Source organism: Amphiura filiformis, chromosome 7 (assembly GCF_039555335.1).
Source record: "Amphiura filiformis chromosome 7, Afil_fr2py, whole genome shotgun sequence".
NCBI classification, from domain to species: Eukaryota; Metazoa; Echinodermata; class Ophiuroidea; order Amphilepidida; family Amphiuridae; genus Amphiura; species Amphiura filiformis.
This window is the reverse complement of record NC_092634.1, coordinates 15,443,568-15,587,746: the sequence shown is the minus strand read 5'-3', so window position 1 is coordinate 15,587,746 and position 144,179 is coordinate 15,443,568. Positions and strand designations below refer to the sequence as shown.

General features: G+C 37.3%; 7 protein-coding genes and 1 pseudogene across 9 annotated transcripts in view; 3 read left to right on the top strand and 5 right to left on the bottom strand.

The window, feature by feature from the left end:
* The window catches only part of LOC140157668 (uncharacterized), a 26,520-nt gene extending 318 nt beyond the window's left edge, over positions 1–26,202 (bottom strand). Inside the window, exons 1-19 of the mRNA XM_072180907.1 lie at positions 25,517–26,202; positions 24,406–24,720; positions 22,439–22,538; positions 21,158–21,336; positions 20,821–20,886; positions 20,147–20,228; positions 19,661–19,725; positions 15,786–16,051; positions 14,395–14,597; positions 13,086–13,611; positions 12,731–12,914; positions 10,581–10,846; positions 9,471–9,713; positions 7,779–7,941; positions 4,910–5,052; positions 3,974–4,076; positions 3,760–3,857; positions 2,432–2,542; positions 1–1,984 (exon numbers count right to left, since the gene is read on the bottom strand). The exon at positions 1–1,984 is cut by the window's left edge and continues 318 nt beyond it. Of these exons, the coding sequence (XP_072037008.1) occupies positions 1,673–1,984; positions 2,432–2,542; positions 3,760–3,857; positions 3,974–4,076; positions 4,910–5,052; positions 7,779–7,941; positions 9,471–9,713; positions 10,581–10,846; positions 12,731–12,914; positions 13,086–13,611; positions 14,395–14,597; positions 15,786–16,051; positions 19,661–19,725; positions 20,147–20,228; positions 20,821–20,886; positions 21,158–21,336; positions 22,439–22,538; positions 24,406–24,720; positions 25,517–25,910 (3,819 nt within the window). The 5' untranslated portion in view covers positions 25,911–26,202 and the 3' untranslated portion in view covers positions 1–1,672. The remainder of the gene's footprint in view (positions 1,985–2,431; positions 2,543–3,759; positions 3,858–3,973; positions 4,077–4,909; positions 5,053–7,778; positions 7,942–9,470; positions 9,714–10,580; positions 10,847–12,730; positions 12,915–13,085; positions 13,612–14,394; positions 14,598–15,785; positions 16,052–19,660; positions 19,726–20,146; positions 20,229–20,820; positions 20,887–21,157; positions 21,337–22,438; positions 22,539–24,405; positions 24,721–25,516) is intronic.
* A 9,968-nt stretch (positions 26,203–36,170) lies between these two features.
* Positions 36,171–40,288, bottom strand: LOC140156796 (uncharacterized). The gene is made up of 3 exons (XM_072179777.1): positions 40,115–40,288; positions 39,320–39,424; positions 36,171–38,647 (listed from the first exon to the last, which is right to left on the bottom strand). Exons 1-3 carry the CDS (start codon positions 40,286–40,288, stop codon positions 38,375–38,377), a joined length of 552 nt encoding a protein of 183 aa, XP_072035878.1. The 3' UTR covers positions 36,171–38,374.
* Positions 40,289–40,314: 26 nt separating this feature from the next.
* Positions 40,315–41,211, bottom strand: LOC140157667 (zinc finger Y-chromosomal protein 1-like). Its single transcript, XM_072180906.1, has one exon. The coding sequence runs from the start codon at positions 41,209–41,211 to the stop codon at positions 40,315–40,317; it is 897 nt and encodes a 298-aa protein (XP_072037007.1).
* A 127-nt stretch (positions 41,212–41,338) lies between these two features.
* LOC140156794 (uncharacterized) lies at positions 41,339–53,483 on the bottom strand. Its single transcript, XM_072179774.1, has 5 exons — positions 53,397–53,483; positions 45,182–45,470; positions 44,084–44,308; positions 43,236–43,383; positions 41,339–42,005 (listed from the first exon to the last, which is right to left on the bottom strand). Exons 2-5 carry the CDS (start codon positions 45,423–45,425, stop codon positions 41,339–41,341), a joined length of 1,284 nt encoding a protein of 427 aa, XP_072035875.1. The 5' UTR covers positions 45,426–45,470; positions 53,397–53,483.
* Positions 53,484–56,152: 2,669 nt separating this feature from the next.
* On the top strand, positions 56,153–68,896 carry LOC140156793 (lanC-like protein 3). The gene is given in 8 exon segments (XM_072179773.1): positions 56,153–56,353; positions 60,421–60,571; positions 61,215–61,470; positions 61,856–61,982; positions 62,608–62,731; positions 64,648–64,863; positions 66,238–66,300; positions 66,303–68,896. Coding segments are annotated over 7 exon segments (1,230 nt in total). The 5' UTR covers positions 56,153–56,353; positions 60,421–60,426; the 3' UTR covers positions 66,602–68,896.
* Positions 68,897–74,008: 5,112 nt separating this feature from the next.
* Positions 74,009–107,247, top strand: LOC140156791 (aminopeptidase N-like). 3 transcript variants are annotated; one of them, XM_072179770.1, is made up of 21 exons: positions 74,009–74,192; positions 77,235–77,626; positions 86,282–86,434; positions 87,596–88,045; positions 89,301–89,574; positions 90,672–90,792; positions 91,266–91,420; positions 92,982–93,098; positions 94,564–94,698; positions 95,329–95,394; positions 96,129–96,194; positions 97,761–97,957; positions 98,298–98,389; positions 98,643–98,776; positions 99,706–99,909; positions 100,862–100,935; positions 102,007–102,117; positions 104,334–104,501; positions 104,734–104,862; positions 105,486–105,567; positions 106,198–107,247. In XM_072179770.1, the coding sequence occupies exons 1-21, from the start codon at positions 74,133–74,135 to the stop codon at positions 106,354–106,356; spliced, it is 3,339 nt and encodes a 1,112-aa protein (XP_072035871.1). In that variant the 5' UTR covers positions 74,009–74,132; the 3' UTR covers positions 106,357–107,247. The 3 variants fall into 3 exon arrangements, with proteins under 3 accessions (XP_072035871.1, XP_072035872.1, XP_072035873.1); XM_072179771.1 differs by lacking the exons at positions 74,009–74,192; positions 77,235–77,626 and adding exons at positions 79,657–80,131; positions 80,634–80,693; XM_072179772.1 differs by lacking the exons at positions 74,009–74,192; positions 77,235–77,626 and adding an exon at positions 79,658–80,131.
* Positions 107,248–116,846: 9,599 nt separating this feature from the next.
* Positions 116,847–122,890, bottom strand: LOC140156792 (ADP/ATP translocase 1-like; annotated as a pseudogene).
* Positions 122,891–141,359: 18,469 nt separating this feature from the next.
* LOC140157665 (integrase/recombinase xerD homolog) lies at positions 141,360–142,046 on the top strand. Its single transcript, XM_072180905.1, has one exon. It carries the CDS (start codon positions 141,360–141,362, stop codon positions 142,044–142,046), a length of 687 nt encoding a protein of 228 aa, XP_072037006.1.
* The last annotated feature ends 2,133 nt before the right edge of the window (positions 142,047–144,179 follow it).

The window sequence follows — 144,179 nt, the reverse complement described above, 5'->3', positions numbered from 1 at the left end:
CATCATGACCCTATTGTGAAACACCGCCATTCATGCCAATGCCCATATCGGTACATAAAGAAGGCCTGTACGTTCGCTATCAATTCATATGTCAATGAAAGTTGCGAATTCACATACATGCCCACCATGCAAAACTGAATACGGCTTACTTGTTGAAAAATATGTACTGAAATAGTCGACGGTCTGCTCATTTGAAAGAAAAATCAGATTCGAAGAAGATTAGAAGGGGATAAAAACTTGGATTTGTCAACTGTCATGTGTGCTTCATTTTAAATGTTTACCGACCTTCTGGTTTCTGAGTAATTTGTGTCCAAATTGATTTATTCGAAGGTAACTTTTGACGTTTTTGCTAAGGTTACCTACGAATACCATGGACAAAAACGACTGTTCTCATTGTCTCATGATCTAGACAACACAGTGATGGACCCTGGTATAAAGCTAATTGTAGTTGCCCTCAAACGAAAAGCCACAAGACGTAAGTGACTCCAAGATGCACTTCACAAGTCTGCAATAACGGTTTTAAGCGATTTGTGTGCAATTAAGCAAATTAAAGTCACTTTAGTGCCTTTGTTTCTTACTTCAATCCTCTTTCAACCGCTGTGAACCGACATTATTAATACATGATAGGGTCTCAAGTATCAATAAACGCACATAAAGAAAATAATACATTCAAAGTGCTTTATAAATGAAGATTTGATTGCGATATCCACCAAAAGTCTAATTCTTACCTACATACTGAAATGTTACTTACGAATACAGCATAATACATGACATGTGTAATGAAGTGTCCCTACCAATGGGAATTATTTGTCAAAAACTTTAAGCGGTACTCCGGACAATATTATTACCCATATACGGATTCATTCAACAATTATTTATTATGTACATTTGCTGTTTAACTACTTGTATATCAAAATGAAGTGTTCAAAATCTTGCTAAAAGCATCAAAAAAATTTTTGACCTAAGGTTATAGCTTTTATTCATTTGGACGTACCATCTGAAACAGATCTAAAAACTACCATTTTATTAATTCATTAGCATAATAGCAAAATTTGAACCTCTAAACTCAATATAGATATTGTTAAATCGCTCATGTTACCTACGAATACCCGGGTTTCTTCACCTATCATTTTATAAAGCTTATGGTGTATGTGTATAATTCCTAATATTCCTGAAAACAGATATCCCACTGGTTCTTATACAATGTGTAAATTGATTCATACTCATTTGATAAATGAAATACAGAAACTGACCTAAACTTCATTTTCAAAAATAAACTAGCATAAATTGACTAAGATCATATTGATCGCGTTATAAAAATAAAAACAAATATTTTCTGGTTGACCTAGCATTTTCCTGACACCCTGTGGTCTAAATTACACGAAAAAAGCGTTAATGGGAATATTCCATTTGTTTTAGGTTGATTAGTATTGCGATAGTGAAAGCATCCTAGTGGTATTCGTAGGTAACATTGGGTTTTGATGTCACATTTACTGTAGGAAACAAAATGGCCGCTAATCCGCCTATTGTCTAGACCTAGGCTACATCTTCCGGTTTGGTTACGTCATTTCAGATGCCCATCCCATTGTCTATTATTCCTGATTGAGCACAGTTAAAAGGTTTACATTATTTAGGAGGGTTTCTAGGTAAATTCTTTTAATATTCCTATTCCTTATGATACGCAATACCAGTTCCTTAACAAATTGAACGTATTCACGACATTGATCATGACAAGGAAGACGGGAGCATCATGCCGAATGGCAAATGATTTACGTGGAGGTGATGTGGAATATGAACATGAAAATACGACTTTTTCAATCGGCGGTTTGCACCTATTCTTGGGCGAAGTAACTTTTATCGGAATCAGAGGGTCTTCGTCAGCTAAACTGTCTTGACATGCAACCAGAATTGGCTTTGGTGATTCGTCGAATTCGGTCGGTGCTTTTAGTTGCACGTGAATAAACCACTGGTTTCCTGTGTCAACCTGAAATAATATAAATGTTGTTTATATTTGATATAAATTTGCAACGTTGCCGACATGTTTTTTACGTCATCAGCTTAAAATTGGTAGCAAGCATGACTGTAATTGAAGACCGAATTAAAAAGACTAGTTTGCGTATGACGTCCTGTCAACCAGACCCTGGGCCTCAAGGAAGAACAGATGATTAATTGTGTTTTCAACTGATTGAGCGTCCCAGGTTAGAGATGAAATAAAACGAACAAACAAAAAGACCAAAAATGCCGTACTGCGCAGGTCAGCAACCAATCACAACGCGCTTTTGCCCTGACGTCAGACGCAAACTAGTCTTTTTAATTCGGTCTTCAATAATAAGCGTACCAGATATTGCATGCTTAGGGGTATCGCGTATAACAACGACGTCTACGAAAATGACACCTGGCAGCTATTGCAAAATAACCCCAGCATATTTACCTTGAATAGGTAATGATGCCAGCCAGAAATGGGGTCCGTTTTCAGTCTACTGTTTGTAACCTGAAACTTCTCAAACTTGCGGTTGAAGCGTTCCTGAAGTGCAGTTTTTGACTGAACAATAGCCATGGGGCGGGGAGAAAGAAAAAAGTTACACAAATTATTATAAGATAACAAGGGAAATAGATACTTTAACCTACCCATTGTGTGTTATAATTAAAATTAAGATAAACGAAATTAACAAGTGCCGATGCCAACTTCATAAAATATAGAATTCGCCGACACTGGAATCGAATTACTCACGACCTGCGTGCTACAGACTGGCGCCCAAATCATTTAGATATACAGTTTTGCTACAATATACAACAAAAATTTTTTTTGTCATAATCATTGTGGAATTTTAATCTACCTACTGATAGCTAAGACGGCCATTTTAAGAAGATTAAATGATAAAGAACCAGATAAGTCAAGTGGAATATAGATTTCACTACGGAGTTCGGTTTGCTTTGCTTCTTTTTTTTTTTTGGAGAGACTCGAAAGAGAGATGGGGTGCTTTGCCTGTAATGCAGATAACCATTGTTCTCAACTTCTCATTGCCACCTTTTATGCTGACTGAGATCACAGGGTGGTTGCGAATGTCTGTTCTGCAGAAGTCCCACGTCGTGAAGTCAAATTATAGTCCGACGTGACGACGTCTAACGTGCGTTTCTCCGCTTACCACAAAACGTCGAGAAGCTTATCTCCAAAAACTGGTGTTACAAGTGTTCTTCGGCTATCCTGCAGGGCATACATTAAAATGTTCTTCGAAGAGGAACTGTTTGGGTTTTTGAACATGTATAAAGAACCCTTGGAGAACTCATTTTCCTGAGGGTGCTCCATGCGGGACAAGTAATTTGAACGGAATATCGCACGGAGAACCAATTATCTCAGCGGAGCCGAAAAGTCAATTTTATGGAGTCTGGCTCAAGTTGCTTTGAAAGAGAGATGGGCACTCCAAACTGTTAATACAGGTATGAGCTATAACGTACGTAGTATATTATTTATTTATTTATTTATTTATAACATTCGGCCGAAGCCAGGCTAATCCCAATAGTGCTCAGAGGCTACTCAAGGGATGCCATCCGGATATGACGGGACAGGGATATGGAAAGAAGTCCGATTTTAGATGCAGGAGGAAAACCGGAGCACCCGGAGAAAAACCTGCGAGGACGAGCATGGATCGGCAACCAAACTCACATGTGGCGCCGCGCGGAATTGAGAAGCGAGTGGGAAGACCACTACACTAACCCGTCCTTAGCAGAAAAATTATTATTTTTTACCATACTACTTACGTCTTCTAATGTGTCCGCCACTGCACGATAAAACACATTATTTTCGTTGCCCGCAACGTTATCTATGTGTCCTTGCAAACTCTCACTCCAAATAAAAACTGTGAAGTCCAAATGAGAACAATTATCAATCTTTATTGAATTATTTCACAAGATGATTTTTGTCGACATGATATTACATAAATTGTTGTTTTTGAAACCAACATATCGCCCATACCTTCACCGTCATCTTCTCGAGGCCAATTGGTGCCACATTTCGGGAATGATGCAGGTCTCTCCGGTAAGTCGCCATCAACGTGTAAAACCAATACCATGCCAAGCTATCAAAAATAAAGAAAATCACATTTGAAATATGAAGCTAAACAATTTCACTTCGGGAAGACAGCCAAAATGGTTCACTGAACTCAGCCAAGCTTCGCTGCCTTCGATAACGCATTCTAGTGAAGGCAACCTTCGCTGCCTTCGATAACGCATTCTAGTGAAGGGTTACCAGGCTTTTAACAAGGCCCAAACCCATAAAAGCCTGTAGAAAACTCTGTCAGGCTTCGCCGAGTTTTACACACACCGCTCCAATACCACTGTCGAAAAAAATCGATCGAGTCTATTTTACGACCATGCTTGAATTGACAACCGGCACAACCCCTTGAAACCTTACACCACTTTACACTTACAAACTTAATATTAACTTTCTATTGACCGCAGACAACGACCGAAGACATGCTTGAGGAGTGAGTCGTTATGTAAACTGAGCTCAAAAAGAAACTAACAGTTGTTCACAAGGTCATATCTTAAAATCCTGTCCATCAAAATGAACAAAAATTACTTCAATACTATACTCTAAACACATGTCAGTAATCAAGCAGCTGTCCAACTGACACAACAGCAAAATGCACTGACATATAACAGCTTCCTTGACCACATTCACAAGAAATCTGCCTACAAATCCTTGCACAAAATTAATGATATCAGCTTTTCACGCCCTGTCTTCGAGAAACAGGTCTTGTTCCATACTATTCCACTTACTCTTTGGGAATTATCACCTGTGCAAAGATCTTGTACGCATTCTCATAGATTTCTTGTCCTGAGTGCCAATTATTGGGCTGTTGTATTAAGCAACATCTTCTATCTTCGAAGAAAGAATTCCTAAACCTACCTCCAGATGCTTTTCAAAATGACAGTGCAAATACCAATATCCCGGATTATCAGCCTTGAACTGCACGACTGTATACCCATTTAGGGGTGCTACCGTTGTATCCTTAAGTACTGCTTTGTGGACATCCTTCCTGTTGATTTTACCTGAAGAAGATGAAGTAAAATCAATTAGTGTAAGAAGCCCCCATATGCAATAGCTGCCAGGGCGCAGGTGTCATAAGAATGCAAAAAAGTGTAAGACGGCAGCTATTTAGCATAAACCCCTTGAAATGGACCGGGTCACTAACTTGGTCAAGAATACTTGGAAAGGTTTTCCCATTCAGCGGACATCATGTATCATACTTAATCCGCGTCAAATGCCACACTAATAATTTGACATGATTCTGGCAGGGCTGTCAACTCTCATGCATTCGGCGTGGGCACTTGCTCGCGTAAAGGTAATACAATCTCACGCAAAGGTAGTAAAATCTCACACATCGTCAAAATATAGTCCGAGAAAATTTTGTTTGACTTTGTCCCTACCCCCACCTCTTAAGATTCTCGAGGTGCCCTGGCGATAAATTCAGGGGTTAACAATAATAGCAACTTTAGTCCGCACACAATATTTCCTTTCAGATACGACCCTGGTCGACAGTATCTCACGACAAGCAGTTCCAAAAAGTTCACAGCCATGATTTCTAGGCAAACTAAGGGAGATCTCATTTTAACAAGGCATTTAGTCAGTCACTTCGACGTAACCTGTTTAGGAGGATGATGGCAGTGTGTAAAAAATAGAGCCCGTCCGCCCGTCCAAGACGGGTTATTTTGTCTTCGGACGTGTTATTTTCCTAACCAACCCGTCCGACGGTTGCTTTGAAATGTTGCCACTGTAACTAGAATTGGCGTACAGACCCCCGATATATACCAAGACAAAATTGAACAAATTTGTGATGTATGTCTTCCATTTGGCCATTTTAGGCCAAAGTATTCTTATTTTTGGCCATTTCAGCATTCAAATCTCACATTTTCGCGTCGCGCACACACGTCCCGGTAAGGTCATTTCGGTAACGGGTCAGCTGGACGATTTTCCAATACTGGCCACATTTGAAATTGGCAACATTTGAAATTGTGTGCGCTGATAACAAGACAATAGAGAGATTGCGTTTTCCAAACGTAGACATCGGACGTACGTTGATCTATTCAAAACCAATCTCCTGTATCGAAGCGAGGTCGCGTATTTAGCCAGTTTCGAAGATTTTCCACGTGCGAAATCAACGTAGATACATCTTTGAAAATGCACAAAATTTGTCCATTTCACAATATGTTAAAGACAGTCGTCAAGGATAATGAACATACGAAGGAAAGTCTAATTATTATTATGATTCTTTTTGTTTGTAACAAATCATTATAATAAAGGTGCAGCGATGTGTTAAAAATTGACTAAATTTATACGCGATGTCCATACGCAGAGATTGCCCATTGAAATGTGTGTGATACTTTGAGTATAAAAAATTACATTACGATTTCACATTTTGGATTCCAACGTGGAATAAAACGCAGGTGCTACGTTGAAATATGCTGATTTTACCTCATGTCGAAGTTCATGCAACGCGCCCTTTTTTCAGGACGAAAAAGTCTCATTTTGAAAGTAAAGTCATGATGTAGTGATCCTTGGGCAACTATAATAACACTCATCCATTTGGCCATTTTAGGCCAAAGTATTCTTATTTTTGGCCATTTCAGCATTCAAATCTCACATTTTCGCGTCGCGCACACACGTCCCGGTAAGGTCATTTCGGTAACGGGTCAGCTGGACGATTTTCCAATACTGGCCACATTTGAAATTGGCAACATTTGAAATTGTGTGCGCTGATAACAAGACAATAGAGAGATTGCGTTTTCCAAACGTAGACATCGGACGTACGTTGATCTATTCAAAACCAATCTCCTGTATCGAAGCGAGGTCGCGTATTTAGCCAGTTTCGAAGATTTTCCACGTGCGAAATCAACGTAGATACATCTTTGAAAATGCACAAAATTTGTCCATTTCACAATATGTTAAAGACAGTCGTCAAGGATAATGAACATACGAAGGAAAGTCTAATTATTATTATGATTCTTTTTGTTTGTAACAAATCATTATAATAAAGGTGCAGCGATGTGTTAAAAATTGACTAAATTTATACGCGATGTCCATACGCAGAGATTGCCCATTGAAATGTGTGTGATACTTTGAGTATAAAAAATTACATTACGATTTCACATTTTGGATTCCAACGTGGAATAAAACGCAGGTGCTACGTTGAAATATGCTGATTTTACCTCATGTCGAAGTTCATGCAACGCGCCCTTTTTTCAGGACGAAAAAGTCTCATTTTGAAAGTAAAGTCATGATGTAGTGATCCTTGGGCAACTATAATATTTGGGGAGCCCTAAAAATACAATTAAGTTTAAGCAGCGTGTTACCCTTGGTTTTTAGTCAAAATCAAAAGCGTGCTGTTTGAATTAGGCAGATACTCGGTAGCCTGCGCTGACCACTTTTTTCAATCACTATGCCCTCTATTGACCTAGATCAGATATTATAGTAGCATAAAGTCTTTGTTCCAGGCGCCTGGTTCTCCTTCGTGACGAATGAGCACAATCCAGTTTGGAACCGAGACTAGCAATATTTAACACCGTATTAACGTATATGTAGAATTGTACGTTAAAACGTACGGTCCACGTGCTGCGTATGGAACATCGCAATCTCATTATTACAACAGCGCCGAACACCGAAATAGAGAGAGGTTACTTTCAAGCCGGACTGGTTACTTTTAGGAGCAGCATGTCCTGCGGACTAGTTGTCTTTTGGCTGAATTTTACACACTCATAATAGATCATTGTTTTCTTACCCTGTTCGTTGAGCCGCTTGACATACTCTGGAGTACATCTTTCACCGGCTGGAAGTCTCTCTCCGGCAACAACGCGAAAGTGTGTTCCATGAAGATGCATAGGATGACATTGATGGACTGGAGCATAGTCCAAATCATGGTTTATAATGAAGAGTTCCACGACCTATCATTATGATGGGAAGGAAAATCCTCATTTAGCATAATAACAAAGAACTTGTTACAGATTAATTCTGCATTCAATACTAGTAATACGTTTTAAAGATAAGATGAAATAAAAGCGTACACCATTTGCTTAGGGGGCTAAGTGGGTATAGGCAGCTACGATGTTAAGCATGTTGGGGATAAATCCTGATCCCGGTTCTAAATTGTCAACTATTGTAGGGTACTCGTTACATATACACGGCTAAAAAGGAATATCACAACACTGCACAAAGTCGCCATTTGAGGAAATATATCTTATATTTTCCTAACCAACCCGTCCGACGGGCGCTTTGAAATGTTGCCACTGTAACTAGAATTGGCGTACAGACCCCCGATATATACCAAGACAAAATTGAACAAATTTGTGATGTATGTCTTCCATTTGGCCATTTTAGGCCAAAGTATTCTTATTTTGGCCATTTCAGCATTCAAATCTCACATTTTCGCGTCGCGCACACACGTCCCGGTAAGGTCATTTCGGTAACGGGTCAGCTGGACGATTTTCCAATACTGGCCACATTTGAAATTGGCAACATTTGAAATTGTGTGCGCTGATAACAAGACAATAGAGAGATTGCGTTTTCCAAACGTAGACATCGGACGTACGTTGATCTATTCAAAACCAATCTCCTGTATCGAAGCGAGGTCGCGTATTTAGCCAGTTTCGAAGATTTTCCACGTGCGAAATCAACGTAGATACATCTTTGAAAATGCACAAAATTTGTCCATTTCACAATATGTTAAAGACAGTCGTCAAGGATAATGAACATACGAAGGAAAGTCTAATTATTATTATGATTCTTTTTGTTTGTAACAAATCATTATAATAAAGGTGCAGCGATGTGTTAAAAATTGACTAAATTTATACGCGATGTCCATACGCAGAGATTGCCCATTGAAATGTGTGTGATACTTTGAGTATAAAAAATTACATTACGATTTCACATTTTGGATTCCAACGTGGAATAAAACGCAGGTGCTACGTTGAAATATGCTGATTTTACCTCATGTCGAAGTTCATGCAACGCGCCCTTTTTCAGGACGAAAAAGTCTCATTTTGAAAGTAAGGTCATGATGTAGTGATCCTTGGGCAACTATAATATTTGGGGAGCCCAAAAATACAATTAAGTTTAAGCAGCGTGTTACCCTTGGTTTTTAGTCAAAATCAAAAGCGTGCTGTTTGAATTAGGCAGATACTCGGTAGCCTGCGCTGACCACTTTTTTCAATCACTATGCCCTCTATTGACCTAGATCAGATATTATAGTAGCATAAAGTCTTTGTTCCAGGCGCCTGGTTCTCCTTCGTGACGAATGAGCACAATCCAGTTTGGAACCGAGACTAGCAATATTTAACACCGTATTAACGTATATGTAGAATTGTACGTTAAAACGTACGGTCCACGTGCTGCGTATGGAACATCGCAATCTCATTATTACAACAGCGCCGAACACCGAAATAGAGAGAGGTTACTTTCAAGCCGGACTGGTTACTTTTAGGAGCAGCATGTCCTGCGGACTAGTTGTCTTTTGGCTGAATTTTACACACTCATAATAGATCATTGTTTTCTTACCCTGTTCGTTGAGCCGCTTGACATACTCTGGAGTACATTTTTCACCGGCTGGAAGTCTCTCTCCGGCAACAACGCGAAAGTGTGTTCCATGAAGATGCATAGGATGACATTGATGGACTGGAGCATAGTCCAAATCATGGTTTATAATGAAGAGTTCCACGACCTATCATTATGATGGGAAGGGAAAATCCCTCATTTAGCATAATAACAAAGAACTTGTTACAGATTAATTCTGCATTCAATACTAGTAATACGTTTTAAAGATAAGATGAAATAAAAGCGTACACCATTTGCTTAGGGGGCCAAGTGGGTATAGGCAGCTACGATGTTAAGCATGTTGGGGATAAATCCTGATCCCGGTTCTAAATTGTCAACTATTGTAGGGTACTCGTTACATATACACGGCTAAAAAGGAATATCACAACACTGCACAAAGTCGCCATTTGAGGAAAAAAGGGTATTGAGCAAAGCAATAAATTCGCTGAATGCAGCATTTATACTGCGAATTATGACATCTCTGTTTACTTTGTAATCTCTGCAATCTCGTTGAGAAAAGTTATAAGCATTTCAATGCTGAATGGTCGGATTTCAAGAGTTGCAGTATATATAGCCCGTGAAAGTAAACCCACTATTATTTCATAACAGAGAAATTGTCTTCACTCAGTGATAACTTTTATCGAACCTGGTTTTTTTTTCAATCTCATGCTACTCTTATTTTGATTGATTCATTCTTTACTCTCAGTCATGTCAAATACAATTCACTTCAGTTTATCGTTCAATACCTAGTATGTCCTCCATCACCAGTTCACAGCTGCTGTAATGGGCTATTCCATTTAAAATCCATACTACCCCTGTGGAAGATTTAGCTTTACCATTGAAATGCTTGTAACTTTTTCAAAAAGATCGCATCAACGGTGATGTCCATTTGCAAATACAACGTGATTTCAACCTGATTTCAACGTCGAAATCGGACATTGGTACAACGTCGATACAACGTCGAACTTCAACCTGTGTGCCCACTGGGATTTACCTTTCCTTGTGGTACATGGATGACATGAGTACACTCACAGAAGCCATCGCCACACTGTTTCATATGACGCTCTCCATTTACTTTATCATTTTCAGGACTGCATATTTCTATTTTTTCCTTCGGATGTCCAGTATGCTGAAGAAATGGTTTCGATGGTAATCGATAAGTGATGTTGTTAATTCTTGGAAGCATGTGCAAATGATTGTCTGCAAAGTTCATCTCTATGTAAAAGGTCTCATCTACCTTGGTCCAAGTCGGCTGCGGAACTGTGATATGTGATAATGCAAAATAGGCCAATAACTAGAAAGCAAATTTATACTTCTACGCTACTCAAATTTGGTACACTCACCGGAGCGCTTTCACCGGGTCAACCGGCGTCTTCAGCGGATGTTATTGCTCTGAAGATTGTTGTTGCTAGTGATGTAGTAATAATAACATCCGCTGAAGACGCCGGTTGACCCGGTGAAAGCGCTCCGGTGAGTGTACCAAATTTGAGTAGCGTAGAAGTATAAATTTGCTTTCTACATGTATTTACGTTTACCGCTACGTATGAATATACATCATTAGACCAATAACTGTTATCAGTTTTCAGTGATCCTTTGTAGATAACTAGCCTTACCAATATGAAGACTCATGTTGTGCTGTTGTTTTGTATAGATGTTTACTATAAATTGAGTATGAAGGGGACGAAGGGACAGCTATAAGGCAGTCACGTTAGCGCAGTTTGTAGGGCACCGGACTTCAGTGCGAGATGTCCCGAGTTCCCGCCCCGGTGTGGTTGTTTCTTGGGCCACAGTGGTCAGCGCAAATCTGTAAAGTGTGCATAGGGTTGCCACCGTACACTATATATAAATCCCCGAATTATTTATCTTTATCAAGGGATTCGCTTGAATTATTTAGATTTTTGTGTGACAAATCCAATAAAATATACTCACTGACTTGAGCTTTCGCCATCCAGGCTGATGGCTTGATCACAAGTGATCTGGTCCACTGCTTTTCCCGCGGTGTTTGGATGCACTCTCACTCCTCGGGATCAAAGTTTGTTTTAGCAGTGGATCATATACGTGACTCAGAGAAAAGAGCCGTCATCGCGGTTGATTGCATTAGCCCCTTCTTGCGGATCTGAATTGATTCTCGGATTCTTCTTGAAACAGCATTTGAGTCTTTGTCTAGTATGCTGGCCCCCTCCCAATTGATAACATGATTTTCTTGGGCGACGTGATCTGTGATCGCTGACTTATGTTGTTCTGATGTTGACGCTTTCCTATTTGCTCTGGTGAACTTTGTGTCTTTGACCGTTTCAGAGTCTTTTTGATGTTCTTTTAGACGGACGCCGAATTGCCTTCCTGTTTCTCCCACATACGACTTATCACAACCTTTGCAGGGGAATTCGTAAACTGCGTCACTGGTTTCTAAGATGTCTTTCTTGTCTTTGGGATGCACAAGAATGCTTTTGAGTGTGTTTGTAGGTCGCATGGCTGTTGAAATTTGGTGTTTTTGAAAATCCTTTGGAGTTGTTCAGAAAGACCTTCGACATAGGGGATCACAACCATACCTTTTGATGGTGTTTCGTCGGATTTCTTAGGCTTTTTGGCTCTTTGGTTTCGCTTCCATCTGGTGTTTGACTCTGTCAAACGCCCACTCGGGGTAACCACATTCCATTAAAGCGTTCTTGATCTTTCTTTCTTCTTCCCTTTTGTCTACTTCTTCCGTCACTATATTATCCTTTCTGTCCATGAGCGTTCTAATTACACCGAGCTTCTGGTGGAGAGGGTGTTGAGACTTGAAGTTAAGATACTGATCCGTATGGGTCTTTTTACGGTACACGAGCATTTTTACCGAACTATCTTCCTTGCTCTTTTTCTCTGAGTCACGTATATGATCCACTGCTAAAACAAACTTTGATCCCGAGGAGTGAGAGTGCATCCAAACACCGCGGGAAAAGCAGTGGACCAGATCACTTGTGATCAAGCCATCAGCCTGGATGGCGAAAGCTCAAGTCAGTGAGTATATTTTATTGGATTTGTCACACAAAAATCTAAATAATTTGATCTACAATCCTACCGATGCATCTGTTTACGGGGTTCGCTTGAATCATTTGAAGTAATACAAAATACTTGTGATTATGGTGCGTCATAATATGCTCTTACATTGTGGATGCGAGTTTAGTTGTCCAATATATTTGTCGTTCTCGGTATAGTCTCCTTCCTCCCCACACGGAGTCACTTGTACCCCAGTCGACGAATCATCAATACTAGTTGGGACTTTGACTGGCGAGGTGTCGTAGTGGATTATGGCCAAGTTGGCTCCTAGATTGCTACAATTATCGAGTCCCTGCATTAAAAGATCAGAATATTTCAAATTAACTTCAAATCTTAGCGTTTATTGACCATGTTGGCCAGCTTATAATTTAAAGGGTTATTTTGTAAGTCGGTGCATGGATGCAGCTGTGGATCATTAACTGCCCCCTTGAAAGCGTTGCTTTCATGTCACGTGATGAATTACCTTTATACGCATCCAAAAGTCTCCGGAGTCGTAGGCGGCATCTATCACAACATCATATCTCTCCCCACTGAACAATGTAAACGATTTACACTCATACGGTTCAGTTGGCGCACCATCTGTAGCAATTATGACCAGGTTATGTTGATCTACAGACACTTGCATTCCACAATAATGTATGGATGCACTTATCATCCGGAATCGATAGCGTTTCTTTGGCGATACATCGAATTGAGCATATCTCGGGACAGGGCAATCCTTCTGATCACACCAATTTGGTCTGTTTGAAGCATGTTGACCTCCTTTGCCATTGATGAGAATAGTACCGGTAGTTCTTTCTTCATCTGTGTAGAAATCTAGAACAAGATTGTTTACTGCGATATAGTCTGACCAGTCCTGAATGATGACTGTATGTTCAGGTTTGTCATAATCATAGAGGTTACCGTTGATATCTTTATCCTTCGATTGACGAACTATTAATCCGCCATACAACCCATCTGAACGCTGGCCACCTGCATGCGAGTGCCACCTGTAAAAATCGTAGAAGTATTTTTTAAAATTTTGGTTGTGGAATAAATAAGCTATCACATACTTTTTGAATTTTAATAATTGACCGCCCGAAGAATTTTACTATCAATGAAAATAGACGCTTCATGGGCAGTATTGGCAATCCTAGTTCAGATCATTGATTGATATTTGAATCCGTGGAAAGGTTTGAAAATCAGGTAGTGATGTAAAATCCTTATATTTTAAGAACGGTGTGGTCAATTGTCAAAATTCAACAAGTATGTGATACCTAATTTATTCCCCATGCAACCATATCAGTTGTTTAATTATGTTTGGTTTGCGTTCTTTTAGTTAAGATAAACTGTCCCGGTCGATTATTCTAAAATCTTATGCATTTCTTTATAATGTTGCAATGAATTGTGGGAAAATCATGACGTCAGTACGTACAAGTACTACGCCTTTGTCTGCACTTAACTGTTTAATACAGCGGTTGAAGTGACATATTACAACTGACGTCACATGTTCACGAATGAAACTCACGAATCATGTCTATATTATGTCAGCATTCTTGTGCATTGTGCTACCGAACATTAGGCCTATGCCCAAATTAAAACAAAATGGACTTTCGTTGATTTCGTTGATTTCATATATAAAACAACATAGGGCCCAACGAAACACCGAATTGACTCAAGTATTGGAATGTTGAATTACTGAACATTTTATTTGAATTGCTGAATAGGCTTTTATATTTGAAAAAATTATATAAACAAATAAACGTAGATTAGTCTTTGTAGTATGCACATACCAGTGTGTTCCATAAGGATACGCAGTAAAATTATAGGTGAACGCTTCACCAATAAGTACTGGACATTGCGTCACCATATAAGCACCATCCATGTATTGTGTACCTTCCATAAACATGCCATGCCAATGTATGGTTGTCCCAGAAGCAGAATCCTTTGTCATCTGATTCACAACCTTCACAATGATCCGATCACCTTCACAAACCTTAGATACAGAAGAGTTATAATAAAATCGACAAGGGGCAGTCTTCAGTGAACGGCTCTTTTTAGAGCCACCAAAACCTTTAAAATTAGCAAATAGGCGAGATCTGCTTATTCTCTATTGACAAGGGGCAGTCTTCAGTGAACGGCTCTTTTCAGAGCCATCAGTAGGCAAGGGGCGGTCTACATTGTCTCATTCTTAGGTACTTTGTCCTGAAGAAGTCAAAGCTACTCCTGACGAAAGCTTGAGACTTCTAAACTTGTCCGACGGTTATGAATTCCCGTCGCCTATCCCACAATTAGTTATAATAAATGTACATTGCAACTCGTGGTGTTACAAGTTACAAAATCCTAACCAAAACTATTGATATGCAAAACGAAATCTTTGGGCCGGACAACGTATTTTAAGGTTCCAGATGTGCTAGACCATGTGAAGAGATCCCAATGAAGTACCGTATTTTTAAAGGTTCCAGATGTACCAGACCAAGTAGAGAGGTCCCAATGAAGTACCGTATTTTAGGGAAACTTTCTGTATATGCATGATATGGTTGTATCATATCATCTAACCAATCAAATGATTTGTGTCGACTCCAACAAACAAAGGCGAACCAGTCTATACTGATCTGTTTATAATCTCCATAAGGGAGGGTTACACACTCTCTAGGTCTAATCAGTTACAAACATTGGAAGCTATATAAGAACCAAGAAAACAGAAACTGAAAGTATTGGTATGCAATATCGTTTCGGCCGAAATTGGAATTCACCATTTACAATAATATTTTGTATCGTCCAAATAAAATATGACCAATAGCAATAAAACAATTCAACATGCCCGGTACAGATCATTCTAGGAAACCCTGAACATGTTCTGCAATGTGTAGGCAATATTTGGGAGGTTGTGATTTCTCGGTGTATCTTTGGTGTAAGATATTTAGGAGTTAGACTAGTGTAAAGACTCCATTGTGGAATTAAGCAGCTTACGGAATAAAGCTGTATAATCCTTCAATAGAAGATTTGTGCTAGGCTAATTCCATGCAGTCTTACACGAAGGATAATCGCAGTTTAAAACGTCAACGCTAACTTCTACGCGTACGCCAGTCAACTAAATTCTAAATTCAGTTTCGATTGATTTACCTGGCGTACGCGTTGACGTTAGCATTGTATTGGAGTATACCAATTATCAATCACTTACGTGAACGGCCGGTCCGGGAAGCACCCTGTTTACTACGTTAACAGCTCGTGGAATACCATCAACTGGAATACAGTCAGGGCAAGATTTCACTTCTTCACCCCCATCATACGTATCATTCAAACTGCTTTTATTAAATAAGCAATTTTCACAGAAAGGTGACTTGCCTCCGACAAACCATTCTACATTCCATACTCCTAGATCGCATTCTCTGGTATCGTCACAGTTTTCTCGATAACACACGGATTCAAAAGGAGGCGGTCCTTCCCCTGTTTAAGAAAGTAATAACACTCAACCCACGGCTGTTTGATGCATATAGAATTAGCTTCATTATTAACTAAATGCAAATTATAGATGGCGCTTTTTATCCTAAATCATATTTCGTGATTAATACTGCCATTAAAACAGCTGGAATAGGTGAAACAAGCAACAAGGAATTTTTATATGCATATTATATCAAAAAATAAAAGGAATTATTTGTATTAAAAGCATGAAAGAGTAATTTCCAGTAACTAAATAGCGCCACCAATTTTGTGATTAATAAACACATTTTATATCCGACAAAAGCTTTCAAGGTGAACCTCATTGAAAATAAAGTTATATATCAATGGAAAGCTTATGATGTCAGGAAGCAGAAAATAATATTTTTTATTTGCCTAACGTACCAGGCTAGACATAATCTCCCCTAAATTACAAAACGAAATCGTTCAAATTGGGCGCTTTCGTTGATGACGTCAGCTCGGGGACACACAGTTACTTCCGGGTTTGATTGTAAACACAATGTCCATGCGTTACTGTGGCATGCATCGGGGCAATGCACGAATTCAGTCATTGTCAACTTACTTTACATGAAAAATATCTTCAATAAAATAAGAATAACATGAAGGAAACATCATGATCAAATCAAGAATGAAGTTCCTGAATAAAGTGTGGATTTAAAAATGAGTAAAGTGCTGGCCGGGATGATTTGGGATAGGCCAAGCCATCCACGATATGCATAGGGAATATTACAGTAAAGCACGAAGAGCGAAGATTCGCCGAAGAACCGGAATGAAAACAGATTGCAAAAAATAACTGCTAGTGCTACCAGTTCAGATCGTCACACCAAGTTGAGATGAACTTATCACAATGAGAAAATGAAGGAATAGAATAAGGTACATTTTAAGGATTTTTTAATTATTTCTTAGCTTTATAACCGGTCATGTATGATAGGCGAACTCGTAGATACATACGGGATGAACTCAGTGACTGACTGAGTCTCTGTCGCCGAGTGTTCGGTATCCGTGACTGTACTGTACTTGCAGACAAAAAATGACCGATTTGATATTCACATTCTGATATTTCCAACTTATTGCTACTTCATCAGCAAAATTTATTCCTGTAAATGTTCCAAATATAAGGGAACGATTGATCAAATCTGCTAGCTTCTGCTTAAACACACAGCGCAAGTGCTACCGGAGGACGAAGCGAGTCGCTGTGTTTGTGCATTTACACCTTGATCGGCTCCCTGCAATTTCTTCAGCAGCAATTAGCTGCAATTTACGCATCGTGTTCGGTAATCCATAAAACATGAATGTTTCACATTTTCAGTACCGTACACTGATTGTACTATCATTAAATAATCGTGACACAAGTGACAATATTTTAATTTTATTCAGATTTCAGAATTCCATCAAATAACGGTCTACTAAGCCTAAATTGTATTTATTTTATAATAAAGTATCTGTTTCTTTCAATCGTGATTGTGTGGAAAGAAATCAATGTATTACAGCAATGCGCTAAATATGAAAACCTTTATATGGGCTGGATTTTATGAAATCGGCGGTTTTTTATTAATTTTTTGATTACTGCAAGACGATATTTAAAATGAATCAAGAATAGGGAATGTCACAAACAAGTATTTAATTTGTTATTCGATCATGTTTATTCAGTTCATGACATGAACGGTAGCAGCAAGCATTTGCGCATGGAATTGATCCCAGCGCGAAATTCAAACTCAATTACCCAATTATACCCAGCCAGTTATGACTGATTGTCAAATATTTACGGAAAATGTATGTGTTGACAATAATTCTATTATTTTTAATATATATAGAAGGAACCAGCAACTTGAAGATTCCTCTAATTTCAAACTTTATCATGTTTATTGTGAAAATCAGACTTGCCGGGCAGCTTGCAAAGTACAGGAAGCAAGTCTTGTTTACGTGTTTCCGAGTAGGATCACGTGACTGCGAACCCTGAGCTTACGTCACGAGCATTCCCAAGGTCATAGACGATTGATTTGGGTGCTTTTTGGGCGCCTTAAAAAAGACCAAAATTTCATTAATTTTTTAATTTTTCAGCTTTATTGGCCATCAAAAAAATCGGGAAAATAATTTTTAGTATCCTGACATCATAAGCTTTCCATTGATATATTACTTTATTTTCAATGAGGTTCACCTTTAAAAATACTATAAAAGTGAATAATTTTGTTAAAGAGGGGAAATTAAAGTTGAGGACGACTCAAAAGCATCTGTATACATTAGCATGATATCACTTTTAGCTATTTAAAACTAAAATTTGGTTGTACATGATGTTTTGTTTAAAAAACTAATAAAATTCCATCAAACAACCGTGATATACCATGACCTCTGCATTCAACAAAATGTGTCACCTGACAACTTGAGTTCCATTTGAGTATTTCTACAAGCTGTATCAAAATGTACCCAATACACATCAGCTTTCATTCATAATGGAGAGTCTGGCACATCAAAATTCAACATAAGATCCAACTAACTTGTAGATTTATTGTATAACAAGTCATAAACTATACATTCGAGACATTTTGAGAGTATCCAATGTCATGAATGTTACATTTGGAAGAGGCAAACTTTGGTTATTCCTTCATGTAATTTTACACGAAATTAGGGTTAGGGTTAGGGTTAAGGTTAGGGTTAGTTTAGGGTTAGGATTAGGGTTAGGATTAGGGTTAGGGTTAGGATTAGGGTTATGATTAGGATTAGGCTTAGGGTTAGGGTTAGGATTAGGGTTAGAGTTAGGATTAGATTACACGAAATAATTACATGAAGGATCGACCCAAACTTTGCAATAAACATCAAAATTGATGGGTACCAATTATTTTGTTTTGCTACAGCCTGTATCTGTCACTGAGTTGATCACCCAGACATGTTGACATTATGTAACAAGCAGTACACGACCCAGATGGTTCAATTATTTGCAAAGGATAAATTTGTGCAGTCGCCTATTCTGGTCATGCAGTTCCCATGAAGTGCATTCGCCTGATGCATTTTGGTTGTCAAATGTTGTTGTTCAATATTATACATGGGATACGTTGCAGGTACTGTTTTATTAAATCGATTTGGCTGAAAGGGCGGTGCAATGTTACATATTGTTTAAAACACATGTAACGTAATGTTGCAATCATTATATGATCCAATTACACAAATCCTGGAACTTCATCGAACTTTCACTTTATGACTTCGTTTCAGCTGTTAAGATTTGATAATCAGACTTTAATGACACTGAATTATTTGTTTCATGCATACTTTTGCCCGGGACTTTTGCGGATATGGTTCAATGATATCGAGGGTTCTATAGAAACTGCATGGTGTTAATACAATTCTGAGATATATATTAATCGAGATTTCACCTAAACATGCTAAATAAGCAATAAATGTTTCTCATTGCACAATTAAATGGTGATTAACACAATTCAACAGGTTTGCATTGTTTTAATAATCCTTTTGTTTTCGCTCACTTTGCTTTTTGTGATGCATGCTATCACGTTGAGTGCACTTACTTGGGCTTGATACAGATCTAAAATGTTGTCTTGTCGTATTTGCGATCAAAGATAGTTTAGAAAAAAGTAGTTTGCTTACTTGGACAAAAGTTCTCGTCATCGTCACAAAGCCAGTAGTTTGCACCACCTCGTGACAAACAGGTACTGTCAAATGCAAGATTGAAACAGGAAAAACAATAAGCCTTTTTGAAGTATGGCGGGCACAAAAGGAGAGGGCGTACTTTGGTTTGAGTAATCTTTTGTATGCTTCTAAGCTGACAAAAGTTTACCCAAATCAAAGTACGCCCTCTCCTTTTGTGCCCGCCATATTTTAAAAAGGCTAAGGAACATATGCTTGAAATGTGTTATTTTAAACACTTACGAAATGGATTTCTGACTGTTATATACATGACGTTGGCTGGATCCTGACGAACGCGTTCCTAAACCCAATCGGATGCGAGACCAACAGCTGGACTCATCGCTTTGAAGTTTGAAGTCAATCTCGATGCTTTCAAAAAATGTCTTACTAGAAACGACATTGTTTTATTTTCTTTCGTAATCTTTACACTTTTCAAGCATTACTTACCATGAACTGCAACTTTTATCATCGCCTCTCTTTTCTCCAACAGAATATTCGCGATTGTCATAAATACATGTCCTGAGTGGATCTGTAAGGTAATAGTTATGTTCAAAGTTCTTGAAAATCGTGGAAATTCTTTAAATTGTCGAGCGAATTTTCAAGGAGGCTTATTCAAAAATAAATTCTTGTAAAAGTTTGCAACTCATAGCTGACACGATGGAAAACGCCTATTAAAGGCCCATTCAGTGATTTGCTCATCCGGACGATCGTAAAAATCATCAAAATTCAGATTTTGGTACCTTTGTCATTGTCAGAGCTTGCGAGTGGTTTAGCCGAAAGCCGTGTATTTAAGACAAAACAAGACATTTTACACGAATCTATAATTTAGATACTGACAGTATCTAAATTAGCAACATGTATTTGAATGGGGCTTCAACTTCGTCAGTAATGCTGTTTTCTTCGTTTTTTTGCCAAATTTGTCATTTCAAAAATACCAAATGACAATTTGAATGACTTATCCTTCACTTTTAAGCAATTTATAAACAATTTCAATTTTTCACACTTGCGCTGGGATCACTGAATGGGTCTTTAACAGGTGTCAGAAGCAATCGTTAAGTGCCTGAAACATTGAATCGTACCCAATATCGCCCCGGCTATCAACTTCTGCTTAAAATTCTTACCTGGATAAAGTTCTTTATACTTAGGTACGGCAGCAGTCATTTCATGTGCAAGATAAGAAACCCAGGCTATGATGCAACCAATAAGAAACGAAAATATTTATGTCTAGTTAGAGCTTACAGGAATTTGAGACGTCATGACGCGTCATGGCTCTGAAGGATTATGGCGATATGATGTGTTGGTGAGTTAATATTGAGAAAAATGTTGATTTAAGGAAGAACGTTCTTCGTCGTAGAACTAGCATACTATCTCACTTTTTGAATAGCCAGCCAAATGTTATAGTCTTACTATTTTGCAACTCTGGAAGATTTAAAAAGCCGTATTCAAAATAATACAAACCTTGTTTCTTATCGCATGGACATGTGATCTCCACATCAAAACCCTTGCAGAAGTTTACATCACCATTGCACGTGAATCCCAATCGGCGATCGCACACCGTGCCTTCAAAGTTGCTGGAATCCTTGTCATCTTTGGTGCATTTGATTTTGGCGGGAACCATACCGATGCAGGCAAAAGTGCTGATTCGATGGAGTGGACACAAATAAAGTAATTATTATTATTTTATGTACAAAATATACCATACGTTCGAATTTTATATAAAAGTGTTAGGCTACCACTAAAACACAAATTTGGTGTCATTTTCAAGCCTATTTTCCTATCTTTAGGTTATATATCAAAAATAAATGTCTCAACGGTTTAAGGGATCTGGAATGAGCGTTTCGACAGTATTTTTGTGGGACATGAGAGCACATCAGACATATCGAATTGCATTCTGAATACAAAGAATGTCTTTCTGATATCAAATAATTTTCATTTTTTGAAATTCACGAAATAATACCAATTTTATGACAAATTATTAAAATTGGATATTTTTCACATTTTTGATATAACAGTCCTCGAAGTAAATTTTAAAAATCTAATGACATATTCTTCAAGTGTATGTAGCTGGAGGAAAAGCCGACGATCAATTGAAAATTTTGACCTTTCATATTGAAGATATGGATTTTTTCCCCAAAAGACCTCATTTTTTGGGTGTTTGGGGAAAAAAATCCATATCTTCAATACGAAAGGTCAAAATTTTTAATTGATCGTCGGCTTTTCATCCCACCTACATACACTTTAAGAATAAATCATCAGATTTATAATGTTTACTTCGAGTACTGTTAAATATCAAAAATATCAATTTTCATTCATTTGCCATAAAATGTGTATTACATTGCGAATTTCACAAAAATCAAAATTATTTGATATCAGAAGGACATTCTTCGTATTCAGAATGCAATTCGATATGTCTGATGTGCTCTAAAAATTATGTCCCACAATAAATACTGTCCAAACGTTCATACCCCACCCCTTAAGAGTATAGAAATAGCCCGATGGACAACCTCAAGGGGTTTTACGAACTCCCTTAGAGGATGGTTGACATGTTGAAGAGCAATTATAACTTAATACCTACAATCTCTATGGTCTATGTTTACATAATTCCAGGATCTACGAAAAGGCTACTATTAATATGATTTAGCCAATGATCCTTAACATGGCTGCCACTTCAATTGTTCATACTGCTCCTGTTAGTTCATTGCATAAAATCTATTTCATGATAGAAATACAGTACTTCACCTGTTTCGAAAGAAATCCAGAGTCAGTTGGTTGTAACCATCTGAAGTTCTGCCACTCTGGCAATATTTATGCGGGTTGTATAATGCATCGGTAGATGAATCTGATGATAGAGTATAGAAGCTTTACCTAATGACTATCGAGAGATCCAGAGCCACATTTAGCTTGATTTCGGATAATTAGTGTATAGCCTAATGCAGATGTGATGGAATTAAAATTGTAGTTAAAACTATCCAAAGGATTAGGATTTAGCTATATTTCATTTGACAATATTTGTTTGAATAAATTCGAATAATGAGTGCTATATTGCTGTGTTTTCTAGTATCAAACGTAATTTACGAAGTAGGGCTACGTGTAGGGGAAAGTGGGGTAATCCCGGGCACCTTTCGTTAAGGCTACACAGGTACAAGATTAAATAAAGTTCATCAGTAAAAATCATATCAATGCAAAGTAGGAGTAATGTTCTAACTAGTAAGTAGTTTTTAATAACTCAACATCTATGGTTAATAAGTTATAATTAAAAAACAAAATGGTAAAAAATGACGGGGTAATGCCGGACACGGGGTAATCCCGGACACATGATTGTTGCTAAGAGGGAAAGTGGAGTAGGATGATAATCCCCTAGAATGTATTAGGTACTTCTGTTACCTCAAGCATACAACTATGGGGGCTGTTGTTGTTGTCTATATTTTCGAAATAACAAGTGTCCGGCATTACCCCATCTGTATAGAGACACATGTGTGTCCGGGATTACCCCTCACGGCCCCGATTTAATTTTTCAGTGCTTGTTCTAATAATCCATTTTTAAGATACCAAAATTCACACATCCAGCTAACAATCAAGTATCAAACATAATTTTCATCCATACTTCATCTGTAACCCTTGTCGCATTAACTGTCACCCAGCTAATAAATCAATTTTCAGATAAAAAGTCAAAAATGACAATTTCTGTTTTTTCGTAATTTTCACAAAGAAAGATGAGACCCAAAGCGCTGGTAGTAGTACGCGTGAGTTACACCTTGAGGTAGCTAATACCCTAAGGTAGTATAATAGTGCCACCCTTCTCCGTTTAGCTGCAATCGATGTGTCCGGGATTCCCCACAGTCCGGCATTACCTCACTTTCCCCTACATCATTTAAATTGATCTCACATGATTAAACATATAGAACAAAGTATTTCAACATAGTATTCTGTATTAAAATGATTTAGTAACCAACATTAGGCTATTCCATTTAAAATCCATACTACCCCTGTGGAAGATTTTGGAAATATCTGCCACAGGGGAAGTATGAATTTCAAATGGAATTAATATATTAGCAGCTACATTTTGTAACTCGCCCTCCCTCAGTGAAAGATTCAGGTTGAATCTTTCTCAGAGGGTGTATGAAATTCAAATGGAGCTGCCTAATGCGCTCATTCCATTTGAAATTCATACACCCCCTGTGGAAGACATTTCCAAAATCTTCCACAGGGGTAGTGTGGATTTTAAATGCAATAGCCCATTCTGTTCTAGTAATTCCGTCTTCTGTATTTACAACATCCCATGACAAACCACGTAAATATCTTGCAGTGATCTTGCAAAATATTGCACATAGTTTGGTAAATCCAAAACGGACAAATTAAATAAAAGAGGTCCTAAGACCGAACCTTGGGGAACCCCTGATTGGACAGGGATCCATCCGGATGAAGGCCCCCCCCCGAATTGGACACGCTGAGAACGATTCTTAAGAAAGGATGAAATCCAATGCCAGAAAGGGCAACAAAGGCCATAATGGTGCAGCCTTAAAAAGAATTTGATGACTCACTTTATCAAAAGCTTTGCTCCAATCAAGAAAATTACTACATCAGGAGGTGATCGTTCATCAAGAATCTGAGCCCAATGATAGCAAACGGAACAGCAAGATATTTACGTGGCAAGATCTTTGAAAATGATCTGATGATAATTAATTTCGATACGATAATATCATCACCTGGCATCTCTATTGCACATACGACAAAAACAGCGTTTTTGCAGTTGCTGTGCCATTCCGAATGTCGACAATCATCCAGCCGATCTTCAGTTCCTCTACAAGACACCTGGTGGGTCGTAGTCTTGTCTGACGGCACGTGCATAAATGTTGCTGCAATCAACCCTAACTGACGACAAACAATGTGTGATTCTGTGATTCCCCAATCTGGATCACACACCTTTCTCCACTCGTTGTTGTTCCATATATGGACGTAGCCTGAAGTGACTCTTTGTGAGTGTTCATGATCACTTTTTAAAAATATGTCACCATTTAAAACTATAAAATAAATGAATAAGACAAAGGAAAAAACAACACACAATTAAACAAACTGAAAACAAATAAACACAAAGAAAACAATTTTAGGAAACATTGTCTACACCGGGACGCTCTTGACTTTATATTGGAAGTGACGGGGATGTGCGGCGGACAAAATACGGGTCTTTTGGTGAGATATTTGGCACCAAAAAAGGGTCATTGGGTGAGAAGGCCCAAACAAAATCTTTCAGTTTGCACACGGAGCATCGTGTTTGCATACTGAACACTATGTGCGCGATTCGCTTTAATGCAAAAGCTACCGAGTATAAATTCGCCTTTAATCAACACATCACAAAAGTATAGGCCTTTACCCCCTAATAACTCAAAATCTAGGCGTAGGGGGGGGGGGGGGCCTATGCATCAAATGTTACAACTGGAGCAGCAAAAACTTTAAAACATTATCATTCTTAATATGAACATGTAAGCCCTATGTTATGAACATTTCCCCAGTCAGAACTCCCCCCCCCCCTGTTGCCCCAGTAAAAAATACAAAAATTTCCTCTTTCTGCGGCAACTCTGCGCAAATTTGCATACCCCCTGAAATTCATTCTGTCTCCCTATGGACCTTGTACGTCAAGAGTGGACCTTCTCACGCTTCTAACAGAAAGTGCACAATGGTTCCCAATTTGGGAGCTTAGCATTTGTAGGCCTAATGTGGAAAATCTATTTTGGAATAAATGGGGGGGTGAGGCATAGACTTCTGCTTACGGAAAAGGCCGGATCACGAAGAGCCCCCAGTAAAATTACCCTTACTTACTTTCTACTTGACATTGAACAAAAGCATCTGCCGAGTGATCTGAATCGCAGTTGTGAATTCCCCATCCATTGTGAACACAGTCTATCAACTTGCTCTCAATGCCATCACATCGTAGATTGTCCAGCCATATTGGCATGCTTAGATTACCTGCCTTCTTTTGTCTATATCCAGTAGCTGATGGATAACCAAGTTGACGACATACGACGGTAGCGTCATCGATATCCCAATAATCATTACACACTGTTCCCCATTGATTATTATGGTAGATTTCCACACGACCATTGCCTCGTTTTGTTTCAAGTCCAAGACGAATGCCACCTTCCATTGCATTGGTAGCACAAACACATGGTTGCTTCGACAAGTGAATGATTAGGTGCAGAAGGAAGAGCCACATTTCAACTTGTTCAAAATAAAATCACGGAAGTTGCGCAATTTATTACCCGGACTAGACAAATTACAACACACCCCACACAACAAATGTAATGCGATCAAGCAAAATCAGTCGGAACTCGGAAATATTAAATTTTCAGTATATAGGATAGTAAAAAGCATTTACAAAGCTACATTTTGCAGAAAACCCCATTGTAGTTGCAGAGCAATGTAGAGCAATGATAGAGTTTCCAAAACAAAAGGAAATATCTAGCCCCTTTGTTTGGCTATAAGGCTCAAAATCAATATTTCAGAGTTCCGACTGATTTTGCTTGATCACATCACAAATGCAGTTGACATAAGGTAACATAGCTTACATAAAATATTTACATAATGTTCCAATTCTGGTTCAAATGGCATGTTTGTAACATGAAATTTGAACTTGATTTAACCTCACAGATAGATAACTTTATCCTCCGTCCAACTAAATTTGAGCTGATGCATGCGCATGATGTTGTGGATTAGGCCTACATCATGTTTTGTACTTAACACATAATAAATGTCATTTTTGAAACCCGGGTCTAGAAAATTAAACCACTGACATAGGAAAGAGCAAAGAACAAACTTTAAAAAAGTCAAAATGCATGATGTTGATTGCAATAGGCGAGGCAGTGACAACAAGGCGCAAACAGATTCCAACAAGCGCAACAAAGAGACAACAGTTTCGTCAATGAAGCTTTATTTAAGGGTAGATGCGGTATTGTTGGTCGAAGCAGCCAAAAAAAATCGATTTTTATTGTCTAAATCAATATATTATTGAAGAATAACACTTTGATGTTTTGCAAAAGTTCATTCTACAAATTATATACTTTGAAAACTTGCTTAATTTATTGTTGTTAATGAGTTATGCACATTTTACAAAGGTGTTGTTATTTCAGCCCTCTTTACAACATAACTCAAAAACCACAGGACCTACAAAAATATTTCTGTGATATTTGAATTCTTCTACACGCTCGCAAGGAAATGAGCAATGCAATTTTTGCCAAAGCTCACTACCATTCGCAAGATTTTGTGAACTACCAAATCGCAACACTTTAAAATAGTGTATTACCTTAAAGCAGTTTTTATTTCAGTTTTTACTTCTCTGTACTTTTCGTAACTTTCATTTTATTTGTCAGTTCTTTTGTTTCAGTTTGTTTCGTTCCTTTTGTTTTAAATTAAAGACATTCATAAATTAGCCATTCACCGCTCAAACCAGATGTCTAGTCCGTGGAGTTTTGAATAGGCCAGTTTGTCACTTTTAAAACTGAACCTTCGTCTAATCAAATGCTTGTAACTTTGCTTCTTGATGTCACATTGTATTCAATAGGGTGTCATATAATAATGTGCCGGATAAAAAACAAATTTATTCCAATATGGTTCAGTTTTGAAATTTGTGACTATTTTTTCAAGTGTAAGGATACTTTTTGGCGCAGTTACATGGTTCCTTTGAACAGTCAAGATATATCTATACAATAAGCAGGCAGACTTTGTCTGTCACAAAGTTACCAAGCAAACCAAGATCAGTAGTTCAAGTAACACATATACCTCTAGAGAATAGTTCAAGGAACACATACATGCACTGTAATGTCTACCCAGAATTCATTGCTGCAAATTATTACCAAGATCAGTAGTTCAAGTAACACATACCTCTACATGCCCGGGATACACGCGCTGTAATGTAATGTCTACCCAGAATTCATTGCTGCAGATTATTTTTGAATTTCAATCTTTGTCCGAATGGTCTGCCAATGGTAGATATTTGTCATTTCTGTCTGTAGGGTATGGAAGTGGTTTTGTAAGCCTACCCATAATGCAATGTGAAGTGGTTGTTTACCCATAATGCAATTTGTAAAATTGCTCCAATCAGGTTGTAACTCGGGGATAATAATCCCCGACACTCCGGGAGGCGATATTTTTTTTCCTAGTCAACATTTGCATCACATAATACATTTACATGATATATGCCAATATGAGGCTGGATTGAGCTGTGTTCAGTTTTATACGGCGGATTTATTGCCATAATTATTACCTCTTACTTAACAAAAGAAAAACAAATTTATTCCAATTAAAATTCTACCAGGGTTCGAACCCACAACCTTTTGATTAACAGTCGAGATCGAATACCACTACGCTGTGAGTGCTTCTGCCAGAAATGCGTTTGTTCATCATACTTATTGATTACGGAATAAATCGCAAACACACGATATATATTACTTGTCTATTACTAATAAATACGTATATAATCTCCAATCAATAATGAACCTTGCCTCCGACTATGCGGTTCCTATGCAAATGTTGACTAGTAAATTAATATAGGCCTCCGGGAGTATGAAACCGCAAAGGTCATCTGAGATCAAAGGTCAGTTCAAATTTCAAGTTGCTCCAATCGGGCTGTAACTCGGGGAAAATAATCCCTACCAAACTGCAAAGGTCATCCGAGGTCAAAGGTCAGGTCAAATTTGAAGCTACTCCAATCTGGCTGAAACTCGGGGAAAATTATCATCCCAACACTCGGGGAATCTAAAACCACAAAGATATCCGAGGTCAAAGGTCAATCGGGTTGTAACTCGGGGATTATCCCCGACACTCTGGGAGTATGAAACCGCAAAGGTCATCTGAGGTCAGGTCAAGGTCAGGTCAAATTTCAAGTTGCTCCGATCGGGCTGTAACTCGGGGAAAATAATCCCTACCAAACTGCAAAGGTCATCCGAGGTCAAAGGTCAGGTCAAATTTGAAGCTACTCCAATCTGGCTGAAACTCGGGGAAAATTATCATCCCAACACTCGGGGAATCTAAAACCACAAAGATATCCGAGGTCAAAGGTCAATCGGGTTGTAACTCGGGGATTATCCCCGACACTCTGGGAGTATGAAACCGCAAAGGTCATCTGAGGTCAGGTCAAGGTCAGGTCAAATTTAAAACTGCTCCGATCGGGCTGTAACTCGGGGAAAATAATCCCTACCAAACTGCAAAGGTCATCCGAGGTCAAAGGTCAGGACAAATTTGAAGATACTCCAATTAGGCTGTAACTCGGGGAAAATAATCATCCCCAACACTCAGGGAGTCTAAAACCGCAAAGGTCATCTGAGGTCAAAGGTCAGGTCAAAGTTGCTCCGATCGGCCTTTAACTCGGGCTCAGAGACTCGGGCTTTAACCCCCCCCGACTTAATTTGTGGTCTATCAGTAGACTATCATTACGATGTGGCTCTAGTAATAAATAACCTGCATGCTTGGATCATAACATCCTTGGCGTACATGAGCGTACATGCTGATGGCAGTCACAATAGCCTCTCTGGGACTCCATATGCTTTCGAGCATTTTCAACGGTGTCAAATACCTTTTTGAAATCGGTGAATATTAAGGTTAGACCACAGATATGAACATAATTGTGTTCCAATATCTGTGGTTAGACACTACTACCGATTTCGTAATTCACAGCATCTAGTGAGCTTTAATTGGCAAATATTGCATTGCTCATTTCATAGCGAATGTGTAGAAGAATTCAAATATCACAGATATACTTTCGTAGGTCCTGAAGTTCTTGTATTGTGAAGAGGGCTGAAACAGCACTTTTGTGAAACTCATTAACAATAAATCAAACAAGTTTTCAAAGTATATGATTTGTAGAATGACTTTTGCAAAACATCAAAGTGACATTTTTCAATAATACGAGGGTCATTCAAAAAGTTCTACCTCCATCATCACATCTCCGTTATCTTACGTGCCAGGACATTGAAATTACCCATGGTTATACTCTTAAACATTGGCTACAAAATAAAAGTTATTTGATTAAAATGTTATTTATGGTTGTTAAGATGTGTTGGTTTAAGTGAATACAGATTTTTTACGTCAGAAACGGTCTGAAAAGAAAGGCTAATTCTGATTACAAAGGTCGCCAACATCTACGTGGAAATCATTAGATTTATTTCTGAAAATGATTAAAATGCTTTATTTTTGTTAAAATAATTTAATCAATATCTAATGCTTGCAGATGGTACAGTTTTACTGGGCATCGTGAATTTTGCACAACAAAACCGATACATGTTCATAATATCCCACGAATTGATCCTTTTCCATGGGTTGTTAACTTCGATCGGGTCAGCACTTGTTGGTTCAAGTCATATTACTTAAAATCAAATAACTCTTATGCACAGTTTTTGTATTTTGTAATCATATACAAGGTTATTAACATGTTCAGATGCATCCATTGCTTAAAATAGGACGGAATTACGAATTACCCTTAAACGTGATCTAGTCAAAATCTGGCAAATTTCACTAACATTTGTGTGTGTGCTGAACCCTTTGATGTTTTCTACTCATATAAACATATTTCATTTTGTTTTGAAGTCCCAAAGTATGTCATGGAGCTGAAACACGACCAAAATATTTATCCTGAGTAAGCAGTTGGACAACCACATCTTAAAAACATTTTTATGGACATCCAAAGCTACAATATGATGCTTACTAAGCTTTTTGCTTCAGTTTTTAACCGTTTCCGATGTACCAAATCTGTATTCGCTTTAACCGACATATCTTAACAACCAAAAATCACATTTTCATCAAATAACTTTTATTTTGTGGCCTAGATTTAAGAGTGGAAGTATGAGTAATTTCAATTGGCTGGCACGTAAGATAACAGAGATATGATCATGGAGGTAGAACTTTCTGAATGACCTTCGTATATTGATTTAGTTGCCTGCTTCGACCAACAATACCTAGCTAGTCTACCCTTAATGCAGCATTTAGCTTGTTATTCTTTTGACTTCCTTGGAGCAATTATTTGGGACACCATTTCTCATGTCGAAAACCATTTTGAATTAAATCTGCTGACAGGGTCGAGATAAAACCGACTCATATTATAATTTGCTTGCTACAACGGATTATTTATCTTCCCTTCTTTCCACTTCAGGTGATTGGTATCAAGTTTATAAATTACCACTGGTCAGGTTTCTTTCCATTCACTTTAAGCTATATGTATATTGAGGGTCTGTTTTGTCATCCGATTCAAAATGTAATATTGTCCCATTGGGAAATGGTTACGAGATTTCATTATATTAAATGTTTACATCTACATCCTTTAGTGTAGGAAATTTACTACTATCATTTAGGGTCTGTTTTGAGGGTTGATTAACGAGCATGGGGTAACACTTTTTTTTTAAATCTTAGCCTCCCCCTCCCCTCCCCGCTCCGCAGTCAAGAACCGTCTTGTTATAAAACACTCAATCGCCAATACATATAGAAATGATTCTGATGCCTTTTTCTGCTTAATTATTAGCATTAAATATATTTTATTGAACCCTTTTATGGTACACTGGTACTTGTCTGTTGGTACATTTTGGATTTCATTTTACTGTAACGGTATAAATAATCGCATTACTCAGTTGAAGAACAGGTGTATTTACTGTTCTAAAATTGAAATATGGTACAATCAGTATTTAAATTAGTAATAACTTTCAATAACAGATGTGTCACAATCTTGCACCCTGAGGCTGCTATTGGAGTGCTAATTACACTGATATCAACACTGCTTCATTACAGCATCTAACTGGTACAACATCCCTTATCCGGACATATCTAATACAGATGCAGCCAAATGATCTTCAATGGAAATAATTATTATGCTTTTCCAATGCCATGCATTGCCACGCACCTGTCTCTTTCTTGTGTAAAGCACTGTGTTATACTGCAATATTATTTTTTTCGTATGAAGTAACATCTTGTTGTCCCAATTTTATCAATTGGACATTCAATTACATATACCGTAAAACCAAGCATATGGAGTGTTTTTGATGAAAGCAAATTAACACGACACAGCCTAAAATATGCCAACACAATAGATTGGTCTTACAATAATACTTGGTATAAACTTGTTTCGGTTATTAATTTGCTCAAACTCCATACTGTTAATTTTTTTAATCTTTTATGTTATAATTCTGTCGATGGATGGCGCCTGGATTAATTTAGCTTTCACCAAAATCACTATACATGTATGTAGACAAGGTTTTCCGGTAATATACTTCATCTGAATTTTTCACTTATCCGGACAATGTTTGGTCCCACATAGCCAGATAAAAGACGGACTGTATATTGCAGTTGCAATTCAGCAATGTGTCTCTGATCCCAATATTTTATATTTCCTTGTTTTCAGTTTTCCCATGTTTAAATAATACGGAATGTCTGAAAAGGCTGTTTTGACACCAACTCATATCGGTGTGTCTCACAAATGCATATCATATTAATGTTTTACTGTTTGTTAGCAAATTGTTGATAATAAATAATGAAACAAATGAGTGAATCTTCTTATTTATTATTAGTCATCCAGTAGTTTCAAACAGAGTTTTGGAATTAAATCTAATACTGGAACTTACTTGCTTTGTGGGAAACTTGTGAATGTAAGGGACAAGCAGCCGAAGGAGAAAGTGTACAGGGTTGTGTGTAGTGACACTGATTGCTCAGCGGCTTATGTTGGAGAAACCAAACAGGCGTTAAAAACCCATATTGGTCAACATAGGAAACCCAAGTACCAATGAAGCGCAAAACTCCGCTGTTTACCTCCATTTAAAGGACACTGGACACTCAAATTAAGGACGAAGAAGTCATTATTCTTGATCAGGAGGAACAATGGCATAGGAGAGGCATAAAAGAAACCATTTGTGAACGCATTAAGTAACCATCACTGAACAAGAAAGGGGGACTCCGCGTTAACTTATCTCATACATGGGACCGGGGCATTGGGACGATACCTAGCCGTCTATCACATGACCAGCCCAGCGGGTCAGTTGCCTGATGAAGTCTGGTGGTTCCAGACGCAACGTCGCAATAGTTCCAAAAAGTAAGTTCCAGTATTAGATTTAATAAATAATGAAAGAGTTGTAATACTTTACAAGATGTTATAGCAACTGAAAGTAAAGACTGCACTTTACACAATTCTGTAAATTACCATCAGCAACAGATGCAGACACATGCAGCAAGTAACCAATATGCATGCGAAAGTCTGACAATTGAATGCAGATAATTATGAGAATATCACTGGCTGAACTACCTCTGAATGGGCTTTGTGGGGTATAGTGGAATTGTCAATTGGGCTATCCCATAGATTCACTTATGAAAGTTATTTCACTATCGCCTTATATTGACATGGAAGGGTAATCATCAGTTAAATGCAAGGTACGGTTATAGTGCATAATAATAGTACTAATAGAGCACATAAGGTATCACATTTAGTTTGGTCTTATAGCTCTATCGGTACCCCCGATATATACCAATGGCTCTTTCATACACTCTTAGATAGCAAGAACCAATTTGAACAAACATTGGAAAATGCCAGGAGTGTATTTTAAATGTAGCGGGAGTCCGGAGTGCATTAGAATCATCAACATCTCAGTACAAGTGCATTATTTTGTACAATTTCTCAAGCAACAAGTGATAGGCATTCATTAACCTATAAATTATATCATATTCTGGAGATTATAATAAAGTATATAGATCATAATAATGAATAACTATGCAAATGTTCAGGGTATGATACAGGGAAGCTAGTGGCCTGAAGTGACTTTGCAGGAAAAGCCTGAAATAGGGGCCATAAAGCCTCCAAACGGGCTGAAAATACTTGAAAGTGCAGAAATTTGGAGAAACAAAAAGTAGGAAAATCCTACAATTGAAGGAAGTCTGGCATCCCTGATGATAGAAAGAGCCATCAGTATTTATCGTAGCATCGATAGCGCTATAGGAACAAACCATATGTGGTTCCTAAAACAGTCATCTTGCATTCAATCTGCATAATTTAGTTTGATGAAGCACTGGTCTGAGATATATTTAAAATTAAATACAGATTTAGGATTTTAACACAGCAAATAATTCTTCAAACTTAACTCATACATACATACTATCATGTTCAACCTCAAAAGGTCCTTAAGTCATTGTTTCAATTGAGAAAAAAGAAAGTGTTCAACATGAAACTCAAGAAAGCATTTCAAAAAATTTAAAACAAAACCACAGGGTTTGAAAACAAATCTTCAAAATCAAATATTAATATCAAAAAAACTTCAAAAAAGATGACCAATTTTTTTCTTTAAAAATTTGTAAAATACATATGAGATTAAAATGTACAAAATCATACATAAGCTTAATGCCACAGAAAGAAATGTTTTTTAAGGGTACCATTTCCAGAACCGATTAATTTTATACCTAAAGCAGGACAGGATTTGTTCCTGATTTAGAGCAAATTTGATGCCATATCTCCCCACTTTTACCCTGGGTGCGATACCAGAAATGGTCTGCCCAGAAATCCAGTAGAAGTAGAACACAACAATTGGTTTTAGGTGTATTTTTTTCTTTGGAGCATGCACCACCAACTAAAATAAAACTAGTTGCAGGTTGCCAGAGAATGCTTACTGTTCAAGCACAATATAATCACTTCAGTACTAGCATAATATAAAGCATCACATGAGGGATAGAATACATCTTGCTTTCTACGTACAATGCAAGAATTGGTTTACAAAACATGCCAAAATTCTAGCTGTTAACCTTTTCAAAAAGAAAACTTACAAACATTTTAATCATTCTTACTACAAAATATAATATACAAATATGATACAGTATTTTACATTCTGAAAATAACATTTCATATACATTCATTCATAAAAGGCAGGACATTCAAGGTCCCATTTCACAGTCTCAGAAATAATTCAACATTTTTAACACTTGCAGACCTTCACAAGTGGTGAAAACACAAATATTTTTCAACCCCACACCCAGATTGTACCTTTATTAGATCCAAAAAATAACTGGGCTATTCCATTTGAAATCCATGCCTCCCAATGGAAGACATATAGGTCAAGTCTTCAATAGGGGATGTATGGATTTCAACTGAAATAACCCAAAAAAATGAATAATTCAATTAATCAGGACCCAAAATTCATTTGCATAATCATTGGCATTGTAAAAATCAACACAATTTAAAAAATACCAGTATTGTATTAATCAAATCTGAGGGAAAAGAACAGAACCAAAACTTTGTCTGAACGGCTTACAATTCACGAGCTTTCTCTCCTGAAAGCTCGGGCCACTAAATGTTGAAATTCACCATGCAGCTTTAAAGCCATAATGTACGATCTTAGAATATGAAATTGGTTAATTTTTTTCAAACCTGATTTTTTTTTGCATATTATGTCCCAACCTGCACCTAAATGGAATTGGCCAAATTTGTTGTCTTTGTAGGTCAACAGAGCAAAGTTCAACATATTATCATAATTTAAAAATTATGATAATATGTCCTCCCATAGAACTGCATGTTAAATGGCCAAAATAACCAGTGGGATTTCTTTCACTTTACCTTGTTATTTCAACTTAAAATGGACATCAACCCTTCCCGTCAGTTATTACTGATATTATTTCAACATTTTGAATAAAGAATAACAAAATTAAAATTTAATGGAAATCGTACATTAAGGCTTTAACTACAGAAACCAGTTCCATGGCGTTCATGAAACAAGAAAATAAGACAACCAAAACCTGGTTGAAATTGTGGTTTTTTTCTGTCAGTTGTATTTAAAAAATATCAAATTTCACAATTTAGGGTTATATACTGGGGGTTTGTGAGCCTCCTTGTAAAACATCTTACTAGGAAATGTACATGTATGTAGACTCCACAATGGGTGGGATTTCTTAATATAAATATTGGCTAAATTCTTCTGTACATTATCTATTTACAATTCTCAATAAACTTAACTAGTATGATGAGCAGCAGCAAACCAGTCATTCATCAGGATTGAGCAAAGTGGACTCTATTTCTTCTACAAGAAATACCCCTATCAGTATTTTCAATTTACAATGAAATACCATTGACAAACAATAATTTAAAGGGATGCCTACATTTACAAAGCATGTAAACCCCATCACCCCAACCTACATGTATACAAGTAGTTGATTGACACATTTTCCTGTCTTTATGGCTGTTACCTCTATAGAGCTTTCTACATATTTATTTAAACTTAAAAGTTTTGAAAATAAGTTAACATTTTCTGGTATTTCCCTCTTAATATATATAGTAAATTGCTCTGGTGGTATTCATCTGTTATACCCACAGAATTAGAGAAGGAGAACCGGGACTCCCTATACCATCACATACAATCGTGCCATCAGCTATGGGGAGAAAATTGGGGGTATTCAGGTCCTTGCCGACGGTGCTGGAGACGAACGAAAACAATTCAAGCGCCTCATCATTAGCGCCTCTAAAGCGTCTCTCAATGGCGCCCATCATCCATGTCGCGCTTGCATTGCCTCGAGCGCGCATTCCAAGAGAAACCGAATACCCCCAATTTTTGCTCCATGCCTGTATCAAAATGGCGGGCGAGTCCCGGTTCTCTGTCTCCAATTCTGTGGTTATACCAGTATTCACACCCTGGTACTTACTGGCCAACCCTGAAAAATATCAACATAAGCTCATCACTACAATTCAATATATACAGACCATAAGACCAACCCATATATGCATTTTCCAAAATGTCATTGATCAATTGATAATGGGTCCAGTATTCACATCATCCCTGCCCACATGCAAAATACTGCCGATTGGCCGAAATGAATATTGTGTCGAATTTTGAACCAATCAAGGAGGATATTAATAAGATCATCGTCAAATGCTAGTTTGACCATAAATAGTTTAAAGCCTAGTCATAATTGGCAATTGAAATGGGCATTTCAAGTTATCAACGAATCAGAAATGCTATTAGATGACCAGTAGTGTCCAGGGGGTTAAGTTTGTCACACCATAAAAGTAAAGAAGCATGATAAAAACAAAACAGCTTGATTTTCAAATGGCATCACAATTTTTCCTTCCTTTGTGCTTTCACAGATCTAAACAGAACCAATATCATTTAGGTTTAGCCAACTGTTTTGTGGTAACATTAAGTGGAAGTAGACAAAACCAAGGAGAAACTAAACAGAAAAGTGTGTTTTTAACTCATTTGCCTAAGATATACACAGTATACACATGCTGTTTGTCTACATCTGGACCCAATATCATTCAGTGACATCATGGGATAAATGTCTACCATACCCCTCGTACTGTCATTGCTTCATTGGAGGCATACAACTTTTACAAGGAAGACCATTTTCAATGACTGTTTTAATTGAGGTATACACCATAACAATATGTTATAAATTACTTTTGAATTATACATATAACAATTATACTAGTCTCAAATTTTCAGAAATGATGAAAATGAAACGGTTGTTTTTGAGAACAGGAGTTGCGATTATATTTTTAGAATTTCAGAGCACGATCCTGTCATAACGGCACAGTAAGACACGGTTGCTGATAGACAGTCATGCTGTGGCGCATAACCAAAGTCGCGCGAGAATATTCTCACAAGTACGAAACAATGCGAACGGTAAGTTTTTCAGTCGTTACTGCAAGCATATAACACAAATACATGGGCAGAGTAGACGACAAAAGGCTTTAGTCTATCCCTATATGTAGTCCATGACAGTTTGAAGTGAGCTGAAATGACTGCCCAAACAGATATCATCACATGTTAGCACACAAAGCAAATATGGTCAAAACATTTAATCTACTAATCAGTTACTTAGCATCGTCAATAAAAATATAGTTTCAAAAGAAGTTGTATAAACAAATCCAATTTTAATTTCAACGCAATGGCTTTAATTCAAATTACAATCTGACAATATGGCATATTATAGAACAAATGGGCTATTCCAGTTGAAATCCTTTTGATCCATACACCTCCTATAGAAGACATGACCTTATCTCCCACACAGGTAGATTTCAAATGGAAATACCCATTCAGGTAACCCTATTTGAAATTCACACTCCTTGTGTGGAAGATTATGGTCATGCCTTCCATTTGGGGGGTGTATGGATTTCAACTTGAATATCCCAATCTGACATACAATGACATAGGCCCTATAAAAATTGGATTTGTTCAGCAGATGTCTTTAATCTGTATGGTTTCTAATTAACTTATATACTGCTATGAGTACACTATATAGTTCTTTCCAGCAGGACATTTTATGAAAAATACCTATTATGCAATATGCACACCCGTCAAAATATATTCAACCAATTTATTTCTTGCGATTTGAGCACATATTCAACCACACAGTGGACACCATATTTAATACACTGCATCAACACAGTACATAAACAATCAAATCACACCACTTGGTCCTCGAGTGCGCTGTCCCCAGTGTGTGATTGGTTGTGGTATTTTTGTTTACCGCATGCAATATTTTTCTGAATCAATTTTCGAAAAATTCTGATCAGTTGCTGAAAAGGTCTATTACTCTTGCAAGTAATATGCTGCTGTATCTGGTAATGGGATTAGGGTGGACACAGTGCCTATTGAATAGGACCTTGTTTATAGCAGTGAAGACCACTTGAATAGCTTGATACCTGTGTGTTTTGAAGCTTTCCATTACCAGTCTCTAGCTATAGTGAAACTGCTGTTGTGGCTGCTGTTGTAGTGGTTGCTGTACTTGTTGTACTTGCTGTACTTGCAGCGGTTGCTGTTGAAGTGGTTGTTGTTGCTGCTGTGGCTGTTGCTGATATGGGATGTTGATATACACCTGTTCCTGGGGTACATTAGTGAGGGTTATGTGGGAATTGGTAACTTGTTGTGTTACTTGGTTATAGCTTGGTGGTTGGTAGTTGCTTGGCATTGTAAACGACACCTGTTGGCCATCATGTGAAACATGCACCTACAAAATGATCAATAAAACATAATAACGGTGAATGGTAAGAAGAGATTAAGGAACAAGGTCATATTGGCAGACATGTGCTCATCACCTGCACAAGTATGGTGTCATTTACTGCATGATATCATTTGGTAATAGACCCAAGTTTATCAGGGTGTTGCTGATGGTCTAGTGCACTCACACACTCAGACGACTTCTTTCAGACTCCTATGATAGCTCTCCAGACGTCTGTCCTGCATGCAGTTCCTGATTTCGTCTAGTGCAGGGATTCTCAATAGGTCGCAATTTCATACTAAAGTAAAAAAAGGTAAAGGAGACGACCCTGTATAAACAGTGATCGGAGTGCCCATCTCTCTTTCATTGGCGATTGGGCCAGACTCCTCCATGTAATGTTGCTATAGGGGGATCGCTACACCTCCTCTACAGCGAGTCTGTTACCTTCCCAGCATTTAAGAATGCCGGTACCCATTTAAACACCTGGGTGGAGAGGAGTAATCGAGATAAAGTGCCTTACTCAAGGGCACAACACGATGGCGTCGCCGGGGCTCGAACCCGCAACCTTCCGATTATGAGTCCGGGCCCGTTCCGCTCGGCCACCGTGCTCTCTAAACTACAACAACCACGAAATATTCACCTACTGAACTTGAGGTGAACCAATAAAATGTATAGACTTACCTGCTGAGCTGCAGCCAGATGCACCGGTATATTAATCTGTTGCTGTGCGATTTGGTGGGAACCAACTACCTCCTGATGGACAACTTCTTGTGGGATACCTTGCACCTGTATGGATTGTGATGTAACAAACAGGTTAGTTTTCTATACATTGAACCTTTACACACAGATCAATTGGATTACAAATAATTATCCATGTAAGTAGTCGTGAAAGCCCAGACTGAATTTCCTATTCCTTTACTAATGAAAATGAAATCAACCAAGAATTTCACCAAATTTATTATCCATTAAATGTGAAATGTGCATATGCAACCTGTTGACCCTTTGCACACACATCAGGTTTTGAAATTGCATCATGTATGGTTATGTATACAGTGCTCTGGCAAGAAGTGATCATCAGCATGTATCGGAACTCCAAACAAGTTAATCTGTTATGTATGTGTGTAACATGTGCATCCATGTTGCCTACATATCACAACATTGATCAAGTAAACAGCACTCTCATGTAAAATGGAGGATTCCATTTAGGTGTACGTAGTCCTTGCGTAGAACGCTCACAACATCAAGCAGGCCATCTGACCTCCCTCAAAATAATACACACTGGATACTTTGTAGCATGCAAATATTTGAAAAAGAATTTTGCATTGTAAACTAAAAACACAAGATTCTTTTAGGCGTTGTCTGTTCGCACCATCAAGCAATTGCCATCTGGGCTCGCTCAAAAGTAGCAAGTGCTGGAGGCCAATTTTTGAAAAAGAATCTTGCATAATTTTTACTTTATACCCAAGTCCCACTCACCTGCTGTATAATTTGTTGTTGTACTTGTCCCTGACTCACGTGTAGCTGTACCTCATGCTGTTGTGCCATCTCCTGCTGCTGTGACACCTGCAGCTGTATACCCTCAGAATGGACCTCCATATCTTGTATCTGTACTCCTTCATGCAGGATTATCTCTCCATCCTTTCCCTTCATCTCTTTGTCTTCTGCATCCGGGTTGATCACAACTGTCGCTTGGTAGTCAGTCCGTGCTGCTTGCGCCGAAAGTGTCTCCGCCTCATATGTACACGCAGGGCATTTGGGGTTGTGTATCGCCGATCTGGGCAATGTTTGCACAAGTATGGGTGATCACCGGAATGGGTGCGCAAGTGCTTTTTCATGTAGTGGCTGACAAATTCCTTGCTGCAGAACTTGCATTTGATTTTTTCTGTGTGAATCTTCTCATGTTCTCGCAAGCTGCTTTTGGTGGCAAGAATTTTCATGCAATGCATGCATTGGTAGCGATCGGTATTCTTCATGTGTACCTTCATGTGCTCGTTAAGTTCTGCTTTTGTTTCATGCTTTCTTTTGCACATCTTGCATTTGAAGAGATGTTCTTCTTCATGCAATTGTAACTTGGTGTACGTTGGGAGATAAACTCCGCAGTTTGAACACTGGAATCCACCCGTGTGTTTACCAATGTGCCGGGTCAGACCCTCGGGTCGCTTGAACATCTTGCCACATGTTCCACACTGGTAATGCTTAGTCTGAATGTGAATGTTCTCATGGTTTGTCAGATGTGTGATGTTATTGAAAAGCTTCTCACAGTATTTACATTTGTACACTTGCATCTCTATCACTTCTGTGTCTTGCAGAATGCGCTGCTTCAGTGTTTCCACCACAGCATTTCCTTCATTATTTTCCGCTTCTACGTCATGCTTTACCAACGTAGGATCCTGATTCTGGGGTATCGTTCTGATAATGTTGCTTTTCTTGCGAGGAGTTGGCGCAGGTATCTCGTATCCTGGATGAGCACGTCGTATGTGTTTATTCATAATCTTCTTCTGGGTGTACGAATTCTGACAGTACGGGCAGCGGTAAGGTTTCTCGCCAGTGTGAATCGTCACATGGTGGCGCATTTCTCTGCGATCAAATGTCTTGTTACAAACTGTGCACGTTGCTTTGTTTTCCTTCAAATGTACACTACGTTCATGCTCGTTTCTCGCACCCGACCTAGAGAACGATTTCTCGCATCCCAATCGGCAATTAAATGGACGTTCTCCTGTGTGAATTCTCTCGTGCTCTCGTTTGTATGTTTTGGTTTTCATTACTGCCACAAAAATCACATGACCAGAATACTTTAGGCGGTTTGGGTGGCGCTTGCTCGGGATGCTTCGCCCTGATGTGTTTGAAAAGATTTTTTCTCAGTGTGTACTGTCCAGGACAATGATTACATTTAAATGCTCTAATCAAGTGTGCTGTCTTTTGAGGTCTTCTCAGTTTAATCTCATCTGTATTTACCAGTCTTTTCTTCTTTTTCATCTTCTTTTTCTTCTTCTTTTTCTCTTTAAGCTTAATCACCTGTATATCACCATTCTCTCCCTCCATCACTTTATCAGTCCCTTCTTGTACAACACCGCCCATGACCTCTTCTTCCTCTTTTTTCAACTTCAGAAGTTTCTTCAATTCTTTTTTCTTCTCTTTGGCTTTCTTTTTTTCTGCTTTTGAGACAATCTTTTGACCGTGTGCTATAACCAGATGTTTTCTAAGACACTGCCTGGTTTGGAATATCTTGGCACAGTGCAAGCATAGGAATTCTTCGGTGGAGTGTTTGAGTTCCATGTGATAACGGTGTGCTGTTCTGTTGTTGAATTTCCTATCACATTCATCACATTTGTAAGGTGTTTCACCTGTGTGAATTCTCCGATGAGATCTGCAATGGGAAACAACATCAAAGCACTTCAGATTAACTTTTCCTATCAAATACGTCCAAAATTTGACACCACGATACCCAGCTACACATGTAAACAGGAAAGTTGAGGAAACAAACCAAAAGATCAATGACATCCAAATTCCTATACACGTAACTAGTCTCATTTTTCAGCCGACCCCCTCTCCCCCTGCCAGAAACCTGTCCTGAAATGTTGAAAATGTTGGGTCATATATGAGGTATGCGCATATATGGGATATACTGGCAGAGTCCTGGTTGATTGAATTCAGAACAGCTGCAGAGGTGGTAGCAGTTGTGTACATAAGACGCATTCAAAATCCATGGCATTGCACTTGGGTTTTTTTAAAGTATAAGGCCAATGTCCACGCAACTTGGACCTGTCCCAGGGGTTTATGAGTAAAGAGGTAGTAGGTAAGCTATGTATGTGTTAGGTCAAATGTGGGTAATTTGAAGTAATTTTCAAAAAAAGTAATTAAATGTATATAGTATGTCCTACCCCTATACAAGTATACGTTTCAGGGGGGTACTACACCCCTGTGGTACATTTGTGAATATTTTTGCATTTTTCTCAAAAAATAATAACACACTGGTAACAAAAGTTATGTATATTATTGGGGCAAGGAAACCAATTACTACACTGAAATTTCAGTGACTCAACACAAACGGTTCAGTATATATAATAGGAAATGAGGTACATACTAGCGGTACCTTATTTCTTATCATAAATAATGAACCGCTTGTCTTGGGTCACTGAAATTCCAGTGTAGTAATTGGATTCCTTGCCCCTATCATGTACATAACTTTTGTTACCACTGTGTTATTAGTTGTTGAGAAAAATGCAAAAATAGACACAGATTTATAGAGGGGTGTAGTACCCCCTTAAAGGGAAATTTTATGGGGCGTTCAAATGTGATAAGAATCTCATCCACAGGTAGGGTAGAAGTTTTTAAAAAAATGGCTTGAAGGAAAACAAATGAAAAAGTACATTTTTAGCTGACATTTTTAGTTAAAAGCAACTTCACACTATCCCTATTGCATATTTGGACTTCTCATGCATTTTCCTCGGTCAGAAAATGTATACTTTAAGAATAATTAATTAGTTATAGTTATGCTAATTTGAAGCTCGCAAGGCATAAAATGTGAAGGGTGGCGAGTTCAATACACATGATTCAGTTGACTTTTGATGAAAATATGTTTTTTGTTTAAATGTACCTGAAGCCTTCTTTAGACTTGAAACGCTTGCCGCAGTCATCACAGTGAAACTTCTTCATCTGTTTTTCTTCAATCATGTGTTTCTGCAATGCATCCTCTGACTCGTACATCATAGAGCACATGTTGCACTTGAAACGGAAGATCTTTCCTGTAAATGTGGAATAATAGACAATTCAATCAGACCTGCACTAATTAACTCACATAATTATCTTGTACTTGATTAATAATCTGAAAGAACAACTACCGTAATTAATAAGAGACTTACAAGTGAAGACAACTTCCATATTTAATCCAAATCTGGAATTTTTACCATTTGTCTTGTATTTATTTTTTCAATGGGTATTTCTTCTCCTTCAACAAATTAGATATACACAATTTAAAGTTCTTGGCAGTTGTGTAACAGCATAAGGCATTATATAGTAATATCCACTTCATAAACTCCAAAGATTTAAGCCTCATCAAACCTTATGGAAACTTAGTTATGAATGTTTTGAGTCATCCAGTAGCATAAAATAGACAATATGAATCAAATTTTGGACTCTCCAACGATTTTTAGTAAAGTTGCGACCCATTCACCGGGTCTTCATCAGACTGCGCAGAGACTTGACCGATGGTTTTGTCATGCATGTGATGGTAATCGGCAAGGATTCAGGAAGTAGTTTCACGGTGGGGTCCCAGGTCTGCAATAACTGAAAATGGAGCAGCCAGCACTCAATAAGAAGGGGGGGGGTCTCCGTTTCCTATTATCAAACGCCTGGGATTTTTCCATCTCATGCAATATATTCTTGTATCACACTGTCGCACACAAAGACATTCAATAAATTAATATTATATTTATTGTTCATTACCAGTAACAAGTTCTGTCACTTGTTCCTCTGGTTCATCAGTAGCTTCCTCACCACCCTTCTCTACAACTTTTCTTGGTATGTTTGGTTGTGCAACACCGACCACCTCCCCAGCTTCCAATTGTTGACTGACAGGCACCAGAATGTTTTGCTGCTCTGTTTCTTCTGACTGTGTGAAATGCACAACTACATTCTCCATATCATCGCCTGTCAACTCTGCCACTGTGCCTGCAAGAATGATGGACAAAGATTTGTTGGCACTTAATGGGAATGTTTGCTTTAAAAATCCATCATGTACAATCTTAATATATGAAATTTGTTACAGTAATTTATTTCAAACATGATTTTTTGGCATATTTGTAATGATTACACATACACATGTCCCAAATTACACCTAAATGGAATCAGCCTAATTTGTTGTGTTTGTACATGTAGGTCAACTGAGCAATTTTACATGAATGTCTGCCATAGAGCTCCATGTTAAACATTAACAATCAAAATAGCCAATCAGGTTTCTTTCTGTAATTTCTGTAAAGGTTAGGAAATTTTAGATATTTCAGCCAGTATTACTTTAGCACCTTTGTTGAATTGAGCATGGGAACTCAAACAAGAACCCTTTCTTTCCTAAAGACACAATGTCAACAATGCCCAGGAACGTAATTTTTTGCCATTTTCTGCTATTCCTTTTCTCCGATCAGCACCAGATGAATCGACCTTCCTTTTACGCGCTATTTTTTAAAAACCAATCAAGGGTTGTGAGGAATTTGATTGACAGTGACATCAGATACAAACGATAGTCTTTTTAATTTTGTCTTAGCAGTCAAGTTAGCTCAATCGATAAGGCGTTCGACTATGGTGTGAGAGGTTGCGGGTTTGAACCCTGGGAACTGACCCTGGTTGTTAATTTTGTGGAATGTCTAGTCCCTGATTTGTTGTTCAATGGTTTATGGAATGATGTGGGGCTGTAGTGTAGTGGTCAGCGACAACCTGTAAAGTGTGCTGAGGCTTGTGGATCAACGTCTAGGCATTGTGCCTGTGCGTAGACACACTAGTATAAATCAGTGTGCTTGCTTTTTTGTGTCTTTAATTCTAGTTGATTACCTTCTTGTCCTTCCATAGATGTGCCCTCTACAACCATGATGGCATGATTGTTACGAGTTCCATCAGCAGACACAATGGAAGCAACAGCTTGCATCTGCTCCTCTTGCTCTCCGCCCTGCTGGGTGATAATCTGGTGTTTGCCGCCTTGAGGATTGGCAAGTTTGATGAGCACTTGGAGTAGCTCCATGCTATCCTCCGTTGCCTGGACTGTTGTCACTGGCACTGGGTTTTCTCTGGATTCCATGATGGTGTCTACAACCTTTGGTTGTTGGTATTTGAAATCATGGATCTACAAATATAAGTAAAATACAATCAATTGAAGTTTCAAATGTTAGCACAATACATTTGCAACTACCATGTAATATACTTAATCGCCCCCATAATTTTCCATGAAAAGTGATCAAAATGCAGAAATTATGATGTGAGGGACAGTGAGTAAGCTTAACCAGGGCTCAAATTTCGGGGAGACCACCAAGGCCATTGCCTGCCCTTTTTCAGTTTTGGCCTTGTCCCCAGATCTTTGTCAACTTCAAGGCATTCTTCATCACTTGTTGTTGTTGGCCTTAGTGTCCTTCTTTGTCTTTGCCCAGTGGCCTTGAAAATGGGTGTCCAAAAAATCAAAATTCGAGGCCTGAGCTTAAGGGGGTACTGCACCCCTGCCCAATTGTGTGCCTACTTTTGCATTTTTCTCAAAAATTATAGTGTATTGGGGACAAGTAAGATATGTATATTATAGTAACTAGGAGCCCAGACAATTTATTCAGCTCATCAGACACAAAAGGTTTGATGGCCTGGTTATGTTAGTATAGGGCCAAGATTCAAAATTCCATATTGCTGCCGGGTCACAGCCTGTACGTTTAGCCTGGGGGTCACAAAATAGGGGGCCAAAAAATGCATTTATTCAGCTCAAGAGACACATGGACAAAACTTGTTGGATATCACTCCCAGGAGGATACTTTTCATGCCTATAGCAATGACAGCAATTTTGGCCTGTACGGGGCCCAGACAGTAGCCCCAAAGGGCCCGCCCATATGGTGTTATTCAGCTGAAGAGACACATGGATAAAACTTTTGCATTGGAACTATCACCCATTGGGGTGCTCAAAATACCAATGACAGCAACTTTGTCCTGTATGGGGCCCAGACAGTAACCTTAAAGGGCCTGATGTCCAACAACTGATTTATTCAGCTGAAGAGACACATGGATGAATCTTTTTGCATTGGAACTATCACCCATTGGGGTGCTCAAAAATACCAATGACAGCAACTTTGTCCTGTCGGGGCCCAGACAGTAGCCTTAAAGGGCCTGATGTCCAACAACTGATTTATTCAGCTGAAGAGACACATGGATAAAACTTTTTGCATCGGAACTATCACCCATTGGGGTGCTCAAAAATACCAATAACAGCAACTTTGTCCTGTACGGGGGCCCAGACAGTAGCCTTAAAGGGCCTGATGTCCAACAACTGATTTATTCAGCTGAAGAGACACATGGATGAATCTTTTTGCATTGGAACTATTACCCATTGGGGTTTATAAAAATACCAATGACCGCAACTTTTTCCTGTACGGGGCCCAGACAGTAGCCTTAAAGGGCCTGATGTCCCATAGCTGGTTATTCAGCCAAAGAAACACATGGATGGATCTTTTGCATCCCAATTATTACGCATTTGGGGTTACAAAAATACCAATGACAGCAACTTTTTCACCCCCCCCCCTTATGAGCTCCTAAAATCTAACATTTTGAATTGCTGAATGGGTCTTCAAACATACTGACATCAACTGACATCTTCAAACATAATTCTCCCCTTATGAGCTCCTAAAATCTGAGAGGGGGTGAAGGGGGGTAGCAGAACGTCCAGCCGAACTGATGAAAGTCCAAATCGGTATTTTGTCTCTCTATCCCATAAAAGAGTATAACGTACCCGTAGGTTATATACATTAAAAACTCTATTCCGGTTCATTAGTACAAAGCAGTAATATAGATGGATGTGCTTGAAGATTCGGTCATATTGTTCTCTCTTTTGTGTCGTATACATGCAGAAATTTCAAATGTTAATTTCATAGAAATTAAAGAAAAAGGTGTAGTTTTCATCCTTGTTGGGTCTTGGTTATGATGCTGCATCCTTGACCATTTTGTGAGAGGTATGTGCACGTATTTGGCAGTATGGTGCGTATAAACGCAATCTAGCGTGCATGTGCGCTAATGTTGGAGACGGAGATAACACGTAATTATTAACTATGATGCATGGTTAGCTCCGAAATAGAAGAGACGTATAGGATTAGAAATCCCCGTCATTTGAGTTTTTTATAAGAGACTTCTTGTTATGGGGAGATCTTCGGTTTCTGTGTCCACTTGATGATTAAGACAAGGTGGGTCGCATGTCCTGAGATATGGGACCGGAGTATAGCTGGATACTACGACTCTCAGGCTCCGTTTTGGAGTCTGAAAACTGTTACTCAGTGAAACATGAATTGTATGTGATTCACTAGGGGTTGTTATCTTGTAACATTTAACAGGGTCGAGTCCAGGCTATATAGCAGCTTGCTAGACACGTGTTTCTGGACCATGTAAACGGAATACGATGGTCCTTCATCAGTAGCTTGCTGGAGGCCCTATTTCTTTGGAACCTCTTTGGAGAGCTTGTCTATTCCTGGTGTAGGTGGGTGCTTGGGTGACTTTGTGTTTGGTATAGGTTCAGTAGGCCTATATCTGTTGCCTATTCCTGTGTATATTTGAAAGATCTTCGTGAAATTATAGGCTATCTATTTTGTTGGTGGTGAAGTGATGTTGTCACCTAACAAGGCGCTATGAGCCTATATGTCTTCGTGCATATTTTCTTAATGTTTGCAATTAAGAAGAGTTGCTGGATACCTCTTCTCTTCAAAATCTTCAGATGGAGAGATCTATTATGTGTTGGTGGATTCAGTATATCTGAATCCTCGATGGCTACAAATTTGTTGAATCCCCTACTCTCTGTTTCCAGTTCTTGAAGTTGTTGTAAGGTGGGTGAGGCGGGAGGGGTGCCCTCGTACCTCATGGAGTCCTCATAAGTGTGATCATCTTCTTCTGGAGATGGAAGTTTGGCCTTTACTTGCGTGTCCCGCAGGTTCTCAGCTCTGCTGTAGGCTATCATTGGTGGTTTGGGGAATGTTATTTTCAGCTTCTGATTGTTGCTGATAATATTCCAATGTTTTTGTATGGCCTGTTTTATGCGCTTCTCGAGATTTTGGTTTCTCCTCGAGGAATAAATGGCGGTCTTAAAAGTTGATTGAGGAACCCGCCTTGAGAAGTTCAGCTTCGCTGTAGCCTCTGGTGGAAAGTTTCTCCATGAAGAAATCTTTCTTTTCCAAGAATGTTTCATAGTTGTTATTATTTCTTGCGTATCGCATGACTTCAGCGCGTATGAAACCATCGAAAACTGGCTGCGGGTGGCATGATGATCTATGTAAGAATTGTCCTGTCTCTGTTTTCTTTGTATAACATTTGATGTCCGGGATACCTTTCTCTTTAAAGCGTTTGCCTTTGTATATGACCAGGTCTAGGAATTGGATGGTGTCCTCGGAAGCTTCATATGTAAACTTCAAAGTGTCGTGGAAGCTTGTGTTCACCTGCTGTGTGAGTGGACGAAAGTTTGTAGGTCTTCTAAACTTCCCGTCCAGAAGACTAACGTGTCATCCATATACCTGTATAAGGTGTGGATGTGTGTAGTCGATTGTAAGATCTTGTTTTCCAATTCATGGACTACAAGGTTACAGATGCTACCTGATGATCTTTGGCCCATAGGTACCCCTGAGGTTTGTAGGAAGTATTCGTCATTGAATTCAAAATAATTCCTGTATAACACCAGGCGTAGGAGTTCTGCCATGTATTTCATATCTGGAATGATTGGGTCGTAATCAAAGGGTCCAGATTTGCGAAAGTGTCTCCAAAGTAACTCGAAAAGCTTGATCTTGTGGGACCGATGTGAACATCGAAACCACATCCAGGCTGGCTAAAATGATGCCTTGAGGTAGAGTCAAGTTTTCGATCTTCCTGATGATGTCCCCTGTATCTTTAGGTAAGTGGGTTGGGATCTCACCACTGGTAGAAGGTAGAAGTCTATATGAGTTCTGAGGCCCTCTCCAGTGGAGAGGAGCAATTGGAGACAACTGGTCTTCCTACAAAACGTACTCCTGGTGGAGGGGTTTTGTGGACTTTAGGTAGCATGAAGAAAACCGGGGTTCTCATTTGACCATTAAATGGGTCCAGGTAGTCAAAGCTATGTCGATACATTTCGCAGGCTAGACTGTGTAGCATGTCTGCTGTAGCCTTTGTATGGTTATAATCTAGTTTTAGGTACTGGTCATTTTACTTAGTTGTCGGTATCCCTCTTCTAGGTAGTGTTGCTTAGATATTACTGCTATACCTCTACCTTTGTCGTAGGGTTTGAGTATCTGAGTGTTTTTCTTCAGAGTTTCCCATGCCAGTTTCTCATTTGGGTTATAGTTGGGTTTGACTTTCTTGGTTGGGATTTATGCAATACTTCCAATTCAAAAAAATCCGTCCATGTGTCTTTTCAGCTGAATAACCAGCTATGGGACATCAGGCCCTTTAAGGCTACTGTTTGGGCCCCGTGACAGGAAAAAGTTGCTGTCATTGGTATTTTTGTAAACCCCAATGGGTAATAGTTCCAATGCAAAAAGATTCATCCATGTGTCTCTTCAGCTGAATAAATCAGTTGTTGGATATGAGGCCCTTTAAGGCTACTGTCTGGGCCCCCGTACAGGACAAAGTTGCTGTCATTGGTATTTTTGAGCACCCCAATGGGTGATAGTTCCAATGCAAAAAGTTTTATCCATGTGTCTCTTCAGCTGAATAAATCAGTTGTTGGACATCAGGCCCTTTAAGGCTACTGTCTGGGCCCCGTACAGGACAAAGTTGCTGTCATTGGTATTTTTGAGCACCCCAATGGGTGATAGTTCCAATGCAAAAAGTTTTATCCATGTGTCTCTTCAGCTGAATAACACCATATGGGCGGGCCCCTTTGGGGCTACTGTCTGGGCCCCCGTACAGGCCCAAATTGCTGTCATTGCTATAGGCATGAAAAGTATCCTCCTGGGAGTGATATCCAACAAGTTTTGTCCATGTGTCTCTTGAGCTGAATAAATGCATTTTTTGGCCCCTATTTTGTGACCCCAGGCTAAACGTACAGGCTGTGACCCGGCAGCAATATGGAATTTTGAATCTTGGCCCTATACTAACATAACCAGGCCATCAAACCTTTTGTGTCTGATGAGCTGAATAAATTGTCTGGGCTCCTAGTCTATAGGGGCAAGGACTACAACTACTGCAATGGAAATTTTATTTCAGCACAGACAACAGTTGTGGAGATACAGTCAAAAATGAGGGAAAACCAATATTTGATCATTTAATCAATAGTTACTTGCCCTTGAGTTGCTGAATTTTCAGTGCAGTAATTGTAGTCCTTGCCCCTATAATATACATATCTTACTTGTCACCAATGCGCTATAATTTTTGAGAAAAATGCAAAAATAGGCACAAAATTGGCCAGGGGTGTAATTTTTTGCTTATTTTTGCCTCAAATATTTATGGAAAATAACCACAGATCATCAAATACTGACCTCAAATGAGAAACAATATAACAATCAAAATTGCTAGTCTTGGAAAACTAGAAAAAATTATGGTTTTATTTATTATTAGACATCTCAACTGATGATTAATTAATATTATAGGAATGTTTTGAATTTGGCCCATTTCACGGTTAGGCGCCACTTTTGGTGAAAAAAACTCAAAAATTTCAAAATGGATTAAATTTCATTTAATAGGGGTTTTCTTAACCAAATAAGACCAGATTTTCATTTAAATATAATTTCCCAGCTTAAATCTCTCTACTTCTCGAAGAAAATTATGATTTATTATCTCATGTTATGTAATTTTTTAACAAATTTGATAAGTATTGAGTAGTGTACATTTGTATATTAAACTTTGACTGTCCAATACATTGATAATAGATATTGAACATAAATTAGTATGTCATAAGCTCACTTCTGGCCAAATTTGGGCAAATTTGGTTGTTTAATGACAAATTTATGGCCACTTAAATGTGATTTTTGTGGTAAAAAAGGGAAATTGACATGAAAAGGTTTACTCATCAATTTTAATAATCAATGAATGACTCTGATATTTCACAGCTTTGAAGGTCATAATATGGGTAATGTTCACAAATAATATTAGCCAGTTTGAAAACACAGGTCAAATTCAAGATTCTGATGTTTGTGCAATTTTGGATGTGTCAATGTGAACGGAAATCACACACTGTAAACCAAAGCATCTTTTAGAAAATAATGATTTAAAGAGTTTTCACACACTCAGTAAATTCAATGGGATATATATTGAAACATATCAACCTGTGTTAGCTTTCGTTTTAAAACATTGTTTAAAATTTATAGAAGCGGATGTGACATTTTCAATTGTGAACGTAATATTTCATTATTATAAACAGTTTGCTTGTCAAAAATGTAAGCTTTGGGCACTTCTAACACATATATTTTGTGAGATTCTATTGAATTGAGCATTGATGCTACAATGTTTTTCCTGACCCTTTATATTTTTGACAAGCAAAATGTTTATAATACTGAAATATTCCGTTCACAATTGAAAATGTCACATCCGCTTCTATGAATTGTATACAAAACTGTCCCCTAAAGACAACAACAAAGCCATGAAATAATCATATGTGACATGTATGAAATAATAAACCTATTTTAGAAAGTCAAATATCAAGTTGTTCAAGTATTTTTGCCCAAAAACTACCAATTTTGAGGATGTGACATGTGAACGGAAACTGAAGCTTTTTGAGTCCCCTGTCACAATTAAAGAAAGCACACTGAATTAAAGATTTGTTGTGTTTTTTGAACCCCCACAAACCAGTAATGAAATAACTTCAAGTTGGCATCCTAGCCCTATTCTATAGTCTTAGTTCTTTGAAGAAACTATTTTGGATGTGACAGGTACCATGGATGTGACACATGTGAACGGAAACTTTGAAATGACATCTGCAAGCTAAGTTGATGAAGGAGTTTTCATTAAATGGTGTCATTAGATAGCTCATAGCAAGGGATTTTTAAAAATTAAGGAGAAAAAATTCTACCACATATTTGTTGATAAATTATACTATTTGGAAAATTAATCGGATGTGACAAAATTGTGAACAGAATTTGTTGGCAAAAATTCAAAATATCGCTGTATCTACATATTAAGAGCAACAAGTGTAATTTGTTCAAAAAATAGTATCAAGAGTCTGAACTTTACTAAAACACACTAGTTTGCCATTCATGTAAAGTATTAGTTGATCTTTTCCATATTGAATAAGGTACATAGATGTGAACGGAAAATGTCACATCCGAATTCAGAAATCATGGAAATTTAAATGGTTCTCATGCTAGTTTAACTGACAACTAATACTTTGTTCATGTATGGCTGTATAGTGCAACTTGTTCACTACATAAAAACAACAAAAGCAGCTGGTAGGCTCAACATAGTTAAAAGTGGCAGCATTGGAAAACAAATGTCTGTTTCCAGGTTGCTAGTGAAATGTGGTTTTTTAACCACTTCTGAGTCTGACCCCTGTGCGCCCTGAAAGATAAAAGCAGAAAGGCCGATTAAGCTAGTGGAGGTAGGCCATACAGAGACAATGAAAAATCACCAACAGTAAATTCTGTAACCCCATTATTTTTTACACACCAGGCCAGATATGCTGAAAATCAAAAAGTGGCACCTAACTGTGAAATGGGCCATTTGTCATTTGAATATCAATATTGATTTTATGATTATCATTAATCCATTATATCATTGTATATATACATCACATGCAGCTCAGATCATGAGAAAGATCTCCTGCCTCTGATTACTGGAATGCAACATCGTAATAAAACAATGATGTTGAGTTTCTGTTTTACTGAAGATGGAAAGTATTTAACACACGTAGAACTATTTACACACGCTCACTCAATTGACAGGCTTGTTGTCGTTGTTATCGTGTACGAACACAATGTAAAAAGCTGGGAACCCGTTAACGTTTGGTACCGAACAAAAACAGCTTCATGAACCACATCCATACCCAAATTTCTGATGCCAATATTACAGGAAGGTTGAATTACATCTTTTACGACACTTTTGGAATATATTTAGTAAAATAATGGTTATATCTTACCGAAAATAGCCTTCAAAATATCCCCTTCAGAACGCCATTCTATGCGCCGAACATGTGTGACGTCACGCATTTGCTGGCTCTCGTTCACATTCACGAAGACTGTAAGAAAAATTGTCGGGAATCAAATTGAAATGAGTATTCGAAGCCCGTCATCCAAAACAAACTGGAAAATGATTGGTTGGTACCCGACACTCTTCCTGACGTAAAAAGGAACCGATTTGCCGCATGGTGGCGCAGGGAATCAACTAAACTTAGGAGAACATTTTCGACCTATCAAAAATTGTTTCCCCTCCCTTTTTTTGGATCTGAGACTAGTAGGGTAAGTGGGACACGCCCGGGGACTTACCACCCCATTGCAAATATAGGCCTATATGTAGGCTAAGCTGTATGATTTCACTGCTCAACATTGGAGTTTATTTGGTATTTGAGCTGCATGCGGGAGATGCTTGAGACCAACACTACCTTGATGTGGCGGTCAACTTTGAGGAATTATACTTATTTATTACCAAATATTTAAAAGTCTTTGCTGAGAATTAGGAGAAAATGAGAGATACTATAGAACGCTTTTTACAAGCCTGATAGTGATAGCAGAAAATCATGATGCAATTTAGCCAATTACGGCCTATTACAAATTAAAATTACAAAGCAAAGGAAGGCAAAACTTTCGGTTTATAATCTTACCTTAGGACTGCAACTATAACAAATGACATTAATAAAGTTGATCAAAAACGCGGTTTTATTAAATGAATTATCGGATTAAACATATGAAAAACAGATATTTTCTGTAAAAAGCACACATACCTAGACTCACACGAACGCCCCCTGTCACAAGCAATGCTGATCCATACCGTTTTCTAAATACATGATCTTGGAGATTGAAGGCAGCATATACATAAGTTAATGGGGGTGTTTCATTTTGCCCCTTGGTCCACTTTGCCCCGTCTCCCCTACGTCCTTATTGTAAGCAATTAATGCATCTTGACGTGGAAATAAGTCGGATGTATAGGTCTATACTTAATGCAAAATACAAAAATTGTGCATAGATTTGAACTTATGAACCAATTAATACGACTTAAACCAACAAGTGTTCACCTGGTCGAAGTCACCAATCTATGGAAAAGGGACAATATGAAGGCTATTCTGAACATGTCTCGGTTTTGTTGGGCAAAATATACCATACCCAGTAAAACTGTGGTATCTGCAAGCATTAGATATTAAATGAATTATTTGAACAGAAATAAAGGTATTTAATCATTTTTTTTGAAATAAATCTGTAATGATTTCTACATAGATGTGGGCAACCTTTTTAATCAAAATTAAGCTTTCTTTTCAGACCGTTTCCGACATACCAAATCTGTATTTACTTTAACCAACACATCTTACATTTTAATTAAATAACTTTTATTTTGTAGCCAAAATTTAAAACCATGAAAAATAAAAATGTTCCAAAAAACATTGCCTAACACGTGTTCTAGATGATGATTCAGTGCGCAAAACGGCTATACTAATTGACCGCGAGCTTAAATGGCTAATAGGCAAAGCTATATAACATATAAGAAATGCTAAAATGACGAAGCTGATCAAAATTTAAAACGGCACTTATATAGCAGAGATTATCAGGAATGAAAGAAAAAAAACAGAAACAAAAATGCAAAAACATGGCTGGTATTAAAAAAAACAATGACGATTCAGTACTCAAGAAATGATCTTTTGTCTATAAACCCGTCGTAATTACTATCTTCAGTGTGTGTTGTAATTATATAGAAACAATGTTTTTAATAGATTCCGCTGGAGGTATTAATTATTTTCTTCGTAGGCTCTAAATGCTATCTTCAGCAAAAAAAACAAAAAACAAAAAAAACATGAAAAATAATAATGTTCCAAAAAACCTTGCCTATCCTATCACGCGTTCTAGATGATGATTCAGTAGGCAAAACGGCTATACTAATTGACCGCACGCTTAGGAAAAAAAACAATAGGCCGAATACAAAGCTATAAAGAAATGCTAAAATGGTGAAGATGACCAAAATTTAAAAGGACACTTATATTGCAGAGATTATCAGGAACATGAAGGAAAAAAGAACAAACAAAAATGCGAAACATGGCTGAAATTTAAAAAAAACACAATGCGGATGATTCAGTGCGCAAAAAATTATCTTTTGTCTATAAACCCGCCGTTATTGCTATCTTCAGTAGATAGTCAAAACAATAATAATAATAAAAATATCATTAAACATAAAGAAAAAACATATAAACGAAAAGATGTTTTCAGTAGGTCCGCTGGGGATTATGTAGGCCTACGATTTTCTTCAAATTTTAAATTATACTCAAAATGCTAAAATAATGCTAGTAATAATGATCGGGAAGGGTTTCTGTCCATTTTGAGCTGAAATTACAAGGTAAAGTGAAAGAAACCCTGCTGGTTATTTTGGCCGTTTAACACGCAGTTCTATAGGAGGATATAATGTCATAATTCTTTGGATTATGACATTATGTCGAACTAAGCTTTGCTCTATTGACCTACAAACACAACAAATTTGGCTGATTCCATTTAGGTGCAAGTTGGGACATGTGTAAACATTACAATTATATTATACCAAAAAAAATCAGGTCTGAAAAAAATTTAACCAATTTCATATTATAAGATCGTACATTATGGCTTTAAATTAGACAAAAAACTGTGCATTATGGCTTTAAAGCCGGTTTAAGGACGTACCTGGGGATAATTCCCAGGTCAGCATGTCAGGGCCGTGTTGTTTTGGGTGACGGGCTGTCCGCACGAATGAGGAAGCGAGATCAGGAAATTATCTTTCGCCAGTGCCTCTCCAAATTGCTAATTTTGACCTCAAATTGTTTCCATGGTCATTGATTCAATGTGTATGGGAAACTACTCATTTCAGAAGACGTTTTTATAGAATAAAACTGTGCATTACGATCCCCGTAGTGCACTGTCAACGGTAAGCTTATAATATGTGTAGTACTAAAACTACTAGTAGGTACTACATCATACATGTAGCTAGTCATTTAATAGCTCGTTGACGTAGCGGTTCCGTTGTCCACTGGCCTACTACACCTAAACGTAGATTGCCTGACGATCGGAGTGTTATCGTCAGAGCACCTGAAATCTGAAAATAGTTCATTATTTTGCAAATTAATACTAAACCAGAAAGAAAATTTGTTCTGCAAAATTTTTAACCTTCAAAAACTATAGAAAGCCTTGAGAACTATTAGATGACTCCATCTAAATATTTTAGCATTCAAAATATACAGGTTTTTGACCCTTCCAATTATTTGGGATACCATGTAGACTAGAAGAGAAATCAACCTGGCCAAAATGTTTTACCAGATGGACATCATTGTTAATGTTGTAAATAATTTAACTAGGACAGACCTAGTTTTGACAAATTGGTGCCAAAAATTTATTTCATAATGTTCTGCATGATTGTTATTTTTGTATAAATGAGTCAACCCCCCCCCATTTCCCCCATCATCAAATGTATACGGAGAGGTTACAAATTGGAGTGAAGAAGACTGGCATGGTATACCTCGGAATACATTTAGTTTATTTTAAAACTTGAAAAACAAAAAGCAAGATAATTATACTTTTATAAATTTATGTTTATGTGTGTTTGTGATATTATATTGCAACTGGCGATACCCAATTAGAATGAACAAAAGTGCATTAAGCATTGGTAAAAGGCCGCTGATAATGAAACCTTGAAAATAATGAATAATGAAATAGTTGCCTCATTATGAGCTGAAAAAATGGGACGCTAAACTCAACATCAAGTTTCAATAGCCTAACGTACATTATCGTTCTTACTTTTTCAAAAATCGGTAAGGAAGTCCTTATTATTTGTTACTATGTTATTTCTTTACAAAATTTCATTTCTGTGTAAATTTGCAATTGCAATGTGTTTGTCAACACATCATAAAATCGGGGAGGCCCCCCTTTATATTTTTGTTTATATTTCCCCAATGAATGCATGGCAAAGGCTAAAGGCTAAGCCCTACCCCCTAGCTTGAAAAAAGTTTTTGCAATTCTTTTGGTCGGGCTGACTAAGAGAACTACTGACAGTGAAACTGCCGCAGCCTGAGACAGAATGACAATTAAATTCTAGCTTTTCTGTAGAATAACCTTATATTTGGAACCAGCTCCCTAGTATTATCAGATCTACAAATTCTGTTGCTTCATTTAAGCAACAAGTTTTGGAGTTTTACCAGTCCAAATTTGCTCACACCTTTGATGCAACTTCTGTTTGCACTTGGACCTTTTTTTCTAATTGTCCAAATTGCAGGCAAATGTAACTTACCTGCATTTTCCCCCTCTAATCTATTTTTCCCTTCTCTTCTTTTTTGGTTTTGGTGGGGCAGTCTTAGAGGTGCCTGGCACCTGTTCGCTCCAGCCATTATTATTTATTCTTTCTTTAACCAGGGTAGCCCCTTCAGTAACTGGTACTGATCTCCAAGGGGGCCCTGAGTGACAATTTACAGCACACAATATAATAAAAGAAGTTGATAACAATTAAAAGCAATGCATGGAAGCAAAAGTTACTTAAATACAGTATTTACATTGTACATCAGGTCAAGTAATAATTACATTATACAGAATAGATAACATTGTACAAGTTTTACAATCAAATAGTGAGTAAAAGACAAAAAATTATATAAATTTGTGGAATTCAATAAATCAAATAATTAAGTCAAATCACAATTTTGAAATACAGTTTTTAAAAGTATGAACGGTCATAGAATCAAAGTTTCCACGGATGTCTTGGGGGAGTCTATTCCAAGCATAACATGATCTGTAGTGAAAAGTTCTCTTACCAGGATTTATGTTCCATTTTGGAATGACAAGAGAATTGAAAGTTTGGCTTCTAGTACCATGAGTATGAAGAGATTGCATATAAGAAAATTGAGAAAATAAATATGATGGTGCATTATGGGTAAGACACTTGAACACAATAATCAAAAGTTGTTTCTCCCATCTTGTATGAAGTTTATCCCAGTTAAGAGAATCCATCATGTCTTTAATAGGTGTTCTTATATCCGCTGATAAAAGAATACGAGCAAGTCTATTATGATGTACTTGAAGTGAAGTTGAAAGAGAGTTTATGCAATTTGTCCAAACAGGACTACAATAGTCAAAGTGTGGCATGACAAGGGCATTGGCAAGCATTTTAAGGGTATCATTTGGGAGATAATATTTGAGTCTCTGAATAATGCCAATACGTTTTGAGATATTAGAAGAGAGATGGTTTACATGTTCATGCCAAGATAATAATTGATCAAATACAACACCAAGATACTTAAATTTATCAACTCTTTCAATATTATTACCATTGTATGAAACATCAATGTCATCAAATGTATTCAGCATATAAGTAGTACCAAAAATCATGAGTTTTGTTTTCTTGATATTCAAGGTGAGATTATTTTCATTCAACCAAGATGCAACATTTGACAAATTTTCATTTAATTCTGCTTGAAGAGTTGCTGCATCATTAGAACTACAAATAAGAGTTGTGTCATCTGCATACATTATAGTTTTACAGTTTACAGAGTTTGGAAGTGAATTTACAAAAATGATAAATAATAAAGGCCCCAAGATTGTACCTTGCGGAATACCAATATTCACATCTTTAAAGTTAGACATAATAGAGGAAATGTTAACAGCTTGAGACCTATTACTGAGATAAGAAATAAACCATTTTAGACATGAGCCAGAAATACCACATTGCTTTAATTTGTTAATTAAAAGACTATGGTTGATGGTATCAAAAGCCTTCTTGAGATCCAGGAAAATTGCACCAGTTAATTTTCTATCATTCATGTTTTTAAGAATGTAGTCAGAGGTATCAAGAAGGGTTGTAGTGGTTGAGTGGTTACTCCTAAAACCAGATTGAGATGGGTGAAGAATACCTTGTTTAGATAAATAAGAATACAATTGGTCATGAACAGCACGTTCCAGAATCTTAGAAATTATACATAATACAGAGATAGGTCTATAGTTACTTACATCTGATTTGTCACCATCTTTATAAATAGGTGTGACTTTTGCAAGTTTCAAATCAGAAGGAAATATAGAAGTGTACAATGAAAGATTACATATATAGGCAAGAGAGTCACAAATAATTGGTGCAGAAAGTTTCAAGAGTTTCACATTGAAATTATCAAGACCAGAGGACTTCTTATTTGAAAAATTACAAATTTCTGGTCAAATACAAAAGAAGGAGTAATAAAACCAAAATTAAAATTACTAGATACATCATCATCATTACATTCATCATTAGTAACATTTTACATGAATCATCGTCACTATTATTTACATTGTCAAATTTTTGAGCCAGAGTAATTCCAATTGATGTAAAGAATGAGTTGAATTCATTAGCAATATCTTTATTACATGTTGTAAACCCATCATCTGTTTGAATAGATCTGACACTTGCATTATTTCTTGGAATTAGTTTCTTTATTGTTTTCCATAATTTAGTATTATTATTTACATTTTCTTCAATGGCATCAGTACAATATTTCTTTTTTAAGTATCTATTTAAGTTATTTGCTTTGTTTCTTAAAGACTTAGCCATCTTCCAATCTTCTGGATCATTAGTTTTATGTGCTTTTGAAAAGAAGTAGTCTCTATCTTTAGTCAGTTTAATATAATCCCCATTAATCCACTCAGGAAGATGACCTTTAATTCTTTTCTCTTTAAGTGGGGCATGTTTGTCACAAACATCATTAAATGTCTTCTTCCAAACATCCCAAGCATTATTTACATCATTATAATTCATTATATCATTCCAGTTTATGTTCTTCATGTCGTCAATAAAATCATCAGCATTAAATTTTTTGAATGAACGAGTCCACTGGACTTTTTAAACAAATGTTCCTTTCATAATATTGTGTAATTTTTGATGTAACTTATGTGCAATATTATATATTTTTTGTAATTCTGTGCCAGTATTAAAGTGTAATGAATAAAATAAATAAATAAAAATAATTATTCTCTCCTATATTACAGGCAGCCATGAGGCATTTTGTAAACAAATTGAAAGACTTTGCATCAGGACAAAGTTTAGATATTCCCAGCTCTGCATTGCAAGAAAGAGTGAAAACCATTGTTGCTCAGATAACAGAAAACATTGCTGCTGATCAGAAGAACTGTGATGGAGGTATGTTGAGTTTATGGTATGGTTTGACATTTGTGGGCAAGTTCAACTGATGATATTTCTGGGTTTGGAGATAGTACAAGTATAGGTCTAACACACGAGTGAAATAACTTCAAGCATATTACATGGCATCCTCCCGAAATTTCAACAGTTCTATAGGCCTACCTGGAATACTCCTGAATAGTATTTTTTGTTATATGGTGTGAGTCTTTGTTATGGATTTGTCATGTAAATGAATCTTTGTGAAATTGTTGTCAGGTGTGTGTACATCAGAGGTTTATTAATAACCAAATGTTTCCGACATGTAACATTCTTAAATGTGATTTACCGACAGTTTTTCCCTTATACCGGTACACAATAAATACCGGCTCTCAACCAATCACACACGCCCTTAGATAACACATATTTCTGCATGTAGTATAAAGTTCAGTTTATTGTTTTTTTTATAATCTAAAAGTTCAGATAAAAAGCAAAACTGTGTTGAGTCAAAAATCAATGTGTATATATGTATTGGGAGTGAGTTAATTACCATACAAGCAAATTGCACCATTCCACGATATATTCGTTAGATTTACGCAGAAATCTTAAGCCAAGACAGCTTACATTTTTGTTTGCTTGAAAAATCTTTCATTCAATTTCATTTCAGGCTTGTATGTTGGCTTAGCAGGGATCTCCTATGCACTTTGGTACATCAGTCAGTGCAGTCATTTCCAAGAAAGAAAAGATGATTTACTTCGACAAGCCAAGGCCTATTTGGACGTCGCTGATACATACGAAGCACATCACCAGAACAAGATGATGAAACAGTCCTTCTTGCTGGGTACTGCTGGTGTATGCACTGTAGGAGCATTAGTTAATTGGAGCATTGGAGATGCAGCAAAAGCTCAAAGTTATGTAAAAAGGTAAGCAGGCCTGTAACCAGGATTTATTTGGGGGCTGATTTTGAAAAAGTGGACTGGGGCAGGATTTGAAAAAGGATTTTTAAAATTTGGATTTTTTTTTTGACCAAAAAGGCATAAAAAACCTCTGTTTGTTTCACACACTACACTCGCAAATGGGACTCTTTGTGTGAAAACAGGGGACTTTTGGAACCATTGATTGTAAAGCTCTGTGAAATGGAGCCCAAGTATACCAAATGTTGGGAAGAAGGCAACATGTCAAAGGAAGATATTAAGCAAAAATATTAAATATTATTAATTGAAAAGAATGAAATTATCATCTTTGAGTTAAGTTGTAATTGCCAATCATCTCATTTATAGATCATCAATATATATTTATTTCTCACAGCTATTCCGAGTTTGCTGCGCGGTGTCGGCCAGTAGCTTTCTTATCAGGTGGATCAGATGAATTATTTGTAGGCAGAGCTGGCTACCTGGCTGGTGCACTGATGTTGGCAAAAAGAATGGGTACAGAGGTATGATAAACTATTCAATTTGGCTAAACTGTAGAGGAGGGAGAGAGACAGAGAGGTAAAGGAGGTAGGGAGAAAGTGAGACAGAACAAGAGGGAGGCAGTGGTGTAAAATCAAAAGGGAAGAGGAGGGGAAAGTCTCCTGCCACAGGTCCAAAGGGGGTTGAATACCAATCCTCCATTGAAGCAGTAAAAATGTTCAACTCATTTGGGCTAGAGTTCCAATCTGAGCTTCTTGTCTATCCCACTGGTTAACCCTATGAGAACTACCTGCCGATTGGCCAAAATGATTATTGTGTCCAATTTTGAACCAATCAAGGAGGATATTATTAAGATCATCTGCAAATGCAAGTTTGACCATAAATAGTTTAAAGCCTAGTCATAATTGGCAATTGAAATGAGCATTTCAAGTTGTCAACCAATCAGAAATGCTGTTAGATGACCAGTAGTGTCCAGGGAGTTAAACCACTGAAAAGAGGAAGTGAGACTGGGAAAGAGACACACACAGACAGACACATTATACAAAGACTTAAAGACATGAAAACAAGAGGTGCTAGTGAAGTTTCTATCAATGTAATGAAGTTTCCATCAAGTAATGATGAACCTTACTCATTCTTTGCTGTTAATAGGTACTGAACCCTGAAGAAATTACTCGTCTCTGTGCTTCCATGGTTGAGTCTGGTCGACAATATGCCAGGAGAAAGAATTCACCCGCACCACTCATGTATGCCTACTATGGGGCAGAATATCTTGGTAAGCTACAAACATCAAAATAGTCATCTTCCAAAATGCAAATGAAGAATCACAAGTAATCAAAGTAGAAAGTTCCTACCTTGACTTCCATACCATTTTAATAAGAAGACTTATTTTTCTGTACAAAATTGCAATACTTAAGTTACAGGTTATACTTACATGTTGTAGACATTATAATTAAAGACAAAGATAAAAAGACTAGTTTGCGTCTGACGTCACCATAGGCGTAGATCCGGGGGGATGGGGGATTTATCCTCAATATTTTGCCAGGGGGATGGTCCATACAATCATCCCCCCCCCCCCAATGTTGACACCTGATAATGGGTTTCTGACCAAATTAACCTCATATTCGCCCCTTTTAGCCCCCAAAGTGCAAATTTTCGCGCGCTTCCCGCGCATTTTTTATACTTTTTCACCATATTTCATCAGTTTAGCTTCAAAATACCAAAATTTTTCACGCTCTTCGCGCGCAATTGTACCATAAACATATTCTGTCGCCTAAAGGTGTTGCATTGACTATAATTCAAGAATTTTTTCCAACTCCATCCCCCCATGTCAAAAAGAAATCTACGCCACTGGACGTCACTGTCAATCAAATTCTCTACGATCCTTGATTGGCTAATAGCATATAAGGAAGGTTGATTCGATCTGCCTGGTGCCGATCGGAAAAAGGAATAGCATTGAATGGCTAAAATTACATTACTCTTACAAGGCAAAAAGCAACTTTTCTAGGCATTGTGGACATGGTGCTTTCGGTTAAGAAAGTTTCCTACTATTAAAACCTAACTTTTGAGATGGTTTGTATGTTTGATGGTGCAAAATTAACAATAAAGGCGCCGGTTTTACCGCCGTGTTCAGCAACTCATATCATCACGACACTTGTAAACAAACCGTGCTCGGAGTTTGATTGACAGATGACGTCAGACGCAAACTAGTCTTTTTATCTTTGTCTATCATTATAACATCTTCATAGCGTGACCAGGATTTACTTTAATGCACAAATCACACATATTTATGCATTCACACACTTTCCGTACCCCTTTATCAAAGGGGTACGGAAATCAAATGCAAAGTGCAAAGTTTAACATGTACAAAATCTTGAAAACATATGTGTTCAAATTTTCAATGATAAACATGTTATTTTCATTTGGTAGTGATAGACGACAAAAAAAATGATGAAAATGAACCATTTGATTATGGTAGGTAGTGGGGGTACGAGTCAGTAGTAATAAATATTGTATTAACTAAAAAAAGGAGAAGAAATTTTTCATAGCATCTGATAAAAGAATATTTGGGTCACCAATTCAGTGAAATTGAGACACACATTGTTAAAATTTAAAAAAATTACTGTCTGGGCAATTTGTTATACCCCTTCAAAGGAAAAATTCACAATTGAAAGGATTAAATGGAAATATACCTCTTCAGCAAAATGCTTAAAGAAAACATCTGCTTGTGATATGTGTGATTATTCACACAATGACAGAAATGGCTGTAGACTAGGCAGTCATAGGCGTAGATCGGGGGGATAAATCCCACCAATATTTTGCCAGGGGGAATGATCCATACAATCATCACCCCCCCCATGTTGACGGCTGTATGTGGGTTTCTGACAAAATTAACATCATATTTGTCCATTTTAGCCACCAAAGTGCACATTTTTATGCACTTCGTGCGAATTTATTCCACTTTTGCAACATATTTCATCAGTTTAGCTTCAAAAATGTTCACACGTATTTGTTCCATAGACTTATTCTGTCGCCATATAGTGGTGGATTCACTATACTTCAACAAATATTTTCCAACCCCATCCCCCAATGTCAAAAAGAAATCTACGCCACTGTAGACGGTGGTAGATGAATAATTATTATAATTAGAGAGGGTTATAATTTAGTATCATGTTTGTTTTCTATCAACAGGTGCTGGCCATGGCCTTGCTGGAATCCTTCAAATCTTGCTCTCCTTCCCTGATTTTGTGAAATCAGATGCATCAATAGAGGGTGATATTCGAGCATCTGTTGACTTTATGGTGAAATGCATGCAGTATCAAGGCAATGTAGCACCTACAGTAGGGGAGTGTTACTCATCCAGACCAGAGGAACATGAACTGGTGCATTGGTGCCATGGTGCCCCTGGTAAGTGTACAGCACTATACAACCGTATAGAGTCACAAATATATATGTGTTATAACAAGCTAAGGTAATGTAGACCTATTCAGGCACCTACTGTAGCTATGTAGAAGAATGTTACTCTTCCAGAACATGAACTGGTGCATTGGTGTCCCTGGTAAGTGTACAGTAAGACTGAGACACAACCTACAATAACATATTCACAAATACTTGTGTTATAAAAATGTAATGTAGCAGCTACTGTAGCTATGTAGAAGAGTGCTACTCTTTCAGACCATACAACAACTGTATAAACTCACAGCAGCTGAAGGGAGTATCCCATTATGCTTTGCGGTACCATTATAGAACTGATTGTGCCATAGAAAATGTACACAAAATCCCACACTTCAACTTTCAATTACTCTCTTAAATCAGGGAAGCTTAGACTTTTGTTTGAAAAAATATCACCCATAGAGTATTGTGAATCTATCAATAGCTCTCAATATCTAAGCGGCTCTTGTTTATATTTTGTATACATTTGCTATGGAGCAAGCAGATATACTGCAATGCATGATGGGATACTCCTTTCAGCTGCTGTGGTATGAACTGGTGCATTGGGCTGTTCCATTTGAAAACCACCACCCCTTGAAGATTTTATTAATATCTTCCACAGGGGAGTATGTGTTTCAACCAAAATTGGTCAGGTTAATCATTTTGAAACACATACTCCCCCTGTATTATGATTTTACTTATATCTTCCACAACTGGAATAAGTATTTCAAATAGAGGTTACCCAATTGTCTATTCTATTCAAAACTCATACTCCCTCTGTGGAAGACTCTTGCTAAATCTTCCACAGGGGTAGTGTTGATTTTAAATGGAATAGCCCATTGTGCCATGGTGTCCCTAGTAAGTATACAATGGCACATCAGATAAAAAAATGTGTGCCGGATTTCCACATGGAGGGTGGTGGTGAAAGGTACCCGTTCCTCAAACTGATACCCCCATCTGCAGTCACAGTAGATGGACAATGAATGATGTAAACAAATTTCCTGACTGGACTGGGTGCAAATCCCTTGTTCGACTGCTGGACCAAACTGGGGCTGTATACCATTTGGCATTTTCACTATCCGTGGAGTTTTATTCACCTTGCAGTGGACCTGTTTTATAAAAGGTCCAATGCAATAAGAAACTTACAAGTTTGTACATCCAACACCTTCAACTGCAGTCATGCTTTATAATACTTTTTATGCTGTTTTCAATCTAGTAACGTGTACTTCTCGTTTGCGTCTGCTACTACATGTGTCCTGTCCTGGTACATGCACCCACCCATATACAAATAAACTCAGTAAGAAAATTGTGTTAATTTACAGATCATCTTTCTTCCATTTACTTCATTAGGAGTTGTTTATGTGTTTGCTAAAGCTTACCAAATCTGGAAGGATCAGAGCTATCTGGATGCCTGCCATGCTTGGCAGAACTGGTCTGGAACAAAGGTCTCTTGAAGAAAGGTCCAGGCATCTGTCATGGCATAGCTGGGAGTGGCTATGTCTTCCTGCTTCTCTTCCGCCTCACAAAAGACCCCAAATATCTTCACAGAGCTATACAGTTTGCAGAATTCATGGAGTCAGAAGAGTTTAAGCAGGGAGCTACAACACCGGATCGTCCATATAGTTTGTTTGAAGGCCTGGCAGGGACTGTATGCTTTTTGGTTGATTTATTGCAGCCTGATCAGGCTGAATTTCCATTATTTGATGTATTTTAAGTCGGGGTTAATTAAAAGATGCAATTATAATACAGTGGTGGCACTAGGGGGCAAGGGAGGGGTATTTCCCAAATATTTGTCTTGCTCCCCCCCTCCAGTAAAAACACAAAATTACGAAAATGGCCACTTTTTGCAGCAATTTTCACACAGCAAAATTGGTTGATTGTGCCCCCTCCCATGAAATTCTCTTTGTTCCCCCCCCCCCCCATGCCCCCGAAAACAATTCCTGGTGCCACCACTGATTATATATATGGTGCATATGAAGAGATTAGATGCAAAAACCAATATACAGGTACTCGTTTTCAATTTGATATATAGGCAAATACAACTGAAATATAAAGAAATTTATTAGAACAAATGTGTCACTTTTGATCATTTTTACCTTTGATGTTGGGTGTCAATTTAAAGCTAGCATTGTTGGGCAGATGTTGGTCACAAGTTGACTGATCTCAAAAATTTTGAAAATGGTGTTTCTTGGCTTTGCATCTGAACTGTTCATATAAATCTCATCCACATGGCATTGTGTTTATGGATTATACACAGACATCTTAGAAAAGACTGAATAGTTTAGATCATATGATATAACATGAAATAAAGCCGTAATAATGTCAGAAATATTGTGACAGCCATCAATAATTACTGGCGTCTGTTCTGTGTCCAGATTGATTTGATGTTATAAGAATACATCAAACAATTGCTCAAATATTAAACTTTATGACCCTGATAAGAAACAACTTTTTTATATTATCTCTTATGTACATGAAGTCAGCAAACTTAAAAAGTACAGAATTGTAAAGCAAATTGTCTGCGTTTTGAGCAACTCTGATGATTGCATTTATTTTTGCATGAGTAAACAGATTTTTTTGTGTTTCTTGAAGAGAATTTGCATCATTAACTAATAAAATATTTCTGCTAAGTCATATCCATAAGCCTTTTTGAAGTATGGCAGGCCCAAAAGAAGAGGGCGTACTGTCTTTCATTTGGGTAATCTTATGTCAGCTGAAAAAGCATACAAAAGATTACCCAAATCAAAGTATGACCTCTCCTTTTGTGCCTGCCATACTTCAAAAAGACTTATGGTATCTCAGATTTTTTACTTGCTCACAATTCATAGATACAGTGTGAAGAGAATATTGTGATTCTATTTAGAAGCTCTAAGAAATTCAAATAATGCACTTTTAACTTGCACTCTGAAATACCCCCCTACACGCTTGAAACTGCAAGCAAGACACAGATCTGTGAGTGCAAATTTTGAAGTCCTTGATTGAAACTGCAAGCAAGACACAGATCTGTGAGTCCCAAGTTTTGAAGGCCTGGATGGATTCCTTCATAAATGCCCTTAGCATTTTACAAATTATTTACTTGTATTAAAAATGTCAAGGAGCTACCAAAATGGTTAAAAGAGTCACCTTATTGTTACTCCTTGTCCTGACTCCTTGCCTAACAAAAGGTCAATGCTGGCAAGACCTGATCCTTCAAGAGTCTTTCAAATATGTGTTTTGCAGAGATTTTATACTTTTATCAATATCTCTTTATATCTCAAAATGCCAATTTCTAATAGGAGGAGATTGAGCACTCCATTAGAAGTGCAACAACATTGTTCTTTGAAAGGAATTGAATTCCAAGAGTTATGAAGGTGTGCTATGTTGCAATCATCCATATGTTTTTGGCAGAAGTATTAAAGAACAAAGAACTTAAAAAGGGAATTTTGCAATCCACAGCATCATCCCCCACTTTTCTTTTTAAAAAAAGTTGAGATTTTTATACCACTGGAAAGCTCTGGCTACATAAAACTTATGTACAAAATATTTCTTGCAGATTAATTTGTTTAGCAAAAATATCGTGAAATTTGAATCATGTTCTGGTACATTAGAAGCAAATTCCAACACATTGTCTATGGACCAGTGAAAATGCACATAATCATGCATAACTCACAAACACGAAATCAGAATCAACTGAGATTTTGGAAATAAGCTTTTTTCGTGGATATCTACTGTAAATTTTCATAAAAAGAGGATGCTGGGATCACAAAATACTCATTTAAATAAGAAAATATTGGTTCCATTGAACATTATGTGTAATGCAGTATTGGACTGTTTTACACCTTTGTTTTGTTGGAAGTAAAGCCCATAGCTTGCCACAGTAGATAAAACCAATAATATTAGATCAGCTAAAGCTGAAAAGAAAGTACATTGTTTGAATTATAAATGTTTTTCATAAGAATGTAACCTTCTATATGTTTGCATTCATATGTGTTGCATGATGTATGGAATAAATATATTGAATTACTTTGAATTATTGAATTATTTTGATTACTTTGGATTATCTATGTAAATTGGAAATTCAGTGATTTGCTCATGTTAGTGTCATAGATGTGCTGACATAGCCTGCTAATGGTTAAGCCAAAAGCCATATGAGGCAATCCATGTCAACTCCAGGGATGTGCACCGCAGCACCTCTTCAATTTTTTACTTTTTCTGTGTGGTGCTAGATATTGGTGAGAAAGTAAAATCCTGAAAATTTGAGCTTCATATTCCATTTTGTTTTGACGTGGTAGCAAGTTAACTTGTAAGCCCTTTACTTAAAAAGATATACGGCCCTCAAAATGCAACTTCATCCATACAGGACCAACTTCGGGGGGTCAGAACTCCAAAAGTAAAAATCATTTTACTGTCCATATTTTGGTCAGTCAAAGCCCTTTGGTGGGACATTACTCTTATCCCATATTGAGCCTATTAGAATACTATTAGCTGAGATATTACCCATGCAAAACCCCAATTGTACATTTTTTGTACATTTTGACACCCCCCCCCCCCTGAAAACCAATGTCAGACATTATGCCCCACCATCAACTTCAGGTATGTTGGACAACATTTCTGAGAGATATTGGCTTGGGGTCTCGATGGCTTTAACACATTAGTTAGGTTTACCTACTCCATAGAGTTGTACATTAAGAGTCATTACAGCCTTTGCATCGGGGCCTGAGATTGGAATTCCAGTTTCCTTTCTCACGAAGTAAGGGCTAAGAGTAAAATTGTACAATTGTGTTTGGGAGTGGCCTTCTCTCTTTTCTCTTTTTCCTAGCTATTTTCTTCCATTTCTTGCTTTGTTTATCAAAGCTATCTAGGCCAACATGCATATATTAGCCTACACTGGCTATCCAGGCTTGTGCATTTGTATGAGCTTGGAACGGTCCATGGTTTTCCATGGATTAGCATGTGTTCCTCACGGACCAACCTGGGTAAACAAACAAACAACTCTATGGAGTAGACAAACCTAACTAATGTGTTAAAGCCATCGAGACCCCAAGTCCATATTGTGGTTGTTGTTTTTTCGCTATCTACTCAAGATAGTATTTATTTATAAAATACAAAGAAATTGAAAGAGATTGAGAATATTTTGCTATCTACTGATGATAGCATTTGGAACCTAATAAAATAATCCAAAAGAAAACAGTAAAAAATCATAGATTTATCATGAGACAAGTTAGAACTTCATTTGACATCTTTTTAACATTTCATGTTTGTTTATTTGTGTGCTATCTACTCAAGATAGCATTTATGGCACGATTGCAAAAATCATCATAACCCCGTTGCGACATGCATTATCGTCTGTGAACTCACTCGCGCATAGATCACTTACGGCCTGCATCATTTTCTCGGAAGGTGCAAACAGCTATAATTCGCGTGTTCAGAAAGTATTTTTCGCTATCTTCTAATAATAGCATTGCAGAACTAATAAAACAATACAGAGAATATTTCACAAATTTATTAGGAAAGTTAATTTTGATGTGTTTTTTTGTTGTTGTTGTTTTTGTTTGTTTCTTTTTTGTTTCTTTTTTGTTTATATATTTTGTTTTGTTTGTTTTTTGGTGTTTTGTTTGTTCGTTTGTTTTCTTTTTAGCTATCTACCCAAGATATAATTTATTTATAAAATACAACGAAATTGAAAAAGTTATTTTGTTATCTACTGATGATTGCATTTTAAACCTAATAAAGTAATACAAACAAAAATAGAAAAAAATCATAGATTTAGCATGAGACGAGTTAGAAAGTTTATTTCTTATCTTATTAATATTTCATGTTTGTTTCTTTTCGCTATCTTCTGAAGATAATATTGCGGGCCTAATAAAACAATAGAGCAAATAATATTTCATACATTTCTTAGGAAAGTTTATTTTGATGTTTTTGATTTGTTTCATTTTTTGTTTGTTTGTTTTTGTTGTTTTTTCGCTATCTTCTCAAGATAGTATTTATTTATAAAATACAAAGAAATTGAAAAAGATTAAGAATATTTTGTTATCTACTGATAATAAAATTTTGAACCTTAGGGACCGATCGTTATTTACGGCAGGGGGGAATGGGTGTTTTGGCAAAAATATCGACAAAAAATTTCGCGTTCCCCCCTCGCGTCCGCTCAAAATTTTCGCGTTCCCCCTTGTTTTCCCAATGTTCTCCATTTAAAATTTAACAATCCCCCTCTTGGTTCAACTAAAATTTCAGGTTCCCCCCCTCAAGACCACAAAAAAATTTCGTGTTCCCCCCTAAATTTACCCATTCCCCCCCTGCCATAAATAACGATCGCTCCCTAATATAAAATAATACAAACAAAAAAGGAAAACCAATCATAGATTTAGCATCATTTTCTCGGAGCGCGCAAACAGATTGAGAATATTTTGTTATCAACTGATGATAGCATTTTGAACCTTATAAAATAATACAAAAAAAAAAGAAAAACAATCATTTAGTATGAGACGAATTAGAAAGGTCATTTATTATCTTATTAATATTTCACGTTTCTTTGTTTCTTATCTACTCAAGAAAGCATTTATGGCACGATTGCAAAAATCATCATAAGCCCGTTGCGACATGCGTCATCTTTTGTGAACCGCTTGCGAATAGCTCTGTATACGGCCTGCATCATTTTCTCGGAGCGAGGAAACAGCAATACGCGTCTTCGGAAAGTATTTTGGCATGGTTTTTCGCTATCTTCTAAAGATTGCATTGCGGGCCTAATAAACCAATATAGGAAATGTTTCATACATTTCTTAGGAAAGTTTATTTTGATGTTTTTTGTTTGTTTCTTTTTTGCTTTTGTTTGTTTTTGTTGTTGTTTTTTAGCTATCTACCCAAGATAGAATTTATTTATAAAATACAACGAAATTGAAAAAGTTATTTTGTTATCTACTGATGATTGCATTTTAAACCTAATAAAGTAATACAAACAAAAATAGTAAAAAATCATAGATTTAGCATGAGACGAGTTAGAAAGTTTATTTCTTATCTTATTAATATTTCATGTTTGTTTGTTTGTTTCTTTTCGCTATCTTCTGAAGATAATATTGCGGGCCTAATAAAACAATAGAGCAAATAATATTTCATACATTTCTTAGGAAAGTTTATTTTGATGTTTTTGATTTGTTTCATTTTTTGTTTGTTTGTTTTTGTTGTTTTTTCGCTATCTTCTCAAGATAGTATTTATTTATAAAATACAAAGAAATTGAAAAAGATTAAGAATATTTTGTTATCTGCTGATAATAGAATTTTGAACCTTATATAAAATAATACAAACAAAAAAGGAAAACCAATCATAGATTTAGCATCATTTTCTCGGAGCGCGCAAACAGATTGAGAATATTTTGTTATCAACTGATGATAGCATTTTGAACCTTATAAAATAATACAAAAAAAAAAGAAAAACAATCATTTAGTATGAGACGAATTAGAAAGGTCATTTATTATCTTATTAATATTTCATGTTTCTTTGTTTTTTATCTACTCAAGAAAGCATTTATGGCACGATTGCAAAAATCATCATAAGCCCGTTGCGACATGCGTCATCTTTTGTGAACCGCTTGGGAATAGCTCTCTTACGGCCTGCATCATTTTCTCGGAGCGAGGAAACAGCAATACGCGTCTTCGGAAAGTATTTTGGCATGGTTTTTCGCTATTTTCTAAAGATTGCATTGCGGGCCTAATAAACCAATATAGAAAATATTTCATACATTTCTTAGGAAAGTTTATTTTGATGTTTTTTGTTTGTTTCTTTTTTGCTTTTGTTTGTTTTTGTTGTTGTTTTTTTGCTATCTACTCAAGATAGTATTTATTTATTAAATACAAAGAAATTGAAAAGGGTTGTGAATATTTTGTTATCTACTGATGATAGCATTTTGAACCTAATAAAATAATGCAATCAAAAAAGAAAACAAATTATAGATTTAGCATGAGACGAGTTAGAAAGGTCATTTATTATTTTATTAATATTTCATGTTTGTGTGTTTCTTATCTACTCAAGAAAGCATTGATGGCACGATTGCAAATTAATCATCATATAAGCCCGTTGCGACATGCGTCATCTTCTGTGAACCCGCTTGCGCATAGCTCACTTACGGCCTGCATCATTTTCTCGGAGCACGCAAACAGCATCTAGCAATACGCGTGTTTGGAAATAATTTCGGCATGTTTTTTTACTATCTTCTAAAGATAGCATTCCGGACCTAATAAACCAATACAGAAAATGTTTCATATATTTCTTAGGAAAGTTTATTTTGATGTTTTTTGTTTGTTTCTTTTTGGTTTTTGTTTGTTTGTTTTTGTTGTTGTTTTTTCGCTATCTACTCAAGATAGTATTTATCTATAAAATACAAAGAAATTGAAAAAGATTGAGAATATTTTGTTATCTACTGATGATAGCATTTTAAACCAAATAAAATAATACAAAAAAAGAAAAAAAATCATAGATTTAGCATGAGACGAGTTAGAAATGTCATTAATTATCTTGTTAATATTTCATGTTTCTTTGTTTCTTATCTACTCAAGAAAGCATTTATGGCACGATTGCAAAAATCATCATAAGGCCGTTGCGACATGCGTCATCTTTTGTGAACCGCTTGCGAATAGCTCTCTTACGGCCTGCATCATTTTCTCGGAGCGAGGAAGCAGCAATACGCGTCTTCGGAAAGTATTTTGGCATGGTTTTTCGCTAATAATATAGTACATAAACAATATAATAAATCTAAAAATACACACAATGATAATAAAATTAATGATTAATATAATTCAGAGGCAATGATGCTTGTCTTGAATTTATGCGATGACCGAGTTTCAAGGTTCACACAAAATGAAGGTATAGTAAATTATTTCATAAGTTTCCAGCTCTTACAAAATAACAATAAATGTTCAGGAGGGTAATATTAATTTCGAAATCCACTTCCTTCGGAGGATATAACAAGACGAACAGACCAACCATAGAAATAGACTATTTTCATGGACCAACTTAAAAGGGAATGGAAACAAACAAAGGCACTTATTGGAGCGTGTTAACCAGTGTTAACTGCAGCCTTGAAAGTAGACAAGTGGAACAAGATACAACATTTCCAGGTAGCTCATTCCACAACTTGGGTCTTAGGTGGAACAAACTTCTATGACAGCGTGTGAGGTGTCTGAAAGGTGGATAGAGAACACGGGAATGGTTACATCTTGATTTGGAACGTGAGGGGAGCAGATGAAAGGCCGGCAAGAATTTTGAAAACATGGCACACCGTGAAGGAGTCCCGAATGGCGTGATGGGCATCAAGAGATCGAGAGTGAAGGTTAGTTTGGAAGGGGAACGAAGTTGTCTGTATATTAAGGGGGACTTTAGTATGATATCATGCATGATATTTCTGTCTGTACATTGTATTGGGACTGAAGTATGATATCATGGTTTCTGTCTGTACAATGCGTATGGGGAGTAGCTTAAATAGCCTAATAACAGTTTTTCAACATGGACTTAGAAGAGTTAACAGGATTTTTTTCAATGATTTACAAAATAGTGTTCATGTATGACATACGCTATAGTGCACCCACCCCTACGCATAAACATCCCCACCACACCCCTACGCGAGTGCATACACCCCCACCCACCGACGCACAAACATTCATAGCACATTTTAACGTGTCAAACGTCAAAAGAGCATTATACGCATTCAAGTAATGCGAACGCCGTACGCGTATAAAAGTGTGCTTATGTACAACATGCGTAGTACGAATGACCGTAGGGGAAGGTGGGGCATAACGGACCCCCGGGGCAAAACGGACCCAACGGAAAAATAGGCCTTGGCAATACTGCCGTCTATGCAAATTATATTGAGGAACACAAGTATGGCCACACAGATTTACAACAAAATTTGATCTGAAACAATCTACTGACATCCGAGCAAGATCGAGTCAAAAAATTACAACCTGTCTGACGTAAGATATGTAGATGTTTCATGCGCGGAAATTTTACTTCATTAATATCGGATTCCCAAATAATTGTGTATATTGTAAACACTAAGGTACTAGCTTTGAGCTGTATGAACTGCATGGCCTATATGCTACAATATATTATGCATGCAACCTATTCCTAAAAAATCAGGTATGGGGCAAAACGGAACCCCTAGTGTGGGGCATAACGGAACAGGGTTCCGTTTTGCCCCAGGCGTTGCCCCACAGATGGGTTCCGTTTTGCCCCAATTGGACATAATACGTATTCACTCAAGGAAATGAAGCGTTATCTAGGGGCCTACTCGAGCATGGTAAACACTTCGCTGAAACATAGGCATATTAAACTAGGCCTACAGATAGAATTAATGATTAAAAGTTAACTTACTCCACAGAGATGGGTAGGCCTACTTAATATTTCTTTCTAATCAAATATTGGTCATACATATTATAGGCCTACTAGGCTAGGTCTATAAGAAGTTAACCACTCACTCCACAGAGATGGTAGGCCCACTTAATATTGTAACTGAATATAGGCCTACATATAACTAGGCCTAGGGCCTACCGATGGAACTACTGATAAAAGTTTACACCCAGGGTGCCGTTTTGCCCCATAGGGGGGTTCCGTTTTGCCCCGATAGTGGGGCAAAACGGATTTATTTTTTTGAAAATATTTCTTCATTTTTATAAAAAATTGTAAGATTCAAGTTATATTGGTTAATGGTATTAAGGTAAATACAAACTTCAACTGAACATATACTTTTTATAGTCATATTACTTATGGTGACGTCACAGAGCATCCTCGAAGTTAAGTGTTCCGTTATGCCCCACCTTCCCCTATATCACGACGGTCCCTGGCACTGTGGGTCCCTGGTTTAGTACATAATTTGCATCTATTAGGCTATATTAATGGTCTTCTTTTAATATATTTGTAGGGATTATGCAGATTTGATTTTGGTTACGTAGAAAGTATCCTTTCAAAGAGCTTCCAAGAGCAAATGAACTGGAAATTGATTCATTGTTAAAGTTTTAATTTTGTCCTCGAGAGATAATTATGATTCGCTATGCATTTGTGTGTTAAACATAGGCCTACTACCATTAGCCATTACAAATATATTAAACACGCAAGCAGGACAGGCGAATATTTTAATGTAGCATTAATGTTTTACATAATTCCTTCTGCAACCCCCACTCCCCCAAATTAATGTTGAAGCAAGCACTCGACTTTAAAAAGCCTATTTACATGTTCATTAAACATGTTAAAAGAAGCGGTTCCCACATTATGCAGACTGGCAGATTGGATTGTTGCAGGTTTGTGAAATTTGGTGAGAACGATCCCCAAAGCGAGACAAAAAAATGTTAAGTTCATTTCGAGGCCATCCGGGGTCAAATTGCTATAGATTACCAAAATACTGAGAGTTACGAAAGACCCTTGATTTTGATAATTTTAGCTCTAAAAGACCTCTTAATTGCTCATTCTTCATTTCTGGGTTTTTCGGGCAAAACAGAAAGCCAAGAAAGACTCTTGATTTTGACTGTTCGGAGCTCCAAAAGACCCCTTTACCAGTACGACGTCAGCTACCAGAGACACCACCTCAAAGTTCCGGGGGATCATACTCACCAAAAATATATGATGTGCCCCTCCCCCCCCCCCTCGAGCCAGAGTAGGGTGGAGTTTGAAGTTTAGGGAGATAAAGAAAGAACATTATATTATAAGATAATATTATACAAGGACATTGGTGAATGGGAAAGTATTTAAGGGATTTACATCTTGCTCATCTGTCCTTACACCCGGGCTTACACCGGCTGACCCCGCTATTCAATAAAGCGTGGAGACCTGTCAATATATAATGAGCCCGTAAAATCGTTCACTTAGCGAAAAGTTACGCAAAAATCTACTTTTCCAAGAAACACTCATGTTTTGTATCTGGGAAAAAATAAGCTACAGGCTTAATAATTTCAAAAAAAATAGAACAAAAGTACACTTTATCCTGTTTTGAATATGAATTTTAAAAATGATATTAAAAGTTTGATGTATTTTTCGATTTTGTTTGCAGTCACGACTAACATAATACGGTTGCATTCATGTTAAACCATGCAGGAGAGCACTTTGCCCTTCTATCCAATGGACATTTTTTGCTACTCAAGTTTTTCCTATTGGTCAAATTATATCAAAATTGATTCTGGATCTTCAAATTTTTTATTAATCTCGAAAATAGCACAGGATTTTGCTTGCTTCTTGACTGAGAACTACAAACTCGAAACCGATCAATCGACTTGTGTTACTTTCCCCATTAATTATCACGTACTATAGGAGAGCTATAATATAAAATAATGTCAAAGATCACAGGTTATTCACTAAAGAAACTTTTCTTCTTCCCTGAATGAAGACTGTACCAGAACATCCAAATGAGGACGGAGATGAGGACCACACAGAACAAGAAACGACTTTACAAGAACCAGCCGTAAAACCAAAACAACCAGCATTGAAAAAAGTCAGTACAAGTAGCCAATCAAGTCGTCGAGTTTCTTTTGGGGACGGAGGTGTGAACCATATAGAACCAGAAATATCTTTACAAGTACCAGCCGTAGAACCAAAACAACCAGTACCATTGAAAAAAGTCAGTACAACTAGCCAAACAAGTCGTCGAGTTAGTCATGTTAGTAGCACATCAAGTGCCACTGGAAGGCGAAGAAGTCGCAAAGGGTCTTTTTTTGTTGCCGATAACCCTTATGCGGACAGCTTGTCTGCATATGAACCTGAAGAATCAGACGATGAGAGGTAAGCACAAATTAATAAATATTCAGACCCAGAATGTATTTCACCTGCAGGTCATGCTGAACCATGAAATGGTATCAGCCTATAATGTAAACTGGCCTCAAAAAGAAACTTATAATTTTTCACAAGGTCATATCTTAAAATCCTGTCTATAAAATGAACAAAAATTGCACACATGCAGGATTACTTCAATAATCTACTCTAAACACATGTCAGTAACCAATCAGTTGTCCAACTGACACAACAGCAAAATGCACTGACATGGAACACCTTCCTGGACCACATTCACAGCCCAACAGATTTCTTTTGCTGGGTTCCAATTATTCGCATGTGAATGTGGTCCCGGAGCTGTTCCGTGTCAGTGCATTTTATTGTTGTGTCAGTTGGACAACTGCTTGGTTACTGACACGTGTTTAGAGTAGAGTATTGAAGTAATCCTGTGTAATTTTTTGTTCATGTACAGGCGAATAATTGGAACCCAGCAAAAGAAATCTGTTGGGCTGTGAATGTGGTCCAGGCAGGTGTTCCATGTCAGTGCATTTTGCTGTTGTGTCAGTTGGACAACTGTTTGGTTACTGACCAGTGTTTAGAGTAGAGTATTGAAGTAATTCTGTGTGCAATTTTTGTTCATTTTTATGGACAGGATTTTAAGATATGACCTTGTGAACAATTATAAGTTTCTTTTTGAGGCCAGTTTATATCTATCTATCTAACTTACTTACTCACTCACTCGCTTTATTGGGTCTAAAATGGACATCTCGAAGACGGTATGACTACCTCGAGTAGTGTCAAATGAAAGAGAAAAAAAAGTAAAGAATATAATAAAAATATTTCCCCACCCGTGGGTGACACTCATCGTAAGAACCAATATTCATATTTGGGTCCTTTTCGTATCCCGAAATACCAAGAGGGTATCCCCCCCCCCGAGTGGTTCAATGAAAGAGTAAAGAATATAATAAAAAATATTCCTCCACTCAGGGGTGGCACTCATCATAAGACCTGGGTCAATATTCATATTTGGGGTCCATTTCGTATCACGAAATACCAAGAAAATGTGACCCCTTAGTGGTGTAAAATGAAAGAGACAAAAGTAAAGAATATAATAAAAAAATATTTTCCCCGGCTGGGGGTAACACTCCTCATAAGACCAGGGGCAATGTTCATTTAAAAGACCCATCTCGTATTTTGTATATTTTCTACAAAACAAAAGTTTGACTCCCGGATGTGCAACATGAAAAAGAAAAGTCTGAAACTAAACTGTGACAACGGTACACCACAATATACTGCCAAAGGCCCATGGTTCAGCTATGGTGCGGTAACCGCTCTAGTTAATATAGCCCTGGGCCTTTTAAAATATGTTATACAGGGTGTATCAAAATAAAGTAAACAGTTTGAACAATGCCACTAGATAAAAAAAAAGGGTAGGCCTATTAAAAAGTATGAGGTATTTGGTGAAAATGCTCTAGTTGATAGCTGAATCAACATCTTGTTTAACTTCCCACAACTGTAAAATAACTGGCGTGTGACCATTTACATGAGTTGAGGACAAGTGTCTACTTCTCAGAGGTAAGGTACGTGTGATTTTGTAAGGTTTTGTCCACTGTGGTGTCCCATTTTTTCTCTCTCTATGATTTTGGTCCAAAAAGAGACCGTTTTCTGGTGAAGTTGTAGTGTTTTAGCTTGTTTTGAGGCGTGCCCTTTTTATTTATTTTCTTAGCTTTTCTTCTTGGTGATTTTTGTGGCTTTTTTCTGGTGACTTTGAAGGGGTTTGTCCAGCGTGCCACTTTTATTTTATTTGTTTTCTTTTTAGTGTTTTGTGCCATGAGGCGTGCCATTTTTTTTTCTTGGTGATTTTTGTCCCAGTGGCTTTTTCTCTGGTGATTTTGTAGGGTTTTGTCCACTCTGGCATGCCATAATTTGTCTGGGGCATGCCCATTCACCTTTGAATCGTTGTATTGACTATCTTTGCGCCCCCTTTATTTTTGTTATTGAACCATTCAGCATGCTAATGCCACGCGTGTTTAGAAAAGCATAGCAAGGTCTGAAACCCCTATTGAATTACACACTGGAGCGCTGTGCAAACCTTGCTTACCATGTTTCCGTGAACTACGAAACCGATCAATCGGTTTGTGTTACTTTCCCCATTAATTGTCACCTGCTGGTAGAGCTATAAATAATTTCAAAGATCAAAGGTTATTCACAAAAGAAACTTTTAACTTGCTCCTGAATGGAGGCTGTACCAGAACATCCAAGAGAGGACGGAGGTGAGGACCATACAGAACAAGAAACCTCTTTACAAGAACCAGCCGTGGAACCAAAACAACCAGCATTGAAAAGAGTCAGTACAACAACAAGCCAAACAAGTCGAGGTACTGGTAGTACATCTAGTGCACCTGGGGGAAGGCGAAGAAGTCGTAAAGGGTCAATATTTGTGGCCGATGAACCTTTTGCGGATAGCTTGACTGCTTATGTACCTGAAGAACCAGATGATGATGTGTTTGAATTAAAGTAAGCACAGTGATATATATTCAGATCTAGAATCATATTACATGCATCTATTATTTATTTAGGTCATAGGCTGAAGTATTAAATACGGGGTCTTTAAAAAATGTAGGGGTGTGTTGACAAGCGGTGGTGTTTATTGACCATATAAAATTGACCGCAGCATTTTACCCCATTCATCGTTCTATACAGCTAGTATTATATATTCTGTGCAATGTTTTCCAAAGGAGATTTGGTATCGACTTTGTCGGACCAATATACATTGTATAGATAAAATATTTATACAAGGCACCAGCCACCAACTACTGTGGGTTTGGACGATACTCGAGCTTACTCGGTATATAGCAGAAATTGAGAAAACCAAAAGTGTTTTATACCTCTACACCTCATTGAAATGACAACATTTTATTCCAGCACCCAAAAGGCGTTTTGTTGTTATGCTGAAGTTGTTTTATATCTTTTGGCATTTTATACTTACTAGCCTACGTATTTACTATTTTTCTGTCAGTACAATAAGTTTAACATCTGATGACAATAATATACCAAAACCATCTGTGCCAGTCGCAGGGTGAGTAGGCCAACCAGAAAATGACCCGGGTGAAATAAGTACAGTGTCGCTCAAGTTGTTCATGTTTTAGAGCTTGGAAATTCATATTATTAAGTCTTCGTTTTAGCACATATCTGTGGTTTGTGGGCATTATAAATAGTAGTTTGTTCGAACTCTGCATGCTCATCAGTGACAGCTGTTGAAATAATATATTGATGGTTTTATATTTTTCTTGTAAAGCATGTCGTGCCCGTGTTTAACAAACTATTATTAATTTGTCAACAAAATGTTTTGAATTGGGAAATGAATCTCAAATTCCGAGCTGAAAACATATATTGCGCGACATTGTGCTCATTTTGCATGATTTTGTTAAATGACTTGCCCTTTTATTTTGATTTGAAGTGCCTTTGCCGTGCCAATGTAACAGCTTTGGAAACTGAAATTTTTATAGGCTATATATAAAATATAATAATTAACATGCACAGCCGAGCTGTTACTTTCATGCAATTCTAGAGTGTTGGTTTGTACTAATATAGTGATTTAGGGCCTTCATAATTGTTAAAATGGGCCATATAATCAGTATAAAATAAATGGTTATAAGAGATTTGTAATACTTATATGACTGAGTGTTGTTTTTGGAAACTGACAAACATTACGTGGCAATAACGCAGCTGCATTTTCATGCAAATCTTTAATATACGTGTAGCGCAGTGTACTAATTAATATCAATATAGGTCTATAATTTTTAAATTTACGGTAAGGTGCATGTATGTGGTATATATATATATGTTGTTGTTTTGCTTTGAATCATCAAATTGAACGCTCAAAATTCGACCCCAAAAAGGTAATATTTGACCCCGTTACCTGAGTCAACTATGTACCGACTAAAGAAGGTCAAACCCACAAACATGGTCAACTACTACCCCAAATGGTGGTTACAATTAACCCCATCGGGGTTAAAAATGACCAGGCCTATATTATGGGCCGAATCTCTTTACAAAATATAAATAAATAAATAAATAAAAAAAATTACTATATTTAAGGGTCATTTGATGCTAAAATGGTGACGGTAAAGAAAATGATCCCTTTTGGATCACTTTAGGGTCATTTAAAATGGCCATTTGGCCCATTTTAGGGGTCATTTAATATGATGCATACTATTAAACAGGAAATGGCCCTCAGGCCTCAACGTGGATCGCAAATAAAAGTGACACCGTAAAACGGGTTATTATTTTGACCACGTTGTTTTAGTTGGGTACGAACGTACGATTCAATACTCCTGGTGGAGAAAGACATATGCATGAGCGCAAGTTCCCGGGGGGGGCACATCGAAAAATTTTGGTGGATATGCTCCCCCGGAATTTTGAGGTGGTTGGTCTTTGGGAGCTGACGGTGTACCGATAAAATGGGGTCTTTTGGAGCTGCGAACAAGTAAAATGGGGACTTTTGGAGCTGCGAACAGTCCAAATCAAGGGTCTTTCTTGCCTTTCTGGTTGAAATCGCCTGAAAAAACCTTTCAGAGCTGAAATTATCAAAATCAAGGGTCTTTCGGAGCTCTATTTTGGTCAAATATAGGGGCCTTTCAGAGCTGCGAAATCCAAAAGGGGGGTCTTTCCGGGGAGCATACCCGTATGGTCATTTGTGTTGAGTGCCCCCCCCCCCCGGGCACAAGTTCTGCTTAAATAGTCTTAGTCAAAGACTGACTCGCGATAGTGTCGGACTCGCAATCAAGGGGGGTGAGCGGCGAAGCCGCGAACTGGCGCGAAGCGGCGAGTACGAGCCGCGGTAGCTGTTCCCAGTAGTTTCTCTGCCTATGGATATTAGGTACACGGTCTGTTTTCCAATATCTGTGGTTTAACACAGACTATGCTTAAATGGTGAAGTGGTCTTGGTTCTTGAATGCTTTGCCAGGGATGCTTTGGTGTATATGGTGAACTTGTTGAGATAGTGGTGGCCCTATATAGACCTATCAGTTTACAGGAAGAGCCACGGGATGGGCAACGATTCTTTTGTTCAAATAAAATAATTTAATAAAACAATTTAAAAAGTTTTTTCAAGGGTAGTTCGAACAGCAGGATCACAAAATACACCTTGATGTGTGCATATTGCACGCGATCCTGGTCGATTTGCGAAGTAAATCCCGAAGGCTTTAATAGTGTTGAGTGAAGCTATATATGAAAGCTAATAGCCCTTGGCAATGTCAATTCGTGCCAAAAATGCATTATTTTCTTTGATGACCTGATCAAGAGACCTTTTAGGAGAAGTGAGATACGGGTAGCATGCCCAGGATAGCATGGTGCAGGGTGAGGATCACAGTGATCAGAAAGTCGTAAATAATTCAAAATTTCATTTGAAATAACTTTCGCTCGCTGTTCACCTTCGCACTTCTCGGTACTGTAAAATATTTATCCTGTTTTAAAATTCATATCAACATAAATTGTAGGCCTATATTTGAAAACATCCACAAAATCTTTTCAGACATTGTTTTCTTTTCCGGGTCACGTCAGGTCAGACTTCAGAGTATCTCCTGATGAGCTGTAAAGGTCATCGCCTGAAGCTGATAATGTGAAGGTGCATCCACTGCCAACTTCATGGTATCACAGATATTGAAACTCCAATATCTGTGATGGTATCGTCATCTTCCAGAGCGGATCCACCCCCCATGCAAAAAAAATTTGGTTAATCCCCATCAACATGAAGAAAATAATGATCAGGGGCCCTATAAAAACAGAAAGGACAATTTAATAATTTCTCGGCAAATAAAAAAAGAAATTAGGGCCTATACAAAAATATAGACCTAGCACCACCTACAAAATTGTGTAACATTATCATTTCTATTCGTACTATAGTATTTGAAGTACTATTACGTTATTTACAGGAAGGAACGAACTTCCAGTCTATAGATATTGTTGATGAGGTTACATAAGCCTTCTATTAATAACTCTCTCATTTGGGTGTCGACTGCATGCAGAAGACAAGTTTCAAATTTTCATTGAAAAATTCAAAATTTCAGAAATGTACATTTTCATGACCATATTTGGAATCAGCATGAAAAATGCATTAAAATGAGTATAAACAAGCCTGGTATTTTTCAGTGGTTCTTGAGATAGCTCTTAATTTTGAAACATTATCTCAAAATTGACTTTTTATGTTGAACACTGCGGCTAGCATGCAAAGTATTAATATTAAAGCCCCCCCCCCCCTCCAAAATAAAAATCGGGTTCCGACTAATCTTAAAATGCGTTTTAAATAGTCATTCATTGTCTGTGATGTAAAAGGCCTCATACTGTTTACAAAAAAATGGAGAAATTTTGTCAGGGATAGAGCTGTCTCATATCCCTGCTTTTATAGAAAAGTTTTAAAGATACGATCTCGAATCATCGAATGTAAAAATGGTTGCAGGGCCAACTTCTTTTATATGGTGATATGCATGGGTCATTTATAGTATCCGCTCTACTTTGGTTCTGTACGTGACATGACTGAGGGTCTATGGTACGTGGTATAGCTCTTGATTTGTGCAGTGGGTCTGCACCCACCCTTTTCATAATAGTTTTGTAGGCCTACTGAAAATCATCAGTACGAAGTTCAAGGTTATTTTCTATCTGGGTATATTAATCACTTTTTGCAGCAGTGCTGCATTAATTCTGAATTGGCTGGTGAACTAAGTACTCAGCATATAAATTAATTTGTGCCCTCATTGTGGGTTTTTAAGACAAAATAAAATAAAGGAAACAAACATCATTCTCCTTTTTACAGTGTCGTTTCTAAAAGCTCACTTTTAAGCCAAAGGTCCTCTCAGTGAATGTGAAATCCAACATTTTTTCTTCATTCACTGCGCCGTCTTTTTTAAAGACATTTCTTGTTTCCCTTTATTTTGCATTCTATCCACCATCAAATTCAGAGCCCATCCCTTTTTTTTTAATTTTTGATCCACCTTTTTTCACATACACCCTTTGTAGCAAAAAAACACACAACCCACCCTTTTGCCTTTTTTAGAAATCTTTTACCTTTCGAAAGGGTGCACTGCACACAATGTAGCTTGTGTACTGCACATACTTTTTCATACTCAAAATGATTATGCATTGGAATGGCACCTACAAAATGTGAGCAATTGTATACCGTAAAACCTCGTCTACAAGCATAGTGTCTTTGATGCGTAAATGTGCCTATACAATAGATTGGTCTTACAATAATACTTGTTTGTATATGCTTGGATCTGTAATTCATTTGCTCAAACTCCATAATGGCGCCTGGATTAATTAAGTTTTCATCAGAAGCACTCTATATGCTTGTAGACGAGGTTTTACTGTACTTTTTCTTCACAAAATTTTCTCACAAGCTATATATAATCATGGAAAATAATGAAATGGCTACTATTTGAAGGAGCTTTAATTATAACTTTTTGTATGACCCTCGCATCGCATAGCGTCACCCTTCTACGATATTTTTTTGTAATTTTGAGAACAAAGTACAAAATGTTGTTCAAGCATTCATCAGTTACGTAATCACCCTAATTATTTTGGATTATTCCATTTAATTTGTATGTATCATTATCATTTATTATCGTGCAAAGATTGGTGAATAAATATGTTTAAATGCATGCTTGAACCATATTGTGTACTTTGTATGCAAAATTACAAAAACTGACTCAGGCAATTAGTATAGTAGGCTGACAGTATAGGGAATTTTCGAATAATTACTAAAAATTTCTTTCACATTGATATATAGGTATGTTAGGGACCGTTCACAAACACTTGTTAGGGGGCCTGATGCAAAAAGGGGGCCCTGAAATTTTTTGACCCTCCTAAGGGGGGCCCTGAAAAAAAATGACAACAAATTTTCCTGGGAAAATTGAGTTTATATGCTTTTCTATGGGGTTGACCCATAATTTTCATGTCAAAAGGGGGGGGCTGAAATTTTTGAGGTCTGTAAAGGGGGGCCCCGAAAAATGTTCGCGATGATTTTTTTTGCATCAGGCCTCCCCTTACAAGTGTTTGTGAAGGGTCTCTTACACTGCAAAAATTGTGTCTAGCATGGAGACATGTCTTCAATTAGGACATGAAGTAAGACATGTCCCATTCTGCTCCTATAATTAAGACATGACTTAAGGCTATAGCTGCATACTTTGTTGATGTCTTGTAGCTAGTCATGTCTTGGATAAGGACATAGCTCAAAGTCCTGTCTTTCCATAAGCCATGTCTCCATGCAAGACATGACTTGCATAAGGACATGGCTAAAAAGTGGCTTCAAAGTCGCGTCTTAATATAGTGTCCTCAGGTAAGACACAATTTTTGCAGTGTAGTTTTTGTGTTATTTGTCAAAATAAAGAACTACACACTTTTAACATCTTTTCTTACAACATGCAGAAGAACCGTAAGATCAACCAAATTCTCACAAAATTTCCTTCATATATTCATGACCCCGCCCCACGATGGCAGTAACGGCCAGAATGGTGTATAGGGTGTCAACCACCCAGGGTAACAGAATTGAGGGGGAAATGTGGAAGGCGATAGAGATGAAATCAAAAGAAAGAAATGGGAAAACCGCTAAACATTTATTGTTAACTAAAATGCTATTTGAAACGTATAATTTTATTTTCTTTATTCCAGCATCAACGGCAAAATGTCAATGAAGACTAAAGTTCGAGATAGCAGATTTTGTCAACGTAAACGTATCGTCAGAATTATCGTTTTATTATGTCTACTACTTGGACTTGCATTAGGTCTGATCTTCGGAATGGCGATAAAAAAAGAACACGACAGGTAGGACTTTTGAGTATTAGCGAACTAAGATTGGTTAAACTGGTTGATGGTACCTCTTGAAACTTAGAAAGTTAGGGGCTGTGCAATATTAAATTATGAGCCCTAGGGGAGGGTAAAATTGGGGGAAAGAATTTTAGGCAAGCCGAAGGGGGGGGGCAATTTTTGGCAAGCCGAGAGGGAAGCAAGCGATACTGGCACACATTCATAGAGCACTTTTTAAATAAAAGGCTCTAAAAGATTTGAAACAGTACGGAAATGCTTAAATATGTAAATTTTCCTTCTCACTGCGCTCGCAATACTGTAGGACCCTGCAAAATCAAAATTATTTGATATCAGAAGGACATTCTGCGTTTTTAAAATGCAATTCGATATGTCTGATGTGCTCTCGGGTCCTACAAAAATACGTGAAAACGTTGCTATCCGAGCCCTTAAGAAAAGACAACAATGAAACTTGATTCTATATACAAATTCCTTTAAAAAAGGAATGGGCGCCCAACTGTTTGGATACTTTTTTTCTCTTTAAAACAATAATGTAATATTAGCATAGAAAGAAGTCCATTAATTTTGTATTTTAAACAAAGAATATACGCACAACATTTTATCCCGAACATATCAGAAAACAATAATAAAATCAAATCCAAGCAAATTGTGGTTTTATTTCTAAGCTGGGCATACTTTTAAGCAAAACAGTTGCGAAGTAAATCTAGCAAGACCGAAATTACTTCTATAAAACGCCTAATAATATCTGATATCATGTTTATCGGTGTTCTCCTTCAGCAACCTTGTCATCATCAGCGTGCTGTGCAATCAATTTGATCAAGAACACTGCATGATTAACCTAATATAAAAATATATTAGTCAATTTTCAAAACCAGATGCAATTGATATCGTCTGCTAAAAAGTCATCATCATCATCATCATCATCATCATCATCATCATCGTCATCGTCATCATCATCATTATTATTATTATCGTAGTCAACATCATCGTCGTCATCATTGTCACCGACATCATCTTCTTCTTTATCATCATCATCATTGTCGCCATCTTCGTCGTCGATTTCAATGACAATTGAAAGATTTGACAAGTTTCGAAAAAAAAAATATTGTAATTTTGTTAACGAATATTATGTTTCCTGCTTCCTTTTTCGTAACTTTATAGGACCGCTGGTTCCGAAGATGGCACGGTACTAGAATCATATGGGCGCGATGGTATATGGAACAATATTCGTCTCCCCAAAACACTAACTCCTCTTAAATATAATCTTCATATCAGAACTGATTTAACAAATTTTACATTCAATGGAACAATTGACATTTTTATCAAATGTATCAAAAATACAGAAGTGGTTTTAATTCACAGTACACAACTTGAAATCCCTCTACACACAGTAACGATACATCCTGAAAACATGCATCATGAAAAGGATAGACTACATTTAAAAAGAGACCCTTGGTTTCACGAGGAGCACCAGTATTTAGTGGTGGAATTGAAGACTCCGTTGAAAGCTGGGAGTGTGTACAAATTTTCCGCAATGTTTTCAGCGCCTTTGCTTCATGATTATAACGCTGGATATTACAGGACACCGTATGATACGGCAACAGGAGAAAGGTACGGATAATGTAACCAGTATTAAAGTTTATAACCATATATTGTTTCATGACCCTGAGGTATGCAGTCAAGTTGATTGCTATAATATAATATTATTCCCTGCTAAGATTAATCATTTTCCTAGGTTACTGTTCGTAACAGTTTTTTGTGACCCGTGCTATAGGCCTAACTGTAAATAGTCATGTTTTATAGAAACATGACCCTAGCTGCAGTAAACCCTCTGCAGCTAGGGTACGTTTTCCATTCTTCGGGTACACGGGAAAAACCTTCATTTGTATGTCCCCAATAATTATATGTACTTAGTTTTTCGACAACTCAGAGATGTAGGAAGTGTAGGTAGTAGATGTATTTTAAACTAGTTGCCCTGCTTATACATATTGGCAAATGGTCAATAAAAACAGGCACTGATCATCATCTTATACTTCAGCTGTTTGAGTGTATCAGAAATGAACACTGACACCATTCTACGCTTACACAAAATTTGAATAAATTTATAAGGATATTAATCTTACTTGCTATGTAATCTCAATCTGACATTGACATGTAATATTTATGATCAAAGTCGTGTTTGATATAGGCTAAGAAATTAAGGTGTCGGAGCTGAGTCAGACCCAAAGAGGAAACATCGTTGGCCAGGCCAACTATAGTCAGGGAGGTGGCAGTATTATTACTAAATGTTTTAACCAGGATTTGGGTTAAAATGTGACCGTGTCCTTATACATATCACAATGCTATACCATGTTTACACTGGTCTGGACCTTGGCAATTTGGACACCTCAATTATCATGGATTATGTTTTACCATAAAATGTTGAGCTTTATGAATAAATCCAGATGTGCTGTTTCGTCTTTTAAAGGTAATCGACTGTCCGAAACCTCACATTTTCCGACACTTTAAATTTTCAGCTTCAGTGTGGACACGAAATGACTATAATAGAAAGGAAATGTACAGACAAACCTGAGAAATGTGCAATTTATTGGAAGGCTTTCAGATCAGATGAAATTTGACCCGGGGCAGCCATATACATGTCGGTGATCGTGTGCGTGGCATGCGAGGGGTCCCGGGTTCCGGGGTTCGAATCCCGGGGTACTAAGTGACTTCTTTCTTCACCTTCTCTCCTTTTTCGTTTCTTCTTTCCCTTCTGATAGCAAAAAAACCACGGGTAGGGTTAGGGTTAACATAAATATATAGGTAGTATCGGAAAGCAAGAGTTGTTTTTTATATTTACAACAATCATCTTTTTTCGTTGACATAGGTGGAACGCAGCCACATTGACAGCGCTGACTCTTGCCCGTCGTGTCTTTCCTTGTTTTGACGAACCATCTTTCAAAGCTAACTTTACTCTCACCTTAGACCACGAACCAAATTACGTTGCTATCGCCAATATGCCTATAGAATCCAACACGACGCTTGAGGATGGATGGGTCCGATCTAAATTTGAAGAGAGTGTGCCGATATCAACTTATCTTGTCGCATGGTGTGTTACAGACTTTGCATATAAGGAGATTACAACACAAAATGGTGTCTTGGTAAGTACCGGTTAAAGGAGGATATCGTGATCTTGCATCCTCTTTTTATGACATTTTCAGTAGATATCCACGAAAAAAGCTTATTTCCAAAATTTCAGTTGATTCCGATTTTGCGTTTGCGAGTTATGCATGATTATGTGTATTACACTGCTCCATAGACAATGTGTTGTAATTTCGTTCTGGTGCACCAGAACGAAATTCAAATTTAACGATATTTTTGCTAAACGAATTAATCTGCAAGAAATATTTGGTACATAAACATTATGTAGCCAGAGGTATCCAGTGGTGTAAAAATCTCAACTTTTTTGGGAAAAGTGGGGGATGAGGCTGTGGATCACGAAATGCCCTTTAACGCAAAACTTTTGCAGATAACCTTTAAATGTCGGTTTATATAGCGAGTATATAAAACGTTTTTACATCAGAAAACATTTCTGAAAACTGCCTGTAAAACATAATTGTTATTAAGCGCTAACAAAATATTTTGCACAAATGTTTGCCAAAAAATATTTTTCGATAACATTCTTAAAACGTTGTAATGTTTTTTTCTATAAAACGTTTTTAAAAGCCCGACATATAAATCTGATTAAACGTTTTAACCAGAACCATTACGCGAATAACGTTTTAAAAACATTTTTGTGTTTGATTTTTGTGAAAAAGTTTAGGGTTTAGTCTTCAGGAAAAAAACCCGCCCGACCCTACTTAAAAGGTTCGTCCGCCCGTAGAACAGGGTTTTTCGTCGTATAAGTCTGTTAAACAAAATAAGAAGGTGGAACTTAAGAAGTTGGAAAATTCCTCACAGATCCTGGTCTTGATGGGTTTGATCAGGTTGTCCCAGACATAGCTCTAATTCCAATCATGTGTCTCAGTTCAATGTGTGGGACAACCTGATCAAACACAGCAAGACCAGGGACAGGAATTTGATAACTTCGGTGACGTCATCTGTTCAGGTCTGGTCTCTAGCCGTTTCCAAGAAACATCAGAGCTATATATTAACAGCATCGGCTGATGACGAGGAAGTTCCTCGAAAGCGTTCCATAGGTTTGAAGTTATAATTCTAAATAATATTATTCTCTTTTTATTGATGTTGATTCTTATAGATGCGAGTATGGGCGCGAGAAGATGCCGTAGATACCGTGGAATACGCGTTGCAAATCGGAGCAACTATATTGGACTTTTTTGATGAATATTTCGGGACTAAATTTCCTCTTCCCAAATTAGGTAATTATGATAGCAATTCACCAATTCATCCTTTTCAAAAATACGTCGTCACTGCATATACGTCGAATTGCCAGTGATTAACGATGTGCGACTGATGTGCCGTATTACAAAGGCTTTCGAGAATTGCCGAACTACCGTAAAACCTCGTCTACAAGCACTACCGTAAAACCTCGTCTACAAGCATAGGCCTATAGAGTGCTTTTTGACGAAAGCTAAATTAATCCAGGCGCCATCAATCGACAAAATTAAAACATATACTAACAAGTACTATTATAAGACCAATCTATTGCATTGGCATATTTACGGCTGTTTCGTATTAATCATCGAAAACACTCTATATATGCTTGTAGACGAGGTTTTACGGTAGTCTATTAGAGCTACATGTAACTGAAAATGGTAAACCTATGATTGTCAGTATATCAAATCGATCACTTAGAGAAAAATAATGTAACTAAAATTTTGTTATTCTTCAGATTCCATTGCTTTACCTGGTTTCCCGTATGGAGGAATGGAAAACTGGGGTCTTATCTCATACAAACCTTCCAGATTCCTGTATAAGGAGAGCGTATCACCAGCACGAAATAAAGAAGGAATATGTTCAATAGTTGCACATGAGCTAGCACATCAAGTACGTAATGTAACTTGGTATCCGTATAAAAATGGTGTCTTGGCGTCATATGTAAGACATGTCTTGGCAATAGACGTGTCTTGAACAATAGAAATATAAGAAAATAGAACCGATAAAAACATAATCTAAGACACAAAGACACGTCTTCCAGCCAGACGTGTCTCCCAATTGATGACAAAAGACACGTCTTAGAAACCCGAAGTGTCTTGCATAAAAACATGACTTGTGAATAAGTGTTTTGCAAAGAGGCATTACATTTGAACATATCTTGTACAGAGACATGACTTTGTGTCTAAGTAAATAGATACATGTCTCCCAATTGATGACATATAAAGTGTCTTTTGCCTAGACACCATTTTTACAGTGTATACCTTTATGCATGACAAAAAACTGTTTTGTTATATTATTGATATCTTGATTGTGGAACATCTAACTACCTACATTATTTCTCAACTTTCTGCCACTCGCTATCCCATCAAATTCCATCACATAAAGGAAATTATATAATTACAAGGCAATAGGATTTTACTGCAACTTTTAAATCTGAGTTATGTTCGCGCTGCGGCATCAATATGACCATTGCAACAAATGAGGTATCATAATGCGCAGAAAGACAGCATATCCCAAATTTGGCATACGAATTAACAACCGTTTTTGAATAATGGCCATTCATAAAGGGGGCGGGGAATTACTTATTGGTAGGGGACGCAACCGACACACTCTCAAATGCATTGCTGCTGAAGTGTAAGCTATATGAGTTAACTTAATCATTTGTTAGTTGCCAAACTATATATTAACTCAATGGTTTTATTATGATTCGAAACTTACACGCGATTTATCAATCAGTTATTCTGGTGAAAGATAGATTTCACACCATAGTAGATAACCGATGGATCTCAAAGTTTCACGGGGAAAGACTCGCTGAATACACGAAGAGAAGTAGACGGATAACAAAATCCCGGGGGGGGGGCCTCTCCCTAAGAAATGGTGTACAGGGATGCTCAAAGGTTTTGAGGTGCATTTTCATCGTTTTTGGTATACCAATGGGGTGGTTTTGAAATTGTTTCGGGTATATTAATGACCCTTATTTCTGTGATGGTATTGAGATGGGCTGTTGTAAGTTTTTTGGTATATTGATGATATAATGATGGGTCACCATTTCAGTAAAAATGGTATAGAGATGGGATGGTTAGTGATACAAGCGAGGTATAGTAATCGGGTGCTTTTTTGCACTACGCAGGTATAGAGATGGTCAACATTCTGAAGTCTACTTTTAGCACCCCCGTACAAATATTTTCTAAGAGGCCCCCCCCCCCCGGGAACAAAATATAACTTCACAATAATCTTCAATTCCGCATCATCAAATATCAACAAAGTATCACAACATAGATTGCGGATTGAGTACGCTTGCGGTCTGTCTCCTTCAATAGCTGGTCGCCAAATACGATGATTCGTATTTAGCCAGAATCAATGAGAGAGACCGCGGAGCGATATATTTAAATAATTGATTAACTAAAAGAAAATAGCGCCATAACAGTTTTAAATGTGTTTCATCTTTCAGTGGTTTGGTAATTCAGTAACTTTAAAATGGTGGGATGACACGTGGTTGAATGAGGGGTTTGCCAGCTATGTTGGACCGTATATCGGTGCTAATCATGCGGAACCAGAATGGGGACTGGTAAGTGACTGAGTGTGTTTTAAAAATTAAGGGCGTATTGTAGTCGACTTATTTAGATATACGTCAAAGAGTAATCTCTGAAAGACGTACAGATGAATGAGGTTTTACCTACACATATTTTTTTTTAAAGTCTTGTGTGACAGGCGTCTTATGTTGCTGGTTCGATTCTCGTGTCAGCGCATGTATATCCTGGGTGTATAATTTCACTAACATTTACGACACATTAAATGTGATTTAATTCTTAAACCTTAGGTCCCAAACCTGTTACGATGGATTTCAACATTTTAAAAATTGTCAAAACATTTTGTTGGCAACTTAAATGACTTCGATACATCAGAAATGTTAGTGAAAGAACTCTGTTCGTTTTACGTTTAATTCTGCACATTGTTGCATGCGAATTAATGTTAAACCGCAGTTTCGCCTAGTTTGTTCCTTTCATTTTCAACTTATTATGCATATCCGAATCGAATGGAAATTTAATCGATGTGAATGGTGTTTATCATCCCTATCAAATCATTGTTGTAAGTTTCGTTTTAGAATGGCACTACATTATGACATTGTTTGTAGTCATATCAAAATCAAGGTACCTTTGTTTTTACTTTCGGCCTAGTATTCTTCGGATCACTATCACCAATATTGAAAACAATGGTTTCATTTTCAATTTGCTATCACTATGGGCCATAAATAATCTCATCGCCAATGACACAGCTCAAAGACCCCCATTAAACAAACAAAGCGCCAATTTTGACCTAAGTTGTGGAACATGAGGTTTTGTACCCAACAATTCGAAGATTGTTAAATGTCAAAAATATAAATTTTTAATAATTTGCCATAAAATTTGTATTATATCGCAAATTTCAAAAATCAAAATCATTTGATATCAGAAGGACATTCTTCGTATTCAGAATGCAATTGGATTTGATGTGTCTGATGTGCTCTCATATCCCACAAAAAATACTATGCAAATGTTGTTGTCTGATCGCTTGGTTTTGGATTGATCAAATTCGAAGATGCATCAGTGTTCCTTCTTTGCGTTATACTTTTGAATTATCAGGGGAAAGTTCTCGGGAAAATTATTTATTATAACAAAGAATGAAACTTGGTAGGTGTATCATATTATAGAAGTCCCTAATATTTAAATGAGGTTATACAGAGAGTAGACATCCTTGAGAGGGCACTCGATCTATTCATGTGATTTATTTTATTAACCCTAACCCTGCCCGTGTTTTTTTGCTATCGGAAGGGAAAGAAGAAACGAAAAAGGAGAGAAGGTGAAGAAAGAAGTCACTTGGTACCCCCGGGATTCGAACCCGGGACCCCTCGCATGCCACGCACACGATCGCCGACATGTACCTACCGAGGTTTGGCGGCCCCGGGCAGCAATTCTATAGCCTATAGAAGAAAAAAAAAGCTTTTCAAAATAATTTGTCGAATTATGAACTATTGCTATTTGATTTCGTTTCAGAATGATATGTTTACAATACGCTCCATGCACCCAGTCATGACCATCGATTCACTGTCCACTTCACGACCTATATCATTACCGGTTGCTACCAATGAAGAGATTCTACAACAATTTGACTTAATTTCATATAGAAAGGTACATAAAATCTTATGTAGGGCCTATGTGTATTTAATTTACTTTGAATGGTTCCACCTCCCAGTAGTTCCACCTATTTCATTTGTAACAGTGATCTTGTTTGTAATATCAACTGAATGATTATGTAGATGATGCATACCCAGCAAACACAAACCGTTTAAGAGAAAACGTTTCAATGTCGGGTTATATAAAGGGTATGAAACGTTTAATAACATTAAAAAAACATTGTAACATAACTTTATTTAAGTATTGGCAAAATATTTTACAAAAAATCTTTGCAAACACTATTTAACCAAAAATTTTTAAACAGTATTTTTTCATATAAAACCTTTTTTTTTTTTGGGTGCTTTCATGACATTTATATTACCCAATGATGATGATGATGTCAAGTTCATGCTAGAATAGTGAACCACATCTAAATACCCTTGAAGTGGACATGGGCGAAAATACTGCCGAGCGGATTATTTTTACTTTTAGTTGCAGTTAATCAGAAAGGCTATAGAGTTTAACAAATTACGATCAGGAACCCGAGTACATATATTATGTGAAATTTGTCTTATATACCTTGTTTGTATACTAAAAACTTACTCACTGAATTTACATAAAACATATTATTTTTGTCCTCCTCAGGGTGCTTCTATTATTCGCATGTGTTCTAACTTCTTGGGTGAAGCGACATTTAGAAAAGGACTGAAGGTTTGAATAATTTATCTGATATTCACAATAACTCGTTGATAAAGTTTTTAAAAAGCATCTGCAAGGTTTTTCTGATAATCGATGCAAGTATGCCATATAGTTGCTATCCATTTCTTGTATATGTACATTATTCCCAGCTGTAATTATTATGAAGCTTCTTTGAAGCTTGTGGGTTAAAAAGGGTACTACACCCCTGTGGTAAATTTGTGACTATTTTTGCATTTTCTCAAAAATAATAACACACTGGTAACAAAAGTTATATATTATTATTGGGGCAAGGAATCCAATTACTACACTGAAATGTCAGTGTCTCAAGAAAAGCGGTTCAGTATATATGATAGGAAACGAGGTACATCCTAGTGGTACCTTATTTCTTATCATAAATAACAAACCGCCTGTCTTGGGTCACTGAAATTCCAGTGTAGTAATTGGATTCTTTTGATATACATAACTTTGTTACCACTGTGTTATTAGTTTTGAGAAAATGCAAAAATAGACACTAATTTATCGAGGGGTGTAGTACCCCCTTAAGGAGTGTGCACCGTGATTGATCCCCTCGTACTTTTCGATCAAGTAAATGTAATCGATATCACGGGTCTTGAGTTTTGAGAAATAGTCAAAAAGGTAAATTTTCAGGAAAAATTGTTTTCCTCTCTCATTAATAGCGATTCATGTCGATATTTTCTGATTGGTGACAAAATGTTACGTCTAATTGCCTATTGTTTTTATAATAGAAATATTTGGCTGAGTTTGAATATGGCAATGCTGTCAGAGATGATCTTTGGAAACACCTCAATGACGTAAGTATTGCAGGGTATATTAATACAGACGTGTCGAAGATGTGTTGAGGAAATGCATCCCGCGCGAAAAAATGATATTTCTCTCAAAAGGTGATTTCTTTTAATGAATTACTGTTGCTTCTGTTATGCATGACTCTCTGCTGTTCGTTTCAGGATTGGAGCACAGAAAACATTTCATAATTATCTATTATCTATACAGACCAATTAATTATTAGAGTATGCTTATTACATAATAGTATATGTAATAATCATCCTCAATAATTAATTGGTCTGTATATATAGCAAGCTTTAAAATTAAATATACTAATTAAAACGGAAAGAATTTTACTTATGTTGACGGAAACCTAATAGAACACCTGTAATTAGTTTAACAAAATTCATTGTACTGTTCATACTGTTTAAAAGGAAGTGCCATCATTTCACTGACGACACACTTGCAACAGAGGCCTAAAATTTTAAGAAAATATTTGCTTAAAACCGATTTTAGGCAGATTATTATTCTCTGTTTAATTATTCATTATGGAGAATTAGGAAAGAACATTTTAGTTGCTCGTATTTGATTCCTACAATATGTGTCATGTTGTAGGCCTATTTTGTGTCATATACTTACATATTTTCTGATCAAATTGAATAAACTTCATTTGACAGTTGCAAATTGGAATTCTAGTACATTAGAACGCTTAGTACCAATTAAAGTCATAATGTACGATCTTATAATATGAATTTGGTTAATTTTTTTAAAACCTGATTTTTTGGCATATTGGTAATGTTTACACCTGTCACAACTTGCACCGAAATGGAATCAGCCATATTTGTTGTGTTTGTAGGTAAACAGAGCAAAGTTCGACATAAAGTCATAATTCAAGAAATTATGACTTTATGTCCGCCCATAGAACTGCGTGTTAAACGGCCAAAATAACAAGCCGTGTTTCTTTCACGATCATTATTACTAGTATTATTTCAGCATTTTGAGTATATAATGACAAAATTTGAAGGAAATCGTACATTAAGCCTTTAATAGGGCATTCAATGGAGCAATCGCAACTTGTGGATTTGCATCTTCCTTGTGATTTTGAATCACCGTGTCTTTATTTCTTGACCAATTTCAACTATTTTGATCTTAAATCCGAGCTAAAAGATGCAACTATTGGCTGCTGGTTATATATATAAATTGTATTTGTTTAGCACATACAGGGGTAAAAATAACTGGTACTTTAATTCTTTTGCGGTCTGCATTTGAGGAGAAATTAGCTGAGTATCTTAAGAACAACCATACTTATATAGCAACTTGACCAGCTGTGCTGACTAGGTTTTTAAATGATCTTGATCTGTGTTTCTATTTTCTGTCATTCTTGTATTTTTTGATCAGATTTCATAAATTTTACAGTTGCAAATTGCATTATTAGTGAAATTGTAATTTGGTTCTTTTTTGCTTATCTTGTGTAATTAATGGTACAGTAACTAAGGAAATAGCAATAAGAACAATCTGTTTTTATAATTTTATTGCATCTTCAATACTTGCCTCTTCATTATCATGTGTATATTCAATTATCCATTATCCATAAGGTTGCCAAAGAAGATGGTAGACTCTTCATTGACGTAAAGGAAATCATGGATACCTGGACTCTACAAATGGGGTACCCTGTAGTGACGGTTACCAGGGAATATGGCCGTGCTGATGGCAACCTACATTTCAGGACAGATCAGGAGAGATTCTTATTGAATCCACAAAGTAATATGACAACGAACTACGGGGACTTGGGGTAAGGAAGAAACATTACTATATACCGTAAAACCCCGTCTACAAGCATATACCAAAGAAACGCCCTCAATAAAATTAGTTGCTTTTGTATTTGGAGTTTGAGCAACTATATACTGGTACTAGGTGGCTATACATTCCATCGAAAAACACCAATCAATTATTGTATTGACATAATAACGACTGTTTCTTATATCAGGATCATATAGCTCGATTGAGAGCGTCAGACTTTGGTAATAAAGAGAGCACGGTCCGGGGACCGGTTACGTTTTTTATTCTCGTTTTAATTAAACTTTTTAACATGTTCTTTTTATCTGTCTTCAAATCTACCTTTCTACTAACAGGTACAAGTGGTTTGTTCCGTTGACATACACCACATCCAGAGATGCACAATTTGACATGCCGTCACAAGAATGGTTGAGCCCTGGACACAAATGTAAGGACATTTCATATATTAAACAATATTCCGATCATGAATTTCATTTGAAGTAGAAATATGCAAAATAAATTTGTACGATATATTCTGTTGAGCATTCATGACTGGTAAGAAGACCTACAAAATCTTCAGACGATAACTGATAAATCTATAAAGCTAGTAAAAACCGATAGGCCTACACGCAGAAAAGTGCCGCATTACTGCATGAGAGGGTATACTCTCCATTTTAAAACGTGATTCTTGTTTATTATAGTGACTGTTTCTGTAACTGGAGTGGAAGAATCTGATTGGTTGTTTGTCAACGTGGAAGCGAGAGGTTACTATCGTGTGAATTATGATGAAAACAACTGGCAGCTATTGACGCAACAACTTGTTGACAATCATCAGGTAGGTTGAATTTATACCTGATCGCTATGCGAAGAACGACTGACTTAAACTAAACAGTTTCATGAAGCGCTACCTTAGTGGCCAAACCTCGGTTTTCAAATCCTGAGCTAACCGAGGGTCTTTTTCAAACATTTAAAAAGGATTTGGCGGCTAGATGACCATTTATAGCTTTCTACTATACTAAAATAATGAGCGAAGTCTGTCTGTCTGTCTGTGTGTGTGTGTGTCTGTCTGTCCGGCTATGTGTTTCGCCGCGCTTCGACGCATCGATCCGATATTTCGGATATGGATAGGTATCGGGAAAGCCTGTTGACCGGGTGGTTTTCGAAGGACCCCCTCGAGGTCAAAGGTCATCTAGGGGGAAATGTAAATGATTCCCTCAACTGGATACCATGAAGCAATGAAGCAGTCAAGTCAGTGCATAAAAAGAAAAGTAGACATATTTGGCCACCTGTCCCAGCTGTCAGACATTTCAAAACAGTGAACACCGCAATGTTTTCCCAGCATTCATAGCTGAAAATGATTTCTAAATTTCAATCCGTGTATAAAATAAAACTGAGGTCTTTCAAGGTCAAATGTCATCAAACAGGTTATCTAGGGTCAACGGTCATATAGAGGTCATTGGGGTCAAACAGCATAGCTATCATGCTGCCACGGCTCTATCAGTTACTCTCACAGCTACTAGCTCTCACAGCTACGGGTGAACTAGTTATTTAATAAGAATGGGATATTATTTGGTCGCAATAAAAGTTCTTTAAGTTGACAAGTGTAATTCGTCTGCACTAAGTTCACTAACACATGTATGTCTCTTTAAACATAAGACCTATGTTGGTCAGTTGTGAAAAACAAATCATTCGATTTCATATTGAGTTACACGTGGATGAAAAAATGGATAACATTGTCTTAACTTTTGCTATACTTGTACTCAGGTCTTTGGAGTAACAAGTCGATCCGCGCTCATCAGTGATGCTTTTAATCTCGCTAGAGCTGGATCACTAAACCAAGTGATAGCTTTAAACATCACACAATATTTAACCTCTGAGAGGGACTACGTGCCATGGGTCACCGTGAAAGACGTTACCGGATATATTGGGGACATGTTGGGCAAAACAGGCGCCTATGGAGACTTTCAGGTAAGTTCAATTTATCGTGTTTCGTCGGAGATTTGTAGGAATATATGCAATAGGCTTACATTGGTTCCGTGTGTACCTGGACAACATTCTATCCATCATTCTGGTATTCAGATCAATTCAGCGTTACGATAGTGACTGCGGCTGGGACTGTCTCCTTAATCTCGGTCAAACGATGTGGTTGGATGTCAGTAGTTCAACCTGGTACAATTATTTTCATGTTTGGGTACAGTATGCTTTACGAGAAAAAAGGCTTTCGATATCAGATTGCTTATAGATTCAGTCCCAATGGATCCAAAGTGATAGAGATTAAGAGATATCTGTCCTACAACTGTCAGCCACAACTTAACGAACCGGGGTGATCCGAAAATGTCGTTTTGACAAACCTGATGATAAGAACCATGTTTACAATAGACGAAATAATTATATAGGCTAAAGCAATAAATACCCGTTAAACGGCAGTTTAAATACACCAAATACGTCACAAAGAATACCATAATACAAGATCTGGAATTGCTCTGCAGAATGGAGTGTCAAAGAGATATACTTTATTACTTTTACCCAGGGCCGGATTTACCTTTTTGGGGGCCCTGGGCCTGGCCAAAATTTGGAGGCCACCAAACGCACCGTGAGGAAAGCATGTGCACTCCAGTGGCCAAGCTTTTAGATGTTATCAGGACATTTTGCGCACTGAAGCTAAATTTTGCTATATAATAGGCCAGTGCGCGCATAATTTTGCAATTTTGTACACTATTTTTGCCCAAAACATGGTGTCTTTCGGCTAAATGGAAGATGCACACTGCATAGGGCAATTTTGGGGGCCCCCAACATTTGGGGGCCCTGGGCCCAGGCCCATCTGACCCTATGGTAAATCAGGCCCTGCTTACAAACAAAATTTTCATACCCATGGGCCTATTACTGTTTATGTTTGTTCGTTCTTTTTTCTCCTTTTCAGAAATATATGTTACATCTAGTTACACCTCTTTATCAAGACTTGGGGTGGACAGACCCAGGAACACATGTGAAAAGGTTGGTCAAGAATACATGCAGAAACACACTTGAAACCTATACATATTGACTAGATACGGAGATTGGAAGATGAAATTGAATTACTGTTTGGTCGACTTTCAGTTTCAAACCTGGTATGCTCTATAATCCAAAGGGTGGAATATAACGCAACTCTTTTTGGAACTGACAATTCACTCCGGAAGAGTGGAAATACTATCACAAATTTCTTTTCAGACTGATTTTCATTCTAAAAAGAGTTGTCCCTTTATATACTGCGCCAAGAAAGTATCCTTACACTTGGAAAAATAATCACAATTTCAAAACTAAACCATGTTGGGGTAAATGTGTTTTTGTAATAGATGCACCATCTAATCCGGCACATTTTGACACCCCATTGAATCCAATGTGACTTCAAGAAGCAAAGTTACAAGCATTTGATTAGACGAAGGTCCAGTTTTAAAAGTGACACACTGGCCTATTCAAAACTCCACGGAGTAGACATCTGGTTTGAGAGTGATAAATGGCTAATTTGTGTGTGCCTTTGATTTAAAACAAAAGGAACAAAAGAAAACTGAAACAAAAGAGCTGACAAATAAAATGCAAGTTATGAAAAGTACAGAGAAGTAAAAACTGAAATAAATATTGCTTTAAATAAAGCTTCATTGCAGAAACTGTGTAGTCTCTTTGTTGCGCTGGTTGGAATCTTCTTCTGGACCTTCGTCTATTCAATTGCTTGTAACTTGAGGTCACATTGGATTCAATGTGGTGTCATAATGTGCGCGATTAAATAGTGCATCTATTACAAAAACAAATTTACCCCAATATGGTTCAGTTTTGAAATTGTGATTATTTTTCCAAGTGTAAGGATACTTTCTTGGCGCAGTATACATCCCTTGAAAGAGTGGCCTTTTCACTCATATGTTGAGAGTATTAAAGGCCTGTCTGTCTGATGATACTGGATGATACGCACTTAGTATTACATATAGCAACATATGTCCAACACTTTGGACTCGGGAAAGAGTGCCCGAGCTCCTCTTAAATCTAGTTATTATCTAGTTATTAATCAATGTATTATTTTTGTTTTTCGTTAAGACAAGCTCAGGGAATTGCTGTATCATTAGCCTGTTCTTTTGGTAATGAACATTGCGTCACAGAAGCCTCGAGATTGTTTGCAGAATGGATGCAAAATCCATCAGTGAATCCGTAAGATTTGTCTTGCTTGTTTGCTTCCTTGCTGACGTCTTTTCTTTGTATTCGCCTGCTTGCTTACTTTCTCATTTACTTGCTCAAATACTCTTTTACTTTATACTTACTAACAGGGGTGAAATTAAGTGGGAGACGGGAGCCGTTTGGCCCCAGAAACTCTGAAATGGCCCCTGGTTCCATCTCAATTTTAGTTGACCAGGGGACACTTTTCTCACAAAACTGCCCCCCTGGATAATGAACAAAAATTATCAAATTACAAGCAAATAGTGCTTATTTAACTATTCCAGCACATCTTTATTTTTATTGGCCCTTGGTAATTGGAAATGGCCCCTGGTTCTTCCAAATTTTGATGAACCAGGGGCCACTTTTTTTCCAAAGTGGCCCCTGGTTCAAGCTCTCTTATTTTCACCCTTGCTTACTAAATTACTTACTTATGCTTACTTGCTTGCTAATTTCATCACTCATTTACTTGCTCATTCACTCACTATAGCCTCACTCACTTGCTTAGTTTCTTCTTTCCTATACTTACTTAAACACGTTTACCTATTTACTCACTTATCTTACTTCCTTACTTTACTTATAGACCATGGGACAAGGCTTGCTAAGTGCTTCAGAAAGTAGTTTTCGTTCTCCCTTTCTGGGTAGAGGATGGTTTATACATGGAAATATAGCTATTATATCACTGATCAATAATATAACATTTCCCACTTTCAAAAGTTGCACGTTACTGTGTAATTTAGGAGTTATTTGGGGTTTAAAATGTGTTTTAAGTGATTTTTTCCATTTTTTGCCCAAAAATGTCAAATATTAAAATAGCTGTAACTTTCAAAATAAATTGAGTAGAAATTTCATTTCTATTGTAGATGTTACATATTACATGGATGTCTAACACTGGTGAATAAAAATGTCACAGCACAACTCTAAAATATAAAAAAAAATGGCAAAAACCATATTTTTGTGCTATTTGCCATTTTGAGCTAAAAATGTAATTTTTGCATGGGGAAAAAAATAAATATAAATTTTATTGATTTAAAAAATATGTCATTATGTCAACCTAGTTATTCTGAACAAAAAAGTTAATAATGGTGAATGTCTGTGACCTATAGTTTTTGATCTATGGCCCTTTCAAATTCATATATGGACTAAAATAGCATGTTTTTGTTCAATATTTCCAATATTACATAAAAATGGTCCTTTATGGCCATTTTAACCAACTTGTTAGTTTTTGGAAAGTGGGAACTTCACTTAATAATATGAACATGTAATTGTACTTTAATGTTAAGCTATTTCAAGATCCACTAGTATGCCCACTACCGGGGTAGCAGCAATTTTATCTACTTTCAATGCAGTAAAATGATGACTAAAATGATTTTGCTGCATTGAAATTAGTAAAATTGACCGATATAATTGCTCCTGCCATGGAAACCGAGCTACCATTGGATCTACAACTAGCTTAAAATGAAAGTACTATAATATATCCATAATATATGTGAAGTTCCCACTTTCCAAACACTGAAAATTTTGTTAAAATTACAAAAAGGACCATTTTCAGCCTAATATTGGAAAAATTGACAAAACATGCTATTTTAGTCCATATATGAATTTGAAAGGGCCATATATCAAAAACTATAGGTCACAGACATTCACCATCATTAACTTTTTTGTTCAGAATAACTAGGTTTATATAATGACATATTTTTTAAATCAAGAAAATATATATTTATTTTTTTTTTCTTTTAAAAATTACATTTTTAGTTCAAAATTTTTAAAATAGCACAAAAATATGGTTTTTGCCATTTTTTCATATTTTAGAGTTGTGCTGTGACATTTTTATTCACCAGTGTTGGAAATCCATGTGACATGTAACATCTAATAGAAATGAAATTTCTACGCAATTTATTTTGAAAGTTACAGCTATTTTAATATTTGACATTTTTTGGGCAAAATGGAAAAAAATCATTTAAAAAACACATTTTTAACCCCAAATAACTCCTAAATGAGTAAAGTAAAACGTGGGAACTTTTTGGATATTAATTCAGACATATATTTACTCTTGATTTGTTATGTTTTCATGTTCTGCCCAAGAGTGGACTACGGAAGTGAAAGATAAATGCCTATGTCCCATAGTCTATTACTATAAAATCTTGCTTTCTTTGAAATCTTAAAACTCATACAAAGAATGTTCAACAACATTTTATCCTTTCACTCACCAGTATCCCTCCAGATGTCAAACAAGCTGTATACTGCACAGCAATTCAACATGGTGACCAAAAGGAAAGTACATTCGCCATGGAGCAACTAGAAACAACCAACTCTGATACTGAGAAATTACTACTACGTGAAGCACTGGCGTGTACTCAGATGCCGTGGCTATTACAATCGTAAGAATCAGTCAATTAATTAATAAATCAAGCAATCAATATAACAATCAATCTATCAACCAATGCATTTATTTATCAACCTTTTTTTACTATGATTAAAATCACACCTAGGCATTATTGAAGAATGAATCAAAACATGACGTTAAAGATAGTGGTAACATAAATGGAGAAAAATCAATTAAGAAATTATTAGTTTGGTTTTGATTATTAGTATTTTGTTTTAATATTTCAGATACCTCACTGACACGCTGGATACGCCAGAAGACACAAAAACAGTTCTTGCCAATGTGGCCAAAAATTCACTTGGTGCCAGAATGGTATGGGACTTCTTCTGGGAAAACTGGGATGTTTTAAGAAAAACGTAAGTACAGTGTCTTATACTTAATGGAAATTATATTATATATAATGCAAATTATATTGTTAGAGATACAGTATAGGATGACGGGTTCTTTATGTGTGTATTTTCCTGTAAAGGCATCACACTAGAAACCTATTCAAAAGGTATCCATTTTCAGCAAGAAAAGTCTGGGTAAGACCAGAAAGGCGAGGAAGTCCAGCAAGCTTTTAGGGATGTCCAGGTCGAGGGCTTTTCTCGTCCTGTTTCGTCCTATACCCGAACTTTTCTCGCCTAAAATGAGTACAAGCTGAATTTTGTGGGTTTGTTTGGGTCAGTAACTGAGAATGTGTGCATTATTTTATCGTTGAACGCTTGGGGATTAATTATTAAATACAGTAATAGAGTAAGTTACTTAGCTTTGTGTTAATATTGGAACAATTTTAGGTAACTTAAACGGAAGCGAAGTCGATCAGGACATATTTCTTGACTGATCACCTTAGAGAAAAACAGAATGAGAGTCTTGTGTTTTTAAAGAAGTCAACATTGCTTGATTTTGAATTTGTAATAACCAGATTCTACCTTTCAAAAATAATCACTACGTTGTGTATCCATGTAATGTTATGTGTTATGATTTTGTTATTTACCAGATACGGTGATAGAGCCTTTTATTTCGCTGACATGGTATCCAGTATAACAGCAAAACTAAACACCAAATATGAGCTGAAACAGGTAAGGTCCATACGATCATGCATGCCAGAAACTTACAAGTGTCCTTCACTAGCGAAACATTAATAAATGAATAAAAATATGTCGGCATTTATAGAGCGCCTTGTGTAAAGGGCTTTATGTTACTTTATTCTGCTGCCGCAGTTAGTTATTACCAGTTCGGTTTGCATAATTATATTATAGTGGTTCAGGACTATACTCGGAATTGGTACTTGGTTCGAATCTCTGCCACAGCTTTCTTTTCTGTTTGAAAACATTCTTGTGATTTAAAGGTAAAATTGCACAAACCAGATCAAAATCCTTTTATACTGATATCTATAATGAAAGACAGAGATAAAAAAAAAGACTAGTTCGGGTCTGAAATTCTGACAACTAGACAGAAAATGCCATACTGGGCAGGTCGGCAACCAAAATTAATATCGTAATTACGGCTGTCATAGAGGCCACAGTTATAGCAGCGAAGAAGTGTTATTTTGCCTCATTATTTCTGCTTAAAATGGACAGAAATTCTTTGTGACTTACCAATGTTACTATTATTTCACAACTTTTACCAAAGAAAAACCAAAAATAAAATTTGACCGAAAATGTATGGAATTGTTTTAATAAAATTGCTGAATGTCTTCCTTTTTTCAGCTTCAGTCTCTTATCAAAGATCATCCCGACCAGGGTTCAGCAGAGAGAGCCTTACAACAAGCAGTAGAGTCAACACAAGCCAACATCAGATGGATACAGAACAACTATAATGATGTCGCTACATGGTTGAGTAATCAGATAGACACTTTAGGCCTGTGAAATTCCAAGACAAGAACATTTTAACTGTTTATTGAGTTATACCGTAACCGTAAAACTTCATCAATTAGCTCATCCACTAATAGATGAAACCCTCGGACAGAACGTAAAAAATGATGTGCGCCCTCCACAAAAAGTCTAAACTTATGCGTACGATACATGCAGCTAGATGACGTGTTACGGTATCTCAAACTGTTCTAGAGAACAAAAATCACAATATTAAATTAGTTTAACACAAAGCACCGCGGCAGGTACACGACCCTGTAGGGGGGGGGGGTTGCAACAAGTTTTCACAAATGTGTCCGAGTGTTAAATATTTTTATACCCAACCCGACATTTTGTAAAACTGTAAAACGTGTGTGCAAAGTTTGCTAATATTCCTTTCGCAAACCATATTTTTGGTAGGGCCTACGTAGAATATTCTGGTTCCGCGTTATTCTCGACAAAATTGAAATCCGAAAAATTCAACTTAACTTTAAGTGAGATTCTGGCCTATACTGTATTGTTAGAGAGCTGACTCCTATGGGCTCAGATGCAACTTTTAACACTGGTTGAATAAATTCATCAGGATCGGTAGAGTAAACTCAATAACCAAAGTTCTTGATATCTGATCCAGAAATTGCACTTACTTTGTGTACGTTTCAGCAACACTGTTGCCTTTATCAACACTTGATGATGAGTGATTCCTAATGGCGTAGGCTTGGTGTTGCCATCTGGGGATTTTCTTGAACCCAGTTCTAGAAACTCATCAAAAATGTGTGAGAGTTGATACTGCCCGTCGTCTCTGTTCATGGTGGTGCCCCTCCTCTTTCTATCTAATTTCTATAGCCTACTTTATCCAGCGTGTAAATCGTTCTTGTTCAGTGCCAATGATCTCAGCGTCCCCCCGCGCCCCCCCCCATCTAATAACATGATTCTTGTCGACTACGTGATCTTTTATTGCTGACTTGAATTTGGTACACGACTTGACGAACACAGGAAAGAAGTGGAGAAGGTTAACAGCACAGTTACCACCAGAGCCAGTAGAAAAGAGTCTCTCACAACAGTAAACAAGTCAGCAATATTGTGTATGTACAATATTTTGCCTCTGTTATGGATCTACGTATATTGAATTCTGGACCCATTTTGTTTTCAGCTGTTTCAATTGTGTCAGGCTGTTGAACGTATAATCCCATTGCTTAATGGTAAACAGGATAGTTCATTGCAACAACAAAAAATTTTATATATAATGCAACTTCGCAAGAACCCTGATATTGCAGTGAAAGCACTTTATCATCGATATTTCAAATGTTTTAAAATCTTTTTAGACTTTTTTGCTATCCATATCAAAACCTTTCTATGTGAAAAGTAACATGTTTTTTACCCAAAATAATATTCACTACACAATGAAAAGCAATAGTGACCTTGATTAGGGATAACCATCAAAATTTCATGTTGACCCTATTGCTACAAAATATTGTTTTCTGGGTAGAACTCATCAACAGAAGTATTTTGGTGGTTAAATGTTCAAAATCGGTCAAAAACTTTTCGAATTATGAATTATCAAAGTTTCCCATTCTGACCGGTCATTGGAACGAAATAAAATGCAAGGTCCAAAAATAGCAATTGGGGGCAAAATTGGCATAAGCATATATTTACCTTTATATATTTCTTTATTTTAACATATTTGCAAACATGAAACAAGCATATTGTGAATGTATAAAAGGTGTTTCTTATGAAATGGCACTTATCTAGTCACTGGCATAACTTATTTTTTCAAACCGAGGCATTGAAATCATGCATTTAGAGGACATTTGCCAAAAATCATCCAAGATAGCCGATATGGCACAAAATCAAAATTGCACTAAGAAGGTGAACTTTTTTTCACAACCAAGAATTTCAATGTTATTGGGTTTAATATGACCAATTAGTAGGTGTATGTAAACAAAATCTTAAGTTTTGAAGGTCATTGACTCATTCACAACAATAGAGATTATCCACTTTACTCATCATGCTCATGTAATGTGTGACTTCTAACAAAAGGCGCTGGTTCCTGTAGTATTCCTCATTCAAACCAAAGATACTCAATACATTATGAGTATCTTTGTTCAAACCAATTCAATGCTTGACCTCGGAGTTACCTGCATGACTATCGCGGGCTATTTTGAAACAGTTATGGTTGCACATTCAGGTGAAAGTCCTAAACAAGGTATAGCCAGCAGCAAGTTGTAGATGGTATGGGCCTAAATATAACAAAACGTTTAGGGTTGAAATCAGGTGAAAAATACATCAAATGAGCACGAAACTTCACATTTATGTTCAGAAAGGTGTCTTCTTAGCATGATTCGAAAGGAGTATGGAAATTCCAAAGGGAAGCTGGTGATTTAATTTGTAACTCAAGATCTACTTGTTCAATATTTTAACCTTTTTACAGAGGGTATGACAGAGGTATTACTGGCAACTCTCCCAAATTTCAGCTCAGTAGGCCACGTTTTTCACCTGAAATTATTGACATGAATATTTTGTGCCATTCTTGAACAGTGCTGAACTCATCCACTGGCAATTAAGCGCACTGTGGCGATGGACCAATTTTGACTCGCACTTACAGAAAAACGAAATAAGTTATGTTGCTGTAATTTGCAAGATAGTTACAAAATATAATTGGCAGTAACTTCCCCAATTTTTACATAGACAAGTCAAAATTTGAGAATTTGTGCTTACTGGAGGCATTTCGTGTTAAAAGTGGTTAAACAAGCTTTTTAAGATAATTCGAGGGTGCTGAATTTGAAAATGCTGTTTAACCAGTTCAGTTTTGGAGTCTTAGCCCTCAAAATTCAAAAAACAAAATGGCCGCCATTTTCAACATATTTTTGATAATAACTTGAATTTCAAACAGCATAGGAGGTTAAAAATGGTGGCAATATTCATGTTTATGATGCAGAGGAACCCAAATTGATTGTTACTGAAGTTTCAAGTGGTATGGTTTTGCCGCCATGTTGAATTCCAAAATGGCCGCCATTTTCATCAAGTTTATGCATTTCCTGCTATAACTTGGATAGTAGGCAGCATAGAAGTTTAAAAATGATGGCAGTACCCATGTTTTTAATACCAAGGATTCCAAATTATCTGTTACCTACTATCTGTTGTAACTAGTCACGGTTGCCACCATCTAGAATTCCAAGATGGCCGCCATTTTCATCAAGTTTCTGCATTTCATGTTATAACTTGGATAGTAGGCAACATAGAAGTTTAAAAAATGATGGCAGTACCCATCATTTTGATACCATGGATTACAAATTATCTGCTACCTACTACCTGCTGTAACTAGTTAGGGTTGCTACCATTTAGAATTCCAAGATGGCTGCCATTCATTTGGCAATTTCTGGGTGTATTTCAAAAAACAAAATTGTCATCGTTTTCATATAAAGGGTACATTACGTTCTGTGGCTAAATGCACTTTTAATTTAAATTTAATATTAAATTAGTTTTCCAAGTGCATTTAAAAAGGTTAAAGATTTCAAATTACCTATTATACTTTACATCGTACAACTCATGAAACTGTCAACATTGGCACTTAATGTTACTTACGGCTAATTGTTCCTGTTAGGATCTTGTAACTATTTGATTCTTTCTATTTGACCTTTCACTTTGTAGTTCAGTGATTCCTAACTTTAATTGATGCCTTTTAAGGCAAGAATGCAAAAACAGAAGAGACTTGAAAGTCTCTTCTGTTTCTGCACTCTTGTTGGCTGTTAAATGCACACGTATGCACAACCATCTGTGCATGTTAGCTTAGCTTTCATGCAGCTGCAATTGTTTATACATCCATTGGTACATTTGCATGTTGGTGGTAGATTCTCCTGTGGACAACCCTTTGAGAATAGTATCACACGTGCCTTATGGCATCTGTGCACATCATCTGGCATGCACCTTGCAAATGAATTGTGCTAAGAGCTGTCAACAATTGCTTGAAACACCTCTGGCTTTTTGCCGTAGCCAGCAAGCTGTGACACACTGTCACAACCAGTTATGAAATAGAAGCAAAGCTTCCACTTGGCAAGGCAGCAGTTCCTGATGGATTTTGTGGATTGGGATGTATTTGGGCTTCTTACAGATCCTGCCTTCATCCACAGCTGTGTGCATAGCATCTTGTCAAAATAAGCAGCCAGCAAGACAAGTATATCAGTGTCACATACTGAAACCACTAAAGCTTCAGCATTTGTGTTAATGCAATGAAGTACAAAGTGAGTATCCGCCTCCTCATGGCCTCTAGGGCTGTTGTGTCCATCCCTGAATCTGAAGATCTAACTTCTGTTATATGTGCAAATCCTCCAGCCACTACAAGTGGGTGCAATTGATACAGCATTTGTCATAAGCTGTTGAGATAGGAGCGGCAAGATTTGCTTTATTCTCTCCAAGTGAGAGAAAGTTAGTCCAGTTATTCGGTAGAGAACGTTGTGGTTTTCTATTACCCGCATACTGGTCGATAGCCGGGTTCGTTTTGTTCTGGTTCCAGTCTTGATGGAATCATGCTGGTATCTGTCAAAGGTTACCTCAATCCTCTGAAACTCAGCCGCCACTGCTTATATGCAGACTCCCATTCATGGCAGCAAGTGAAATTTGAACAGGCATAAGTTCATGCTGCAGAATCTGGTCCAAGTTGTACGTCCTGCCTTAGAGGCTGTCACAAATCGCTGTAGAATGTTTCTATCTGCCTTAAGGGCCGTATTAGTGGTGTTGTTTATGGTGTCAAGTGCGCTGAAGATCAGGAGTGCCAAGCACTTTACATTGGTAAAACCGACCAATCCCTGCAGAGTCGCATATATCCCAACTTAGACGTGCTAGTTCAAGTGGCAACGATTCAGCAGTCTACAAACATCTTGAGGGCAGCGGTCACAGCTTTGACATTGACAAAGTTGTCATTTTGGACCGTGAACTATGTTGGTTCGAGCCGGGAGCCTTACGTGGGGGTACAAGCCGAACAACGTCCCTCAACAGGAGCGGGGGCGTTAGAGTGAATCTGTCACATGGTTGGGATCAGGTCATCAAGCAACTTCCTCATCGATTGACCTGGGATGACCCTAAATCATCCATGGGGGGATAGGAGGGATAAATTCCCCCAATATTTTGCCAGGGGGTGGTCCATACAATCATCCCCCTCCCAATGTTTACGCCTGTATATGTGTGTTTCCAGCCAAATTAACATGATATTTGGCCATTTTAGCCTAAAACTGTAAAAAGTGCAAATTTGTGCGTGCATTTGTACCATCATCTTATTCTGTTGCCAAAAGGTGCTGGATTCACTATACTTCCAAGAAATTTTTTGACCCCCCATGTCGTCAAAAAGAAATCTATGACACTAGCACTGGCCAAATCTTTGGTTGCAATATTCTACAGTACAGGAGATGGTACCCCCTTGCTGAAAACATTGAATCATCCGAAAGTTGAGTCGACTTCTCCTCATCGAGGTTGTCACGCTGGATGGTGTAATCTCGTTGTACACATACTAACTTTCCAATTGGGAGTGTTCCATCATCAGCACTTGTCTAATTTACTTGATGCAAGTTCTCATGTTATATAAGAGAGTACCCATCTGCCTAATGCAGTGATACTTCTTGTAATACCTACAATCCCGCCGCTCCTCTTCCCAGTACCATTCAACCATTCTTGGCTATAATCAGGGGATACTTGATTGAATTTCCGCCCGGACTCCTTTACAACGAAATTTCCTGCCTGGAATTCAAGGAGGACTTTTGGTGGACATGGTGGAAGGTAGCTCATTTCTGCCATATAAGTGGTACCCCATTTGGCATAGTGGTATGATCATACCTAAAAAAGAAAGTTAGCATCCTACTGAAGGCATACAAGTGGAGATCCCAGACACCATCACGGTGTGCTCTGATGAAAGAGAATGCTCACCATGTCCATATAATTGCCAGATGATGTGGACAGATGCGATAAGGCACGGGTGATACTATTTTCAAGGGTTGTCCACAGGAGAATCTACCACCAACATCTGATGCAGTAAGGCTTCACACTAAGTATGCACATTACCAGGCTTGTATTTGGAAACAAGCAGTCACCATTTCTCCAATTCTCCCCAAAGTAACTGACATGGGATGGACCTACATAGGTAGAACCTAGCTCCACAACTGATGACACTACCTCCAATTCCCAAAGCATGTCGCGAGATAGTTTCATGCATGTATAAATGGCAATTGCAGTTGCAAAAAAGGCTAAGCACATTTAACAGCCAACAAGAGTGCAAAAACAGAAGAGGCTAAATCCATTAATCAGAGTTTGGAATCAATGTACTACGAAGTGAAAGGTCAAATAGAAAGAATCAAATAGTTGCAAGATCCTAACGGGAACAATTAGCCGTAAGTAAAATCAAGTGCCAATGTTACCAGTTTTATGAGTTGTACGGTGTAAAGTATAGAAAAGGCGGCCATTTTGAAATCTTTAACCTTTTAAAGTGCATTTAGCCAGAGAAAGTAACCTACCCTTATGAAAACGATGACAATTTGTTTTTCTGAAACACACCCCAGAAATTACCTAATGAATGGCGGCCATCTTGGAATTCTAGATGTTGGCAACCCTAACTAGTTACAACAGATAGTAGGTAACAGATAATTTGGAATCCTTAGTATTAAAAACATGGGTACTGCCATCATTTATAAACTTCTACGTTGCCTACTATCCAAGTTATAGCAGAAAATGCAGAAACTTGATGAAAATGGCGGCCATTTTGGAATTCAACATGGCAGCAAAACCATACCAGTTAAAATTTCAGTAACAATAAATTTGGGTTCCTCTGTATCATAAACATGGATATTGCCACCATTTTTAACCTCCTATGTTGTTTAAAATTCAAGTTATTATCAAAAATATGTTGAAAATGGCGGCCATTTTGTTTTTTGAATTTTGAGGGCTAAGACTCCAAAACTGAACCGGTTAAACAGCATTTTCGTATTCAGCACCCTCAAATTATCTTAAAAAGCTTGTTTAACCACTTTTAACACGAAATGCCTCCAACCTTTTAATAAAGCACAAATTCTCAAATTTTGACCTGTCTAACAGAAAAATATTGAAAATTAAAAGAATGAGATCAATTTAGAAATGTCTGTGCAAGCAGTGCACAGTTGAGCTCCCTGCATGTCTATGGGAGTGTTCTAATCAAGTTGATGGTTCATTGGTCATCCCTACCTTGATGAATGCGAGCTGTGTGGAGTCATGCTAAAAATAGATCGTATAGTCTACGCAAAGTCTACGCTTGGTCGTATTTCACGTAATGCGAATTATGCTGTGCCATATAGGCTGTGACTAAAGACTGGCAGACCCAGCGAGTTATCGAAGGGACTAGAATTGACCTCTGATTAGGGGGTACCCATAGTTTTTTGTATGCGGCGAGACTAAATTCAGGTCTATCATAACCATTTTTAGATGACCATTAGGGAAAATGTCTATACAGTCGATTAACCTGAGAACATTTTTAATAACGTGGCGCTATTTCGTAGAGTGACTGTTGGAACAGGGCAGGTTTAACAGGAAAACCCAGAAAAACTTGATCTCACGCAGGAAAGGAACAAAATGAGTGAAAAGATGGAATAAATAAAAATTCAGGCGGGTTTATGGAAGCACCTACAGCTTCAAAAAAATAATTTTAGGGTTAAAGAATATCTCAAGGTAATATAAACGTGGGTATAGAATTCTGAGTTCACTAGTTCGAAATTGACGGCGATTTAAAGAAAAATTTGGTCATTTTTAGCCAGTTTTCTGTTGCGTTTTGAATGGCCAAGTCTGCCGTGAATTCACTGATTCTGAAATGTTACTAAAGGTTTTGATATGTCGCTACATGTATACATGTATACCTCGGAGTATCAAGCAGGCATGAGAATTTTCAGTTTAAAAACTGAATTCAGTTTTTTTTATAGTCAAAATTTCCGCAACTTTATTTAATTTCAGCCTGTTTTTGGTACTTTTTGCCCAATTTCACGCGCATTTTCAGTTTTTCAGGTTTTTTAGGAAAGTGCAGTCTCATGCCTGGTATCAAGTCATTTGTTAGGTTAAGATTACTTACGCCTTGGTTAAGTTGGTACGTATGCCCATTTATTTAAAGTCATACGGGCGTAAGCACCAAGGCATAAGCAATCGCAAACTCTTAATTATATTTTTATAATTTTACACCCACATGTAAGTTTGAAGTCGACTTGTAAATAGACTTACTTTGTAAATGTATATAAGAAAATATCCACCGTATTTTTACCATTTCAGTATAAATAAAAATGTATATAACTATTTCGTCAAAGTATTGCTATTTCATTAGTCAGTTTGTTTGTACACGTATAGGATCCAATGATGTTTGCTTTTATGCATGCATGTTGGGGCTTATGCACAATCTATTATGTTAAAAGTTTGTTTCTAAACAAGTGAATTACAAACGGTGTTCATGTCAGAGGGCGGAGATGGAACAGCCAAAACACGGCAAAAACATTTGCGATAAAAGGATATCGCAAGTGAGGTCTTGTCGATTCAACCGAATGAGGCAGCACCTTAGCTAGAGTATAGAATGAAATCTATTTCTCATGTTTCGTTTGGTTATTTGGGCCCAATCAAATTAAAACGATGTAGTTGGCGGATCTGACAAATGTTTCTTATAACTCAAATTATACACCGGTTTCTAATACGGTTAATTAAGCAGGTGTAGGGGTGTGGCGAAAAGGCCCACTTTTCAAAGGGGATATTAGAATGTACCAAAGCAGGTCCATATTATACAGTAAAATGAACAAAGCGACCACTTTTTTATGTTAAACCGGAACCAGAAATATGTATATTCTGTTACACCTTCCAAGTCCAAAGATTAATCTATAGCTAGTTCAGTTCAAAGTTCCTGTCCAATATACGTGGGTGTATCAAAAAGGGTTTTTTTCCTCGTACATGGAAACATGTTCTGGAAGAGTGTCAAATATACTAGGCTTAGCTATGATATCTAATGTCCTTCCATTCTTGCTATACAACTTGTGATCATCAATCACAAGTTATACAGCAAGAAATGATCATCATACATGTAGAAGCAACTTCTTAAATTCATCGTAAAGAACTAAAACAAGTGCCGCTCCTGTACCACGCAAAACATTCGTCAAGGCTCCCTTGAAGAAAGCTCTGTGACCCTCCTGTTTGGCTATCTTTTAAAGCAGTCGATTGCACCAGTATACATAACGTCGCCTCCTTTGCGTCCGCTCTGCATCATCATACGTCTTCTGACGGTGTCGAAGGGATATGGGAGGAAGCCGGAGAACGTGGTCACCGACTGTGCGATCACCCACGAGAAGAAGATGCTGTGCTGGTATTTCTGTGGGAGCATGCTTTTAGCGGTGTCGTATAAACCGAAGTAGGCTGCACGGTAGAGGAAGATACCTGTAGGTCGTGAAATGAATTTAAGAAAAAAGTAACATAATGGACTAATGGTCAGTAGCTGTCAGTTTACAAACCTATCTGACCACAAACCACACCCTCTCAGTAATGATGGTATTGGTATGACAGAGGTATTACTGGCAACTCTCCCAAATTTCAGCTCAGTAGGCCACGTTTTTCACCTGAAATTATTGACATGAATATTTTGTGCCATTCTTGAACAGTGCTGAACTCATCCACTGGCAATTAAGCGCACTGTGGCGATGGACCAATTTTGACTCGCACTTACAGAAAAACGAAATAAGTTATGTTGCTGTAATTTGCAAGATAGTTACAAAATATAATTGGCAGTAACTTCCCCAATTTTTACAGAAAAATATTGAAAATTAAAAGAATGAGATCAATTTAGAAATGTCTGTGCAAGCAGTGCACAGTTGAGCTCCCTGCATGTCTATGGGAGTGTTCTAATCAAGTTGATGGTTCATTGGTCATCCCTACCTTGATGAATGCGAGCTGTGTGGAGTCATGCTAAAAATAGATCGTATAGTCTACGCAAAGTCTACGCTTGGTCGTATTTCACGTAATGCGAATTATGCTGTGCCATATAGGCTGTGACTAAAGACTGGCAGACCCAGCGAGTTATCGAAGGGACTAGAATTGACCTCTGATTAGGGGGTACCCATAGTTTTTTGTATGCGGCGAGACTAAATTCAGGTCTATCATAACCATTTTTAGATGACCATTAGGGAAAATGTCTATACAGTCGATTCCCCCGAGAACATTTTTAATAACGTGGCGCTATTTCGTAGAGTGACTGTTGGAACAGGGCAGGTTTGACAGGAAAACCCAGAAAAACTTGATCTCACGCAGGGAAAGGAACAAAATGAGTGAAAAGATGGAATAAATAAAAATTCAGGCGGGTTTATGGAAGCACCTACAGCTTCAAAAAAATAATTTTAGGGTTAAAGAATATCTCAAGGTAATATAAACGTGGGTATAGAATTCTGAGTTCACTAGTTCGAAATTGACGGCGATTTAAAGAAAAATTTGGTCATTTTAGCCAGTCTTCTGTGCGTTTTGAATGGCCAAGTCTGCCGTGAATTCACTGATTCTGAAATGTTACTAAAGGTTTTGATATGTCGCTACATGTATACATGTATACCTCGGAGTATCAAGCAGGCATGAGAATTTTCAGTTTAAAAACTGAATTCAGTTTTTTTTATAGTCAAAATTTCCGCAACTTTATTTAATTTCAGCCTGTTTTTGGTACTTTTTGCCCAATTTCACGCGCATTTTCAGTTTTTTCAGGTTTTTTTTAGGAAAGTGCAGTCTCATGCCTGGTATCAAGTCATTTGTTAGGTTAAGATTACTTACGCCTTGGTTAAGTTGGTACGTATGCCCATTTATTTAAAGTCATACGGGCGTAAGCACCAAGGCATAAGCAATCGCAAACTCTTAATTATATTTTTTATAATTTTACACCCACATGTAAGTTTGAAGTCGACTTGTAAATAGACTTACTTTGTAAATGTATATAAGAAAATATCCACCGTATTTTTACCATTTCAGTATAAATAAAAATGTATATAACTATTTCGTCAAAGTATTGCTATTTCATTAGTCAGTTTGTTTGTACACGTATAGGATCCAATGATGTTTGCTTTTATGCATGCATGTTGGGGCTTATGCACAATCTATTATGTTAAAAGTTTGTTTCTAAACAAGTGAATTACAAACGGTGTTCATGTCAGAGGGCGGAGATGGAACAGCCAAATCCCGGCAAAAACATTTGCGATAAAAGGATATCGCAAGTGAGGTCTTGTCGATTCAACCGAATGAGGCAGCACCTTAGCTAGAGTATAGAATGAAATCTATTTCTCATGTTTCGTTTGGTTATTTGGGCCCAATCAAATTAAAACGATGTAGTTGGCGGATCTGACAAATGTTTCTTATAACTCAAATTATACACCGGTTTCTAATACGGTTAATTAAGCAGGTGTAGGGGTGTGGCGAAAAGGCCCACTTTTCAAAGGGGATATTAGAATGTACCAAAGCAGGTCCATATTATACAGTAAAATGAACAAAGCGACCACTTTTTTATGTTAAACCGGAACCAGAAATATGTATATTCTGTTACACCTTCCAAGTCCAAAGATTAATCTATAGCTAGTTCAGTTCAAAGTTCCTGTCCAATATACGTGGGTGTATCAAAAAGGGTTTTTTTCCTCGTACATGGAAACATGTTCTGGAAGAGTGTCAAATATACTAGGCTTAGCTATGATATCTAATGTCCTTCCATTCTTGCTATACAACTTGTGATCATCAATCACAAGTTATACAGCAAGAAATGATCATCATACATGTAGAAGCAACTTCTTAAATTCATCGTAAAGAACTAAAACAAGTGCCGCTCCTGTACCACGCAAAACATTCGTCAAGGCTCCCTTGAAGAAAGCTCTGTGACCCTCCTGTTTGGCTATCTTTTTAAAGCAGTCGATTGCACCAGTATACATAACGTCGCCTCCTTTGCGTCCGCTCTGCATCATCATACGTCTTCTGACGGTGTCGAAGGGATATGGGAGGAAGCCGGAGAACGTGGTCACCGACTGTGCGATCACCCACGAGAAGAAGATGCTGTGCTGGTATTTCTGTGGGAGCATGCTTTTTAGCGGTGTCGTATAAACCGAAGTAGGCTGCACGGTAGAGGAAGATACCTGTAGGTCGTGAAATGAATTTAAGAAAAAAGTAACATAATGGACTAATGGTCAGTAGCTGTCAGTTTACAAACCTATCTGACCACAAACCACACCCTCTCAGTAATGATGGTATTGGTAACGGTCAAGTCAATTCTTTAAGTTGTTTGCCTATTTTAATATGTAGGCCCAATAGTAGACCTGCCTGCATGTCTTCGGTCCTATCCTTCAACATACTGACATTTACGGTATCCGATAATGTCATAATGTTAAATAAAGATACCGAGTTACAGTTACTGGAACTAGGCCCAATAGGTGCAAAACGTCATACTTCGGGTGCAATGCTGAGATATGATTGTTTTAATAACTGGGGATGGATGACCTTGTCACTAGAAATGAGACTATTAGGTGACGAAAAAAAAACATGTTCTACAGGCAGACGGACCTTTCAAGTAGGTCGTGATGTTGTGGTTGTTTTCTTTCTTCCTTTTTTTTTTTTATTCCTGGAGGCTAAAATTACCAAAATCTGAACATTCTGGATCTGTTGACGTCGTCGGGCCCTCGGAACAGGTTTTTTTTCGTCGCCTCATGGCTCAACCTACCTTGTACAGATACCGCAAAACCTCTGTAAAGACCAATGGGACCATCAGACTTGAAGATCTTAATCAAACAGTTAGTAAGGCCAGTGAACTCCCTTTGTCCCACGCCCTTGCCAACATCAGCAGCTAGACGGGTACGGGCAAAATCAAGTGGGTACACGAAGCAGAGTGAAGTTGCACCAGCGGCCCCACCAGAGGCTAGGTTGCCGGCGAAGAATCTCCAGAACTGCGTCTCCTTGTCGATGCCGCCCAAGAACATGCGCTTGTATTTATCTTTGAAAGCAAAGTTGAAGGCCTGGGTTGGGAAGTACCTGATGACATTGGCCAGGTTGCCACGCCATAGTGAAAAGAACCCTTGCTCTTTTGTGACACGGGAAAAACAGTCTACGATACCCTTATAATGTTGATCTGGTTTCAGCTGTTTGGAGGCATGTTGTACCTAAAATACACGAGACAGTGGAAAAATATTATCATTCAAGAAAGTGCTTGTGGATCTTTATTAGACAAGGATAATATTAACTGAGTGCAGTGCATTAGTCAAGATAATCCTACGCACTGTGGAGTCATTGCATGGTACGGGTCCGCAGGCGGGGTCTGCAGGGCTCAAGACCTAAAATGCAATAACCCCATGGGAAGTGCGAATATCTTGACAATGCATTTGCACGAGTTTGATTATCCATTGTACGCTTCAAGCTACATTTATTATTCTAGTTTGAAAAGTTATAGAGGAAAATAATTACCTTGAACATGTTAAATTACAACGCCGGTTGGCAATGTTCAATTACAACGCCGGTTGGCAACTTTGGAAACGCTGCAGATTTTATTAGCCAGATAAAAAAAACTCGATCATTGTTGCTCACGTCTATCATCCAATTATAGTTTGCAACTTACAAACCTCATGCAGTGCTTCGGCATAGGTTGTAGGCCTATACTGGCTTGGGGGCTCAGCCCCTCAATAATTTTGGTGTGGGGCTGGGATACCTTTCAGCCCCCCCCCCAATAATCGGAGAAGTTAACAAATTGTCAGGTTGGGGTAACCTCCCTCGGGCACCCCCAGTGTAACCCACCAAAATTGTTTCAAGTTTCAGCCCCCACCTCCACCCCATGTTGAAAATCTTCCTAAGCCAATGCTACGAACCCAGAAAAGATGGGTTTGAGAATTTAGATATTATTCGCTTTTTAGCACTTCAGATCAGAAAATACATTATTTTGGCAGCTGAAACTGACTGATTAAAGGGGAACATATTTTAAAGCAATCGTATTTTTTATAAGTGGTTTCTCAACTGGGTTATTATTTCATGAACATGATGAAAGACACTTTCATGGAAGCGCATTTTAAAGGGTGAAGATTTACGTGATTTTGGAATTTGTCAGGGTAACTTAGATGGTACGGTAGATGCTTCATTACGTGCTTTCGTCCACCCGCAGTTTATAAGCATTTTTTGACATGTCGAAAAGATGGGGGCGCAAACGCTTTTGGCAGATGTTTGGGCCATAGGCGGCGGAACCGGGGGCCAGTGGCCCCTCCCCTTTTTTGCCCGGGGGGCCTGGCCCCCCCCCCCCCCCCCACTTTTAACCCATAATGTGCTGTGTGTAAAATGTCTGGGTGAACATATATAATCAAATCTCTATTCTAGACCCTTAACATGCTTAAGAAAGTGTAAAAATAATGCACGAAATGGCTTCAATTGGACCTTCATTTTGCAAAATTTTCACCCCTGTATTAATACACAGTGTGTACAATGTAGGCCTATGGATAAACAAATTCCCCTTTTCGCTTCTGCTTTGGACACCCAACACTAAAAGCAATAATTTATACAATAATAGTGAAAACTTATCCACGAATGGCTTCAATTTGGGCCTTCATTTGATCGACCCATTTTCGGATTTTTCAAACTAAAATTGTTCACAATAATAGTGCCAGAATAGTCCACCAAATGGCTTCAATTGGGCCTTCAGTTGGCAAGTTTCTCACTTCAGAGGGGGGATGCTTTGAACACCCGACGCTTAATATTTACAGTAATAATTTAACAGTGAGAACTTGTTCACGAATGGCTTTAATAGCTTTATTTCACCAATTTTCGGCTTTTTCAAACTCAAATTGTACACAATAATAGTATCAAAATAGTCCATAAAATGGTTTCTATTGGGCCTTCATTTTGCAAAAGTTTCTCACTTCTGAGGGGGGCACATCCCCCCTCAGACGCCCCCCTCTGTCGCACAAGCGCGACGCGATGGCCGCGTCTGACTGGCCCCCACTTTCAAAATCGTTCCGCCGCCCCTGTTTTGTGTACTTTTTTTTTTATAGAAAAGTGTAGGAAAACGTTAGGAACACGTTCAAATATGCAAAATTTCCTGCTCGAATTGTATGATATTAAAGACAATTTTAGATTTTAAATTTGGTTCCCCAAAATCTTGCATGTGTAAGGGGGGATTGTTTTGGCACCGTCAGAAGGAGGGGAAAGGTTTTTCGGCACGTCAAAAGATTTTTTTGAACGGCCAGAGGAGGGGGTAAGCGATTTTGGCAGACCATTTTGAGAATTTTAATACCACCCCGGGGTAGGTCTGCATATAAATAGGCCTATTTCCTATTGCCTAAGTTGAATTGATTCTCTTGATTCTTGCAAAGTTGCAAGATGAGTTCGTACAAATCAATTTTAATTCAGTATTGCACCCCTGTTGACACGTCCCCATAAGTCTATAGGCCTATACATGACAATGTACACCTTACCCCCTAAATAGGTTAAAATTGAAATCGGTCTTTTTGTATAAGGCCGTATAAATTAATGTTTTGGTTCTCGTCCAGAGGATTTTCATGAATTGATGAGGGAGGGAGGTTTTTTTTTTTTTTTTTCAATGTAAAATTAGCATTGTCAGTAGTTTTCGGTCTTCTCCAACAGTGCTCGGGGAAACGATGAGGCCCTTTTTTTTTCAAATGTGAGATTCTGAGGATAAACCCCTAGAGTACCACAAAAAGACTTGGAAGTGATGCTTGTTCTCTAATAAACTTATTTATATGTATGAAGATTTCATAAATCATTCCAAAGTCTAAAAAATTGACAAATCTAAAATAAAAAAAAATCTGACAAATCCCAGAAATTGAGGAGGAGGGACGAGAACCAAAATATTAATTTTACACGGCCTAAAATAAATTGTTCAACTTTTCCAACCCCCCACACCACCACCAAAGTATTTGAACATTTAACATTTCTTTAGAAAAATATTCTTTCAGAATATGCTACAACACATGAAACAGGCTTTACAACTTTAATCGTGGAAAATAACCATTGAAATTGGCCCGGGAAAATGGGTAATGTTGTTTTTGAACCACCCTGTACAGTTCAAGATAGACTTTCAAGTTCAATGACGTGCTGTATGAGGTCACACATGGTTTACGTGCGTGCAGGGATATATACCGACTGCACGCTGCTGCACATGATATCGTGATCACCAACTCCGTCATAAATATCACATATTATTAAAAGCAAGACCAGAAATGAAAGTCAAGTTTATCTCTTGTCTCAGGCAAGCAAAATGACTGATATGGTAGGCGGTATGCATTTATACATGAACACCTACGGGGGTACAATACCGTAAATAGGCCCTATCACAGACGAAATACAATCGATCGTTGAGTGAATAATATTTAGGCCTATATCGGAAAAAGTATCTTACCTGCAATAGCAGCTTCACTCTTTCAATTGGTGCTACACATGTTTTAGAAATAGCAGCGGCAACGCCACCGGCTGCAAGATCTTTTGCAAAGAAGACCAAATCACTTTGCTGTTTCCCTGACATTGTTTGTAGACTTCGTATTCTACATGTAGTAGGTACATAATAGTCTATTATCACACGTTGAGAGAATAGAGGTCGCGGGTCATCACCTATTTAAAATACGGAGAGCGATACGGGACATGGCGACATGTTATGTTACAGCGTTTTTTAAAAGGGAACGTTCCTATATAAAATACCTTGGGGCTGAAAAATTCCAGGGGGTCAAAAAGTTTTGACCTTACAAAAAAAAAAAAGGGGGGGTAAAAAGTTTTGACATGGTAAAAAGGGTGTGTCAAGAAAGTTTGACACCCATAAGGGGAGGGGGATAAAAAAAAGTAGGCTAAAATCCTGGGGGCTAAAATACAAAAAATTTGCGCGCTATCCGGATCATGGTAGGCTACAGTCTCTCTAAAAACAAAACCGTTACGGCGGTATAATTGTAGCCTATGTAGGCCTACTATTATGTTAAACTGCAATTGTTTTTCGTTTGTGCCCGTTTTGTTTACGCAACCTTTGACACCTAACGCGCCCGTTACGCAACCTGTGACACCTAACACGCCCTGTTACGCAACCTGTGACACGTAACGTGCCCCGTTACGCAACCTGTGATACGTAACGCACCCCGTTACGCAACCTGTGACACGTATCGCGCCCCGTTATGCAACCGGCTCAATAGCAACGCAATAGCTCAAATTTAAATTGCCCGTTGGTTGTCGTTTTTGTCTGCTGAACGAGATAAAGCGAATCATTTTACTGGTATGCTATCTTCTAAGGGGGCACACCACCATAAGATTCCGCTGTGAAAAAGTGCAACCCGTAAATAGTCCCTGTAAAACGTAGAAATTGAGCTTATTTGTTTAATTTTTCAGCCAATATGAGTCTGAGATACCTTTCTTTGATGCAATATTAAACCTGGGATGGGTTTGATGAAATTATGAGCAGAAAAAATGATTTTAAATCTGTCGTAGCGGACTAATCGCCCAAATCATGTATCGATGTAAAATCCCAAGAATTGAGTTTTTAACCGCTTAGAAATCACGGGAAGGGTTCAAAATATCAAATTTGCAACAAACAAAAAAAAAAAAAAAAAGAAAGAAAGAAAAAAAAACCTGACATTGGCGATCTATGTGCAAACGAAAATATATTACAGCTTATGGATCATCCCATAACCATGCCCAATTTCATTGCTCTATCTATTGCAGGGAAATAATAATTTCCGAGAGGCTTTTTTGCACGTTGGGAAGCGTAATCTGGTAATGGTGATGTGCCCCTGAAGATCAAATAAAAATGTCAAACGTTGCGATATTTTGTTTTGGTTTATAATTTTAATTTCATGTGTTTTGTTTGTTCTATCTACTGAATAGGTATATAGCTGCTGAAATAAAATGCAGGCCTATGTTGTCGTTTTTGCCCCCTGCCCAAGATAGAGTGATATTTTGGAATCGAATTAGGCCTACTGGTGCTATATCTACTGAGAATCAAATTAAAATTCCAAGTGTTGCGACATCGACATTTTGTTTTGGTTTAATTTTAAATTCATGTGTTTTCTTTCTTATCTACTGAAGATAGCTGAAATAAAATGCAGGCCTACGTTGTCATTTTTGTCTCCTGAACGAGATGGATTGATATGTTAGAATTAGGCCTGCTGGTGCTATAAATATCTACTGAAGATCCAAATCAAATTTAAAGCAGTGAAGACTTGCTTTTAAACAGGTTTATTTAGTGCTTGCTTTTAAAATGTTTATTTTTGACCACCATACTGGAAATGTCTTTGTCTTCAGTAGATAGCACCACTAACAGGGCTCTACAATATTAAGCTATCTCTTTGAGACAAAATGACAACATGCATTTAATTTGAGTTATCTTCAGTAGATAGGAAAAACACGTGGATTCAACATAATTATTATGCCTAGAAAAAGAAAATATCGCAACACTTAGAAATTTTGCTTTGATTTTGCATAGATAGCGCCACTATCACAATTCTAAAAACATCAATCTATTTCGTTCAAGAGGTAAGAGTAACAAAATTCATTAAATTTAAGCTATCTTCGGTAGATAGCAAATGCGCATGAATTCATTATAACGGGAAAAACTCATTTTAAAACACGTTTCATGAGCAGAAATATTTTTGATTGAAATAAACAAAATACCGTCTTACGCAACTTTTGATTAGTGATACTATGACTGGGAAAAAGTCGTCAACGCACGTATTATTCATCCATGGTTTTGCTATTCTACTGAAGATGATTGACAGATCGAATGTCGCGCGGGATTGCGTAAAAAACGCGATAATTTGATACTGCAGGCGTTATGCGCGCATCCGTTACGCTTATGACGTTCTCGTACTCCGTTTCAAACCCAGACAAACGAGAACCTAGACCTATGACTTTGACTCGCGTAGTGAAGCCGACACTGCTTAGCAACGAATTTTACAAGGACGCATACCCGGACGCAAACAAGCAGACATGTTCGCGTCTACGGAACATGTTGCATTTAACGCGGGCGATAACAGCGCAGTAACCACGCAAACGAGCGCGTCAGAATGTACGCGTTATATCTCCGCGCCTAGTAACCCCGTCAATCCGTCAATATCACCTTGGATACGGGGCTTCACCTCCCGCTGTGGTAAGGGATGGGCAGTGATAGGTCTAGGTTGGTATGTCTATGGTTTCAAAAATAATGTCACAATCTGCAGACCTAACTGCTTGAATATTTTAATTTAATCTTCAGTATATAGCACTAGGCCTACTGGAGACCCAAATTACACCATCAATTTAATTTAAGCTCTCGTCAGTTGTAATAGTTGTAATAGTTGTAATAGTAAAAACACGAATTTACCATAACTTTAAACTAAAAGAAAATGTGGCGAGACATGCCGTAATTTGCTCGATTCTGGTGCCGGTGTCTATAGAGCTCCTGCATTGATTTACATGGGTAATATTAAAATTGAAATATCTCAAGAATCGAATATCGTATAACGCTGAAACAAACTTTGAAATAAAGCTTTTGCATTTCTCTATCTGTTTTATGTCATTTGGTGTTTGTTGCATTCGTGTGGTTTTGCTACCAACTGCAGATAGCTCAAATTTAATGCCCGTTGGTTGTCGTTTTTGTCTGCTGAACGAGATAAAGCGAATCATTTTACTGGTATGCTATCTTCTAAGGGGGCACACCACCATAAGATTCCGCTGTGAAAAAGTGCAACCCGTAAATAGTCCCTGTAAAACGTAGAAATTGAGCTTATTTGTTTAATTTTTCAGCCAATATGAGTCTGAGATACCTTTCTTTGATGCAATATTAAACCTGGGATGGGTTTGATGAAATTATGAGCAGAAAAATGATTTTAAATCTGTCGTGGCGGACTAATCGCCCAAATCATGTATCGATGTAAAATCCCAAGAATTGAGTTTTTAACCGCTTAGAAATCACGGGAAGGGTTAAAAATATCAAATTTGCAACAAACAAACAAAACAAAAAAGAAAGAAAGAAAAAAAAACTGACATTAGCGATCTATGTGCAAACGAAAATATATTACAGCTTATGGATCATCCCATAACCATGCCCAATTTCATTGCTCTATCTATTGCAGGGAAATAATAATTTCCGAGAGGCTTTTTTTTTTTTTGGGAAGCGTAATCTGGTAATGGTGCATGATGTGCCCCCTGAAGATCAAATAAAAATGTCAAACGTTGCGATATTTTGTTTTGGTTTATAATTTTAATTTCATGTGTTTTGTTTGTTCTATCTACTGAATAGGTATATAGCTGCTGAAATAAAATGCAGGCCTATGTTGTCGTTTTTGCCCCCTGCCCGAGATAGAGTGATATTTTGGAATCGAATTAGGCCTACTGGTACTATATCTACTGAGAATCAAATTAAAATTCCAAGTGTTGCGACATCGACATTTTGTTTTGGTTTAATTTTAAATTCATGTGTTTTCTTTCTTATCTACTGAAGATAGCTGAAATAAAATGCAGGCCTACGTTGTCATTTTTGTCTTCTGAACGAGATGGATTGATATGTTAGAATTAGGCCTGCTGGTGCTATAAATATCTACTGAAGATCCAAATCAAATTTAAAGCAGCGAAGACTTGCTTTAAACAGGTTTATTTAGTGCTTGCTTTTAAAATGTTTATTGGAAATTTCTTTGTCTTCAGTAGATAGCACCACTAACAGGGCTCTACAATATTAAGCTATCTCTTTGAGACAAAATGACAACATGCATTTAATTTGAGTTATCTTCAGTAGATAGGAAAAACACGTGGATTCAACATAATTATTATGCCTAGAAAAAGAAAATATCGCAACACTTAGAAATTTTGTTTGATTTTGCATAGATAGCGCCACTATCACAATTCTAAAAACATCAATCTATTTCGTTCAAAAGGTAAGAGTAACAAAATTCATTAAATTTAAGCTATCTTCGGTAGATAGCAAATGCGCATGAATTCATTATAACGGGAAAAACTCATTTTAAAACACGTTTCATGAGCAGAAATATTTTGATTGAAATAAACAAATACCGTCTTACGCAACTTTTGATTAGTAATACTATGACTGGGAAAAAGTCGTCAACGCACGTATTATTCATCCATGGTTTTGCTATTCTACTGAAGATGATTGACAGATCGAATGTCGCGCGGGATTGCGTAAAAAACGCGATAATTTCATACTGCAGGCGTTATGCGCGCATCCGTTACGCTTATGACGTTCTCGTACTCCGTTTCAAAAATAATGTCACAATCTGCAGACCTAACTGCTTGAATATTTTAATTTAATCTTCAGTATATAGCACTAGGCCTACTGGAGACCCAAATTACACCTTCAATTTAATTTAAGCTATCGTCAGTTGTAATAGTTGTAATAGTAAAAACACGAATTTACCATAACTTTAAACTAAAAGAAAATGTGGCGAGACATGCCGTAATTTGCTCGATTCTGGTGCCGGTGTCTATAGAGCTCCTGCATTGATTTACATGGGTAATATTAAAATTGAAATATCTCAAGAACCGAATACCGTATAACGCTGAAACAAACTTTGAAATAAAGCTTTTGCATTTCTCTATCTGTTTTATGTCATTTGGTGTTTGTTGCATTCGTGTGGTTTTGCTACCAACTGCAGATAGCTCAAATTTAAATGCCCGTTGGTTGTCGTTTTTGTCTGCTGAACGAGATAAAGCGAATCATTTTACTGGTATGCTATCTTCTAAGGGGCACACCACCATAAGATTCCGCTGTGAAAAAGTGCAACCCGTAAATATTCCCTGTAAAACGTAGAATTTAAGCTGATTTGTTTAATTTTTCAGCCAATATGAGTCTGAGATACCTTTCTTTGATGCAATATTAAACCTGGGATGGGTTTGATGAAATTATGAGCAGAAAAATGATTTTAAATCTGTCGTGGCGGACTAATCGCCCAAATCATGTATCGATGTAAAATCCCAAGAATTGAGTTTTTAACCGCTTAGAAATCACGGGAAGGGTTAAAAATATCAAATTTGCAACAAACAAACAAACAAAAAATAAAAGAAAGAAAGAAAAAAAAACCTGACATTGGCGATCTATGTGCAAACGAAAATATATTACAGCTTATGGATCATCCCATAACCATGCCCAATTTCATTACTCTATCTATTGCAGGGACATAATTAGAAGAGATTTCCGAGAGGTTTTTTGCACGTTGGGAAGCGTAATCTGGTAATGGTGATGTGCCCTTGAATATCAAATAAAATTGTCAAACGTTGCGATATTTTGTTTTGGTTTATAATTTTAATTTCATGTGTTTTGTTTGTTCTATCTACTGAATAGGTATATAGCTGCTGAAATAAAATGCAGGCCCATGTTGTCGTTTTGCCCCCTGCCCGAGATAGAGTGATATTTTGGAATCGAATTAGGCCTACTGGTGCTATATCTACTGAGAATCAAATTAAAATTCCAAGTGTTGCGACATCGACATTTTGTTTTGGTTTAATTTTAAATTCATGTGTTTTCTTTCTTATCTACTGAAGATAGCTGAAATAAAATGCAGGCCTACGTTGTCATTTTTGTCTCCTGAACGAGATGGATTGATATGTTAGAATTAGGCCTGCTGGTGCTATAAATATCTACTGAAGATCCAAATCAAATTTAAAGCAGCGAAGACTTGCTTTAAACAGGTTTATTTAGTGCTTGCTTTTAAAATGTTTATTTTTGACCACCATACTGGAAATTTCTTTGTCTTCAGTAGATAGCACCACTAACAGGGCTCTACAATATTAAGCTATCTCTTTGAGACAAAATGACAACATGCATTTAATTTGAGTTATCTTCAGTAGATAAGAAAAACACGTGGATTCAACATAATTATTATGCCTAGAAAAGAAAATATCGCAACACTTAGAAATTTTGTTTGATTTTGCATAGATAGCGCCACTATCACAATTCTAAAAACATCAATCTATTTCGTTCAAAAGGTAAGAGTAACAAAATTCATTAAATTTAAGCTATCTTCGGTAGATAGCAAATGCGCATGAATTCATTATAACAGGAAAAACTCATTTTTAAAACACGTTTCATGAGCAGAAATATTTTGATTGAAATAAACAAAATACCGTCTTACGCAACTTTTGATTAGTAATACTATGACTGGGAAAAAGTCGTCAACGCACGTATTATTCATCCATGGTTTTGCTATTCTACTGAAGATGATTGACAGATCGAATGTCGCGCGGGATTGCGTAAAAAACGCGATAATTTGATACTGCAGGCGTTATGCGCGCATCCGTTACGCTTATGACGTTCTCGTACTCCGTTTCAAAAATAATGTCACAATCTGCAGACCTAACTGCTTGAATATTTTAATTTAATCTTCAGTATATATAGCACTAGGCCTACTGGAGACCCAAATTACACCTTCAATTTAATTTAAGCTATCGTCAGTTGTAATAGTTGTAATAGTAAAAACACGAATTTACCATAACTTTAAACTAAAAGAAAATGTGGCGAGACATGCCGTAATTTGCTCGATTCTGGTGCCGGTGTCTATAGAGCTCCTGCATTGATTTACATGGGTAATATTAAAATTGAAATATCTCAAGAACCGAATACCGTATAACGCTGAAACAAACTTTGAAATAAAGCTTTTGCATTTCTCTATCTGTTTTATGTCATTTGGTGTTTGTTGCATTCGTGTGGTTTTGCTACCAACTGCAGATAGCTCAAATTTAAATGCCCGTTGGTTGTCGTTTTTGTCTGCTGAACGAGATAAAGCGAATCATTTTACTGGTATGCTATCTTCTAAGGGGGGCACACCACCATAAGATTCCGCTGTGAAAAAGTGCAACCCGTAAATAGTCCCTGTAAAACGTAGAATTTAAGCTGATTTGTTTAATTTTTCAGCCAATATGAGTCTGAGATACCTTTCTTTGATGCAATATTAAACCTGGGATGGGTTTGATGAAATTATGAGCAGAAAAAATGATTTTAAATCTGTCGTGGCGGACTAATCGCCCAAATCATGTATCGATGTAAAATCCCAAGAATTGAGTTTTTAACCGCTTAGAAATCACGGGAAGGGTTAAAATATCAAATTTGCAACAAACAAACAAAAAAAAAAAAAGAAAGAAAGAAAGAAAAAAAAACCTGACATTGGCGATCTATGTGCAAACGAAAATATATTACAGCTTATGGATCATCCCATAACCATGCCCAATTTCATTACTCTATCTATTGCAGGGACATAATTAGAAGAGATTTCCGAGAGGTTTTTTTGCACGTTGGGAAGCGTAATCTGGTAATGGTGATGTGCCCCCTGAATATCAAATAAAAATGTCAAACGTTGCGATATTTTGTTTTGGTTTATAATTTTAATTTCATGTGTTTTGTTTGTTCTATCTACTGAATAGGTATATAGCTGCTGAAATAAAATGCAGGCCCATGTTGTCGTTTTTGCCCCCTGCCCGAGATAGAGTGATATTTTGGAATCGAATTAGGCCTACTGGTGCTATATCTACTGAGAATCAAATTAAAATTCCAAGTGTTGCGACATCGACATTTTGTTTTGGTTTAATTTTAAATTCATGTGTTTTCTTTCTTATCTACTGAAGATAGCTGAAATAAAATGCAGGCCTACGTTGTCATTTTTGTCTCCTGAACGAGATGGATTGATATGTTAGAATTAGGCCTGCTGGTGCTATAAATATCTACTGAAGATCCAAATCAAATTTAAAGCAGCGAAGACTTGCTTTAAACAGGTTTATTTAGTGCTTGCTTTTAAAATGTTTATTTTTGACCACCATACTGGAAATTTCTTTGTCTTCAGTAGATAGCACCACTAACAGGGCTCTACAATATTAAGCTATCTCTTTGAGACAAAATGACAACATGCATTTAATTTGAGTTATCTTCAGTAGATAAGAAAAACACGTGGATTCAACATAATTATTATGCCTAGAAAAGAAAATATCGCAACACTTAGAAATTTTGTTTGATTTTGCATAGATAGCGCCACTATCACAATTCTAAAAACATCAATCTATTTCGTTCAAAAGGTAAGAGTAACAAAATTCATTAAATTTAAGCTATCTTCGGTAGATAGCAAATGCGCATGAATTCATTATAACGGGAAAAACTCATTTTAAAACACGTTTCATGAGCAGAAATATTTTGATTGAAATAAACAAAATACCGTCTTACGCAACTTTTGATTAGTAATACTATGACTGGGAAAAAGTCGTCAACGCACGTATTATTCATCCATGGTTTTGCTATTCTACTGAAGATGATTGACAGATCGAATGTCGCGCGGGATTGCGTAAAAAACGCGATAATTTGATACTGCAGGCGTTATGCGCGCATCCGTTACGCTTATGACGTTCTCGTACTCCGTTTCAAAAATAATGTCACAATCTGCAGACCTAACTGCTTGAATATTTTAATTTAATCTTCAGTATATATAGCACTAGGCCTACTGGAGACCCAAATTACACCTTCAATTTAATTTAAGCTATCGTCAGTTGTAATAGTTGTAATAGTAAAAACACGAATTTACCATAACTTTAAACTAAAAGAAAATGTGGCGAGACATGCCGTAATTTGCTCGATTCTGGTGCCGGTGTCTATAGAGCTCCTGCATTGATTTACATGGGTAATATTAAAATTGAAATATCTCAAGAACCGAATACCGTATAACGCTGAAACAAACTTTGAAATAAAGCTTTTGCATTTCTCTATCTGTTTTATGTCATTTGGTGTTTGTTGCATTCGTGTGGTTTTGCTACCAACTGCAGATAGCTCAAATTTAAATGCCCGTTGGTTGTCGTTTTTGTCTGCTGAACGAGATAAAGCGAATCATTTTACTGGTATGCTATCTTCTAAGGGGGCACACCACCATAAGATTCCGCTGTGAAAAAGTGCAACCCGTAAATAGTCCCTGTAAAACGTAGAATTTAAGCTGATTTGTTTAATTTTTCAGCCAATATGAGTCTGAGATACCTTTCTTTGATGCAATATTAAACCTGGGATGGGTTTGATGAAATTATGAGCAGAAAAAATGATTTTAAATCTGTCGTGGCGGACTAATCGCCCAAATCATGTATCGATGTAAAATCCCAAGAATTGAGTTTTTAACCGCTTAGAAATCACGGGAAGGGTTAAAAATATCAAATTTGCAACAAACAAACAAACAAACAAACAAAAAAGAAAGAAAGAAAAAAAACCTTGACATTGGCGATCTATGTGCAAACGAAAATATATTACAGCTTATGGATCATCCCATAACCATGCCCAATTTCATTGCTCTATCTATTGCAGGGACATAATTAGAAGAGATTTCCGAGAGGCTTTTTTGCACGTTGGGAAGCGTAATCTGGTAATGGTGATGTGCCCCCTGAATATCAAATAAAAATGTCAAACGTTGCGATATTTTGTTTTGGTTTATAATTTTAATTTCATGTGTTTTGTTTGTTCTATCTACTGAATAGGTATATAGCTGCTGAAATAAAATGCAGGCCCATGTTGTCGTTTTTTTTCTTGCCCGAGATAGAGTGATATTTTGGAATCGAATTAGGCCTACTGGTGCTATATCTACTGAGAATCAAATTAAAATTCCAAGTGTTGCGACATCGACATTTTGTTTTGGTTTAATTTTAAATTCATGTGTTTTCTTTCTTATCTACTGAAGATAGCTGAAATAAAATGCAGGCCTACGTTGTCATTTTTGTCTCCTGAACGAGATGGATTGATATGTTAGAATTAGGCCTGCTGGTGCTATAAATATCTACTGAAGATCCAAATCAAATTTAAAGCAGCGAAGACTTGCTTTAAACAGGTTTATTTAGTGCTTGCTTTTAAAATGTTTATTTTGACCACCATACTGGAAATTTCTTTGTCTTCAGTAGATAGCACCACTAACAGGGCTCTACAATATTAAGCTATCTCTTTGAGACAAAATGACAACATGCATTTAATTTGAGTTATCTTCAGTAGATAAGAAAAACACGTGGATTCAACATAATTATTATGCCTAGAAAAAGAAAATATCGCAACACTTAGAAATTTTGTTTGATTTTGCATAGATAGCGCCACTATCACAATTCTAAAAACATCAATCTATTTCGTTCAAAAGGTAAGAGTAACAAAATTCATTAAATTTAAGCTATCTTCGGTAGATAGCAAATGCGCATGAATTCATTATAACGGGAAAAACTCATTTTAAAACACGTTTCATGAGCAGAAATATTTTGATTGAAATAAACAAAATACCGTCTTACGCAACTTTTGATTAGTAATACTATGACTGGGAAAAAGTCGTCAACGCACGTATTATTCATCCATGGTTTTGCTATTCTACTGAAGATGATTGACAGATCGAATGTCGCGCGGGATTGCGTAAAAAATGCGATAATTTGATACTGCAGGCGTTATGCGCGCATCCGTTACGCTTATGACGTTCTCGTACTCCGTTTCAAAAATAATGTCACAATCTGCAGACCTAACTGCTTGAATATTTTAATTTAATCTTCAGTATATATAGCACTAGGCCTACTGGAGACCCAAATTACACCTTCAATTTAATTTAAGCTATCGTCAGTTGTAATAGTTGTAATAGTAAAAACACGAATTTACCATAACTTTAAACTAAAAGAAAATGTGGCGAGACATGCCGTAATTTGCTCGATTCTGGTGCCGGTGTCTATAGAGCTCCTGCATTGATTTACATGGGTAATATTAAAATTGAAATATCTCAAGAACCGAATACCGTATAACGCTGAAACAAACTTTGAAATAAAGCTTTTGCATTTCTCTATCTGTTTTATGTCATTTGGTGTTTGTTGCATTCGTGTGGTTTTGCTACCAACTGCAGATAGCTCAAATTTAAATGCCCGTTGGTTGTCGTTTTTGTCTGCTGAACGAGATAAAGCGAATCATTTTACTGGTATGCTATCTTCTAAGGGGGGCACACCACCATAAGATTCCGCTGTGAAAAAGTGCAACCCGTAAATAGTCCCTGTAAAACGTAGAATTTAAGCTGATTTGTTTAATTTTTCAGCCAATATGAGTCTGAGATACCTTTCTTTGATGCAATATTAAACCTGGGATGGGTTTGATGAAATTATGAGCAGAAAAATGATTTTAAATCTGTCGTGGCGGACTAATCGCCCAAATCATGTATCGATGTAAAATCCCAAGAATTGAGTTTTTAACCGCTTAGAAATCACGGGAAGGGTTAAAAATATCAAATTTGCAACAAACAAACAAAAACAAAACAAAAAGAAAGAAAGAAAAAAAAACCTGACATTGGCGATCTATGTGCAAAAGAAAATATATTACAGCTTAAGGATCATCCCATAACCATGCCCAATTTCATTGCTCTATCTATTGCAGGGAAATAATTAGAAGAGATTTCCGAGAGGCTTTTTTGCACGTTGGGAAGCGTAATCTGGTAATGGTGATGTGCCCCCTGAAGATCAAATAAAAATGTCAAACGTTGCGATATTTTGTTTTGGTTTATAATTTTAATTTCATGTGTTTTGTTTGTTCTATCTACTGAATAGGTATATAGCTGCTGAAATAAAATGTAGACCTATGTTGTCGTTTTTGCCCCCTGCCCGAGATAGAGTGATATTTTGGAATTGAATTAGGCCTACTGGTGCTATATCTACTGAGAATCAAATTAAAATTCCAAGTATTGCGACATCGACATTTTGTTTTGGTTTAATTTTAAATTCATGTGTTTTCTTTCTTATCTACTGAAGATAGCTGAAATAAAATGCAGGCCTACGTTGTCATTTTTGTCTCCTGAACGAGATGGATTGATATGTTAGAATTAGGCCTGCTGGTGCTATAAATATCTACTGAAGATCCAAATCAAATTTAAAGCAGTGAAGACTTGCTTTAAACATGTTTATTTAGTGCTTGCTTTTAAAATGTTTATTTTTGACCACCATACTGGAAATTTCTTTTGTCTTCAGTAGATAGCACCACTAACAGGGTTCTACAATATTAAGCTATCTCTTTGAGACAAAATGACAACATGCATTTAATTTGAGTTATCTTCAGTAGATAGGAAAAACATGTGGATTCAACATAATTATTTTTAAATATTAAAATATGCCTAGAAAAAGAAAATATCGCAACACTTTGAAATTTTGCTTTGATTTTGCATAGATAGCGCCACTATCACAATTCTAAAAACATCAATCTATTTCGTTCAAGAGGTAAGAGTAACAAAATGCATTGAATTTAAGCTATCTACGGTAGATAGCAAATGCGCATGAATTCATTATAACGGGAAAAACTCATTTTAAAACACGTTTCATGAGCAGAAATATTTTGATTGAAATAAACAAAATACCGTCTTACGCAACTTTTGATTAGTAATACTAAGACTGGGGAAAAGTCAGTCTGTGAATACATGTTTTCAGTATAAACTTGTTTCTCACGCACTTCATCAAGACCTGTTTCTTGAAGAAAGCATGTCAAAAGCAGAATCAGTCCCTTTCCACACTATTCCACTTACTCTTTGGAAATTATCACATGCACGCATTCTCACAGATTTCATTTGCTGGGTGCCAGTTTTTCGCCTGTGAATGTGGTCCAGGAAGCTCTTCGGTGTCAGTGCATATTGCTGTTATGTCAGTTGGACAATTGCTTGGTTACTGACATGTGTGTAGAGTAGAGTATTGAAGTAATCCTGTCTGTATTTTTGCTTCATTTTTATGGACAGGATTTTAAGATATGACATTGTGAAAAATTATAAGTTTGTTTTTGAGCCCAGTTTATTTTAATTATGTTAATAGGGCCTATTGATGTTTTATCATTTTCTTTTTAATGCTTATTGCTGTAAATGACACTGTATTAGGGGTGCACCGTTTAATTTTCATAGGGCTTGGGAGTTTTTTGGAAAAAAACAACAACAATTTCATCCACTTGAGAGACAGATTATGAGTAAAAAAAATCCCCCGTCCAACTAAAGGTATGCAAATCCCCCATCCAAACTAATGGCAAAAAAATCACTTCTAATAAATGCCTTCCCCCCCCCTGTAAATGTTATGCCCGGGAGAGAATACGGTACTTTGATTAAACTTGTGAAGGCCCTGGGCAAGCTAACATTTAGGGCCCACTGGCTATCCGAATCCAAGTATTACACACCACCCCACCCACTCACCCCATCCCTGTAGGCTATACTGCATAAACCAGTGCTTCGCTCAATTTTTCCACTTACTTTTTTATTTTAAATTCCAAATTTGCCCCCTCCCTGGATTTTGGGCCCTGAGCCAGTATTAAAATTAGGACTACACAACACCAGAATGGATATTTCAGTATATTGCTGTGGTTTATTGTAAAAAACAGATCATAGTAAGGGATTAAGCTATTCCAGTTGAAACCCATACACCCACTATGGAAGACATGATCTTAATCTTCCACACAGGGTGTGTGAATTTCAAATGGGGACACGGAAACAGGCCCAATCTATTACCATTTATTTGTAAGTAGTTTGAATGGTTCCACTTTCCACTGTGTTGTTTTCAAATCAACTGAATAACAACATTTGAAACAAAAAGTAGCCTCTTCACCAGATAAGATATCTTACACTTCCCACAATGCATTTCTTCAATTTCAAATTTCTGTACTGATTTGCTATCTAGTGCAACATGGGTTGATAGTAACAAAAAGTACCTTAATAAACAGAGCACATCCAGTTCTTGCAAAATATGTTTATTTCTTGACTCTCGACCCATGTTTAGCCAGTCTATTCCCAACATGAAAATGAAGGCAACCTGTACAAATAAAAGTGTTGTTTGATGTAATGAGGCGATGCATCATGTTGCAAAGGATTCTGGGAAGGGTAAGATATCTTCTCTACTTCTTCACTCACACTGGATAAATGAATTTTATATGGACTGTTGGAGAGTAATTAAGCTTATATTATAAATCACTCCCATAGGCATAAGGTATGATTGCATTTTCTATATAAATATTTCACATCTTTTTACTGCCAATACATAAGCGAAAAGTAGACAAAATTATACAACTTTTAATGGGATGTGACAGGACGGTAAAACATATCACATACAACCAAGAAAATGGATGATATGCAGCAAGTTTATAGTGGGAGCAGATTTGAATTTCCTATTGGTAGCCTAGTGTGCGATGACGTAAGGGGCATTATGATGCAGATGAGGCGGGAGGTTCGATAGCCGGAGTAAGAGCGTGAGTGAGTCACTGACGGATTTCTAGACGGCAACAGCGGTCATACCAAATTTGGCTCTGCTATATATCGAATTGGGTGTGGCATTGAGTGTAGTATTACATAGGCCTACATGCTAGTAAAATGTCTACTGGGGAACAATCAACATCAGCTACTGGACAAGCTAGCGCTGTTTTAACGGCAAAGGACATTTCAGCGATAGTGTCTGACGCTATAGGAGGTGTACAGGGGTATATTGACAGAAAGTTAGAAGAGCAGAAGGAGGTGAGTGAGAAGGCAATAGAGAGTGCCGCGGAGCAAGTGAAGAAAGCTGCTCAGCTGCAATTCAAATATAGAGGGAATCGCCTACAATTTGAGTTTAATTCCCAATTATTGGAACACCTAGTCAAATTAGAAGGCTATATTACAGAAGGAAAAGAGGCGGTGGCTCGAGACGCAGTTCAAAAAGCAATAGCTGACGTTAAGAAAAGAAATAAATACATTCGCCTGGCCGACAAATCAAACGAAGGGTGGAGGGTGATTGATGAGTACGTGGAAGAGGAACTGGCGTCTGATAGCGACGATGAAAAACGCATCAGAAGTGCGCAAGCCAGAGCGGCAACCAAGCGCAAGAGGCAAAGTTCAGGGAAGCAAAGAGCGGGTAAGGCGTTTCAGGGCAAGAGATGGGCAGCTGATGCTAGTAATACTAGTGCTTCTGATAGCAATAGCTTTTTTTTATTCTCTTACCCACAGAATAAATACCAGAGTCATCAGTTTGGCTTCACGAGTTACGGAAGACGACCAGGCCCCTCTGACAGGTGCTTTGGCTGCGGCAAAATGGGTCACTGGAGAAGAGAGTGTAATAGTGGAAACACACAGTCACAACAAGGCAGCAAAGATGGCAGCGCCCATCAGCAGTGGTAGTGTTGATTCTGTGGGAGAAGCCGGGGTGTTGGATATGGATAATAAAGGTATGTGGGAGTGCAGAGTGAATATTGGCCAATAAAGATAAGCTGCATAACATAATTTTGTGCTGGTGTCAAGGCTGGGTGCACACAGTGTTGCATTTGGTTAGGTAGGATATTCATGACAATTGGCATATCTGTATCTCTACGTGCGTATACTATAGAGAAAGCATATCGATCAAGGTGCTCATGTATGACATGGATATACACGCAAGCGGAAAGCTTAGGTACATCCTTTTTTAAATATAAGAAGCATGTGTTCGAGTGTACAGGCATGAATGAGATAAGCGATACAGTTCATAATATGAAAATTCCTCGGATGCAAGGCCTGAACCTATAATGAATGTAATAATAATATGATAATGATTACGATGTAAACATTTTTGCCATAGGTAATCCGAAATCCAGCAGGGAAGGAGAGGAAATAGCCTCGTCAAGTATGTCAAATGCAAGTTGTTCAAGACAAGTAGAGGACAGAGTGAGCGGGTACGATTCTAACTTATTCTATATGAATAATTTTTACGAATATGAACAAGGAAACTCGCAACCTATTGTGAAAGACAGAATGAAAGCTGCGTATGAATTTTGGGTTTCAATAGGTGCTAACCCTGAAGTATTAAGCATTGTATCTGGACGGATATAAATTGCCATTTATTTCGACACCAACACCGGTTTTCTTGAAGAATAATAAATCTGCATTAAAGCATGCAGATTTTGTCCTTACAGCAGTGAATGAACTTTTGGACAATGGGTTGATAATTGAGAGATTCAATATGCCTTACGTTATTAATCCACTTTCTGTTTCAATTCAGAACTCCGGCAAAAAGAGGTTGATTTTGGACTTACGTTATGTGAATAAATTTTTGTGGAAAGATAAGGTTTCATTTGAAGATTGGAGGGTGGCACTTGAGTTTTTTCAGAAAGGAGATTACATGTGCTCCTTTGACCTTAAGTCGGGGTACCACCATATGAATATTTTTGCCGAGCATACAGAGTATTTGAGTTTTAGTTGGGATTTTCAAGGCAGCACTAGATACTTCTCCTTTACCGTACTCCCCTTGGGTCTGGCAACGCGCTACCGTACATCTATACAAAAGTTTGAGACCATTGGTTAAACATTGGAGAGCGAAAGGAATTTGTATGGTATTATATTTAGATGATGGGTGGGTGAGAGCGAATACGGTGGAGGAATGTGCGATTGCTTCAGAAGTGGTTAAGAATGACTTGCTAGCGCAGGGTTGGTCCCAAATAAGGAAAAATCCAATTGGAAGCCTACTCAGCAAATAGATTGGTTGGGCTTGACATGGGATCTGAAGCAAGGTTCAATTTGCGGTAACAGAGCGAGAGTGTCTGATATTTTGGGCTGTATTGATTCTGTATTAAGATCCATGCCATATGTTACTGCTAGAGTTTTGGCCTCCTTAGCTGGTAAAATCATATCCCCTTTTTTTTGTTGTAGGTCCTATTAGTCAGCTGAAATCAAGGTTTCTGTACCATGAAGTTACAAAACAGTTTCATTGGGATAAGGTATTCAAAATTCCTTCAGACAGTAGTGCAATTGATGAGATATTCTTTTGGAAGAATAACACTGTTTTGTTAAATAACAGATATTTGTTGAAATATGCTTTACCACAGGTTGTTATGCATACAGATGCAAGTGGCAGTGGGTGTGGCGCTCAGTGTGGACTGCTTAGATTTAGCCAAACATGGGATTTGGTTGATACAGGTAAAAGCTCCACTTGGAGAGAAATGAAAGGAGTGCTGTTGGCTTTAGAAGCCTTCCTGCCCAGGATTAAGGACAATTCAGTTAAATTGTTCACAGATAATAGAGGTGTAGTGGCTATAGTGAATAAGGGCAGTATGAATCTAGAGTTGCAAAACTTAAGCCTTGAGATTTTCAGACTGTGTAAAAAGAATAACATCAATTTGGAAGTCCAGTGGGTTCCAAGAGAGAATAATGTACAGGCTGATCAGCTGAGTAGAGAAATCGATTTCGATGACTGGGGTGTAAGTAAGGAATTTTTCCAGTTCATGGACAAGGTGTGGGGTCCTCACACAATTGATCGGTTTGCCGATAACTTCAATGCTAAGTTAGAGATTTAATTCCAAATTTTGGTGTACAGGTTGAATCATGTGGATGCTTTTTCGATCAGTTGGGATGGGGAGAACAATTGGATTGTTCCTCCAATTCATTTAGTGCCTAAAGTAATCAAGCATTTGAAAGTTTGTAAGGCATATGGGACGCTTCGTAATACCAGACTGGCCTTCAGCACCATTTTGGCCTTTGTTATTCAGTCATAATAGCTGTTGGGCAGGCATAGTTGCACAGGTGATAAGATTTTCGGATCCTTCCCATATTTTTTGTGCAAGGTCGGAATCATAAGTCATTGTTCGGATCTCAGAATATGAAAAGTCATGTTCTATGTGTAAGGATAGAACCAGAGAAGTAACTGTGGCATTGTATGTGTGAGTTCTTGGAGTTGTAAATCCACTGGGTAAACCCAAGAAGTATGTCAAATCTCACTGGAGATGGAGACATAAGGAAATTTGAGATTGTATAGTGCTAATTAACATAATTGCAAATTGTTTTCCTGTGCGACAGAGAAGATATATAATATTTTGTTTTTTGTTTACATTGTGCAGGGAAGCAGAATATAATGGTGTTTTGAAGAAAATTTTGGACTCCTCAAGGGCCAACAGTACGGTTGCAAAATACAAGAGAGCGTTTAAATTATGGGAAGACTGGTGTAGAGGCAAAGGGCTGTGTCCCCTCCCTGCTAGCCATGAAGAATTAGCAAGGTACTTTGTGCATTTGTACAACAATAATGTTCCGTACTCTTCAATTGAGTCGAGCTATTATGCTATCAAGTGGCACTTTGACTGTTCACCACAGGTGGATAACAATCCATGTGACATGAAGTTTGTGAAATTACTTATAGACGGGCTGAAAAGGATTTTAGCCAAGCCAGTGGTTCAAAAGGAACCTATCACAGCAGATATGCTTCTTAAAATCGTGGATAAATTTGGTCAAGGTGAAAATTTGATGCATATCAGAATGTGTGCCATGTTATTGGTGGCATATGCAGGGTTTTTTAGATACGATGAGTTATCTAACCTCAGGCTTTGTGACGTAATAATATTTACATCACATGTTAAGTTTTTTATAAACAAAAGTAAGAATGACCAGTACAGGGAAGGGGCTTGGGTTGTAGTGGCTGCATCCGGCAAAGAGACTTGTCCAGTTGGTATGTTGCAGAAGTATATTAACCTTGCAGAGTTGGATTTATCTGCGGAAGATTTTTTGTTTAAACCTGTTCTTTTTAGAAAATCAAAGCAGGTATATCAGATAAAGAAAGGGAAGTTATCATATAGCAGATGTAGAGAAATTTTACATTTCGCCTTGAAAGAAATTCAAGTAGACCCTAAGAGATATGGCTTGCATAGCCTGAGATCTGGAGGGGTGTCGGCAGCAGCAGCACTAGGGGTACCAGATAGATTGCTGAAGAAGCATGGGAGATGGAAAACAGATGTTTCCAAAGATAGGTACGTTAAAGAAGAACTTGCTAACCAACTGCAGGTATCTTCTAGTTTAGGATTGTAAGTAGAAGCCTGCATAAATTTCTGAAGTGTAAAGGACAGGCAAACATAGTCAAAAAATGTATCTTATAAATGAGAGAAGTAAAGTAGCTTTAAGAAAGTAGTATAAAAGGTTAAACTGAAGATTGTGATGTGAAATGAATTGATAGTTTAATAATAATTTACATTGAGAACATACATAACGTATTCTGCCCGTTCTTTAGTATCTGACATGGGGAGCGCAGAGGCTATGAGCCCGTCGCCGAAGATCCGTGCTCCCTAAATGTGTATATTAACATGTGTTTGTTGCAGGAGGACAAAAGGCGCAATGGGAAATAATTTATTTACGGTTGAGCCTGCGAATTAGGAAATAATTGAATTTCCTATTGGTAGCCTAGTGTGCGATGACGTAAGGGGCATTATGATGCAGATGAGGCGGGAGGTTCGATAGCCGGAGTAAGAGCGTGAGTGAGTCACTGACGGATTTCTAGACGGCAACAGCGGTCATACCAAATTTACAGGTATAAAGGTTTGAAGAGATAACGGTACCTTAGGAGTTCATTCCTAGGTTGAGCATTGGTTTATAGGAAGGTGGAACTTATGGGCATATGAGTTAATGTAGGTGTGGCAGTTATCTTTTTACAGGTACGCATAAGAGAGTATGGAGAAAGAAAGGATAAACGGCTTGACTGGACTTGGGTGAAGAGTATATATGTATCGGAGGACAAGAATGGGCTTTGGATGGAGTGGTTTAGGACATGAGTGATTAAGACAGACAGAATGGAGGTGCAGAAGTGATGTAGAGAAAGGTACTGGGGTTGAAGGTCGGGAGGAGATGGGGTAAGTGATGATATTTTCTTGTACCAGCTTCTGTCCGCTATGAGCCCGTCGCCGAAGATCCGTGCTCCCCTAAATGTGTATATTAACATGTGTTTGTTGCAGGAGGACAAAAGGCGCAATGGGAAATAATTTATTTACGGTTGAGCCTGCGAATTAGGAAATAAGCACAGTACTTGCATATAAAAAGTTGTCTGGAAACTCCTCACTATAAACACCATGCAGCTGTGTCATATACCCTACATAGTCTCGGCCCCAGCCGGCTTGTACTCCTCCATCATTATATGTAATGCGACAAAGCTGTGCACAAGCCAGTTGCCTGAGACTGAGACTAGTATAATAGATAAGTTGACATGTGACGTCATTGCCAGGCAGTTTGTCGGCAATGGCCATTGTTCATTGCCCGGTATTATGCACACATCATGTTTCAGGCCCGGGTTTCAGGACCCGTGCTTTTAAAACTCCCACCACATCACAATAAGGCCATTGAACAGTGTAGTGGTCGTATGCAGTATGCTCAAGCATGTCGACAGGCCAGTCCTTTGCCTTTGTTGATAAACATTGATGTCAACTCATCTACATATATATATATATATATATAAGAACTGATTAAGAACTGTCTTAAGGGCTCTGTAACTGCACCTTAATTTTTGTCCTTCCGATATCAAATAATTTGGATTTTTTTTTTTAATTTGCGATATAATACAAATTTTATAGCAAATTATTAAAAATTGACATTTTTGACATTTAACAGTCCTCGAAGTAAACTTAATAAATCTAATTATGTACTTAAAGCTGGGAGGAAAAGCTGACCATCATATGAAAATATTTACCTTTTGTATTGTAGATATACATGCAGTTTCCCAAAAGACCAACAATTTTTAGGTCTTTTGGGAAGCTTCATGTATATCTTCAATACGAAAGGTCCAAATTTTCATATTATGGTCGGCTTTTCATCCCAGTGATAGCAAAATAAATACAAACATTCCCCATGTAATAATGTGAGAATGCCTTCATATCCTTTAAAATCATATAAATGAAAACTAACAAAATTGATAAAAAACCACCTTTTTTAAATGAGTGTCCGACTTGCAAGGAGTTGTTCCACACATGCAGTTGCCTATGTAGATTACAGTACCATTAACTGAAATGCATCGCACTCAATGAAGAAACTTTTAATGGCCAAGAATATTTCATAAAATGAACATTGATTTAGTGGAAAGGGAAAAGGGATATGCAGCAGATTTGGGGTGCATTTCCAGGCTTTTTGTATAAATTTTCCTAAAACTGTTTTGAAATGGGATGTTTTTCATAATTTTTT

Excerpts from the sequence above, each read along its gene's own strand:
- LOC140156796 (XM_072179777.1), bottom strand. The coding sequence starts at position 40,288 with ATGAAGGGAAAGGATGGAGAGATAATCCTGCATGAAGGAGTACAGATA. Across the intron at positions 39,425-40,114 it reads AACAACAAATTATACAGCAG|GTGCAAGGTATCCCACAAGA; the intron begins GTGAGTGGGACT and ends CAATCCATACAG. Across the intron at positions 38,648-39,319 it reads ATCTGGCTGCAGCTCAGCAG|GTGCATGTTTCACATGATGG; the intron begins GTAAGTCTATAC and ends ATCATTTTGTAG.
- LOC140157667 (XM_072180906.1), bottom strand. The coding sequence starts at position 41,211 with ATGCGCCACCATGTGACGATTCACACTGGCGAGAAACCTTACCGCTGC.
- LOC140157665 (XM_072180905.1), top strand. The coding sequence starts at position 141,360 with ATGAAGTTTGTGAAATTACTTATAGACGGGCTGAAAAGGATTTTAGCC.
- LOC140156791 (XM_072179770.1), top strand. The coding sequence starts at position 74,133 with ATGGCACACCGTGAAGGAGTCCCGAATGGCGTGATGGGCATCAAGAGA. Across the intron at positions 93,099-94,563 it reads CGGAACCAGAATGGGGACTG|AATGATATGTTTACAATACG; the intron begins GTAAGTGACTGA and ends ATTTCGTTTCAG. Across the intron at positions 95,395-96,128 it reads CATTTAGAAAAGGACTGAAG|AAATATTTGGCTGAGTTTGA; the intron begins GTTTGAATAATT and ends TTTTTATAATAG.
- LOC140156794 (XM_072179774.1), bottom strand. The coding sequence starts at position 45,425 with ATGGAATCCAGAGAAAACCCAGTGCCAGTGACAACAGTCCAGGCAACG. Across the intron at positions 43,384-44,083 it reads AGTGACAGAACTTGTTACTG|GAAAGATCTTCCGTTTCAAG; the intron begins GTAATGAACAAT and ends CCACATTTACAG. Across the intron at positions 42,006-43,235 it reads AAGTCTAAAGAAGGCTTCAG|ATCTCATCGGAGAATTCACA; the intron begins GTACATTTAAAC and ends TTCCCATTGCAG.